The sequence below is a fragment of the Juglans regia genome, chromosome 3, assembly GCF_001411555.2.
Source record: "Juglans regia cultivar Chandler chromosome 3, Walnut 2.0, whole genome shotgun sequence".
In the NCBI taxonomy this organism is placed as follows: Eukaryota; Viridiplantae; Streptophyta; class Magnoliopsida; order Fagales; family Juglandaceae; genus Juglans; species Juglans regia.
In genome coordinates this window covers 20,129,368-20,273,546 of record NC_049903.1, presented here as the reverse complement: position 1 = coordinate 20,273,546, position 144,179 = coordinate 20,129,368, and the positions used below count along the sequence as shown (strand labels likewise).

Sequence of the window (144,179 nt, the reverse complement as noted above, 5' to 3'; positions counted from 1 at the left end):
CATACCGACATTAGTGGACCTTTATCTTCTACCATATGTGGGAATAAGTACTTCATAACTTTCATTGATGATTTCTCACGCTATGGATATGTTTACCTGATTAATGATAAATCTCTAGCTCTTGAGAAATTTAAGATATTCAAAATGGAAGTAGAAAATCAATGTGGGAAAAGTATTAAGGTTGTAAGATCTGACCGAGGCGGCGAGTATTATGGGAAGTATGATGAGTCTGGTCAAAACATGGGCGAGTTTGCAAAATTTTTACAAGGGTGTGGAATAGTGCCTCAATACACCATGCCAGGAACACCCGAGCAGAATGGTGTCTCTGAAAGACGAAACCGGACTCTAAAGGACATGGTTAGGAGTATGATGAGCAGAACAAATTTGCCAGAATATCTATGGGGTGAAGCTTTGAAAACTGCTATGTACATTTTAAACAGGGTTCCCAGTAAAGCTGTTTCAAAAACTCCTTTTGAATTGTGGACAGGCCGTAAGCCAAGTTTGGCTCATTTCAGAGTTTGGGGATGTCCAGCTGAGGTTAGGATTTATAATCCTCTTGAAAAGAAACTAGACCCAAAATCTACTCCTGGTTATTTTATTGGATACCCAGATAGATCAAAAGGATATAAGTTCTATTGTCCTAATCGTGGCACCAGAATTGTTGAGTCCATTACTGCAAAATTTCTGGAAAATGATGTTGGTGTCAGTGGGAGTTCTGTATTGAAGGAGTTATTTGCTGATCCTAATCCAGTTGTTGTTCCAGTTCCTGTTATACAGGAAAGAGCTGTTTCTCCGCCAATTGAGATTGTTAGTGAAGAACCTGAACAACAAGAAGAAATTCCAACAATGGTAGAGTCAGTTTCTGAGCCACAAGTCAGAAGATCTCAAAGAGAAAGAAGGTCAGCATTGCCTAATGATTACATTGTCTATTTGTTAGAAAGTGATTTTAATATTGGGCATGTAGTTGATCCTGTTACTTTTAAGCAAGCCTTGACATGTTCTGAGTCAGATAAGTGGTTAAGTGCTATGGAAGATGAAATGAATTCTATGGAAAAGAATAGAGTCTGGGAACTTGTTGAACTTCCTCCAGATGCTAAAGCTATTGACAACAAATGGATTTTCAAAAGTAAATTAGACTCGAAAGGGAATGTTGAACGAAAGAAGGCAAGATTAGTTGCAAAAGGGTTTACTCAGCGGGAAGGCATTGACTATAATGAAACTTTTTCACCAGTTTCGTCTAAAGATTCTTTTAGAATTATCCTGGCACTCGTGGCGCACTATGATTTGGAGTTTCATCAGATGGATGTAAAGACAGCATTTTTGAATGGAGATCTTTATGAAGAAGTTTATATGAGACAACCTGAAGGTTTTGTTGAGAAGGGAAAAGAAAACTTGGTTTGTAAGTTAAATAAATCCTTATATGGCCTGAAGCAAGCGTCTCGACAGTGGTATTTGAAGTTTGATGAGGTTGTAACTTCGCTTGGTTTTGTTGAAAATGCAGTGGACCAGTGTATATATCGCAAGACCAGTGGGAGAAACTTTATTTTTCTTATTCTGTACGTAGATGACATTTTGCTTGCCAGCAGTGACTTGGGACTACTTCATGAAACAAAGAAAATGTTATCTGCTAATTTTGAGATGAAAGATCTGGGAGAAGCTTCTTTTGTGCTTGGCATTGAAATATGTCGTGATAGAGCTCGTGGTTTGTTGGGGCTTTCTCAGAAAGCTTATATACGACGTGTACTGCAAAGATTTGAAATGCATAACTGTGCACCTGGTGATGTACCAATCATAAAAGGAGATAAGTTCAACAAAACTCAATGTCCCAAGAATGAACTTGAAAGGGAATCTGTAAAGAACATACCATATGCTAGTGCTGTGGGGAGTTTGATGTATGCTCAAGTTTGCACTAGACCAGATATTGCCTATGCAGTTAGTGTTCTTAGCAGGTTTCAGTCGAATCCAGGGCAAGAGCATTGGAAAGCAGCTAAGAAAGTTATGAGATACTTGAAGAAAACTGAAGGTTACATGCTCACATTCCAGCGTTCAAATCACCTTGAGGTGGTAGGCTACTCAGATTCTGATTTTGCTGGATGTCAAGATGATTTGAAATCGACCTCAGGTTATGTTTTTATGCTAGCTGGGGGTGCTATTTCTTGGAAGAGTGTTAAGCAAACTCTAGTGGCATCTTCTACTATGCAAGCTGAATTTGTGACGTGTTATGGAGCTACTATCCAAGCTGTTTGGTTAAGAAACTTTATTTCTGAATTAAAAGTTGTTGATTCCATCTCGAGGCCAATTACTATTTATTGTGATAATAGTGCAGCGGTATTCTTTTCAAAGAATAATAAAAGTTCTAGTGGATCCAAGCACATTGACATCAAGTATTTGGTGGTCAGAGATAGAGTTAAAGAAGGACAGACAAAAATAGAGCATGTTAATACAGAGGCGATGATTGCAGATCCTTTGACTAAGGGACTTGCTCCTAAAGTTTTTAAAACACATGTTACTAATATGGGTATTGTGGAAACTTTTGATGTTTTTGGTTAGTGGGAGTTACTTATGTAAAGAACTACGTTTTGGCTTGATCCCTTTACAGGGTACGTAGGTAACCCATTTGTTTTAGGGTGCAGCCCCTTTCCAATAATAATAAATATTCCCTATTCATACACTAAGTTTTTGAGCATGCATTTGGCTTATGTCTTTTATTATAATATCATTATGATCTCGAGATATATGGGCAAAAGACATAAGATGAGTCTCTTTTAGAGACATGGCTTCATTTTGAAGCATTATGAGGACTGATATGAATTAGCACAGCTTTTGATCACATTGGTGCTAAGTTCATACTACATACTACCACATTGGTCGGAGGATGGGGATCCATGTCGATAAGGATATTAGCATTTGTAACTATGGAGTGGTCTTACATCGTTTAAGTGGTGTAACGATTTCCATGTTCGATGTTGATATTCTTGTTGGACCGGATCGTGTTTTCTAAGGTGCTATCATTTGAGCTATGTATTTGTGTGGCCACCTATGTAGTCTAACCCGAGAGTCATTTTTATTTTTTTATTTTTTTTAAAAGCAAGTTTTATTTTTATAGCAATCAATGTTTGCCCAAGTGGGAGAATGTTAGAATATTTTAAATATGGGCTTCATTTGATTGCACTTTTATAAAACGGGTTAGACATATATATAGCTCACAATGATATTTTGTTTTAACCCACTAAGTTGAGTGATCATTTGGGGTTTGTTGCACCTTAGTAATATAGGATTATATCCTATTTATATTGTGGTATAATTACGTATGTAGGCCTGGAAAACCAAGGGTCTTGATTATGGAATTTGTATAGACCCATATTGATTTGAGTCCTTAATGGGTGGACTCCATTAGTTTTCTTTTATAAGAGGCTAGGTCCCTCCTCCTCTCCATATGTCCATTAGCTTGCCCCATTGATAGATGATATTTTGTGAGGAGCAAGGAGGAGAAGATCTGTCTATATGCATTCTGGAAACATGGCTTCCGCAGGTATATTTTCACCATTTTCGTTTTTAATATTGCTATTTTAGATTCTGATTTCTAGCATGTATTTTCGTGTATTTTTACATTGAGATGATTTTAAATTTTAAACCAAATCTAAAAAGAGTAAGAACAATTAAGAGGGAGATGATGGTAGAGATATTTTTGTTGGGTGTACTAGAATCTTTATATTCTGTTTATTTTGTATCTTTATTAATATTTTTTTAAAAGAGTAACAACTTTAGAAGATAAATCGTTAAGAAATTAGGTACAAATACAATTATTTTGTATATTTATTTTATATTTTTATATTTTATTAACTCTAAGGTGAGTTTGGACCTCACATACTTTTATTTTATATTTTTATTATTATAATTTTTTTAAATTTTTACATAAAATATAATAAATAAGTCAATTTTTTAAATCTCAAAATAATAATATTTTAATAATATTTTATTTAATTTTTAATTCAATTCAGTTTAATATTCAAACACAATAATAATAATTTTATTTTTACTTTATTAATGTAATCCCAAATGCTAATATATTTTTCCTATTCATGCTTTGGTACACGACAAGAATTCATCAATATTTTTGTATGTAGGCCTTGTTTGTTTGATTGGCTTGTAGTTATTAGTAATTAGAGCTATTTAAGTGAGAAAGAGCCAAATCTGATTAATGTGAGGAAACTCTAATCTCCTATTTACTACGCAGTTACAGCCTGTTGTTATCGTCCTTTTAAGTGTCAAATCGCTCTTTAATTTCCATGTGGGCACGTGGCGGCGGATGAAACATAGCTTTGTCGGCCTCAGAATTTCGTATCAAGGACGTTACCGAACATTTAATTTTTTTTTTATTAATTTTACTTTCTCTTTCACCATTTTTTTAAATTATTTAGATATTTAAAATATATATATATATATATAATACTTAATCAAGTAAAACAAAATTAAAATAATTTCGGTAGAAGAGTATGCATAGTGATTTCGTTCGTACCAAACCAAGATGAATTTCGAGGTTGCCAGCTAAATCATGATCTCGTCATTATCAATAAATTGAAAAAAAAAATTTAAACATAAATCTCACACATTCATTTAAAAATATATTATTTTATTTTTTTATTCACATAATAAAAATAATTTCAGATATATTTATAAGTAAAATAAGATAAAAAAGTAAAATTACATGTTTTTAAGTAGATGTACAGGATGTAAGCTTATGAATAGCACTAGACCTGCAACTCGATCCACTGAAGCCAGTTTTGGGACAGACCCGACCCGACCAGCAAATATTTAGAATAGAGACTAAATCGATCCGACCCACATGTTTGCAGGTCGGGTCAAAAAATTCAGAACCGACATTTCACCTCTTTCCTTTTTCCCTTCTCCATTTTCTAACCACCGATACCCCACCACCACTAACTTGTCTGTGATGAAGCGAAGAAAAAGCCAAACCAACAATATCTACAGCGTCAAAAAATGTTGGTCAAAGATGAGGCCAAGAAGAAACAAAATCTACAGCATAAAAAATCGTTTTTCTATGATGAATCGAAGAAGCTAGAGCGAAAACATCTTCAACGTCAAGAAATGCTAGTGAACAGAGTGGGGGATGGAAATCCTGAGTGGAATCACGAGATGCACTTTGATCTTAAAGAAATCTCGGTTCTTGATGATGACTGCAAGCATAATCTTTTTCTGAAGTTCGATCTTTGTTGTGAAGGTATCGTTCTGGGAAAGAAAACCATCGGCGAAGTGCAGGTTCCGATATTCAAAGACTTGATTGACGATGAGCTCAACGGAATTGTGAGGTTTATGAGCTCAACATCACAATCTACATCAGCATAATATTAATTTGATGATCCAAAAAAAAAAAAATCCATAAAAAAAAATACCAAAGGAAAAGTTCAAATATTCAAGCCCATCAAATTATCATTAAAAACTAAAAAGATGACGACTTCAAGGATGTTTGGAACCAAAAAACCCCCATAACCAAAAACATCACTTTATTTTTTCTTAACTTTCTCAGTAGCCAAACAAAAGGGCAATTTTCTTAACTTTTCATAATTCAAACAAATATATGCATGATTACTAAAAAAAAAACTAAATGATCAAATGCGAAACCACATAAAGAGGCATACATACTAAAAACTTCATTTTCATTTCCATTCACTCTACTTTCTCACCAACCAAACAAAACCAAGGTTTCCACTCACCGGAAACAAAGTCTTCCAGAACTCAAAATGGGTCTTGGGTGCCTCGGCTATCCTAGTTGCCCATGAGATAGCATCATGAGAGAACCACAAGCAAGCAAATTCGGTAAAGTCCAAGGAATCAAGGATACCTACAGGTGGCTTAGAGCAAAGACGTGGATCAAGAGCAGCGTTTGTAGCAAAAGCTGGTGGATTTTCGCTTAATTTGGTATTACTCTTTTGATTTGTAGCTCTAGTTTCCGCCCATCGTATGCCTCGCATTTGATTTGTAGCTTTCAAACTCAGATTCCACAGTGGGAGAAGACTTTTCTTTTTCACTGCAATGGATTTCGACTTTCGGGTTCAAATGTGTTGTCCGATATTAGTCGGGTTGGATAGATGATGAAACCGACATTTACTCAACCCGATTTTAACGGGTTCGAACCAATCGGGTTGTGCGGGTTGTGCGGCCCAGCGGGCATTTTGCACAGGCCTAAGTAGCACTGCTCTAAATTGAATAGACCCTTAGGTGATTGGCTTTGACTGGTTTCTACATTTGCAGAAAAATTAAAAGGGGATTTTGATTCCAAATAATGTTTTCAAAGTTGCAATAGTAATTTTTATTTATTTATTTATATTTATTTGATATTTATTTAATATTTTTAAAAGTTAAAAAAAATACACGAATATATTTAAAATTAATTTCTTTATCATTAAGTAAAAAAAAAAACATTTTACCAAGCGGTACATTTGGAGTGGCAGAGTAGTCTTTTTCTTGCAAAAAATATAATAAGTTATTTATTTTTTTAAAATTTAAAAATAAAAATTATATTAAAAAAAATTATATTCTTATAATATTTTATTCAATTTTCAACTTTTATCTCCTATCATCTCATTTATACAATCAAATGAGGAACTCAAAGGGTTAAGAGAATTAGAAATCGTGTAAGTAAAGTAGTAGAATTCAGTTAAAATCATAAGTTTTACTTTTTATTTTTGTCATTTAAGAGAGATGTTTACATTAGATTATATATTTATTAATCAAAATAATAATAAATTTTTTTTAATAAAATTGTTTTGTTAATATTTTACAAATATTGATCATATATTAATTAATAACTTAATTTTTAATTAAATTATTGTTTTGCCAGATAAAGCGAGTGGGAGGAGAGAAAAATAAGTGATAAAATAATCAATAGATGGTGATCAATACCTATCCAAATATGTAGAGATATTGTAGCTTCTAAGCAAAAAATTTCCTTCTGGCTCTTTCAATGTAGTAGATTTATCGAGGTTGTTAGCTAAATATTAGTTTGCATTGGTGGTTGCCTGCTCTAAGGGTTCTTTCATGATCCTTATTCAAGTTGTCTGCTTCACTTATTTTCTTATGTATTTATTTTAAAAACAATTTTTGTTTTTCAAAATGTACATTTTGATGGAGCTCAAGGCAATAAAAGCGGGTAAGCATTCAGTTCATTGCAATCCAAAACGGGCGTGGGGGTCAAAAGACCCCACGACCCTCTCAATAGTTAGCTACCAAAGGTCGAGTTATACATTTGCGGTGCAACCAAAACGGGCATGGAGGTCAGAAGACCCCACGACCCTCCCGACAGTTAGCCACAAAAGGTCGAGTTATACTGATACACTTGTGGTGCACCCGACAGTTAACCACCAAATGTCGAGTTATACACTCGCAGTGCAACCAAGATGGGCGTGGAGGTCAAAAGACCCCACGACCCTTTCAACAGTTAGCCGCCAAAGGTCGAGTTATACATTCACGGTGCACCCAACAATTAGCCACCAAAGGTCAAGTTATACACTCGTGATGCAACCAAAACGGGTGTGAAGGTCATAAGACCCCATGACCCTCTCAAAAGTTAGCCACCAAAGCACGAGTTATACACACTCACGATGCAACCAAAACCGGCGTGGAGGTCATAAGACCCTACGACTATCTCAATAGTTAGCCACCAAAAGTCGATTTATACACTCGTGGTGCAACCAAAACTGGGCGTGGAGGTAAAAAGAACCCACAACCCTCTCAATAATTAACCACCAAAGGACGAGTTACACACTCATGGTGCAACCAACAAGGGCGGGGAGGTCAAAAGACCCTGCGACCCCCCAACAAGTTAACCACCAGGCTTGAATACAACTTACGGCAACGGGTGTGGAGGCTAGAAGACCCACGGCCAACCAGCGGCTAAAAGACCCATGGCCAACCAGCTGCTAGAAGATCCACGGCCAACCAACGGCTAGCCACCGTTATCCTAAACAATTCGTTGAGCGAGTAAAAAGGGTGTGGAGGACTAAGGTTAAAACCAGCATAGGAAACACACAAGAACTAAGTACCCGAGGAGCAAAATTAAAAACTACACGGAACAATAAAGCAGAATAATTGTCTAGAGCCAATATAAAAAGATCAGATACAAAGGTAAAAGGCCAATTCTAGGGCCAACACGAAAAGATCATATACAAAGGTAAAGGCCAATTCAAGGGCCAAAACATTGCCCATAACCAACAAAAAAGCACATAGAAAAGCGAAAAGGCCAATTCGAGGGCCAAACATTGTCCAAAGTGAAAACAGAAATTAAATGCAAATAGGAATCAGAAATCTCAAGAGGAGGAGGAGGCTCCACCAAGGCGGGCTAATGATGTCGGGTTGGGAAAGGCATCGAGCATTTCTTTGCACCCTAAGGTGTCCACGAATTGATAGCATACTTCATTAGGCTGAAATTTCTCCAAGTCTAGCTTCTTTAGGTTGGTGCAAGGGTTAGCCAGCATGTAGGCCCGCAAACGAGCCATACCAGCCCCATAGCCATACCCAAAGGCATGGTCCCTAATAGCCCTAGTGGTGACCGTTGCAAATGGACTAGCTCCCCATTGGCTGAGGCTAATTGAGCCCCCAGCCCCTCCAACTATTGTTTCTGCTCTTTAGTGGTAGTGTTTAGATGCCGCAAACTTTAGGCTATCATACCTTGGGCAGCGTCAATATCCTCCTGAACCTTCTTATAAGTAGCAAACCTGGTTTGCACTTCCTCATAATTACCTTTCGCCTTGGAAAACTGAAGTTGAACTGCCTGTGCTCCTCCACACGCAATGCCTTCTTGTTTGAAAATTCAAGGGCAAGTCATTTACATTCTTCCTCCAAGGTAGTCACCTTGGGAAAGCCGCTTAGAGTCTGCTTGCGAACCCTGGGAGGCGGCCAGGGCCTCACTCAATCTCGACATCTGGGCTTGAGCAGACGCCCTTTCAGACTCCGCCAACCACAAGGCAAAGCTCTCACACACTTGTAGAGATTGAGCTCGAAGCAATTCACCACGGAGCTCACATGCTTCAACACGGAGGAACTCAAGGCCAGCCTCCAAGTTTCGAATGTGCCCATCGACCTGCTCCAGTTAACACTTCATCTCAACCTTCTCAGATACGAGCCTGGTCATTTCCTTTTTGGCATAATATCTGAACTTTAGCCACTCCTTAACCTCTTTCTCGAACTTGGCATGCTCGCCCACAATCCAAGCCGCCAACTTGTCAACACCCTACACAAGCAAATGACTAAAGTTAAAAGGCCCAATACAAAAGAAACCGTACTGAGTAAAAGTAAATGCAGTATTGGAGAGAGCATGTTCCTTAGACATTGTGACATCTCCAAGACCAAATCCAAAGGGGAAGGGGTACAACGGGGACTAACCTCCTAGACCCTGCTTGCCCCCTCAACCGCAGGGAGCCCCTCCGATGTTGGGGGCACGAAGGGAAGTGAAGGGGTGGTCAAATTTGCCAACTCAACCGCGGACATCCCTGGGTGTTCAACCTACCCTCCAAGGTCAGCATCGGCCAAACTTCCATCACCCACGCCTCTTTCTTCAATGCCGACATCTTCTAAGGAAGACCCACCCCCTTTAGGGGAGTGGGAGAATCCTCCTCACCGCCTAATGAGGACGGCGAGGGAGAAGGGATTGAGATCCTTTCATGGTCAGTAGGAGGTGTCTCACCCCAAGATATAGTCGCAGGGAGCAAACTCAGGGTAGATCCTTGCTCTTCGCAGTCATCTTCAGCGTTGGTCTGGGCGCCACCAAGTAAGATAGCTTCAGGCACCCCAGCCAAGCCCATAGAAAAGGCACCGTACATATCTGTAGAAAGGTCGCCAACATTGGGCGTTGAGGTTGGTGAGAGGAGAGAAGGAAATTCAAAGGGCGGGTTCAGCGCCCTTGGCAGGCAAATCAAAATCAAAAGTTGTTGCCAGGTCAGCAAGGGCTTGTTGGCCCATGAACCCAGGGAGGTCGCCAAGACCTGGCGACAAAGGGGAGGAAACCCTTATCGGGGAAGCTCTGGGCGTTTTCTCTCAAGGGAAGCATCAAGAGCCTCCTCACCAGCAACAAGGTTGGGATCACAGCGCACCTCCCGATCCACCTCCACCTTCGCCCTCGTTATGGGTACAGCAGCCCCGCCCACATCAACGCCATCACGGGGGCGTTTAGGCAAAGAACCGTAAGGTTTTGAAGCTTTCCTTTTTCCCCCCGAGCTGGGGAGTGCGTCTCTTCACTAGAGGTTGTGGGGGTGTAACGGCCTTGAGTTTACAACCCCGGACATGGGCCCGGCGGGGTGTCACCAAGAATCTATCAATATTGGCGGTGGAGAGCAAGTTCTCCATCGCCAAACCACTCCTATCATTTTCTTTTGCCCAATTAAGGACAATGTTGACAGGGGAATGCTCCCTATCAGCCAAATCCAACAGCAAGCTCTTGTCGTCCTTCCCCAATTGTCACGCACTGAGTAGTCCCGAATATGCATCTCGTCAGTGGGGTACTCCCAATTGCTACCAGAAATAAAAAGAATTTATTTTGCAACTACTTGGTATTAGAATAGCGTGGCTCAAAGTCCACCAAGCGCTACTACCTAACACGAAAATTGCATACGTTGCCTGGCAACGACTTTACTCCATAGAAAGAAAGAAATTCTTTTGCTGTTAGGTCTGGGTAAGTGTCCCCTAGGGGCTCTAAGACCATGCGAAAGACCACACATGGACACATCAGAACACGCCAAGCATGCGAGTGAAGTTGGGCAGAGGCTAGCCCTAGAAAATCCATAACGTCACGAACGGCCATATGAAAGGGAGTCACAATCTGTGCATCAAGGCACTCACCGTCAGGGCCGCGTCACCAGCGTACCCTTCTTCATCAGTACATCTCGCAACAGGGATGGAAAGCTTCACCGAATTTGGGATTCGGAAGTTGGACCTTAGCTTCACTAAGTCCCTTTCAGACAGGGTAGAACGCCAAGAAAATCCCTCAAATGAGGTAGAGATTCGAGTGAGGGAAGATTCAATAGCAAGAATAGGGGGAGCCCTTCGCCAGAGTTGGGCTAGAAGAACGAATGGGGGTACGGGAAGAACCATGGCTGGCCATTGAAAGAAGAATGGATTCTTGAGGGAGGCGCGAGCAAAGAAAATGCGAGCGAGGCACGGGCGAAGAAAACTTCCCTAATCTCAGTCATCTAAGCCTATCGATCACCTTGGGAACTTTAAACAGATGAGAATAGCATTCACAAAAACTCTCCCTCATATAGCAAAGAAATTAGAGTGGAACATCAAAAAGATTAGTTGAAATGAAGGCAAATAACTCTCGAGTCATTGACAAGTAGGTAGGTACATTCCCATACGATTTCTACTTCTTTTTTATATTCTTTCTTCCAAACTTTTCGCACTTTTGACTTATTCAGAGAAACCACCCGAAAATAGTTCCAAAACGAGTTCGTTCCGTAGATTCCATGTCCAAACACTCAGCTCCGCCGCCGCCCATTACCAGAAAAGAATTCTGGAGAATCTTGGTATCACTTAGCTACAAGGATTGTTCCTTCTCCACAAAAAAATCATCATCTTTTCGTTTCTGTTTGTGGTTGCTTTTGGTTTTTCCTGTTCCACCCTTTATTCTTTTATTTTTTTTTTAAGAGAAAAAAAATCCACCCTTTATTCTTTGTTCCTTTTCTAAAGATTTTGTTCTTCTTTCTTTTCTTTTCTTTTTTTCTTTTTTTTTTTTTTAAAAAAAAGGAGAATACATTCCTTTCTAAAGATTGATTATGCTTTTAAAAGGTAAAGTCAAAGTGCATTCAGAGAGAGCGATATGACGTTCGCCCAATAATCATTTTTTTTAATAACAAGCACTAGAGAACTTTCAATAATGAAAAGGAAAAATTACAGACATAAATCAAACCACAAGATTTGGGATAAAAAGTCTGGATTACAATCTCACCATATGTTGATTCTATCAACATTCCTTGCATATTTAGCAAGATAATGAGCAGCTTCATTAGTATTACGCCCCCAGATTTTGCTTGGGATTGGACGGACATCGAAGCATTGGGACATGCAACACAATGTTACCTAGCCCTGTTCATGACATATAAGATGCAATATTCCTAACATGCATCTAGCATTATGCAATATTCGTAGAGGATAATATTTTTTTTAGCAATACTATGCACCAAACTTATAATATCTCAAATAGTTAAAACATAATTCATGCATGCTTAACAAAATAAACATCCACAATTACAGAATGGGTCTCAGAAGACTGTAATCTCAAAATAATGGAGACCTGGCTCCATAATTAAATTTCCAAAATACACTATTGGGCTAATTCGTTGAGTTATTCGTGTAACTCGACTAACGATGCCGAAATACTATCCAAAGACCTAACTATGGAAGCTGCAAGCTCCGCGTTGCATCTACAGTGTCTAGTCAACCTCCTTTAGTCTATCAGTGTCTGTTCATTGCTTTGATCCTGACACATCACCTACTATTCGGGGGAAATGGTAGTCGGGACTATCACGGTGAGATTTGATTACAAATCTCAGCAAGTTAACAAGAAACTTCCACATGTTAATGATGCATGCATGGCAGTAAAAGTATGAATGTATAATCAAAGTTATAAGTAAGCATAACATAACTTGAACTGAAACTGAAACTTAGCTTGACGTGACATGACATGTACGTGTAAAACATAACTTGGACTAGCAACATAGCATGAACTTGAAACATAACATGTACTTGAAACATAGCATGAACGTGAACATACATAACATGAGCGTGAACTTGAACTTAACATAACGTGAAATATGATTTGAACGTGAAGTAAATGAACTTGAAATCTTATTCAATAAAATTAATTAATAAAAATGATCATACGGGTGCTACACGGGTTCTCTTGAGCTGTGTGTCCTTGCCGATTACAACATCACAACACATGTGTCTAAACCAATTGTGAGTGCATTAATACGTACTCCACAGTTGTTGTGGCCCCACGTATTCTACATGTCACAATCGCTGTGTCTCACGTAGTGTATGCTCTATAGTTGTTGTGACCCCATACTTCATGCTCCACAGTTATTGTGGTCCCATGAATTGTTTGTGTCACAGTTGCTATAGACACACGTAACATAAAGTGTGGCTCAATCGACGTTAGTGTCTGGCGCACTCCGGTGACTAGCTAGTTAGGCCCCATTCGCAACCTGTTGACTGTACTTCGTTAACCCAGGAAATTTTACACCTATTTAGACACTCCAGCGTGAACAAAGGCATTCCACTAGAATATTACCCTATCCTAGTGCTTAGGGTGGTGACTGACATGAATAACTTAACTGACATACATGATATTTTGTAACGTGATATGACATGAACGTGACATAAAAGACAGAAGTCCTGATGTAGTGTAACGTGACATTAGCGTAAGATGACAAATATGACATACTTTGAGACATAAATGTAACAGACAACATTCCATAACATGGCATACATGTAACAGACAATATTTCAAAACATGACATACTATGTAACATATAATATTTCATAACATGTGATATTGAATATTACGTGAAATGACATACATGTAACAAATGACATATGTAATGTGTCATACTTGTAACAAATAGTAACATGAGACAAAATGTATTGTGTAATAGATAAAATTTTCGTGATAGAAAAATTCGTGTAATAGATAAACATGCAATGACATGGCATGACATAGTATATATAACAACATACAAATATAAACTGTAATTCCCTTACCCATCACACATACACAGTAAACTGATAGTAAGTTAAGAGCTAACTTATCTCGATCGTCACGTTCTATGAAAATAAAGCGCGAAACATGAGGAACTAAAAATAGTGATTCTAAAAAAAATTAGAAATTTTATCACTAACAATTAGAAACATGAAAACAAACTAACTTAGAGTAAAATTACCATTTAACCCTCTACATGTAGAAAAATGAACAATTTATCCCGAACTTAAGGATTTCACATCCCAGTTCCAAAAATTACCAAAATTTACAATCCTCATGTAAATTTTGGCCTAGACGCAAATATCAACTCAGAAAATTTTAAAACCATTTACAACTATGAAAAAATCACTATGGTTGAAACATTCAAATGCTTTTTCACTTGATTTTGGTTGCAATTTCTTCCATCTTCAAGACCTATGATTAAGCCAAAATTTTGTAACAAGGATATTCCTATCCTAACTTTTAAAACACATTTAAAATATTCATTAAGAAAAGCTAATCATCAACACCAAAATTTTTGTAAAAAGACCCAAACTTTTTAAGAAAAAAGTAAATCCTTAAATCACAAGTTTTGCCTTAACAAAAATATCTCCAAGAATTTCAAAAAAATCAAATCTTACTATCATATTCATAACATCATCCTAAGATAAACCATGTTTTAAATCATCAAACAAAAGTCACCAAAATCACAAAACAACACTTGGAGTTTTTGGTTTTACATGTAATCTAAAACAGAAACTTTTCTCTCAACTCACTTTCATCAATCTCTTGATCCATGGTTTAAAGACATGTAATCTTCAAACTAAAACATCACATGGTTTAAATATGAGTCCTAAAAAAGATCCAATCATCAAACTTAAAATCACATGGCTAAAACTCAATAAAACATGGATCTAACCCAAAAACATTAAATCTTAAGCCGAACTGAAATCCTCTTGCATAGAAAAATCATATCTTTAAAACTAATATTAAATATTTTCAAAATAATATCTTAACATGTATATAAGAGGCTTAAGATCATCATATAAAAATATCAAAGCCTTTGGAATAAGATTAAACAACGAAATATTCAAACTTTCTCAAAACAAAAACTGTTTTTCCACTTCCAGTTTTCAAGTTTATAGATCTAGGGAAATCTATCATCAAAAGCTTTATTCATGCAACAAAACCTCAATGAACATTCATAAAAATATGATAACAACACTCCATAAAATGTTCAGACCAAGATATGTCTATTAGCTTGGTCAAAAATTCCAAAACATAACATACTCTCTAGTTTCACGCCCAGAATGACTTTACCATGGTTTAAAATACTTTTGACCAATCAAATGACATGGAATGAGACTAATAAGATATCCACAGAAACTAAACTCAAAGAAGAACAACTTTTATGAAGGAGTTATCATGCGAACATACTTACAAAGGGTTGAATATCTCCATGCACAAAGACCTAAAAATCTGTCCAAGAAAGCTCTTTTGAGTTACTCTCTAAGAATGGGGTGAAGAAGTGATGAAAGGGAGTGAAATGTGTCTTGCACAACTTTAAACTTCTGGAGGGGGAAGTTATGAACTTGAATGACCCTTGATTGGAGGTGTCTATATGACAAAAAGTGAAGAATAGAGTGGAGCAAGGACTGCCTGCAGCATCTGTGAGATATAGAGGTTGATGGAGTGGATTTCTTCTTCACATGAATGCACTATTGGGTGCAGCCAATGGAAGTGAATGGTTTGCTATGTGGGGGAGGGGACTTCTTCAAGAAACTTTGCCAAGGTGGCCAAATTCATGGGCCTTGGTGGGGCCTCAACCAAGTGGCTTCAATTTGGGGTTTAAAGGGAGTTTGGTTAGGGTTTGAGATGCTATCAAGTCCAAATTCAATATTTATTGGCCCAAACAAATTTCCAAGAATTAAAAGGTTGGATAATGATGTCATAACAAGGATTTGATTAATTAATAGTACGTGGAAGTGATTTAATCAAGTAATTAAATACAATGCTAGAAATCGGATTAAAAAGGGTTTGGAGGTCAACTTTAGGATTTGGGAAACCGTTTAGGGTTTCGGTTTTAACCAAGCTTTTGGGGTTTCAATTGGATCCCAATCATTTAGGGTTTCCCTAGGATTGAAACACTCTTTGGTCTGGCACAATTTGGTTGATCAGATGAAACAGAACTTTACGTAGGTGGCATGATCTCATACCTTGATTTCCTTCATAGAACTATCTAATGGTTCCTCTTTTTTCTAAGTGTCTAATACTATTTATTATTTATGGCTAAGATCTTTCCAAGTGTCTAAATAAAATTCATCCAATCTAATTTGGATATTCCACACTCTGATTCTGAAAACACTGTACTGTGTGCACTTATCGAGGTTATTATTCACTCCAAAAAAATGCATAATAACTTAGTATTGAAACATCCTAAATATTGTTATTAACCTATAGTGAAAATTGCTTACCAAAATTCAACCCCGAAGTGCCCCTAAAAATAATTTTGCAATTTCGAACAGACGTTTCATCCGAAATTATGAAAATGAGTTATTGCGCCATAAAATCCTAAATAATCAACTGAGTATAATGGTGTAGATCATAGTGCATTCTGACATTTCTAATTATCTCAAATAATTATACTCATATTTATAGCACTATAGTGAGTGATAACACTGACTATGTTGATAAACTAAAACCTGTGTGATCAGTTAATTCGTAAAAACTTATGAGATTTTTACGAGATTCCTAAAGTCAATAGAAATTCTACCAGTGAATTTCTAGCGGGCTGTTACTTCCTCCCCTCTTAAAAAAAATATTTCGTCCTCGAAAGCGAAGCAAGTACAACCATAAAATACTCTCAAAAGAAGAAGTTGCTTATCAATCTACTGTCCATCATTGGTTGCCTCATCACGCCCAAGGGGCAGGTAACGCTCTTCCTGAGGTAACACCTTCCCCTCGTAGTCAACACTATTCTTATCTACAACCATCACTTGGTTACACGAAATAACTACCACTATAGCATAAGGGTATAACACTCCCAAAGGTTACTGCTTAAACTTAATGACTTTTAGACTGACCTTCTAAGATTCTGAATCCTTACTTAAATGAAATCATTATTCCCCTTACTATTCAAAGAATTATCTACAACGTATATATAAATATATATATATATATCTACCATTCTTAACTCTCTCCCTCAAATCCTATCAACTTGGATTAGAAGCCTTCCACAAAGTAGGTCAAGTCATACCAGCATACTCTCTAAATCTAAAATTTTAAGTATTCAAGCAGTTCAATTTGGAAGAATTTAATTCATACACAATTGAATTCATTTTCTCTATTTCCTCAAGGAATTCTATCTGCCTAGGACTAGCTTAGTCCTTTATAATTATAACGAATCGTTCCTCCTCCTAGGTGGTACCTCGATAAACGATTAGCTATTAACTTCAACTCAAGATTTTTTATCTCATATGAATGGCATAGCTATTCTATCCATCATGAGTTGCCTCTTATTCTGACTCTAAACAAAGGATTTGTTCCTACTATTCATGTAAGTCCTCAAAACCAAGATTTATTACCCATATAAAAGTCTCCAATATAAAAAGGCCATCTACGTTTTCCACAAACACAATGCTTTGCCAAAAACACTTAATGGCAGCTGGATAAAACTACCATCATAAGTGAATCTTACTATGGCCAAATCCTCTCCCAAACACTTTACTCTTCCGCCACAAATTCATTTGGATCCTCAAAATAAAAACAACTCCAAATATGTGGAATACTAATTTATCAACCTTTAATATCCTTCCTCCAATTGCTAAAGGGCTATTCTACATCTACACTAATATGAACAATAATTCTCTTCAAGAGAATTGTTACTCTTACCACCTGGTTAACAATTCGGCTTCCGAACTAAACTCTCGGGTAACACCACAATTACTAAAAACAGGGACTCACTTGAATCAATAGCGTACAAGTTACAAACTTCAATGACTTGACATTCCCCAAAATAGCAATAATGCAACAATACAATCAATTGCAATTAAATCAACCTTACATAAGCCTAACAATACCTAGGTCTTAGAAAAAATACCAGTGACGGTGCTAACTTCTTCAGTTCCTGGGGCGTCAGCATCTATGTCTCCTTGAGTGACAGCAATACACTATCATGGGCATGTGTTGCCTCGGCTTTGGTTTGTAGCCGTTGTTGAGAGAAACTCCATTTCTTTCATTTCTCAAAGAAACACTGGCAGTCTTTGATCATATGAACCAGTTGGCCACACTTGAAACAAGTTTCCAACGCGATTGTACTTGCCTCCATGGTGTTTACCGCACTCTCCACAAGGTGGAAATGTGATCGGCATTGAGCTCACAGTCTCAATACCTTTTCCTTTATCTGATGCAGTAAACATCTTCTTCTTTTTCGAACTTTCTTCAGCAGCATATGATGAAGTCATCTTCCTCTCCGAAATGATCAGGGCTGTCGAACCCTTCTACTCTGTCTCTGCTATCGCGGCCACGTTTATCAACTCTTGATAATTCTCTATTCTTAGGTAAGTTACTTGGCTACGGATCATTGGCTGAAGTATAGCTTGAAACTTTCGTGCCTGCATACTTTGAGTAGAAATCAATTGTGGTACAAACCTTCCTAACGCCATAAACATAGCGGCGTATTGCTTTACAGTCAAACTACCTTGAGTTAAAGTCGCGAACTCATGCGCCTTCAACTGTTTGACAAAATCTGGTAAGAATTTGCTGTCGAATCCTTCCTTAAATCTCTCCCAAGAGAGTGCAGCCAAACTTCCTAGTTCCCTAACTAGAAGCTGCCTATGCGTATCCCACCATATTCCAGCTTCTCCTTGGAATAAGTATCCAGCTTATAGAACCTTCTGGTCCTCAGTACATCCACAGATCTCGTATGTCCTTTTGAGATCCATAATCCATTTCTCGATTTTCAGTGGCTCTTCATCACCAGAAACGTTTGGATAACGATGGATTAAGAACTTCTCACACAGACAACCTTTGACTTCGGGTCTGGGCACGTGCCCTTGCTACTGTTGCTGTTGTCTAAACATGTCAGCCAGCAGACGTATAGCTTCAGCTAATCCTCTATCCATTGGGAGATTCTGATTCTCCTGATTTGTGGCTTTCTCAGGGTTCTGAGGTATTCTACCACAAGTCATGTGTCACTTCCCGAAACACACGAGTACACATGTTACAACCACATACTATCTCTTATACTTCAATAAATTCAAGTCTAATGAAGACTAAAATTTCAAGCCTAATATTTGGTGCATTTCCTAAGGACATGTGGATTTAAACCTAGAGACGTATTACTCTGATACCACCCTGTGAGGCCCCTAGATTTCTCTTGGGATCGGACGAACATCCGAAGTGTCGGGACATGCAATACAAGGTTACTTGCCCCTGTTCATGACATATAAGATGCAATGTTCCTAACATGCATTTAACATTATTTAATATTCATAGCGAATAATATTTGTTTTTAGCAATACTATGCACTAAACTTATAATATCCCAAATAGTTAAAACATAATCCATGCATGCTTAACAAAATAAACATCCTTATTTACAGCACGGGTCTCAGAAGACTGTAATCTCAAAATAACGGAGACATAGCTTCATCATTACATTGCCAAAATACACTACCGGGATAGCTCATTAAGTAACTCGTGTAACTTGACTAACGATGCCGGAATACTATCCAATGTGAGATCTCCATTTTTATTAGTTATAGTGTTATTTTATTTGTGTTATTATGTTGTTTATACTCTTGGTATTTTATTATTTGGGTGTGTTATTATTTATTTTGATATGTTGGGTTTTTATTATTATTATTTTTATATGTGTTATTTTTATTATTGAGGTTATTTTTGTAGTGGGTTTTATTTATTTTTGGGCTTATTATTTTATTTATTTGTGTTTTAGTTTACTGGGCCGTGTGTGTGTGTTTTAAGTGGTTCAGCCTGGTTTGTGAGACCCGTAGCCCAGCAGACAGCCCGTGTAGCCGAACCCAGCCTTGTGATTGAAGCCCAACCCGGTTTGAGAGCCCAGCCGAAGACCGGCCCAGCCCGCGAGAACCCAGCCCCCACTAACTCAAACGGCGCCGTTTTAGATGGAGCTAGGGCTCCATCTTATTCTCCTCTACGCCGCTGCTGCTTCTTCTTCCTCCTTCTTCATTTCTTCCTGCGCGCAGCACGCAGCTGCTGCCGAACGGGACCCAGCCGTGAGCCACCTCCACCTTCATCTCCCTCTCTCGTGTCGATCGGCATGCGCCCCGAAGGCTAGCTGTCAACCCGTGGCAGCACACGGTTGTTTCTCCATCCGCAAGCTCCTCGGTGGCGATGGGCATGGCTTCCGTGCGTGCTGCCGTGCCACGCGTCCGCGAGAAGACTCCCATTTCTCCACGGCTTGCTGCCGTTATTTCCTTCCTCCTCCGTGCGACACGGGTGCCATGCGAACCGCCGCACTTGGCCTATAAATAGGCCACGGCTTCTCATGGTTTGGGGATCCCGAATTGAGTATTTTGTTTGTGAAATTTTGGAGTGAAATCGAGTAACCTTGTAAGCTTTCCGAGTGCGAGTTGATGTTAAAAATTGTGAAATTTTTTGTGTAATCCGAAAGCTTGAGGCTGCTTTTGGCCGTGTTTGGTGTTTGTTCTAAGTGAGGAAATTTTGTTGGTTGTTTCCGTGAGTGTGTGGGCTGTCGGGCAGTGTTGCCGTGTACCATTGTTGCGCTGCCGCTTGTACAATTGTCCATTTCATCATGTATGTAATTTTCTCTAGTAATATTATGTGTAATTTCTCAAGTTTATAAATAAACTGTATTTATTGGCTTTATAAATTGTTGTTTAATTGTAAAATTTGTTGGTTTGTTGGAAATATATTGTGTTTGTTGAAATATTGGGCTTTAAACGATGTTATGGAAAAGTGGGCCTTGGGCCATTGGAATTATTGAGAATTTGTAATTTAATTAATTAAATACATATTTCAATGAACTGTTGAAAAGCATATTTATCGTTTTATTAAATTGTGCGGTGATGTCACGAAGTCTGTTGGATATTGATACTGCTGCGTGTGTTTCACGACCCCAAGCCGAGATGGGGCATTATCTCGGTGGAGCTTCTCTGGTCACTCGGGAGCGTAACAGACTGATGTGACGTCCCCTGAGTTGTCGCAGGGCGACAACGGGAACGGACGAGACGGTAACGCTCCCGTACCGATTCCATGACCTTTGGCTGGCGAGGTTAGAGGATGATCAGCTACGTACGCGCTAAGCGCGGAACTGAGCATCACTCGTTACGAAGTCTCATGCACGGACGTTACCCGTGATGTGACGAAGAGAGCCAGGTCGTGCGGATGGTCCCTAGGGGAGACCGTGGCGCATGCTTAATGACTAATAATTTTGATTGGACCAAAATGGGATTTTTGGTGTAAGTGACTAAAAAGTGTATTTTGGGAATAAATATATATATTTGGTATTATTGTGAATTATGTGCGTTTGGGAACGCGTGTTACTTCTTATATCTCCTAAATGTAATTTTCGTTAATTATGTACTGAGATGTCATAATCTCATGGTGGTGTTTTACCCTACGGTTCCGTTTTATGGTTCCGTAGAATCTGACGCAGAGCCTGAGTATGAACCCGAGGAATCAGCTCCGCCAGAGGGTTGACTTGCTGAGTTACTGTTCAGTGTTATGGGATTTGTTTCCCCTATGTTATTTTCTGTATTTACTTTATCTGTCGGATGACTGTTTAATCCTTGTAAAGTTATGTTATATGTTTTAAAAACAAATTCTGGTACTGAATAAAGAAAGACTTTTTATTTCTCCGCTGCGTATATTATTTTGTACACTTATTGCATGTTGTACACACTCTGAGCACTGGTCGATGGGGTGCGTGATCCGTGTGATCATCATCCCGGTGTCACGAACTCCACTAAAATAACACGTGGGGGTTGAGGGCGCCACATCCAAAGACCTAACTATGGAGGCTGCAAGCTCTGCATTGCATCTACGGCGTCTAGTCAACCTCCTTCAGTCTTCCAGTGTCTGTTCTCTACTCTGATCCTGACACATCACCTACCATTCAGGGGGAATGGTAGTTGGGACTACCACGGTGACATTTGATTACAAATCTCTACAAATTAATAGGAAACTTTCACACAGGTTAATGATGCATGCATGGCAGTAAAAGCATGAATGCATAATTAAAGTCATAAGTAAGCATAACATAACTTGACATATAACATGGCATAAATGACATAACTTGAATTGAAACTGAAACTTAGCTTGACGTGACATGACATGTACGTGAACTTAAAACATAACATAGACTAACAGCATATCATGAACGTGAACTTGAAACATAACATGGACTTGAAACATAGCATGAACGTGAACATACATAACATGAGCATGAACTTAAACATAACATAACGTGAAAACTTACTTGAACGTGAAGTACATGAACTTGAAATCTTATTCAATAGACTTAATTAATAAAAGTGACCATATTGGTGCTACACGGGTCCCCTTGAGCCGTGTGTCCCTGCCGATTACCCTATCACAACACAGGTGTATAAACTAGCTGTGAGTGCGTTAATACTTACTCCACAATTGTTATGGCCCAACGTATTCTACGTGTCACAATCGCTGTGTTTCACATAGTGTATGCTTCACAGTTATTGTGGCCCCATACTTCATGCTTCATAGTTGTTGTGGTCGCATGAATTATTTGTGCCACGCTTTCTATGGACACACGTAACATAAAGTGTGGCTCCATCGGCATTAGTGCATAACGCGCTACGACGACCAGCTAGTTAGGCCCCATTTGCAACCTTTTGACTATACTTCGTCAACCTAGTAAATTTTACACCTTTTTACACACTCCAGCATGAGCAAAGGAGTTCTACTAAGATATTACCTTATCCACTTAGGATCGTGATTGACATGAATAAGTTAACTGTCAATAATGACATTTTGTAATGTGACGTGACATGAACATGACATAAAAGACAGAAGTCCTAACTTAGCGTAACGTGACAAGAGCGTAAGACGACAGATATGACATACTTTGAGACATAAATATAACAGACAACATTTTATAACATGGCATACATGTAACAAACAATATTTCATAACATGACATACTATATAACAGACAACATTTCATAACATGACGTAACATGTAATAGTAAATATTACGTGACATAACATACATGTAACAGATGGCATGCGTAATGTGACATACTTGCAACAGAGAGTAACATGAGACAATGTATATTGTGTAACTGATAAAATTTTCGTGACAGAATAATTTGTGTAATAGATAAACATGTAATGACATGACATGTCATGAGATATATAACAACATACAAACATAAACTGTCATTCCCTTACCCATCACATATATACAATAAATTGATAGTAAGTTAAGAGTTAACTTACCTCAATTGTCGCTTTCTACGAGAATAAAGTACGAAACACGAGGAACTGAAAATAGTGATTCTAAAAAAATTAGAAATTTAATCACTAACAATTAGAAGCATGAAAACAAGCTAACTTAGAGTAAAATTACCATTTAACCTTCTATATGTGGGAAAATTACCATTTTACTCCGAACTTAAGGATTTCACACCCCAATTCCAAAAATTACCAAAAGTTACATTTCACATGTGAATTTTGGCCTAAACTCAACTATCAAATCAGAAAAATTTAAAACCATTCACAACTATGGAAAACTCACTATGGCCAAAACATTCATAGGCCATTGCTCTTGATTTTGATTGCAATTTCTTCTATCTTCAAAACCCATTTTGTAATAAGGAACTTTCTATCCTAACTTTAAAAACACACTTAAAATACCCATTAAGAAAAGCTAATCATCAAGCGCCACGCGGCACGGGTAGCAGCCGATGAGGCAAAGGAGTGTGCGACACGCACCAGTAAGATGTCAGAGCGGTCAAAGGAGTAGTCTACACGTCTCATTAACCCTTGAGAAATGAGATGGTCACCAGGAACGAAAATACGCATTTATTGAGACAGCAAGGAACCTCGGGAAGCCAAACCAACAGGCACCGAGTCGGCAGAATTAGAAGTGGTGGGAGAAGGGCTTCAAGAGACCTGAAGCGACGGGAGCCAAAGGAGCAGACTGGAATGAGGAAGAATGGAATTCCCACCCCGTGTCCGTGGTAGGAATTCGAGGGGTACTGTTAGGGGAGGCCCACCCCAGAAGGGCCCGAGCCTAGGAAAGCCCAACCACGAAGCCCGGGCCAGAGTAGGGGAGCTAAAAATCCAAGGCCACAGAATCGAAGACTGAGTGCACAACACCATGCAGGAGGGCTCGAGATACGAAATTGTACCTCGGAGGGAATTGGGAACTCGGGGCAAGAGGATCGGGAAGTGAGCGCAGGCCCAATCAAGATTGGCCTGTCGGCTCAAGGCCCAATCAAGATTGGCTTGTCGGCTCAAGGCCCAAGAGGATCGGGAGGAACGCTTCGGGGGTCGGCGAATTAACAAGTCTAGTCACCAAGCCGGACGAGCACACCATCGGCATGCACCCGGTCCCAAAGTCACGGATTTAAGGCACGAGCCAACCCAGGTCAATGTCAGGGAATCTGGTGCGCGACGGAGCGTCCCACGAGCCAAGGACGGCTCGCCCGCGATCTGACACCTCTTGGCATGATAGAGAAGTGGCGGCCAGACAGACGTAGGAAGACAAGCACGGCGCGATCTCCCGTTAAGCAGCAGACTGACACCCACTAAGGCAACTGAGAATGAGTGGTGGCAGGCCTGGCGTCTGACACGCCACGATCTCCCTCAATGGAAGGGCCCGAATCAGGTATAAATAAGGGATAACCTTCCTACGGGAGACTCTCAATTCAATCTGCATAACTATTCTACTTTGCTCTATATTTCCTTCTCCCTCGCCAAAGAACTATCTACTAACTTAGGCATTGTAGTGACCTCAGAGGCCACGGGAGCCTCTCTTTCTTCTTAGTTGCAGGCACCAAGGAGCTTGGACTTTGTGGAATTGTTCGAGCTGCGAAACACAACATCAACAGAGTTCAAAAACTAGAGACCAATAACATTCTCTATTGGTTTTTTAGAATAACACTGAAATTTGTTATTGGGAGTCCCGTGACCAATGACATATGCCTTGCTTTATAGTTGTGCACGTTCTTAAGCATTGAATGAAGTATTTGCTGGCACAAGATTGTGGATTGTGCCAAACTAACTTCTTAAGCATTGAATGAAGCAAATACTGTACTGATAAGTATACTTCATTTGGCAGTTGGACACTGAGAGATAGAGAGAGATGAAGGTATTGGGAAATATGGATTGTGGTATTGATTTCTGCATAAGACCTTGTCTAATAATTTCCATACTGATAAGTCTACTAAAGATCGGCATTATCCACACAAAAAATATAAGTCAGTTTGTGAGTTTATTTTTATAAAATTATTTTGTAAGTTTAGGCACTTCTCTTATCTGCAAGAAAAACTTAATTCTTACTTTTTGTTACCTGATTAATCAACACACTCTTTGTACAATGTAAATGAATACCCAAATGGTCTTATCATTTACTTCGAGTAAGGCTAGATATAAGCATAGTGTGCAAGCGTGGTGCACTCTATTTGAAAATGAGTGAGATTCACCATTAAAAAAATAATATTTTTTTTTTATGTGGATATCATATTTATCTATTTTGTTTTTCAATGGGAGCACACTCTATAACTGTATCTAATATTTTTATTTAAACTTTCACCCAGTACACTTTACAGGTCTAAGTACTTGCGTAACTAGAAGTATAAAAAATGGATACTTTTTCTCTCAACAAAAAAATGTGCCTCCACAGTTCAAAGAACCTGATGGAATCCATAATCTTGAGCTGGCTGATGTTTGACAATAAAACGTTCTAAAATGTGAAAAGTGTAATCACCATTTCTATTTCTAGGATCCTTGTTGCACAGCCAAAATTTTCAACTATTTTGGATAGAAGTGTACTCATTTATCATATATGCTTTACATATATACATAATCCCTTAGGTTTTAGAGGATCGATATGTCATCGCACATCCCAAAATCGACCATCTCAATGAGGTACCAGCAGTACCTAGTTGGATTCTCTACAGAATACCAAAGTCCTTATTTTCCTATATCTTCAAGCTTCCAGATGACTTGCTTGATATTGGGCCTGACAAAATGAGTAGGAGAACAACAAGTCATAGCAAGCTGAAAGGATTTGAGAATGCGTTCTTCAGTAACCCGGCGCTCATCTTCATTGTTGTTGCTGAGAAGTATGTCTGGACGAAATAAGTCTCCGATCCTATGTCCAAGGACCGCGTTTCTCATGAAGTTAGGCAGAAAGAAATCATCCTCCTCAGAAGTTGGGTTCTCATTGATCGGTTCCTTCCCTGAAAGCAGTTCAAGTAAGATTACCCCAAGGCTATAGATATCAGTCTCTTCGCTTGCATCTCTCATTTTGATTAACTCAGGAGCTTTGTAGCCCTCGGATGCTAAAGTTTCAAGCATTTCTTGGCCAGCATTAGCATTCAGCAGAAGGTGAAGGCCAAAGTCTGAGATGTATGGTTGGTAATTGCAATCCAAAAGTATGTTTTTAGACTTGAGGTTTCCATGGATTATGGGCTTCTGGAATTCTGTATGGAGATATTCCAAACCCTTGGCTATACCAATTGAGATGCTATAAATGATGGCCCATTTGTGAGAGTCACCGTTTCCATCTGCCAACGCATATGAAACAAAGTTGGTCTATTCAAAATGTTTGAAATTCAAATGAAGAAAGACAGTGCAAAGTATGCAGGAAAGCTTCTAAATCTAGTTGTTTGTTAAAATGCCGATAGTTCATGCAGGCCAAATAGATTCCATCTGAATTGGGGCAGGGAGATTTCGTCAACCTGAACACAGACTAAAAATTGTAAATATATGTGAATCTTTTTCCAGGACCCTGATTTGAAACTTGAGTCGGCCATTCGTTTTCAATCTGATAAAAGTGCTCCTATTTCACTTCCCTTTCCTTTGCCTAATCTAAATCAGGGATTGGAGCATTCCAACGGTTTAACAATCCTTTCAAAATTAAGTATTGGTACCAAGATTAGTATTGGTACAAGATAAAATAACCAGTTTTCTGTACTGAGAAACCAAAAAAACTAGGAGAAAAAGGATTATGATGATAAGTTCTGCTGTTCTATACAGCATATGTAAGCGTAATTCAGCTAAGCAAAATTGTTGGATTATGGCTTCTGTTCCCTCATATCCCCTTAAAAGTTGCAGAAAAAGGAAGAACACTGTCATCCAAGTTTAGTTTATTTTTCTTTCCATCATTTTCTCGAAAACCGATCAGAATATGAGATCATCACAAGCCATATAGACAGATTACCTCGAATGAATTCAGCCAGATTGCCGCGCCTGTAAAACGGATGAACAAGAAGCTTCTCTCCCCTCAGCCCTGCATAGAATCCTAGAAGAGGCACCAAGTTGGGATGCCTTATGCATCCCAGAAGCTGAATCACATCAACAAATTCCTCACCTCTGGCACAGCAAACTGGCCTCAGAAACCTCAGCAGCCTCAACGTGGTGCTCTGCTGCATTAAGGCCTTATACAGCGTGCCATAGTTGGACTTTCCTACCACTTCGCCCGGAGCATCCAGAATGTCACTTATTGTCAGGTCCTGCCCACCATGGAAAGTGATCAAGTCCTCTATCCGAGCCTCAACTCCATATTTCTGGTCCATGTTTTCCATATCTTCACGACCATTTTTCACCGTTCTTTTGGGGTAAAACAAGATGACAAGTATGAGAACTACCAACAAAGCTGTTGAAGTTAGTCCAAGAACTAGTATGAGCATGTGGGTGTTCATCATCCTACCAAAATCCTTCTTATTTTGCGTGAGACTAATGCAAAAAAAAAAACCGACGAATTAGTACATTCTTGGATTGTGAGAATGAATAGAGAACAAGGAATTAAGATGTGGGTAAAAGGCGTCAGATCGGAAAATGACAGACAGAATGGAAATTCGATTCATTGTTGCCGGAAAAAGATTTTCATACAGCTGGAAATACAGGACCAGATGAAGATAGAATGGAACTTTGCAGGGGTACTGTGGAACCAAGATTCTTCCAAACTATCCGACGAAAAACATCGTCGTCAATGACTCAATTAGTTAGCTACTTTGAGATCCAAGCTGGATGCGTGGCAATTACTTTTGCAGTTACGAGGTGAAAACAAAGACACAGCAAATATACGGTGGCTCAATGTAGAGAGACAGATCTGGGCATGTGATGTTTCATCCGATTAAACTGTTGTTTTTGTGTTTCTTTTTCTGTCTCAAATTTCTTCATTTTTTTTGGGTTTGTGGTAATTAGATCCATTGATGGATGCGTGTGCCTCTTCTTTATTGGATACACTTAAATGCTTGAATGCTCTTAGAGAGCACGCTCTAACAGAATAATCATAACTACAAGTTAACAACCAACGGTTGTTGGTGGTAGTTGACTATTGTTTTCTCTGATTTTTTAATTGATATATTTATTTTACCATTTATTTAACAACTCATTAATATAATTAGAGAAATAATATTTGCAGTTTGTAATGTACAGTCTCCATGTATTTTATTAAAAAAAAAAAAAGATAAATCTAAGATACACATGAAAAAATTATTTAAAATTATATAAACAAATAAATAATGATTAAAAGGATGATGAATTACATTTCTTTACAAGTCTATATTACTTCATTACAGTGGCATTGGGCCTTTTAATCATGGCACGAATTATAATTTACGTTTTGAATCGAGGATTAACTTGTAATTTTGAACTGATTATAGATATATATATATATTTATATATTAAGAGAAATTCTTTTTACAGACTAACTCATATATTAATATCTCATAGTACGAAATCATGTGATATAATGAGGTAAAAGATCCCTTCAAAATCTTATCCGAAAGAATTTGATAATTTTGTATGTTATATCTCTCATACTTTAAATTCTTAAATTTGAAAAAAAATTAAAAAAAAAATCTCGATGAGATATTGCAACGACTCCAAAATTACCTACTAATTAATAATTGCTGCACATTCTTAAATACATATATTGTCTGCGTATCCTTGAAAGTTGAGATCGTTGGAGAATAGATACAACAACAGTGTACAGATTTCCCATTTTTCGATTAAGTTCCAAACCATTTCCAGCTTTTCTCCACTTTATTTTGAAGGCTTCTTGCAAGCAATCGTCAATCAAGCTAGACTTGATCCCAGATACTATGCGCTCCCTTTTTAACTTCATTAGCTCCAGGTTTTTAGCAAGTTCATGTTGGTACAAAGGGGCTGCAAAACAAAAAAATACTGAGAAAAAAGTTTACTTCGAGGCGTATTACGAATGTCGTTTTCTTTAAGACAATATTCACATCCACCATTAACGGTATGCACACGGGTTACAAGCGAATTTACCTCCAAGATACAATGAAATTCAGAACAAGTCTGTTTGTCTAACTGCATTATGCACACACGAAATTAGACCCTAAATACCCTCATATTTTGATATTCAACCAAGAGTTAGAAATCTGTTCTCTGCAGAATGAACAGATCCTAATAATAAGTTTCAAAGAAATGAAAAAATTTTGGGAGAGAAAGAATTTCGAAATTGCCTACTTTCCTTCTATATTCTGTATTCCATCATTAAAATTCGTAGGCCAATGGGTCTATTTATAGAGGGCCACAGGATGTGAATGAAAAGTTATAACTTTTCATTTTTCTGAAATCTAAACCGAACAAGTATATGTATTGTGCCTGTTACCAAGTGACACAAAGGTTGGACCTAGTCCAACGGTCTCATTGCTTCCCTGGCTATCTATCTCCCACAAGTTTGAGTCCCCAACAGTGCAACTTTTGGCATTTTATTTGCCAAGAGATGAGCCTTATGTGGCACCATGCCTTTTCACGCGGGCTGCAAGCAGGCTCTCCGTAAATCAACAAAAATCTCTCCTTTGAAGGGGGCACGAACCAAGTCCCATGGGTGAACCTTGGAGGCTCAATACCACTAAGCCAGTTATCGTCTAAATGTAATTCTATAGACCCAAAATATTATAAGCCTATTTCATAGCTTATAAACTTTCTACAAATTCTCTATTTCCAAAATTATTCATAACTTCCAAATAAATCTCCAAAATATTATTAATAATAAATATTATATATATTATTTTAAAAATATTTCCAATAGTTTATGGACTTGTTCAGAACTCTCGGTGATATCTCTATTAAGCTGGAAAAGGTTGGTATCTACTCCCTCTCTAAGCCGAAGTCCAAAGTAAGCATGCACAACTCTCTTCAAATGATCAAAAGCAAACTGAATTTTGAACCCTGCAGAGAGCAAGGCCTTCAAGTACTTCCACCAATTTCTTAGTTGATCTTCTGAGATGTCTAAAACCCTGGTGTTGTACATGCTGTCTAAATCACATAATACAATAAAGATAAGAGTGGTATCTGTACTGACATCCCCATATTTGGAGAACAAGCTTTCTAGGATAGGGACCAAGCTCCGAGGCACCAAGTAATCCCTGACATTAACAATCTCCTCCTCTTCGTCCCAAAATTTCATAGATTATTTGGGCCCCAAAGCAATCTTTTGCTCAAAGTCAATGTAGGCCTTGTCCAAAAAGAAGGAAATATTTGGGCTATCCTGCTTATCATCAGAAGAGTTTGGATCTTGATCAACACTAGTACTGCTACTCCCTCTTTCTTCAGTCGCTAAAAGCTTGTTGAATTCCATAGATTCCTCTTCAGTCAAGGAGTTTTTTATATGATGAAAGGTTAAAGCAGGCTTGGGTTCCTATGCTTTTTGTACTCCTACGTTACCATGTATTTCGAATGCTCGTGTCGTTGTCGTTTCGTACATGTCACTGAAAGATGTTAGCAGATCATCCCAAGTTAGCAGTAAATCGTGATTGGAGTTCGAAATTTTGTCTTGGCTCACTACATGTTTTGATCGCCTGAGCATCTTCTGTTTGAAGGAACTCTTTTACCTCCTGGGTTTTCGCAATCACCTTTCCAGCTAGTTTTCCTTGAGGCGTCCTCAGTTCCACATCCCCATATTCTCCCTTCAACCATCGCCCAACCTGATCACAACCATTCGAACGTTGGTCAAGAGCCATGATGCAAGACACTGGTAGTACCCATAATTTTGTGGATACTGCAGTGGCACATAAATGTGGACTAGAAATACAGCAATCTGATCCTCTGCAGGTTAGAATTGCAAATGGTGATATGGTGGCTAGTGATGGGAAGTGTAGTAATGTGGCCCTACATATACAAGGTACAACCTTTGTATCTGATTTACTTACCTTGAATTTAGGTGGTTGTGATATAGTGTTGGGAGTACAATGGTTGCTGTCCTTAGGCCTTATCCTTTGGGATTTTGGCAAGTTGAGTATGCAGTTTACTTACAAAGGAGTTTTGACATGTTTAAAGGCATTAGCTTCCACTTCTAGCAACCTTGTTGATGATGTTGAGGTTGCCAAACTATCTCCAATGGAGAACAAGGGATTATTTTTGCAAATAACTGCAATTCAGTCTCAAGAGGTGTTACATGATGTACTTCAAGATATCTTGAATCTGTTAGACAGATTTCAGACAGTTTTTGATGAACCAAGAGGCTTACCTCCACAGAGGTCTCATGACCATCAAATATTTCTGAAAAAAGATTCTACACCAGTGAGTGTGAGGCCATATAGATATCCATATTACCAAAAGACTGAAATTGAAAAAATAGTTAAAGAATTGCTACAATCTGGTGTCATTAGGCCAAGTCAGTCACCATTTTCTTCACCTGTCCTTTTAGTGAGGAAGGAGGATGGTTCTTGGCGAATGTGCACAGACTATAGGGTACGTAATGAAGCCACAATCAAAGATAAATACCCTATACCAGTAGTGGATGAATTGCTTGATGAACTTTTTGGAGCAGCTATTTTTTCCAAGCTTGATTTAAGGTCAGCTACCATCAGATTCGCATGAAGGAGGATGACATTTCCAAGATAGCATTTCGAACACATTAGGGTCATTATGAGTTTCTTGTAATGTCCTTTGGACTCACTAATGCACCCTCCACATTTCAAGGTCTTATGAATGATGTCTTTAAACCATTTTTAAGAAAGTTTGTCATTGTTTTCTTTGATGATATACTTGTCTATAGTAGAGATTTGCAATCCCATTTGAAGCACTTTGCCACTGTTTTGAACACCTTACAAGATCATCAATTGTATGCAAAGAGATCTAAGTGTCACTTTGCTTGCCTTGAGATTGAGTATTTGGGGCACATTTTTTCTAAGGAAGGGGTCAAGGCAGATCAGAAGAAGATATAGTCAATGATTAAATGGCCAGTGCCTAAATCTGTTAAAGCATTGAGGGGGTTTTTAGGATTGATTGGTTACTACAAATGTTTATTTGAGATTATGACATTATAGCTGCTCCATTAACAGCCTTGTTGAAAAAGGAGGCTTTTAAATGGTCTAAGGAAGCAACTAAAGCATTTGAGGAATTGAAGCAAGTTTTAACTCAACCTCCTGTTTTGTCCTTGCCAGATTTTTCTAAAGTATTTGTAATTGAATGTGATGCTTGTGTGAGTGGTGTAGGGGCTGTATTGATGCAAGAGCAAAAGCCTTTGGCTTTCTCTTAAGCCAAGCTTTAAAAGGAAAAAATCTGCAATTATCAACCTATTAAAAAGAATTTTTGGCTTTAGTCTTGGCAGTCAAAAAGTGGGGGCCTCATTTGTTGGGTGGTTCATTCATTATTAGCTGACCATCATAGTTTGAAGTACTTGTTGGAACAGAAGGTTGGAACTCCTGCTCAACAAAAATGGCTCTCTAAATTGCTTGGTTATGACTTTTCTATGGAATACAAAAAAGGGGTGGAAAACAAAGTGGCAGACGCCTTGTCTAGGAAAGATCAGTGTGAGAATGTGCATTATGTGCTAGCCATATCTGTTCCAAACCCTACTTGGTTGGAAGAGATTAAGAGGGCATATGCTGAAGATCAAGTGGTGCAGCAGCAGTTTGTGATTTTGCAGCAGGATCCTACTTCAAGCTCATCATTTTCTATTAAATGAGGGATTTTGTTCAAGAAAGGAAGGTTGTATATTCCTGACTGTGCTGACTTAAAAGTCAGGATATTGCATTTTATTCATGCAAGTCTTGCTGCAGGTCACTCAGACTTTCATAAGTCACTACAGAGAGCAAGATCTGATTTTTATTGGCCTAGTATGAAAACTGAAATAAAGAATTCATCAAGGAGTGTGAAGTTTGCCAAAGAAATAAAGTTGAAAATGTTCTTCCAGCTGGGTTGCTTCAACCCTTGAAAGTTCCTCAGGCAGTTTGGACTAATATCTCTATGGATTTTGTGGAGGGACTACCTATGTCTAAAGGTTACTCAGTTGTAATGGTGATTGTTGATAGGCTTTCAAAATATGCTCATTTCTTGCCTTTGAAACATCCTTTCACAACAGTTAAAGTGGCCTCAGTTTTCTTGGATCATGTTTTTAAATTACATGGCATGCCAAAATTTGTTGTATCAGATCGTGGCTCTACCTTCCTCAATTCTTTTTGGAAGGAGTTCTTCAAGTTACAAGGTGTGAATATGGCTCGCTCTTCAGCATACCATCCTCAAAGTGATGGTCAAACTGAGGCTGTAAACAAGTGTTTGGAGCAATTTTTAAGGTGCTTTTCAGGTGACAAACCAAGACAGTGGTCTGAGTGGTTAGCTTTGGCTGAGTGGTGGTACAATACCAGTTTCCATACTTCTACTAAACTCACACCATATGAGGCAGTTTATGGTGTCCCACCCACCCCACTTCGAGACTATGTTCCTGGTCTCTCATCTAATCAGGCTGTGGAGGAATTGTTGAAGTCTCGTGAACAGATATTGGACATTTTGAAGACTAATATGCTGTTGGCACAAGAGAGAATGAAATTTCAGTATGATAAACAGCATACTGAGAGGACTTTTGCAGTGGGGGATTGGGTCTATTTAAGGCTTCAGCCTTATAGAAAGAAGTCCTTGGCAGTGAGGAGAAACATGAAGTTGTCACCTAAGTTTTTTGGGCCCTTTCAAATATTGGAGAGGATTGGACAGGTGGCTTATCGCCTTGAGTTACATTCCCAATCACAGCTACATCCTGTTTTCCACATTTCTTGTTCAAAGAAGAAGGTTGGACAACATATTTCTCCTTTGACAACATTGCCTCTAGTAAATGTTCAAGGAGAAGTTGCACCTGAACCTCTGAATATTCTGTAGTGCCGTAGCAAGAAGGTGAATAACAGGGCAGTGGGAGAAGTTTTGGTTCAATGAGAAGGAACTGATGCTGACCAAGCTACATGGGAACCTTATTGGCAACTAAGGCATAGCTTTCCTCACCTTGTGGGCAAGGTGCTTTGAAGGGGAGGGGTATGTAAGGGTCCAGAGATTGAGCAACATCGATGAGATTGTGTGCAGCAGTAGTTAACAGTTGAAGGTTCGTGGGAGAGTCACATGCAGCAATAGAAATAAAGATGAAAAGTTAGTTTTGTTAGTTAAAGGTTGGGAAATACGACAGGTCGTATTGAGTGAGTATTCGTGTTGTCGTTTTGGGATTAATGAAGTGTAATGGAACGATGTCGTTGTGTTAGTGTAGTCTGTTATGGTGTTAGTGTAGAAGGCACGAAACGGTGCCGTTCTATTAATTGTCAGCTATAAAAGCAGAAAATAAAGAAGTAAAAGGCATGAATGAATTCAACAGAATTTCCCTCGTGTTTCTCTCTACTTTCCTCTCTCCATTCCCTTCTATAATTCTCTCTCTAATTCTTGGATCTTCTCTCTCATATTCTTGGTAACTCACACTCAGAAATAGGGCTCATTACAAAATATCTATACAAACATTTTATCAAAATATATATATATATATATACACACTTACACACACACACAAACCTTCATGCTATATAAATGCTAAGAGTATAATCTACTGCACCAACCAGTCCCTAAACAATTGCATCACAAGATTGTTTGCATATAAGGAAAGTGAAGCTAATGTGACGGATGCAAATCTGCTGCATTCATAAAATGCAATCACTTGATTGCTGCTCATAATAGGGGATATTGATTGCCTTGAATGTAATCCCAATAATCATGGGAATGCCTTAATTATTTATTCATTTGTACAACATATATATATATATATGAAAAATTCTATTGCCGGTGTATAGAGGAGCACACCTAGTAAAATACTTACATGACATGATTTGATTTGAAAAATTAATTTTAAAATTAAAATCTTACAAATCAAATCTTACAATTTAAGTGATGTGGATGACAAATTGACTTGAGAATAGAATAACTATATATATATAGTTATATATTTGGAAAGGGCTTTTTATACCCAACTGGGCCAGGCCCAAGCCGCCCCATTAAACCCCTTGATAGATGGCTTTGCAGGCCAGGGAGTGATAAGGAAAAGGGTCCAGATAGGCTCGAGAAATGGGAAACAAACAACCGTTCCTCCCGACTCGGCGCAGTAATGAGGAAAGACTAGTTAGGATCTTGTCCCTCACAGGATTGGCTACATTAAATGCAACGCCATACCATCCAGAACAAGGGTGATAATTAAAGTGATAGAAGGGGAAAAGGTTAGCGACAGATCAAAGGTGACCCATTCGATCACTCTCTCTCTAGCTCTCTACTACTTTCCTTCTTCCTTGGCTTTGCCCGAGAGGTCCTGACTTTGACATCGAAGGTAACACCGTCGCACCCAACCACCACTTCTTCCACTCTTGCAGGTACTGGGAGCGTTGTCGCAATTGGTGTCTACCAAACATGCTTCAACAATTGGCACCTTTTGTGGGATCCAAAATTTTTTTGGTCTAACAGCATCAACGTGCCTTTTGTATGCGAGTCACAACGAGTTCTTGCGTGACCCTTGAGCAGGAGTCTACGTAGGCAAGCATGCGAGGGAGAGTTGCGGAAATGGAGGAACTTGTGAAAAGATTGACTTCGGACGCAGAGGCCCTCCAGCGAGAGAACGAGGCACTAAAGTAGAAGAACGTCGAGCTCAAGGAGGCGTCAAACCAAGTCGAACCGAGTGTATGGAGGGGAAGTCGCAGAACACTAGCGGGGTGCCACCTTTAGATGAGGAACACAAATGGATGGGTGACGAGTGTCGCAGCCTCATGGACAAGTATGAGGAGATGGCAAAAATGATAAGAGGAATGTCCTCAGTGGGCTAGTTGTTCAGCAGCATAGACCTGCCCCATAGCGCCAAGGTGATGGTCGTCTCACTTCCACCCATATTTAAAGCTCCTCAGATAGAGATGTACGACGGGTCGAAGGATCTCGTCGAACACCTGGAGACGTTCAAAACTCACATGACGCTACATGGCTTCTCTGGGATAGCATGCCAGATATTCCCTTTGACATTAAAAGGCTCCGTCTGGGCGTGGTTTGGAGCCCTTCGGTCGGGCACCATCCACAACTTCAAAGAACTAGGCCAGCAATTCTTGACGCAGTTCATGACTAACTAAAATCGAAGATGGCTTGCTTTATACCTTTTCACATTAAAGTAGAGGGAGGAGGAACGCTTAAAGGCATACTTATACTGCTTCAATAAAGAGCGGTTGACCACGGACAACCATAACGAGACGTTCACCCTAGAGGCACTCATGGGCGACCTCTGGCCCTTAAGCCCCCTTCATAGTAGAAATTGCACGGAACACCCCAGCTATCCTCCTGGATTTCATAGATCGGGCTGATGACTTCGTCAATGCCGAAGATACCTTTCGGGCCTTGACCACCCCAAGGCACACAAGCGCGGAGCAGGGAGCGAGCGGATCCAAGTAGAGCACCGGCCCAAAGACCCACAAGAAGGAAACCAAGACAAGGAAGGGACAAAGCGAGAAAAAGGGCGACAATAGAATCTCCTCCAGGAAAGCCCACACTAGCATGTACATACTGATGTGGGGGGAACAACAACCGTGGGAGGGCTTTGACTGCGATTGGAAAGCTCACGCATATTGCACCTACCATGAAGAGGAGGGTCATCGGATAGAAGATTGCCAGTTCTTGAAGAGGAAGATTATGTCGAAGATCAAGGAAGATGTCCGAGAAGAAGTTCGAAGGGAGATGTTTGGGCGACTGAGCACCCATCGCCTGTCGCCTCCTAGGTGGGCGGGCAAAGACAAGAAGGAGCCGAGATAGGAAGGTTGGAAGAGCGAAAGCTCAAGGAGGAGAAATGTGAGGAGAAAGTAAGGGAGTCCACGAAAACAGAACCAAAACAATGTCCTATTGGGTGAAATCCACACCAACGCTGAGGGACTCGCTAGTAGGGAGGCATTCACATCCGGCAAAAGGGTTACGTCCGAAAGGCGAGACACGAGGAGGTCTTTAGTGTCGGGAGACCACCCAAGCAAGCCTGGACACAAAAGACCCCGTTCGTTACCTTTGACGATAGTGACTACAAGGGAGTGATCTATCCACACGACAATGTCATGGTGGTGACGATACTAATGGCCAATTACACAACTAGGAGGATATTAGTAGAAAATGGTAGTTCAGCCAACATCCTCTTCTGGGAGGCGTTCATCAAGATAGGGATCGGCTAGGACAAGCTGCGACCATACCCCACACAACTGAGGGGATTCTCTGGCAAAACTTTACAACCACTAGGGTCTATAACACTGCAAGTCACCGCATGGAAGGGAAGACCAACGAGCTCAAGTCTAAGTAGCGGAGGAAAGGAAAGTCGTCCCCTTATCTACTGAAGCTGACAACGGGACAACCAAGTCAGGGCCCAACGAACCAGCAAGCTGAGAAGCTCTGAAACGGGCGAGAGGCCCCCTTTTTTCTTTTGCATGCAATGACTTCCCATGTAGAAAGCCAAGGATGAGATTAATAAGTGAACTTACGTGTATGTATATGTGTATGTGATTGAGCAACGCAGCAACCCTTCTCGCCACTTAGAGTGGTCGATTTTAGATCCCCCCTGGTTCCTTAGGTTGATGCTCCGTGCTCACACATCGACGACCATTTGCCACCCAGCACGATCGATTTCAGATTCCGCCTAGTTTCTCAGATTGATGCTCCACACTCAAACCTCGATGGTCAAAGGGAGGAACACCTGTCATAAGTGTCCTAGTTCTTCCTCACCACCCAACATGGTCGATTTCAAATCCCGCCTAGTTTCTTAGGCAGATGCTCCGCACTCATGCCTCAGTGACCAATTGCCACCCAACGTAATTGATTTCAAATCTTGCCTAGTTCCTCAGGTCAATGCTCCGCACTTGAATCTTGGTAGTCAAATGGGGGAACACCTCTCCTAAGTGTCACAGTCCCACCTCGCCATCCAGCGCGGTCGATTTCAAATCCTGCTTGATTCCTCAGGTCGATGTTCTGCGCTCAAATCTTGGAGACCAACTGCCACCTAGCACATTCAATTTAAGAGTCTATCTCGTCCCTCAGGTCAATGCTTTGTACTCGAACCTCAATGGTCAAATGGGGAACACCTTTCCTAAGTGTCTCAATCCCTCATCGCCATGCAGTGTGGTCGATTTCAGATCCCGACTGGTTCCTTAGGCCGATGCTTTGCACTCGCGGCTCGGCGACCAATCGCAACCCTACGCGGTTGGTTTCAGATCCCGCCTGGTTCCTCAGGTCAATGCCCCGTGAAGGGGCGAGCAAATGAGCTAAGAATGCCACGTGAAGAAAGCCCGATCGGGCCTTAAACAAGAAAAATAAGAGAAGAGGGAGAGAAGAAGAAAAGAAAGACAATAGGCGAGGGAAACATGGATTTGCGACAAGACAAGGGAAGAACGCCAAAATTTACATCTATTATGTGTTCAAACGTTACAAAGATATAAAGTCCCCCGTTCTCAAGTGGGTGAAAAGTGACAAGTATACAATTAAGGGCGGACAGTCGAGTTGGGGAAGGCGTCAAGTTGGGGTGTTAGCCGGTTGGTCCAGACTGGAGAAACCGATTGGACTGGACCGAAGTTAGTCTGGTCCGGTCCCGGTCCAAGAAATAGAGGACCGAAGTTGGTCCAGTCAGGTCTCGGTTTAGGGGTTTTCCACCCCAGACCGAACTGAATTAAGTATATATTATATATATTATTTATATAATAATTGTATAATTTATTATGTAATTTTCATCTAACCTATCACCATTAAAAATATAAAATTTTAAATATGTTATTAATAAATTAATATTCTATCAATTAACTAATGTATAATATCAATTAACTAATTATATAACAATTACATAAGTTAATAATGTAATTTTCATCTTATTTATTATCATTGACTATATAAAATATTTTTTATTAAGTTATCTACATTAATAATTCACTTAATTTTAATTTAGTATTTCAAATAAATTTTTTTATTATTTTATTTTTAAGTATAAAAGAATAAAAAAATAATTGGGCCGAACCAAACAAATTGACCAGACTGATAGGTACCAGTCCGGTCCCTAGGTATCTTCGGTCTAGGGAAATGATGGACTGAAAATTCTGACCCATCACCCCCCCGGACCGGACCAAACTGAATTGGACTGAATTGCACCCCTAGCATCAAGCATCAAGTCACGCCCCAGAGAGTTAAGGGAGTCACGGTCCTCCACGGTGGGCACAAACCGAGCCAAGTGTAGGGTACCAGGGCTATCACGGGGGTTCGCTGCCAAGTTTCCTCTCACCCTCTCCAGCCCTCGGGAGTACCCGCGACCCTAACCCTGGTTACGGAGTCACTTGGCTGCCACGAGTTGAGGTGTGATTCGGGCTTGTTTTTCATTGGCGGCGGTGAGCTTGGCTTCCAGAGTCTTCACCGTGCCTCGCGAGACCTCATCTCCCTCTTGAGTTGCAAGTGCAGCTCCCCCAACTCTACATACAGGTTATCGGCCTTATCATTGTCTCTCTAAAGCGTCGCATTTTTCGCCACCAATGTGACCTCTCCGGTCTAGAGTTCCTTGATGCATGTGTCTAAGTTGTAGCAAACCCACTCAGCTTCTACTAATGAGGCGACATAGGCCAAGCAGCACTGATGTAACGCCCTGTTCCCGGAGGTCCAGAGAGTTAACTCTTAATACCTAGAATCAACTTAAATAATACAACTATAAAGTCCAGAAAATTCCATAAAACATTAATCCAGTTAACTAAACCAAATATCTAAGTTCCTCCAAGGGGACAATAAAGAAAACCTCAATAACATAAATTAAAAAACTCTCCAAAACTCGAAATTATCCTTAACTCATAAGATAAAAAATAACCGAAAAATAAAATCAGTTTACTAACAACGACTCTCAGATAAGCACTTGTACCCTTAGGTACTTATTCCACTTTGATCATCACACCTTGCTAAAACTTCCTACTCTTGTTCTCCAACTGAACCATCAAAATTATCTGAAAAAATATATGGAGATAAGGGGTGAGTTATCAACAACTCAGTAAGTAGAGAACATATACCAGTGTATAAACATGAACATTTACAAAAATCAGAATGCAGAACAAAATATTTTCATTTTCAGAGTGCGGAAGCAGAACATGTTATCAAAATATCAGAACGAAGATTTAGAAATAATTTCATTCAAAATATTTTTTGGCATAGCATAAAAGATCATCATCATCATCAGAACATCATATCAGAACGGAGGCCATGTATAATCCCCGTGGTAGGGTTGTGCATCTGCGGATAGCCAAGCAGAACATGAAACACTCTGTCACCAAGGTGTGCACTCAAAACAAAGACCACTACTATAACCCGTGGCAGGGCCGTATCCACTATTATTACCCGTGGTTGGGCCGTATCCACTATTATTACCCATGGCCACTATTATTACCCGTGGTTGGGCCATATACACTATTATAACCCGTGGTTAGGCCGTATCCACTATTGTAACTCGTGGTTGGGCCGTATGCCACTATTATCACCCGTGGCAGGGCCGTAACTGAACAGAACGGAAACAAAATCAAATTCAGAATCAGAGAATCATGTCAAAGGTTTTCAGAAATCACGTCTTATCCAAACAGAGTACTGAACAAAAATCTTCGGAACAGAACAAAATCATATCACAACATAATTTATGCACAAATTTCATATTCGCTCTCATTTTCAAAGTTTAGAAACAGAATGTCAAAAATAAGCTTATGTCTACACCAGTCATGACAGAAAATACTTTCTTCTTAAACAGAATCTCATGAGTAATGCAGAACAAATAACTGAGGTAATTCAAATTTCTTTTCATAACAAAACATGCATATTTTCCAAAAAGGACCTCAGTTTATTTTATTTAATGCAAAGTCTAGTATAGGAACCCCGCTTACCTGAACTTCTTAGCTTTTCAGAATTTTCCTCAAAATGCCGAACAAATATTAATCGTCACCTATAAAATAATCACGTAACTTCCATAAATTTCCGATCAAACATGTACCTCAATATTTAAACCTGATATGCTAAAATAACCTATTTTCTTAAACTTCTAAAATTATCCTAACCCTTACAATATATCATCCATTTCTAAAATCGTTGATGTCCATTTGATAACTTCAACTAAAAACATTTAAAAGTCTAACTTATTTATTAATGAAAACAACTTATAAAGTTTAATACTAGATAATATAATTATCCCAAAATATTTGAAAGTAAACCATAACTATTTTTTAAAAAGACTAAATCATATCTAAAGTGTAAAAACAACATTACTCTAATATTATTTACTTTAAAAATAAAACTTTACTTAATAACATGTTAAAATGATTTTCTGTAACCATAATTAAATAACAGCGTACTAAAGCATAATAAAAGTTTAAAAGCCCATTAATAATACATGTAGTAAAGGGTATTACAGTAATTTCATTTAATTCTTTGAAAACTAACAAAAGAAAACTACGTAAATCACATAGCATGCACGGCAAAGCTTACCCACGGAGGAAAATCAAGCGGCGGCGTGCGACGTAAGCGAGGGACTAGGCAGACGGCGGTGATCTCGGCGGAGCATTGGACGAGAGAGAGAGAGAGAGAGAGAGAGAGAGAGAGAGAGAGAGAGAGAGACCAACGAAAAGAGGAGAAAAAAATGAAAGACATAGAGTAAGCCGAGAGAGTGTGACACGGAGGTGCTGTCGGTGGCTTACCGAGCGGGACGCGGCGGACCTGGGTGCACGACCGGCGTGTTTTGGAGGTTCCCACTTGAGGCTGAGCAGTTGGGCGGCGGCGTTGCAGTTCACTATGGAGGGAAGTAGGTGCTCTACTTCCGGTGGTGCAAAACAAAGTCTTACGTGAGGCGTTGCTGCGGTGCACTGCTGCTGCTGGGCATTTCCTGGACGTGGAGGTAGTGGCTGTTCCACGGTGGTCCCGTGGTTGACACAAGGAAAACTGGCTGCTAGGCTTCACGCGGTGGTGAGGACAGCACTGAAGTTGGACAGTGGGAGGGTGAATGAGGATTGCTCTGTTTTTAGTTGTGAAAACAGAGGCTCACCGTGTGACTGCAGGTGACTTGGTGGCTTTCAAACATGGTGGTTACAAGGCTGGTTACGGTTGTGGCGGTCTGGGTAGAAGGTTACGCGCGATGGACGACCCAGGTTGCTTCCACAGATGCCGAGGTCGCACGGGTGTTGATTTTTAAGGAACAAAGCACGGAACAACAACCAAATGCTTCTCGGGTTGGGCTCACTGTGATGCCCAGTGGCTGGCAATGGTTTTGAGGAGGAGTTTGGGTGATGATCGAGGTAAACAAAGGAGGGCAGATGCTGTGGGAAGTTTGGTTGGCCGAGGTCATGAATAGAGGGCGGCGGCAGCTTGGCTTCATCATGCACGAGGGATAAGTGTATCTGTGCGTAAGTATATATGTGATGAGAAAACCCTAGAGGGATGAGGGAGAGACGTGTGGGCGGATGTGTTGTGCGTGTGCATGGAGTGGACGAGAGGAAACTTACGGGAATTAAGAAATAAATACGGAAAGAGAAGAAAACAAAATAAAACATGCGGGAAAAAAAAAAATAAACGTGTGCAGAAAAAAAGAAATAAAATAAAATAAAATGAACTAAAATAAATAAAAAATTTAACTTGATTGGGTCTGGGTGTTACAACTGATCGACCTCCCTCACCTCCTCCTCCTCCTGACAGAGTGCTCACTCTAGGTTCGAATCGCTCTCTTCCGCAGTTGCCCTTACGACAAACTCATGACGAGATACCTTTTGCCTTAGCGCTTCTTGTCTACATGAAGATCAGACTCCTCTTTGCGAAGGTCCTTGATGATTCGCCATAAATGCCCATTTTCATCCTCCATCTCATCGTAAGCATTATTGGCACACTCCAGCGCAACTCTAAGTTGAAACATCTCATTGTACACCCATCCACCCAAACTGCATAAGGCCTCAACTTCGTTCTCCTCCTTGGCCTGACCCATCCACGACCCAGGCCTCTAGGAATTCAAAACCTTGCCAAATGAGAAACTGTTAGAAAGTCAGAGCACAAAGCCTAAACTGCAAACAAGGCGGGAAAGGGAAAGAAACCCTACCGGGTAGAGCTGGTCGACCATCTCCCTTATCGCCTCAGCCCTAGCACCTTTGGCACCAATTCCCAAAGGGGGAGACGATGAAGTGTCATCCTCGCTCCTGGGAGCTGAGCCTCCAGGAGGCCCGAGAGTAAGGGCTCAGGGAGCGTCAAACCCTTGCATCGCATCAGGCTTGCGTCCCAGAGTAGTTGGTTGTCCCCTGTTTCAGCCGTGAAGAAAGGTCACCCCTTCTGCGAAGTTGGCTGGCCGGGAAACTTCATCACAATCAGCAGTTGGGGGGTACCCTGTTTGACTAACGGTCTGGTCAAAGGCGAAGACACTGAGTACCCATCCTCACTCAGCATCATGGGGTTGTCGTACGAAAGGCCCTCGAGAGCAGTGGGCTTGGGAAACGTCACACCCACAGAAGCCGCGATTGAGCCAACGTTAGAGGGACGCAGGTCATCACTATCGCCACCCTGGAAGGTCCCCTTTGGCTGATGGGAAGCGCCACCTAGTATTGACAAGGCCTCCCGATCAACATCTCCCAAGACATGGGTATGCACAGGAGCTTCTAGGCACTCGGCGAGGACGATCTCCCTAGGAGCATCATGATTTGGATGCTATAAGGCCTTAAGGAACGTCGCCTCCAGCTCCTCCTCGTTGAAGTTAGGGCTGACCCCCCCTCCCAAGATCGCAGCGAGGTAGGTGGAACATCTTGGACAGACAGAGATGTGGACGTCGCCTCTGGGGAAGGTGCTCCAGATTGCCTAAATCATTGCCGAGCCCTTCCAAGTCAAGGGACGTCGTTTCGTCCTCCAAACAGAGTCTCTTCATAGCCCCCCTCCAAACTGAGGAAGACGCTCCAGACTGCCCTAAATCATTGCCGCTTCATCCCTTGTGGGTACGCCTTTAGAAAGTCACGGTCCACCGCATGAGATCGGTTAGACGTAATAAGGAACCAAGTGATATTGTCCTCAGTCAAGAGAACGTCAGTCTCAACCTCCTTCAAATGCTCCTAGACCCAGGAGTACACTAGTTGAATGCGAGCCTGCTCGTGCTCGGACAGGTCAATCCTAATCGTCCTATCATCAAGAACAACTCCTCAATTGGATCAAACGAAGAATTCCTCGGCGACAGCTTCTCCAGGCGGGAATTCCCATCTCTCACCCAAGACTCTCACCCAAGATGAAGAAAAATTTGTTTTGCCACGACTTGGCGTTGGAATGGCGTGCCTCAAATCAAGCAAGACGAGAGCAGAAACTACATATGTTTCCCTCCGATGCCGAACCGCGTGGGTGAATAGAAACTCCTGGACAGTCAAGTCTGGATACTCCTCTCTAAAGGACTCTAAGACCATCTGTCACGCCATGCAACAAGATGTTAGGATCCTCCAGGAGTTGGGGTGCATCTGAGCTGGGGCCTGGCCTAGGAAGTCCAAGGCGCCAAGGACCAAATGGCCATAAGGCAGCCTCAGACCATGTGAAAGCATACCAACATACAGGGCCACCTTCTCGGCATTACCCTCAAGATCGATTGCCACCTCACTAGGAGCTGAAACCTCCCAAGGTCATGGAATCTGGGATTCCGTATGAGCTGCATAATGTGTTGAGTGTTGCAAGGTCGACAACCGTGGAGTACCCATGTCCATCATAGGAGGGAGAGTCACGGTGAGAAGTGTGCTTGGAGGCCATCGAAAGCAGATCTAAGAAGCGGCAGCAAAAAATGAGTCGATGGGAAGGACGATGGAAAAAAGGGAAGTAGGAATTGGAAAAGGAATAGAGACAATTCCAAGAGCGAGAGGGGATAATAAATAGGGAGAGGCGATAGTTCAAAAGCCCAATAGGAAGACTGAGGGGACATGAGATCGCGACAGTTAGCGGATGCTCATGATTGAAATGTTCAATTATCTCCATATATCCCCAGCCTCTCTGCTTGTTTGCCTTCTATCTTCAGAAAATATTTCAAATTATCTTATATATGTTCACGGCAAGTTCCTCGTCCAGTTTGTTCTTAGCATATTTATCCGATCAAATAATTATATCAACCAATAGTTAACACGAGAGCGCGAGTCAACACACTTGCTTTCTAGGTCCATGGCCTTTCCACCTTCGAGTCAACATCTTTATGCTCATTTTTCTTTTGTTTTTATGTATCTTCCTAAACTGCAACTACATTCATTTTTGCTTTTATGCTCGAGTCTTTCTTGAAGCGCATATAGAGAAAACAACACCAACATAACTCACTTGAGGTGGCACGTCAGATAAATTTACAAATTGATGTGAATTGATGTGATGCATCAAATTGTAAAATTCTTTATACTAAAAATAGATCTGATGTATCATATCAAATCATATCAGTTTGTGAGATTATTTTATAGATTTAACACTTGGCTTACTTCAAATGCACTTCTCTTACTTCAAATGCTTGGCTGATTTCATTCAGAGTTCCTTGTGATGATTTTTATATGAAAAATGCTATATACTACCTCATTTTATTCCCATCTTATTTTGTTAATGTGGCATTAGTCATCAACCCTTAAATTTGTTACTTTTGATAAGTTAAAAAAGGAAATAGATCTGATGGTTGATGAATTAACATCACACCAGCACAGTGTAATAGGAGTGAAGTATATAGTATAACTATTTTTATTAAGGTCATAAGTATTGCAAGAACATCATTAAGAAATATGAGAATTGGGTGGTAAGAAACTGACAATCTTGCTATAGAATTTTAAAGAAACATTTTGAAATACAGCATATGTAAACCAATTATTACAGCCTTAATAGCCGGCACTGACAACTGGTTCCACCAAAATTCAAGGGCATCCTACTTAATGAAACACTCGGTGAGAAGATTAATGAAATGGCAAAATCAATCACATTCCTTTTTAGAAGGGCTTTACAGCTATTATCAAATGAAGATATATAGGATTTTCAGCAGGAATTACTTGTGAAATTGAAACTTTCAATTTGACCCATGGAGTCTCACCTACACCCCTTCGAATTCAACTTCTGTGTCTCTAACGAGGTAAACATGAAGTTCCCAGAAAGTATAGCTTCTTTGTCTGCACATCCAAATTCCACAACTTTGTCAAGCGAACAAACTAGGAAACGTATTAGTGAAAACATCCAATAGGTAACAAGTTGGTGCAATTTTCAAAGGGCATATACTCAAAAATCAGAAATACCAAGTGCATTGTAGGAAATAGAATATCATATGTTAAGGGGACGTGTGGGGCAGTGGGGACGTGTGGGCAGCCGATGGAGCTCTGGCTATCATCCACCCCACCCCTCTCCCCCATTATCTCTCTATCCTACTCTCTTTTCATCTCCCTTCTCTCCTTTTTTTCCTCCTCTTTTCCCTCTCACGTTTTTGCTGCTAGATCATTTGTCACCCTTCAGCCAAAGTCAGCCACTCATGCGCCTCCTGATGTGTCTCTTTTCCTTAGTAATGAAATTATTTTACTGAGGGAGAAAAAGTGTGCGTGTGTGTGAGTGTGTTGAAGAAAGGGAGTTTTTACAACCCATTACCAGGTCAAGCTGGTTTATTCTTTACTTACCATCCCCCAACAATTTTCATAACCCATAAAAAAAAATAAAAGTGGGTTGTTCAACTAGTTAGCTATCTTATCTGGTATCAAGCCATCTCCCGACAATTTTTTTCTCCCCCCTTCGTAATAAAGGGATTATTAAGAAGGGGGTGGGGTAGGAAGGTTATTCTACCTGTTTGTCTCATGAGTGAAATGTACCAATTGAGCTGACTCAACCATTCGAATATTTCCTGTACTTTAGTTCAATGTATTTTTTTTTTATATAAGATTAGTTCAATGTATTATATTTATCAAAATATAAATTAAAATCAACATATGATCAACAATTAATCCATTAGAGATTGAAAGAATATAAAGACTCAAAGAAGACAAAAGATAGTACCCTACCAGTTAAGGACAGGCAGCCAACTTCCCGGCGAGCATACCTCGCCATAGCCTGCAGATGTATTCAAATATTCAGTGGCTTGATGCCTTCAATAAAAGCATAAATGTTTTTATGCTTGAAACATTACAAAAAAAACAAAATAAAACATAAGCAATATAATAAGCAAAATAAAGATGAAAAGCGGCAAAACTTTATAGATCACATTTGATTGTGACAACTTTCTCAACCATATTATTTTTACACTGAGATTACATCTACAGGCCAAACAGAATATTCAACTGATGTGATAGGCATGACCACTCTATCAATGAGCTATTATTTTTTTTTTTATGCTGAAGAATCCGTTGTGCAAATGTGACATATCTTTTATCCCATTAAACTCCAGACCCGTGTAGCATGCCCCATCACACAGATCAGGTAAATCATCAACTTTTCACCGATGACATGTGACCCCTAGAAATTGTTTGCATCCAAGGATCCTAGGCCCTTACAACTTGAACCAACCCCTAGGTGTTCAAAGAACTAACTCTTCACCAGGATTTTCTCTGTGATCAGCAACCACCACATAACTTTTCACCAGTGTGGCATAGAAATAATACATGGGGTTGAAGCTCCAAAAAAATAGGCATTTTAACCAACTTAAACTTGGAGAATCACACAAGGGAATGGAAGTAAAAATGAGAACATGCCTGAGCTGTTCGAGATGCAGCATCATTTGGCTGTGATGAACCATCATCAGAAAATATATTCCTGCAACACATACAACACTAGTGCAACTGTTAAGGAGGACAAATATAACATTGAACGTCAGAAATGGTGTCCCTTCAACAGCAAATTAGCTTTCAATAGATATTGCACAGCTACTGAGATTGTATATTCTTCCAAGAAGTCTCCAATAACATAGTTTTTATATTCCAATATTGCGCAGCATATCAGTGGAAGCAATTATTAGCTAATACTTGCCAAAACAATTGCTTTTTCATTTTTGGTAAGTAGCAAATAATCCAATGTCATAAAAAGAAAATGCATGCATAGAAGGAGCACATTATACTCACATAGTGATCACTAATGACTTCTCAATTGTCTTCATCAGCTCTTTGAACAAGAAAATTGAACATAAAGCCACAAACCTTACCATACACCAAAGCAATGAAATTGACAAACAGTTTCTGTACCACATAGGGAAATGAGGCTGATATATGTAACTGGCATTAAGTCTCATGAGGGTTCTAAGATCCGTTTCTGGTTTGACAGTTGGTGTGTTGATTGAGCCCTCAATAGCACGTTTCCAATTATCTTTCGATTGGCATCTGATTGGTATGCTGCAGTTTCTGATTTGCTTTGTCGTTCTAATGGCTCAATCCAGCGGGAAATTTGTTTAACTAGAGCTGTACATGATTGGGAGATTGACGAAGTTTCAGCTTTTTACATTCTTTTATACTCTTTGAGGCTTGGTGGTAATGATGAGGACAGGATGTTGTGGAAGTCTAAGGGGGGTAAAAAGTTCTCTGTTCGTTCGTACTAAACTTTTGACTTCTCAGAATAGTCCACCTTTTCCTTGGAAGTGTATTTGGAGGTCTCACGTGCCTTCCAAAGTTGCTTTCTTCATTTGGACTGCCTCCCTTGGGAAAATCTTGACATTGGATAATTTAAGGAAGCGGGGTGTTATTGTTATGGATTAGTGCTACATGTGTAAAAAGAATGGGGAAACCGTGGATCATCTACTCTTGTATTGTGAGGTGGCAAGGGCTTTATGGGAGGGCCTTTTTTGTAGAACCGGCTTGGCTTGGGTGATGTCTTTGAGAGTGGTAGATCTTCTAGCATGCTGGAAAGGGCTTCATGGTTGCACTCAAGTGGATGCGGCTTGGAAGATGGTCCCTTTGTGTCTCATATGGTGCATTTGGATGGAAAGGAATAAGTGGTGTTTTAACAACAAGGAGCATACTTGGAGCAACTTTGGAACTTTTTTGTGCACTCTTTGCTGTTTTGATTTTCTGCTTTAGTGACTAACGAATCTTCCGTTCATGATTTTATGATGTCGCTTTTCGTTTCCTAGAATGTACTTAGGTGTTTTCTTTTGAATACTTCCTATGTACATGGGTTTCGCCTATACATTCGTCTCTAATAAAACTTCTTACGTATATAAAAAAAAAAAAAAGTCCTGTGAGTGAGAATCTTATTCTGACCTCCAAGTCACATATCCAAGATATTCATATAAACTTTTATTCAATAATTTTTTTTTTTTTTTTAATTTTGATGGGTGACTTTTTTCCAATCAATACCATAAACAGTTGACAGTTCACTATAACATCATCTGGCTTTATATATGAACATCAACTGGCTTTATATATATATATATATATGTATATATTTTATAAGAACATCAACTGGCTTTCTAAAAAGAAGCAATGTGGGTTGTAAGAAAGATCATGTTGCACGGTTTAGGGAGGAGGTTTTATGCTTAAGAAAGAGTAGCACCTCCCCCCATGGGTAGAAAGGGCATAAGGAACAAGAACAACAGGAAAGGAATACTAGAAAATCAAATCCATATTCAGCCATGGTAATCTGGATTATCTTTTTCTCCAGTTAAAAATATAAGTGGTAAGAAGACTAAATTGCTCAATAGCAGGAAGGCATAGAAGAACAAAAAATGCACAATATAATTTTTGGACAAAACAAACAGACGACCTTGCCCTAACAGTTGGGAAAGAAGCTAGGATTATTTGAAACTAAGTTAGAACTTATAAAAAAATATAGGTGCAGCAACATAGATTTTCTAAAGCTTTTGGAGAACTGAATATAAATGTTAAAAAAAGAAAAGAAAAAAGCAAGTCTTCAGTCCTTTTACTCCTAAATAGTTGGAGAAAAATCCAATCAACACTGCTAAAATATAAGCAATGGCAGACCAAGCTGGAGATTTAAGTCTAACCTCCAAATTACTTTTGGCAGCTCATCTGATCTAGCCTCTGGAAGGATTGCAGAATCATAGGCAACGATATTTCCATAGAATATTTTCTCCAAATCCTTCATCCATCTAATCAATAGTAAGTTAACCTGCCATTCAAAGGGTAAATAATCAGTAGGCACAAATAAAAAATGTAAAGCCTACTCAATAATTTTAGTACACTTATATTGTTATAGATAACTAAATAATAGTTCAATTATGATCAACCTATATATGCTCCCCTCGCCTCCAATGCCTCAAAAGCTTTCTACCCGTGCAACATCCAAACACAATTAGCCCCAAGAATAATGAATGAACTACAGCAGCACTCTCCCAAAAGAAAATCCATGCTGAATCACTGATATCATACCATGTTTTCATCTGTTAAACCTTAGATGCCAACAACTGTAGAGCATAGAGTTATCACCTAAGGAATGTTTTCATCTGTTAAACCTTAGATGCCAACAACTGTAGAGCATAGAGTTATCACCTAAGGAACAAATTCTTTCTAAACCATTCCTTAGGTTCTTTTTTTGATAGGTAAGAGTAAAATTTTATTAATAGAAAATAATTGGCATAGCCCAAGCACACAGGAAGTATACGCGGAATACACCTAACATACACTGGGCATTGGTAAGAGATACGAGCAAATTATGAAAACCATCCCCATTACAATCAATGACAGAAGCCCAAGTAAATAAAGTCCTGAAAAAAATCTCTTCAACTCGTCCAAAGAGCACTCCTGTTCTTCGAAACACATACCATTTCTCTCCATCCAAATGCATCACATAATACAAAGAGGAATCATTTTCTAAACAACAACAATATGAGCATTACCCCGAAGAACTTTCTAACACTAAAAATATCTACAACCCTTTCAGGCATTGCCCATGTCATGCTGGTCTGGTTGAAGATATCATCCTACAAAGACCTGGCTACCTCGCAATGTAACAAGAGATGATCCAATCCCCCATTTTTCTTATATTTCCTCCCATTTGGAATCCAAATCATCCTATCCTCCTCCCATTCCTTAGGTTCTTTTGAAAGCATACAAAGGTTGAACATGGATATTTATGACAATTTGATTTTTACCATGATCAGTTATCTGCGAAAACACTAAAGTACTTTCCAATTTTCAAAAGGAGATTTCTTATAAAAAAAAGGAGATTAAAACTGAAGATATAAGTATTTACACGTACCCCAGCCTTCGAAACTCTCAGCTCCACATCATGATTGTATATCTCATACAAGTGCTGCCCAAATTCAACACCTTCCTTTCCCTCTTCTTTCAGACGGCGTAAGCAAAGCCACATATGAAGTACAAGTAAAGAGAATGTTGTTTTGAATGTTTTCTCCAAGTTAAATACTGCGTGTTAAAGACAATAGTTAATGACAGAGATGTAATACCTTAGCAGACATTAATATTTGGTCAACATTCATCTAAAGCGTATGTCGAAAATACAAACTTCAACCACCAAACGATTTTGTGGAAGACCTTAAGTTGTCTTAATTTCCTAGATGACCTTATAAATCACTAAGTAGGGGTGTAAACTCAAACCGGAAAATTGGAAAACCGGTCCGGACCGGACCGAACCAGACCGATTTTACCGGTTTTTAAAATATAAAAACCGGCCCGTTCCGGGATTTTTTGGCCCGGACCAAACCAGACCGGACCGGTTGATTAAAAAAAATAAAAAATAATATTTTTATGTATAAGTTTTATACAAAATATTTTATATATATTAAATAGTAATATATATAAGTTTTATATATAATGTATAATTATAAATTTTTATGTGAAATTTTATATATAATATATATATTCATATATGAAATAGTTTCTTATTATAATTTATAAATTATTACATAAAATGTTAATACTAAATCACTAAAAGTTTATAACTAATACTAATATATAACTTATAACTATATCAATAGTCTAATATTAATACTATTATATAGTCTAATATATTAATAAAAGTATAAAACAGTTTTTTTTAAATCAATTTTTTCTTTTTTTATAAACAAATTTTTAATAACAAATTGTAAAATTTACATTTTAAAAAAACCGAAAAATCGGACCGGACCGGACCGGAAACCTGTAAAACCGGAAGTACTGGTTTAAGAGGGTAACCGGTGCGTAATCGGTTTTGAAAAATACAAAACCGGTACATACCGGTTCGGTCATAGATTTTATCCAAAACCGGACCGGACCGGACCGGTTACACCCCTATCACTAAGTTAAAGGTTTTCAAATTTAAGGACTTTGGTGATTCGGCCAAATGCAGTCAATTGTAAGGTACCGGAAAATTGCATTCTTGATAGAGCAAACATTAACATCTAGATAACATTCATCTAAAACGTACTGTAGAAGATACAAAACTCAACCACCAAACCAATTTGTGGCTTAAATTGTTTTAATTTCCTAGATGACCTTATAAACCACTGACTTTAAGGTTTTCTAATTTAATGACTTTGGCGATCTGGCCAAATGCAGTCAATTGTGTAGGCACTAGCAAAGTGCATTCTTGATAGCATCTTGAACAACTTTACCACTAATGAAAAAATTTGATAACACCCCCCCTCCCCCCTCTAAAGGAAAAACTGTTGCGAGGTAACCAGAAAAGCAGAAAAATTATAGGGAATTAGGAAAAACTCTATGATATTCATGAAAATAATGAGGGAATCACCTTCATAAATAAGAGGCTTATCAACTTGTGAAATGATTCGCCGGTATACCACATTTGCACCTCGAATAGACTTGCTTTGTTTACTATAAAACAGCATCAGCTTAAGAATAAAATGTTTAACGCCCTCATACTTTGGTTCTTCAGCTCTTAGGGGAGAGTCCGGGGCCAAAGCCAGTGAACAGGGCTTAGACCAAAACATTCTGTCTAAGTTCATCTGTTGAATAGTTGATGTGGCTTTCAATATCAAGCAAAGTGGGCAGAATGAAATTTATATATATAAAGCACGTGTAGTATTAGCACATGCTATTATATGACACTTGAAATAAAATGGCATTTTATGGAAAGACTTCAGTGCTCAAGAGCAAAGCTCCTGACACAATTACAAGATTATTAAGACACTGAAAGTAGCACACTATAGATTACAAAAGTAGATCTCAAAAATCCACGAGTTCCACAGCCAACATGGGTCGCCTAAAATCCATTATCGGAGCTCATCTTCCAAGACTAGGAAAGTAAAGTAAAACTTAAAAAGAATGACAAATAAAAAGAATGCACATGTAAATGAAGCCAAAACACAATCACAATAGAATAGATTCACTAGTAATGATCCAATTAAGGGATCTGTAAATGATTAAGCTGTATGTTATTAAATCCCTTTTCAAATAAAGTCGCAGGATTATAACTACAAATTAAATTCCAATCCCAGCAATATATTCACAGAACTACAAAATGGGTAGTTCTTATGTCATACCAGCGGTTCACTCGGGAGACTTCTGTCCATGGAATCAGCAGCAACCTTGGCATAGCTACGGCATGAAACAACATTGAAGTCCTTTCCAAATTTCAATTTGTTTTGCAAACCAACTCTCGAGAGATTAGTAATAGTTCTGCCCCATCTTGGCAACATTGTGTGTTTCCTTCAAAGACTCAAACAAGCATTGCTTCAAACACATAGAAATCAAAACTATATACAGAGAATTTGGAAGCACCCTTTAATTCCCGATAAAATGAGAGAAAACAACAGGTAAAATCGTCGTTACTTTTGTCTTCAATTTTCTAAGCAGCAAAATGGAAACTTGATGAAGATTAAGAAAACGAATTTAATGAAATGAACAGAAATACTTACCAGAATCAAAAGTAAGAGCTGACGACCTTCTCTGCTTATGATTGGATCGTTATCACTGATTTTCTGATTTTTTTTTTTTTCCTCTTTTTGTGCTATAGAAAATGGTAACTATCCTTAATAAGTCTTAAACCCTACCAACCCCATTATTGGTGGTAAAGTTGAATGAGATTTAGTCTTAATCATTAGTGAGCCTCTGTAAACTTATTTCGATACCTTATTAGTGGATTTTTTCTTTTGCTCTGTTTTTCACATGGGATTTAGTTTTAATCATTGTTTTAAATCTAGGATGTGAAATTCACATTTCCTTTTGTGGCATTTAACAATATCAATCTCTATTTTTTATGGTGGTATTAAATGGGCAGAGATTGCTTATATCCTAAAATTGATACCACAGACAGAAGAAACTACTCTTCAAATATATATTGTTTAATATTATTCCGTGTTACTGGGTTTGAATCTTTGTCTATGGTACTTTCATACTTTGTATTGTATTGTTCTGCTCTTGTATTCTATGCAGTCTTATCCTCGTTGATCCTTCTTTAGAGTCTAATGGGTATTCATGTCAATGATTTACAGCAACGACTTGAGTGAGAAGGCCATAAGGTATTTGGGAATTGGAAAGACTTGAGAGAGAAGGCCAAAAGGGATTCAGGAAGACGAGAAAGTTGCAAACCCTAAGCGTATGCAAAGGACTTCGAGACAGAGAGAGAAGCCAGATTTGAGAAGACGAGAAAGGGGCGGTTTTTTTCTTTTTAAAGGACCGGTTACGGATAACCGGGTCACATAACTGGATCCGTACCCGGATCCGGAATCTTCTTACCCGCCAGGAGGTTAACCACCTGGATGCATCCAGGTTTTCGGGTTCCGGACCGGACCGGGAAAAAAAGGGGTCCGGTTGCACACCCCTAAAGTACAATGTCACATACAAGAGGAACAGCTAGTTAGAGTTAGCCGAAACACATAGTATACCATGATTACAACACTATCCACGTTATGTTCAACACATAAAATAAAACTTATTATGTTCTAACGGCCATAAAAGAAGCACCTTATTTCACTATTTGGGAAAATGAATCTATACATCTATATTCAATAATAAATTACTTCCCTTCTATTCCCCCCCCCTCCCCGAGCAACCAGACACGGGCTAATCAAAAAATAAGAATCGAGCTTCATCTCGTAAGCACACCTGACGAGGTTCAACGAATTCATAACCAGGACAATGACAGATCTGGAGACATTAGCCCCAGAGATCCAGAAACGGGTCAGAACTCAAGAAACAAAACACAAAAATATATGCGATTATCCCTAGAATATGAAGAAACCAAGTCTTGGGTCCTTAAATTTTCTTAACTACATGCAGTATTCTCAGCAACCAAACAGAGAGGTAGAGAGAGATAGAGAGATAATTGAAACGAAGTGATGAGAAAGGAAATTGAGAGAGAAAGCACCTTGAACTTACAGCGCCGACGACTCTCTCGGGCACAAGCAGCTTTGATAGGGTTTCTTGGGTTTATATGAAAGGTCGGGAATCGGAATACAATTTTAGTGAAAACCCTAGCGCCCTTTTTCGGCTCTTTTTTATCGGTCAAGGCCGAGGAAGTATCGCGTCTGGTCTGAGTCTGAAAGAAAAGCTGCGATTTTGGAAGAAGCTTGTTGTTTACTTTTGATGGATCAGTTGGCAGTGGTAAAGTAATGATTATTCTTGTCAAAATCACGCAGTTCTTTGCGAAAATTTTCAATGATTCTGGGGTTTATCCAAACGGAGAAGTGAGAACTATGAGGTTGGCAGTCGTGATTCTGAAATGAGAAAAAAGGGGAAGAAGGGAAGAAGGGGAAGACGAAGAATAGAAGAAACGTCGTGGTTTCTATTTGGCCACGTGACGCGGTTTCCCGCGGTTCCCGTTACAAATAGACTGAATTTTGCAACACATCGGTGTGTTAATACACTAAAATTTATTATAATTTTAAAAAAAATTAAAATACCAATAATCTTTTAACATAATTAATTAATGTGAAAAGTTTCCACATCTACAGTGTGTCTAAAAGATAAGGCATATATTTAGATTTTCTTGATAAAATTTGTGAAATTTTCTTTTCTTTTCTTCCAATAGAGTAGAATAAATAATTAGATTAAGCAAATTGGTGCATTGACCTTTGTATCCCACTAATTATAAGGGGTTTAAAGAGTTGAATTATTATTTGGAAACATTGTAGGGGCAATAATTAGTGGGGCAGTACAGAGATCGATAGGAGAGCTAAATTATTTTTTGAAAGAATTAAGTGGTTAAAGACCTACAAGATTCGGGATTGACTTTTGCAAGAGAGAATCAAATTTGAAGGCCCGTTTGGATACAGAATTGTCTCATTTCATCTAATGTCAACTAATAATTTTATTACTATTCACAAATTATCTATTTATTCTCATTTCACTATCCAAACCGACCTCATGTAAAGATGAAGAAACAAGATATTTGTAATTCACACTATTGCTGTATAAAGCATCACATACATGTAATTCACGTTGCCTCAAAAAAGACACGTTCTCGTACCCTGAAGAGTAGTTGGGGGCAGTAACAAGAGATAATAGCCTGCTTTGTAGCCTTATAAATAGGATTTAGAGCGACCCAAGAGAGAAGCTAAGCAAGTTGTGCTGCCTCTAATCATAAAATCATGGACTGGACTCCTAGACCCTGTCTTCTTTATCTCCAACATGCTTTCTTATGTGGGTGAGTAGTTTCACACTCTCTTTCAAAAAAACGGAAGCATTTTTACGAACATCTAACAGTAGTCTAACTGGATTGTGATTGATCTGTTGGACTTGGAACCTTTACATCTGGTTATTTTTTGTGCATTTACGAGCCATAAAGATCTCTATATGTTGTTTCCCAGCTATCTTTTTCATATACATGAGGAGAGTGGTGAATAAAAACATGATGAATAAGATCTCCCGTTGTCCGGGAGGATAAGTTCAGTGACACCTATAAAATTCTAAAGCAGCTCTAATTGTAATCTTCGCAAGTTCTTTTTAAATATAAGTCAAGATGCAACTTCAGTTTTTTTTAGACCGTTACATAATTCATTCCATTTATCTGGACCTTGGAACTAGAACAAGAAATCAGGAAGTAGAGCTGGACTCAAAAATGGAACCCACCATGGCTTACCTGTCACCAGCATTGTTGGAGACCATCTTAGCACTGACTTTCTGGGCTGAAGCTCAAAACAAGAAACTGCCATGGCTTAACTGTCATCAGCATTGTCAGCGACATTCTGAAGTGTTGAACTTCAACAAAAATGAAGAAGACGTGAATATCACGAGGGATAGAACAATTTTTATCTTTTTTTATTTCTCCCTAAGGAAGATACAACAGAGAGAGGTCTTCTATTTGGGTTGATAAAAAAATGTATTTTATTCCTATGCACAAAAAGTGATTGTTCCCTTTCTCATGGATAAGGGTCATCAAAAACAGAGGACAACCCACATGAATAGAAAGCATGAAAGGAAAAGTTAACATGTAAAATGTCAAAAACCCAAAGATTCAAAGAATGAACAAAAACTTTTTAAAGAAAAATTTGCAACAATTAATAAAAGGAAACCTTTTTCCCTCAATTTTGCTTGCTTCCCAGGGAGTTCCATTGCATGCTTACTCATCTATCATATGATAGACAAGAAAACACCCACAGCCAGGCTTGCTGGTCCATTCAGAACATAAGTGAAATGGAAGAAGGAATAACTTAGTAAGACTACGAGAGATTCATGCCATCTTTTCATTTAGAAACTCTATTTCCAAGCTTGTTTTTCCAATCAGATCTCTTCAGCAGTTGAAAGCTGGGCTCTCGCAATATATTTCCTATTTCTACGTTTCTTGTTCATTTTCATTCACCCAAACTCAGCCTTTTTCTTCTATGTCAGCTCGAATAACTCTCTCTCTCTTTTCTCATCCGATAGCAGAGCCAATCTGGCGAACTTCTTGGGCCTAAACTAGTCCAAGTCTGTCAGTAATGTCCTTGAATGCAGGAACAAGGCCACGTCTAATGAAGCATCCTTCAACGAGCTTCATCGAGTTTGACTCAGGAAGAGATGTGGCATCTTTCAACTCAAGGTCCAAACAAAATGGTGAGTCCTTTAACCACATCCTAAGAGAGTGTGCCTTAGCTACTAGGAGCCCGCTTCTTGTTCTACAAGGCAGAAAAGGGGAACCCATCTCCCAAAGGCAAGCCTTCAGTGTGCTATTGAGTGAAACCATGTTATATTCTGCCGTCCCTGTTATCAGAACAACCGATTTTTGAGACTCTGGGTAACCCTGCAACGATGCATCCTGTCATAGTATTGAAAATCCTGTATCAGCAATGCTAGTGGTTCATGTAGCAGATCCCAGCAGTTAGGATTAAAGTTCTCCGTCAATTATGCAATATATTTTCGTCCATTGGATATTTTGAATATAATAAATATTACCGTACGTCCTCTGTCAAAAAAGGGGAAAAATCTGATACTTGAAATTCTTTGTAAAACTAGTCTTTGATAACATGAAAAGTAGGGTCTTGAAGCTCAAGATTTGACTTAATGACAGCAGCAGCAACAGCAAAAGCAACAGCAAAACAATGTCGATGCTGCTGGTGATAATACGTTACCCAAAAAAACAAAAAACACCTAGTAGTAATAATGACATTAGTGTAATAGTATCTTTATTAATAGACACAAAAATGGGTGTCTCTAGCTTGAATACTTCCTATGTATACAAGAAGTAATAGCCACAAAAATGTATTCTAAACTTTTGACATGGCAACCCAAAGAGGGTCCTAAATTTAACAGAAATCAAGAGGAGATCTTACCTGCATATGGTCAAGCCATAAAGTAAGACCAACAAGAACCGAACCAGCAGACAACTTTCTAAAATCAGCACCCCAGTCCTTGTCAGCTACTCTGCATTCAATGAACTACAAGATATAAGCAATCCTAATACTTAATAAAAAAAATAAGCAATCCTAATGGAAACAAATATACATGGGCATGCCCATATAAAAGTAACCCAATGTACTTAGCACGAAATAATTTTCACTTCACTACAAAGAGGTATGACTCTTTCAGATAACAAACATTTTAATTCACTTCCACAAATTTTTCTTGGTTACTTCCAAGCCACTCAAGCATTAATTTGCATAAACATTTCTAAACAAGCTAAACAAATTAGATGAATAGATACTAAAGAACCCCATTTGCTAGCGCCCACCTGAATACATTGTGGCAATAAATGTTCCTCTTGATCGCCAGTTGGAAAACCCACGAAGCAGTAGCCCGAAGTTAAAATGCCCACAACAGATCCTCCAAAGCGTTGACAAAATTAAAGGCAGCATTGTCTCCCATGGGTTCTAGTTTCTCAAGACAATTGTCTACCTCTGAAACTAGTGACTCAGATTTTTCTGTCAGAAGCCTACAAAACAATATTCACTTAGATATAGATACGCACAAAATGTATAGAAGAGAACAAAAATTCCGTTGTTGACACCTTGCCTTCATCCAAACATTTGACAAACTAATGATTACCTGATGGGAAGATCAAACCCAGAATCCCGCAGTGCATTTAAGAGGACAAGGACTTCACTTGAGAGCTCACACAAACTTGCAGCCCTAATAAAGCATGTCCATATTCTATGATCTGGCTCCACGCCGGCTTCCTTCATCTCCATGAGCTTTTGGATTCCAGCATTATAATCTCCATTCTTGACATAAGCATCAATAACTGAACTATATGGCAACGTATCAAGACTTAAGCCCGTTGCTTTCAAATTGTCAAGCACTTTTTCAGCTTCATGAGGCTGTCCAGAGCTGCCATAAGAAACCATGAGGAGGTGCATTGTCGCGATGGTGGGTTCTACTCCTGCCTCTTTCATTATGCCCAATAGCTTTTCCGCTTTGGAATGTTTTCCAGAATTTCTATACATTTTCATCATTATATGATAAAATGAGCGGTCCAATTTACATCCATTTGACCTCAGCTCTTCGAAAAGTTCCTCTGCTTGTTCCAGCTGCTGCTACTTGCCAAATGCTGCAATCATGCTTTTGTAGGTGTCAAACTTTGGTTGTTCCAGACCCACCCTTCTCATTTCATGCATCAGTGACAAACCTTCTTCTGGTCTACGATCCCTGCAGTACATTATAATCAAAGTATTGAAAGTATCATCATCTGGACTAATTCCAGCCTCTTTAATTTGCTGGTACACTTGAACTGTCTTCTTGAAATCCTCAATTCCTGCATATAACTTAAGTATAGAATTCCATATTAAAAGATCAGGTTTAAACTGCCTCTTCCATCTCTTCGACCATGGCTTCGACATCCCTTACTCGTTTTCCCTTGCAAAACAACCCAATCATAATCCTATAAAGATGCATGGTTGGAAAATAACCAGTAGCCTTCATTCCATGGTATATTTTCTTCACCTCAAATATGTCTCCAGCTTGAGTGAATGATTCAAGCATCAAAAGAATAGAACTTTTACTTATCTTAAAACCCATATCTTGCAACTCCTCAATTGCCACATAAAGCTCGGTCAATCTCCCATCAACAATTAAAGCTTGCAATAGACCATTTATGGAATCTACAGTTGGGGAAGGGCCATCTCTCATCATTGTATTAAAAATAGCCCTGGCTCGCTAATAGCAACCACTTGCAGCATAAGCTTGTATTAGTAAGTTATTGGAAGATTTTCCTTTAAAAAGATAGTACATTTGAAGTAAATGTTGGTTTATAGCTTTGGGATGCATTATCGAGTTTAGTAATGATAGTTTGAGTTTAATCTTTGTAAGTTAGGTTTTCTAATGGCTTAAATGACGAGTACAAGCTTTTGATGAACTTGAAAATGAAGTAAATTTATTTTCGGGTTAAATGATTACAAGTACGAAACTAGGCTTAAATGCACTTAGTGATATGTTTATGATCAAAAAATCTGGATTTGGTGTTTTCTTGGATTTACAACGTGATGAATCATATTCTAAGGTCAGAAATGGATTTAGAATAGAAAATACACGTAGTTTATGAAGTTTGGTGAATTGTGGGGCCAAAATGCAATTATTGAAAATTTAGTGATGAAAATACAATTTTTGAAAGTTAAAGGACTATTTTGCTGATTTTGGAAGTTCCTAAAGTTATTGATAATATTCTCATGCTTAATTAAGAAGTCACTAATCTGGGTATACACTTATTTTAGCATTTAAAAATTTCAGTGTTTAAGCTAAGGATAGTCTGTAGGTTACTTCTAACTTACTAATGGTTTATGATAGCATGATTGATGATAAAGGTTGGACTATGATTAATGATTATGCTCTAAGTTTCATTGATATCTGATTTTTTTTTAGATGTTGGGGAACCTCTCCAAGGCAGGACCTTTCAGACTCACTCATGCAGAGTAAATCTCAGTCCCATACACCGCACGCTTAGAAGTTACCCTATAAGAAACTGATTAAATCGCTGGCTTTTCACCAGGGGGTATAGCCCCAAATGATTGTTTGCACTCATGAGGTGTTGAACCTTGGATCTTGAAGAGAGTGAGACCCCAAGACCAATGTCTTCACCACTTGAGCCCCAAAGAATATTCATGTCATGATATTCTGTCATCTCTTATGAAGTATATGTACATGTCATAAAGCATGAGTCAAGCATAAAAAATATTTTATCACGAACTCAATGCTAGGATGAGAGATTATTCTAGTGAAACTCCTCTATCCACTATAAAGTAAGTAACAATGGAGTGGAATCTGCTGGGTTGATGAATAACAGTCAACGAGTTTTGACTGAGATCAAAAGATTTTCTGAGCGAAGTCTTGATGAGAGCACCTAATGTTGATGGGTGCGATATGAATAAATACTATTGTAATAGTTAATTCGAACTACCTGAATATCTTTGTATGACATATTCATAGCTAGTCAAATGGTTAATTCGAACTACTTGAATACCTCTATATGATGTATTCAGAACTGGTCAAAGGGCCTGTGATGTGGTGCTGTAACCAGAAGGTGCACATGGTCTATCGGGAATCGTGATGTATTCACCCTCTGTAAAAACAAGAATGAATGAAGATGCTTTATGAAATCAAACATGTCATGCAAGTATAAGATTCTTATGATGAAGATGTTTTATGAAAGCAAGCATAACATGAAAGTATGAAGCTCTGATGATTTTTTTTAATGTCACTTATGGATTCTATAAATATGTAATTATCATTTCTATGATCGGTTTTAAGCAGTGTATTTCACCTCACTTTGTACTTTGACATTTCTTAAGATAATAAAATCCTTTACAACTCCGTGGACATAGGCACATTGCCAAACCACTTACATTTTTGTGTCATGTGATTGATTTCTTATTTTACTTTACTTTTATTGCATCATTGTTACAACACTTTGTGCGCTGCAGAGTCTACAACTGCGGGCTCTATCATGGTTTGCAGTGCTTCGTGCACAACAGAGGGCCGCCCTTCCACATCCAAGGCACTGTCCAATAGTTTCAACCAACAGCATTAGAACATGCCGCTTTGTATGATAGATATTGTGGCTAAGGCTTGGTGCACTGCTTTGCGCGCAACAGAAGTCAACACATCGACCAGCTAAGCACGCCCCACCGACTAAGTGTGCAGCTCTAGCACTCTGCGTGCATGTAATACCCAAACCTTACTACGTAGGTCTTGCGTCATCTATTAAAATATTTTTAAGCTAAATATTTTGAAATAAAGACTTTTATTATTTATTATATTATTTTAAGATGGGTGTGCTTTTATTTTTAAATGGGTCATTAAATAATTCATGAGTATGATTTTTATGATCTTACAATATTTCTTTCAAATCCTTTAATTTTATTTACTCAAGAAATGACCCAAACTCTTTTTGACCTCCAACATTTGATCTCCACCATTCATTCCCTAGCTTATGGGATAAGTTTGATTTTATATTCACTAACTTTTTCTTCTCCCTTACCCGTAGCTTCCCCATAAGCCAAGTGAATCCATTTCCTTCTCCTACACGTTGGCTTCCTCAACAAGCCTTTGGACTTTTCTTCCTTCTCTTACCCACCGGTTCCAAGGGACAAGAAAAACAAATCCTCTTCTTCTCTTACACCCATCGACAGCTTCCAGAGCAAGTGAGTAACCTCCTCTCCTCATTCCCTACATCGTCGGCTTTAAAGCAAACAAAAGAGAAAAGATTTCTCAAGTGTTCACCTCTCGGTTTCCCTCTAGTCCGTGCGTCCTCTCTCATTCCTTCAAGCCAGTCTCTCTCATTTCGTAAACCTGGGATCGCCATCGAAAATCCTCAAGGAAACCAACCCCGTAAGTGAATTCTATGGCTCAAATCTTTGGGTTAGAACCTTAGATTTATGAGTTTAGCCTAGGGTTTGTTTTAAGAAATTTTCTGGTTGTAGTCCAGCTTTGAGATTTCGGATTTTTCTCTTCCTCTTCTGGTTGCTGTGTTTCAGTGGCTTGAAAAATGGATCAAATCAGGTGATGCTCTTTCTCTAAGATTTCTTACGATTGAGATTATTGCTAAGCAAATTTGTGTCCTGTATTTGGAGGTTTTCGGATTTTTGTGTTAGCCGAGTATCATGTGGTAGCCTCTAGACAAATTTCTCATTTTGTTTCTTCTATTAGCTGCTCTAGTGGGTAGTAATCAAGAGCCCTGTTTTCTGGTCAAAACCGAGTGTTTTGAGATGGTTTTGCCGTGCATTCTGCTACCCTTCGAAAATAATATATTTCTTGTTTAACTTGGTTAGCCTCAAGTGTTGATTAATTGGTTTGTTGATATATATATATATATATATATATATATGTATGTATGTGGACCAAGAAGCCGTGTGTTTCTTATCATTGAGATGACATATTTTTTGGTTTAAGCTTGTTAGTAACAAGTGATGATTTTTATCCATTTTGTATATATGTATATGAAGGAGCTGTGGGGCATACTCTGTTTTGGTGTATGTGTTTCAGCCGTATGTGTTTATGTCTTGTGCTGGTGTGTGTTCCAGCCATGTGTTCCAAGGCAGATTTTGTGGTTCCTTCTTGTGTTATCTTGAGTTAAACCATGTTTTTAGCTATGCTTTTACTTGTTAAATTAATGGAGTCACTACAAGAAATCTAGCCTTTTTCAGTGCTCAAAATCGTCTCAAATACCCTTCAGAATCGCTGCATTTGATCATTTCTGGCGATTTAAAATCGCTACAAGTTCGCCGAAATCCTAAAGCCATTTTTGATCAATTTTGGCGATAGGCAAAAATCGACATAAAAAATTACTATTTGCGGCGATTTAAGTCTGCCGGAAATGTTCAAAAAATCGACAGAAATGGCATTCCGATTTACCTTTAAAATCGTTGAGAACTACTATTTCCGGCGATATGTATCGTCACAAAAACCTAATAAATCGCCGAAAATAACTTATTATTTTTCGCAGCGATTTAAAATTATCGCCGTTATGAAGTATTTTCCGGCGGATAAGTTTCGCCGCAAAAAACTATTTGAGGCGATTTCATGTCGCCGTAAATCTATTTCTGCTATGAAATCATTATTTGCGGCGATCAAAACTCGCCGAAAATGATGTTTCAGAAAAAAAAAAAAATGCACAAAACAGTATAGAGAAAATATTATACACAGCCAAGTTTTGCAGGCTTCACAATTTTACCTTACACTATAGATTGCCCTAATATTCTTTTTACATGCTCAAAAAAAATCCATAGTCTATAGTAACTTAAATAAAGAACCCAAGATCTATAGTAACTATACTTGTTGAAAGGGAAAAAATAAAGAAACGGACTCAATATTCCAGACGAATATACGACATTCAAATTGATTATAATGACAAAAACAAAGAAACAGGATAACCCAATTTAGTGCACATTAATTGAAAAAGGAAAAAAAGGACTTATTACCTGGCCTATGTTTCCATTGATGAAGATGTTACTACAATTGAGATCTTTGTGAATAATGCATGGCTCATGGGTATGCAGAAACTCCAATCCCTCAAGCACCTGCTTTGACCACTTCTTCAAGGCCTTAATGGAAACATGGCGATGCTTCTTCCTGTAATCCCTCAAGTTTCTGGATGTGCACACCTCAGTAATTGAGATCTTTTATTCGGCTGATTAAAAGACTATAACAACCATGATATGGCCTTTATCTCATTCGATTAGTAGCAAAACTTACAAAAACAAAAAACTTAAAATGGGCAATGTTCCCTTGGTGTCACTATGAAAAAAACAACACTAACTAATTGTAAGTAGTACATTACTGAATCCTCTTGCATAAACTATAAAGTGAAGGAAAACTTTGACAATCTAACCTTTTCATTAACAGAAGTAGAAGTAGAAGATGCCCATCCATAGTCTGTTGACCAAGCCCATGCTTGTGGATCTCCATGTGCAACTCTGGTGCCTAAGAACAATAAACAATGGAATCAAATTAATAGCATGAAAAATCATGGCAAAAATCAATTGACACTTTGGTTTATGAGTTAAAGACTAGATTATTTGAAGTAGAAAGGATATTAGTAGGAGCAACGCAATCTCACTCTCCACTGCACTTATGCATGGCCCAAAAACTAAAGAAGCACTAAATTCTCTGCTAGATAATTAGTAGTACCGTACAAGCTCACAAAACTATATATAGTCCTTTTAATATTGCGACAATGCAATGTCATCATCTTAAAAAAAATGTGCTTATAGAAAAAAATCATTTAAAAATGCAATGCAAGTCGTTAGATTAAAATCATTTACAAGTAAGATAGCTAATTGATAATCCATTCAATCTTGAAATAGAGCAGGAACCAATATCACCCCCTCCCTTAAAAAAGGGCAACAAATACCTCAAGCTGCGCATTTTGTTTACCAGCAACAGGCCAAGGTAAACTTCTATTCAGCAACAAATACCTCAGAATATTTAAAGTATGTGTTCAATGAAGTGAACCAAGTTGCTAATGAGGCAATATCTGTTCAACACTGAACTTAAAGTGAGTTGCAAAATCCATTCAGTAGCAATATTCAATCAGACAACATTAAAAAATAGACAAACAAGTAGTGCATAATATGTGGTAGTATTAATACTCTGCCAAATCTTAAATTCAAAAGAAAACAAAACTAGAGATCCCTACAGCTATAGCAATGAATCCTAACCCAAAGAGAAGAAAATATTATAATAAGGTTTATCATTATCAAAACTTGGGATATTTCTCAAAAAAAGATATTATTCTTTGAAAAATTTGCATTTTAGAAACTTTATCTAATAAAGATGAAGAAAATAGAGAGAAAGAGGCAGACCCTGGAACAAATCCATAGAACTTCAACAAAAATATCCATGCTAACTATATCCCAACACTTCATGATCAAGAAGCAAGAAAAGTTTCCCAGCTGGTGCAACATCGTTTATAGTATTTTACTTATCAAAAAAAGAAGCAAGAAACAATAACTATTTGGATAGAAATTTAAGAAATCTCTATTTACTAGATGTGAATACTAGTGAGTGAGGCATTATTCTTTAATAGAAGCACTAGGAACCAAGTGAAAAGTCATTTGGTTCTTAGTGACTATATGCAAGAGGCCTTAATCAGTATGGACTATGGAAACAAATGTCATTTTGATAAACTGGAACTTGCATCTTTAAAATCACTGAAAAGGAATTGTGGGTGACACTATGATCATGTAAAATAAATGGGGCTCTTCTAGTAAACAAAAGATGCTGGACAGGAAATCTTTAGAAAAGTTCTTAATTTTATAAACTAAACTTTCCACATCCAGATATCTTGTAAATAAACATCATTAAACTATTTGCATCCACCCACTGCAGAAAATTTTCCTGTCTGCCCAGTCAAAATATAAAGGACCACAAAATGGATGAAAAACTTTAGCCTGTACATAATATTGCTAGATCGACAAGAAAATATCCATCAAAGGACGACATAAAACATTCATTTCAAAGAAACGCATACGCATTGGCACCAAATGAAGATAATGAAAACTCTATTTTCCTAAAGAAAGGAAAGGAAAAGGAATGAAAGCATGAATGTATGAATGTACATAACGGCCACATGTATGAGAAGGGTACCAAAGGAATGGGCAAATTGCAATGCCGGGTAAGTAGTATTGGAAGTGCAACCAGTGCTGCCCCTCATGAAAGGGGTTCCCAACCTGCGGCCGCGGGTGGAATCCAAGTCCAAAAGACCGCTAACCCCAATACACGAGGCGTAATAGTGTGTACTGGCCAAAGAAAGTGAAACGTAAAGCAAAGTCATTTCTAAGTAATATTATGCATGAAAGCAAGTAATGTTTATGCATGAAAAGTACAGTTATGCATGAAAGTACAATTATGCATGAAAAGTACAGTTGTGCATGAAAAGTACAGTTGTGCATGAAAGTACATTATGCATGAAAAATACAGTTAAGCATGAAAAGTACAATTATGCATGGAAAGTACAGTTATTCTTAAATTGTTACGCATGAAAGCATTGTCAAGAATTAGTAAATGTTTATGTATGCATGTTTTCAAAAGAAAAGATTATGTGATTAATAAGTTAACGGCATGGTGTAATGCTTACTGAGTATTAGACTTACTTTGTGTTTATGTTTTAAACGTCCAGGTATGAATGATGAGGCTGTGGAGCTAGGCACTGCTGAGGAGGGAAGGGCTGATGCTTAGAATTCCCCATCGGTTCGGTTTGATGATAATGGTTATGTTTTATGTTTTATGATGGGTCCCATGTTGGGACGTTTTGTTGGTTTGACTTTAACACAATATGTCCTTGGGCATGACGTAGGTATTGTAGTGAGATGATGGTAATAGTGTAACTTCTATAGTGGGGTGATGGTAAACCCACATAAGAAGGTTAAAATGTCTTTTGGGTGTGTTGTAGGGACGAAGTCCCCTTTTTATTAGAACTAGCAATGTTTTAAATGAATGAATGGTGGATTCTGAGAGTCCTTTGGGTAATATGTTGAACAGATTGTCTATTAGGTGCTAACTTTTAAACTAGAAACGCAGTGTACATGCATGACATGTTTACGCATATCCCTTTTACCCTCGTAGAAAAAAAAATACATACTAATATTAATAAGGAAAGAACAGGTCACGCGTTGCAATCTCGTCCTAGAATTGGGACGGGGTTGTGACAGCGCAGTAGAGGTAGCCACACCACACCTAAGTGCCTCTCGCATCTCTAGGTGTGTCGCGTAACGTGGCAGTGATGCACACACTTACTAGTTTTGGGTCACCTATGATACTGCTTGATGCCCTGTGCAACATCATGGTGTGGAAGACATGACTAATTCTAGCTGCAATACCGGTTGCTGCAGCACCACAGGTGCAGCACCAACGTGAGGGCAACGCGGTCCACTTGTGTACACTGTGTACTACTGGTTGGCACTACGTCATGGCAGCTGAGCACCCAACGGTTGTGTGTAATGCTTTTGTCAGCTCTACACCAATGTGCATAGCGCCATGGGCGGCACAACATCGATAGCATCAAACCATGACGCATCAACGATGCACCTAGATGGTGCTCACTGTTCCACCTAGATCATTTGGCACTTTAGGTGTGGTCAACATCCTCTAGCACTAGCAACATTGTGGTGCTCGATTGCGTTGCCCCTGGCGTGATGGTCCACTCTGCTGTCTCGTGTGGCCCAACATCGATATGCATAATCACCTCTTGCTTCTCAAGTAGCCTTGGTTACCAAAAAAATGACATTCAAAAAAGAAAAAAAAAGGGGTAATAAACCGTAAATCATGCCAAATTAAATCAAGAACAATCGACTGAAGCTCTGGTAACAATATTAGAAATACTAGATCAAAGTATAATGAAAGCGTTTACCTCGAGCGATAAATCATAGATATGATGCGGTTGTTCCATGGACTTGTACGGTCGATGGTAAGTGTGTTACGTGGTAATACTAGAGCAAAACTCACAAATCCTATAGCCTAAATGCTGGGACTAGATAGACACATTCTGAGAGAGATTTTTGTTCTTGTAGGAGTGAGTACCCACTTAAAAGTTAAAGTTACAAATGTGCATAGCCCCTCCATTTGTAACCTCCGGCTGGCCTTTAAGACCAGTCATCAAGGCCCTATGGGAATTTCAATTAGGTATCGTTTGCATTCAGAAAGTGTCTCATCTCATCTCATCTTATCATTATAACTTTTTCAAACTTTCACACAAAATATAATAAATAATTCAGCTTTTTCAAATCTCAAAATAATAATAATATTAAAAAATAATATTTAAACAATATTTTTTAAACTTTTATATTTAATCTAAAACCATCTTATTTCATCTCTGAATCCAAACCAACCCTTACTAGGCATAACGTCTAGCTTTTAAGTCAGGTGTTGCTTGCCTTGCAACAAAGGGGGCGTGCCGTATGGACGCCCCCACTTTATTACACCCTCAAAAGATAAGATTAAATAAAATCACAAACTTGAATTGAGATGCAAAAAGAAAAGAGCTGAGAAAATAATAAAAATAATGAGATTAAAAGAAGAGAGAATGCTGGAACATATTTAAAGTGAAAAAAAAATTTTAATTATATAAATTACTTTTAGATTTTAAAATTACATGAATGCCATTTAGATTTAAATTTAACAAAAATATCATCCAAGCAAAGAAAATCATAAAACTGCCATTAAAATAATTCAAAATGGACCAATTGTGCTAGCCAACTAGGCGATATGTACACCTTTAAGTGATTTTGATACCCATGGTGCGACCAAAAGTGCTAGCCAACAAGGTGAGCGAAGGGTGACTGAACCCAAGAAACAAGTGAAGAGTTTTCGCACCCGTGGCAATCAAAGCGTGCTCGTATCTAATGCTCACATCGGGGCGAGCAACAATAGCTCATACTAGGTAAGCAAATAGTACTCACCCGATGGGCAACGACGATGTTAATCAAAATTGCCCGTCACACTTATGAGTGAGCAATATGTTAATCAACAAGACGACACCTCAAAAGGCAAAGCTCTCATTCCAAAAGATGAGTGAAGTGCTCGAACCTCGGGAGAGAGATAATACTAAAGAATTGCTTGTCCCCAGGGGCGAGTAAGGCACTTCTGCTCATGACCCAACAAGGCAAGTGCTCGCACCCTGGGGCGAGCAAAATTACCTGATCCTGTGGGAGCTTGGCAAATAGTACCAGCTCCACAATATGTGCTCCTTTAATGGCGAGCGCATTTAGAAAAGATAAATGAAGTGATACTTGTAAAAGTGCTTGCCGCCCCGAGAGAGGAACAACATCCCACTCCTCGGGGCAAGTACTTTACTAGCATAACATGCTCGAGAATTGTGCTCGATGGTTGTGGGAGCTCAAGTAAATCATACTAATTCCATTGGATCTAATGCGTATGTGAGAGCTTGGCTCTTGAGCATATAAAGCGTACCCGATCTCCATAAGTATAAACAATGACGTGATCACGGGTCGTGTTGTGGTTAGAAATAGTCACATCGATGCAATTGTCCATCTCTATTGTGGGTAGCATCATTGTCAACTTACAAACATTGTTCTACTATTTTTTCTAGAGAATAAGAAGTGTGAAGCAAAAGAAGAGAAAAAACATAAGAATGAATAACAAGAAGATGATAAATGGAGAGTGGAGAGTGCGAGAGAAGATGAATTTGAAGTTGGTTTTGGAGATGGATTCTCATGCCTATTGTTCAGCTTCAAGAGATTGGTTTAATTTGGATAAAGGTTGTTTTTGTCTAATTTGATTTGTTGTAAAGATGTAGATTAGTTAATTCGAATATGTGACAAGGACATTTGGGCGTAAACTGGGTCTCTTTTAGGATCATTTGGGTCTGATTACTATATGAAATAAGGCATTTATTCTAATATGGAATCTATAGAGGGATATTTTGGCCCAACTCATCGTATTCCTACTGTTGTAGACTCTAAACTCTCTATTTTGTAGTAGGAGTCTGGCTACTGATACCGATAAAAAGGTATCGATAGTTTGGACTTTATTTATTTATTTACATATTTTTTAAATATTTATAAATATTTTTTAAAAATAAAAAACATACAAAAACTTATTAATAATTATTTTTTTAACCATTAAAAGAAATTAAAACAAAAAAATAATCAGTTCAACTTATCGACAGAACCATCCGTTAATTTAGCATTTCTCTTTGTAGTAGATAGATCTTATCTCTTCTTTATTTATAATTCTCACACATTATCTATTATATTTATTTTATTATTATTTTTTTAATTTTGTTTAATTTTATTTTTTTAAATTAATTAATTAATTTTATTAATTATCTATATATTATATATTTGATAAGAGAAAATAAAATAAAAAGATTATATATGTTATATGACGTGAGAATCATGATGGCGGTTAACCAAAGCGGCTTTCCATTAGACCCGCATGGACCGTAAGTATTGCTGATGATGCTATCCATGAAACGAGACCCTCGCTCCAGAAGAAAGCAAGAAAATGTTGAAGCACGCGCTTGAGCGCCTTCTGAGAAACTCGGAGAGAAATTTACGATCTTCGTTCTCGCTATCATCATCAAGAATTATGAGACGGAGGAGTTTGTGCACGAAATCTGCCCGAGCAGAGAGTGGAAGGGAGAGAGCGGAGTGCGTGGTGATTGGGGCCGGTGTGGTGGGACTAGCAGTGGCCAGAGAGCTCGCTCTCAGAGGCAAGGAAGTACTGGTTCTCGATTCCGCCCCCACTTTCGGCACCGGCACCAGCTCTCGCAACAGCGAAGTCATCCACGCCGGCATTTACTACCCTCCCCATTCTCTCAAGGTCTTTCTTCTTCTATCTTTTTCTTTACTTGCGAATACAATCCAAGTTCGAAGTTTAACGCTTGGAATTGCACTTTCGCCTTGCTTCTATAAAATCCGGCCACGCTATGATTCAAAACCGATTTGTTTCCATCATATAATGATAATTACCTTCTGGGTCAAGACGAACCGGTTGCACACCTTAGCCATTGGAAAGGAAAGGCGGCAAGTCGGAGATATGGTAAATATTGAAGGAAAATATTCCTGTGGTGCTTCCCAATAAAGCCTGATGCTGTCTAATGTATTATCGTGGACTTGTTGCTTAGCTAGTACGTACAAGCTAGATAAAGGGTTGATTTAGATGATCTCAATTTGAGAAAGCTCGATAATGGTTTGCCTCCAGATCACTCAATGAATAACCGAAATAAGCTTCAGAAGCCTGATACTTGGATCATTTACAGTTCATTTTTTTTTTTTTTGAAAACTTCTAAAGCATAAAACCTTCATGTGCCAAACAGTCAATGGTGCTACATGGGTGTTACACTAGTGGCATTACGAGTAGCAGGACTCTTTTCGATGACTGAGCTACTGAAAGACAATAGTCAAATGCTAAATCAACCAATCAGACAGTATTCCGTTCATTCACAGTAGCAAAAACTGTGAAGGACTGTTATTCAACTACTTATCATGTTGTAACTAGATACGAAGGTTGACTGAAGGATTGCCTAGCTTTCACACAGCACCATGTCGGCAATGTCATCATCTGTATTGACATAGGAATATAACATATGTGCGGAGCTGAATCCTTATTCAGTAGATATGAAAAACTGGTAGTTGTAGAAGTATAATCATATCATGTGGTAGTTATAGAATGTATAATCATATCATATGATTCACTGGCCATTTCTTCGACTAACTATTCCTCAGGTGGATAAATTCAGACTAATCATAATTGTTCCTTTCAGAATCCAATTTGCTTTTTGATCTTCAAAGGTCCAACCTTCTAAGTTGACATAATTTATTACTTTTTTTTTTTGATAAGTACATAATTTATTACTTTCAACTTACAATAAGGAAAACGGCTTCATGTAACCATGTAATTGATTTCACCAATCTGTTGTCATGGCTTCTTGGATGCCATTTAGTCATTTTTGACGTTCTCCACTGAATGAAAGGGAGAAAAGAAGGGACTTTGTGGATCAGTAGTATGGTCACTCTGTCTCTCACTTGTAAGATTTGAGGCTTTCGATTTTACGACGTTCATTCCTAGTATTTAAACTGAACATGATATAAACATTTTGTATTTAGTCTAGAATGTAACTTCGACCATTTTCTCAGGCAATTCTCTGTGTAAGAGGAAGAGAAATGCTGTACAAGCTCTGCTCTGAGCATGACATTCCTCATAAGCAAATTGGTAAGCTCATAGTTGCCACTGGAGCCTCAGAGATTCCAAAGTTGAATAATTTAATGAATCTTGGAATTCAGAATGGGGTTAATGGCTTGAGGATGATAGAGAGTTCTGAAGCCAAGAGAATGGAACCTGAACTGCAATGTGTCAAAGCCTTACTATCACCTGTTTCTGGGATTGTTGATACTCATTCCCTAATGCTATCTCTAGTGGTATGAACTCCTATTTTTATTGTTTCTTAGATTGAATATATATGAACTAATTACATGCTTTTATATATTTCCAATACATCTCTGTTGGAGATCTGTTCTTCATTCTATGAAAAAATTATCTATATTTAGAATTATCTCTATATTGACAGGGATATTACCTACATGTGGGTCCAGGGGGAAGCTGAAAGTCATGGAACAACCTTCTCCTTTAATACTACTGTCATTGGTGCCCATCTCGAAAGAAACAACTTGTGCCTCCATGTTTCTGATACAAAACGCCTTGAGAACTGGAATGGAAGATTTCTACTGCACCCGGACCTAGTAGTCATTCCAGAGTTTGTAGTGAACTGCACAGGCTTGAGTGCACCTGCCCTTGCAAAGAGATTTGATGGCCTGCATAGTGGAGTTATTCCCCTTGCATATTATGCCCGGGGCTGCTATTTCACACTCTCTAGTACCAGGAATCCTCCTTTCAGTCATTTGATATACCCAATACCTGAAGATGGTGGCCTTGGAGTGCATGTTACTGTGGATCTGGATGGGCAAGTCAAGTTTGGTCCAGATGTTGAATGGATCAAAGGTATAGATGATATTTCAAGCTTCCTGAACAGGTATCTTTCCTTTTTGTTCTGTGCCTATTTTATTTGATACTTCCTTTACTTATCCAAAAAAAAAAAAAAATTGATACTTCACCATGTATTTTTTCAATTGAGTGCTAAGTTCTATCTAGAAAAAGGAAAACACAGGAGTGCTTCAGTTATACATTTAACTTGATCAGTCACTACCCTGATTGAAGTTTTGAACAAAATGCTTTACAAAGTGTACTGGAGGAGAAACTCCTTTCACTAATTTAATATTTTATGCATTAATGACTGAAACGAGTTTCTTGGGTCTGGGATTTTACTGGGTAAAAGACATGTTACGTTTGCAGGGTATATGGGATTCCTCTTTAAAAAAAATGTATATTTATATGCTTTGATTTTTCATATATGAAGGTAATGTCTGAGGTAGAAGTACCTTAATTTGTTCTGCACCTTCAAAAGTTTTATTATCTGCATGTAATCACCTAAGCAGATTAGGGATGACATGAAGTTTATTTAAATTGTGTGTTGAAGAGGCCAAATATTGAGTGTTCTGTATAGAAATGTGGTGGCACTCTTAGGATAATTCGGGTGGAGTTTTAAATGTGTGGGAGACAAAGGGTTGGGGTAGTTACAGTGACTTGCTTTGCTTTGGGAAGGCGTGTTTTGTCCCAATATGGCTTGGTGTACATTGGATAGGTTTCTAATTTCTCCCTCTTTGGGCGATGTTCATTTAGGGGCTCTCTATTATGGGCTAGGTGTTCTCTCTTATATACACTCAGTGTACTTGGTTATGCCTATTGATATTATATATTTTTATTTATAAAAAAAAAAGAAAAAGAAAAAAGAAATGTGGTGGCAAATGTAGTCAGGGTCACATACAGTGAAAATATTTTATTGGTTTGCGGAATGAAATGGTCATTTTGTGCATTTGAATGTGCATGCTTGCAAAATCATTTGGGATAAATGCTTTTTTAGGTTGTGATGATGTTGATCAATTGAAATCGAATTAGCTGACATGTGTTCGTTTATGCTTTATTCTGTTGGTTTGTCTCTTTGTTTCTTAGTTTCATAATGATCGCATCTATGTTGCCAATGCACGGGGTTGACTTCTAGACTGTGCTTTGTGGTCTATATCATTTTCATTATTTAGGTCTGATTTACTTCATTCACCTTGTGATTAGACATCTATGTGCTTTTATGGGATTTCTGGGAATAATAGAGCCTTTGCCTGTGGAGCTTTAAGCTGTAGAGTTTTGCCCAAAAGCTCTACTTTTATAAATTTGTATTTGTTGGTAACCACGTCTAAAGAGCTTTAAAACTATTATGCTTATTTGGTATCCCAAAAAAATGCTTTTACACGTAGGAAAGGACAAAAAAGGACACTTAAAGTTTCTCATTATCTATAAAGAAATGGAATTATAATAGTTAATATGTGCTTTAATGAAATAATACTTATATAGTATAGTTTTTATATCTGTAACACCCCGTTCACGGAGGTTCGGAGAGTTAGCTCCTGTAGCCTAAATCATCTTCCATAACGTATTTAAATACTCCAATATTCCCAAAAAGTGCAAATCCATTTATTCAAAATCGGAAAATCGTAAACCTACTAAATAAGACTCTCCAATAAACTTGTACTCTCAGGCCCTTATTCCATTACGATCATCACACATTGCTAAAACTTCATATTCTTGTTCTCCAGCTGAACCATCAAAATTATTTGAAAAATATTTGGAGATAGGGTGAGTTTTTTTTTTTTTGATAAGTATTTGGAGATAGGGTGAGTTATCAACAACTCAGTAAGCAGAGAACATATATTAGTGTGTAAACATGATCATTTACAGAGATCAGAGTGCAGAACAAACCATTTTCATTTTCAGAGTGCGGAAGCAGAACATGTTATCAAAATATCAGAGCGAAGGTTCAGAAATAATTTTATTCAAAAACATCATTTGGCATAGCATAAATGATCATCATCATGATCAGAACATCATATTAGAATAGAGGCCATGTATAACCCCCGTGGTAGGGTTGTGCATCTGTGGATAGCCAAGCAGAACGTAAATTACTCTGTCACCAAGGTGTGCACTCAAAACAGAGACCACTACTATAACCCGTGGTAGGGCCGTATCCACTATTATAACCTGTGGCTGGGCCGTATCCACTATTATTACCCATGGTTGGACCGTATCTACTATTACAACCCGTGGTTGGGCCGTATCCACTATTGTAACCCGTGGTTGGGCTGTATGCCACTATTATCACCCGTGGCAGGGCCGTAACTGAATAGAGCAGAAACAGAATCAAATTCAGAATCAGAGAGTCAGGCTAAAAGTTTTCAGAAATCACATCTTATCCAAATAGAGTACTGAATAAAATCATATCATCTTCGTAATCAAAGTAGATTCAAAGCATATTTATATAATTATTCACAAATTTTCATATTCGCTCTTTTTGCATAGGTCAGAAATAAAATTTCAAAAATAAGCTCATGTCTACACCAGTCATGACAAAAATGCTTTCTCTTTCATCAGAGTTCAATGAGTAATGAAGAATAAATAACTAAGGTTATTTTCACATTTCTTTTCAAAACATATGATGCACATTTTCGTAAATCAATTTCAGTTCATTTTTATTTTATGCAAAGTCTAGCATAGGAATCCCGTTTACCTGTGCTTCGTAGCTTTTCGAAAATTTCCTAAAAAATGCCGAATAAAAATTAATCGTCATCTATAAAATAATCACGTAATTTTCGTAAATTTTCAGACAATCACGTACTTCAATATTTAAGCCTAAAATGCTAGAATAATTTATTTTAATCCCTCAAAAACCTAAATTTTCAATCCCTAAAATATCATCACTTCCCAAATTCTTCAAATTCCAACTTGACCTTTGACTAAAATATTAAATTCTAACTTATTTACTATTGAAGAATCAAACTATCAAATTTAATACTAAATAGAATAATTATACCAAAATATTTTAAATTATATAACAACAATTATTTAATAAACTAGAACATAATAAAATTACAACATTATCGTTTACTTTTGAAAGAAAAACCTTAATACCAATTTAAATTACTTAAAATATCTCTGTAAACATAAATATATTACAGATTACTAACTCATATTAAAAGTTTAAAACACCTTAATGCAACTTGTAGCTCAAGGGGTAATAATGTAATTTTATTTAATTAAACAATACATTATCCAAGCTTCAATAGAAGCTTTGTTAGTTAAAGACAAAAACTCATGTTACGTAAAAGCAAAACAACAGTTTGTGAGCCAGAGGCTCACTGAGAGATTGAAAGCTCGACGGGTGGCGAGTTGGGCGGTTGTCTACGGTGGTGAGGGCTGTGGTTACGACAGAAAAAGGGGCGGCTGAGCACTAGTAAGAGAGATAGAGAGATGAGCGAGAGACCTCACATAGAAAGAGAGAGCTCGGTGTGAGAGACAACGGAAACTCACCGTGGGGCAGCGAGGCTTGCGATGGTCTGGGGGCTGGGCGTCGACCAGGGCAATGTCCGAAGGTGGAGGCTTGTCCTCTGTCGTCTTTTGATAGTAGTGGCGTCGGAATGGAGGGGGCTGACGACGTGGCTCAACGTGGGGATGCTTCTCCTGTTTCGGCGTGTAAAAACAGAGTCCTTCAAATCAAAAGCGTATTAGCGGCTGGGTATGGAGGTGCAGGGCAGAGCAGCGACTATCACGGTGGTTTTCATGTTTGCCGTGGCTGTGGGCGGTTCCTACTGCAGCGTTGCTTCCGGTGGAGATTTACAGTGGCGTGGGTCATGCACGATGGTTTAAGGAGCTGCGCAGTAGCTGAGCAAGGGGAAGCTACGGTTTCACGTGGGTGGTGCACTGGCAGTGGCGTACGGAGGAGCAAGGTCTGCTCACGGTGGGACTACTCCAATGATAATGATGCTGCCGTGAAAGGGGCTTCCCGTGAGGTTGGAGTGGTGTTTTCCTAGTGGGTGAGGACTGGGCTGTTTGCAAAGAGGAGTTGCTGCGTGTGGAGTGACTGTTGGGGCTCTGAAAATTCCAGGGTGATAATGGCAGTAACGTGCCTGAGGAGCTATGCATGAAGTGTATAAATCACTTTTAAATTTCGTACCGTGCCGGCCGGTACGGCCGAAATTTTTCGTACACAGGTACACCATACGTTTCGTACCGGCCAGTACCGGTCGTACCGTCCACAATTTCAACTTGTACCGGCCTATATTTCGACCAATACCGGCCGGTACCGGCCGATATTTCGGCCTTCTAATTATTATTATTATTATTATTTTTTATTTTTTCAAAGTACAAGCTTATTTTTTGACTCCCAATTCAGACTAGGCTATTTATAATTTATATATATATGTATTTATATATAATTTATTCATATATAGATTATTATTTTGGAATATAATTTATATATATATTTATATATATAATTTATTCATATATCGACTATCCCGAAACGGTACACGAAATGGTACCGGTATTGAAATATTTCGTTCCAGTGCCTTGATCGGTACGGCTTTCGGTACGGTATTCAAAACATGGTATAAATAGGTGATTGATATAAAAACCCTAGAGCAGGGAAGTAGAAATCTGCCTTGAGGGAGTGGGATACGGATTGATAAGCAGGGAGGGTTTGAGTATCTAAGGCTTCGTTTGGATCCCAAACTCATCTCAACTCATCATTACAACTTTTTCAAATCCCAATATAAAATATAATAAATAATTCAACTTTTTCAAATTTCAAAATAATAATAATATTAAAAAATAATATTTTATCATCTCAACTCAACTCAACTCAACTTACTTCAACATCCAAACATAACCTAAATCTATTGATTGGCAGATTTTATGTGAGTAACAGAAAGGGTAAACCGCAGAATCGTGGGGAGTTAAAAATCAAATGGAGAGAAAATCGGGAGAAATATATATGGTTGTTTGATCAAAGTAGTGGTATATCTAGCTGCTGCTGAAAACCCTAGTGGGAAGATCATGTACGTGCATGGGATGTGGGGTTAGAGAAAATCTCATGGAGTTGGGCTTTGTGGTCCATAAAAAAAAATGTAGTGAATAAAAAAAATAAATGGGCTCATCCTTAAATTTTCTCGGCCCATAAAATAGTATTTGAAAAATTTTAACTGGATTTTTCACATCCTTAACCCAAAATATGTAAAAAAAAATAGGTTTGGCACTAGGCCCGGGTGTTACAATATCAAAATGGTTAAAATGAGTTTATTAAAGTTCTTAATGGTTTGATTTCATACTACTAACTTTTTAAAACTATTAATTGGGTAAAAGACATGTTGTGTTTGCACAATCTCTAGGGTTCCTCGCCATAAAACGTTTTTGAAAACTGACTAATTTTTTTGGAACTTCATATAAAATAGTTTTTATTCCTAATACGATAGAAAAATTAGTAAATTGATCTAATATTTTTTTAGTTTAATTTCACATTGCAATAAAATAATATAAATAAATACTAATTATTTATAAAAACTTCTCATTTATAACATAGTAACTCCAGAGGAATTATTACTGCAGGGCAGGCACAAGTAATAGATTTAACTTTTTATGGCATCCTTCTTTCATCTATTTTTGTAGTTTGATTAGGCCCAAGTCATAAGCTGGGCCGGTTATATATACTATATTGAAAATATGTTTACGGTATTATGAACCATATGGTTAGAATATATTGGGGAGTATGCAAACTACCAAAATGAGAAATTACAGAGCATTTTGTTTTGAAGAACAAAGAATATATCATCAAATAGGAGTATACATGTTTACAATTTAAATATTGAAACAAAAGTGTTGATAAAAATATTCTTTAATATAACTTATTTATTATATAAACTAATAATAAGACAAATACTCTTTTTTTTTTTTTTCATTCCAATCTTCCAATAGTTTAGATATATATATATATATATATATATATTAGCATATGAATAATAGAATAAGTCATAAGTTCTAGTTGCATGATATATTGTTATGAAAAATTAATTGTGAATATACTATACACATTACTAGTTATTATATTTATAAGTGTATTATAGGCATAGGACAAAAATATCTAGTTATAGCATAGAAGCTATTGGGTATACATGCGCACACATAGACAGACGTAGACACATAAATTGTAGTATAAGTATATAAAAATATTGAACTACAAGTTGTAAGTGATATTTATAAATCACAATATGTGTTATCATTTACATAGAAGAATAAAAACCATATTATATATAAAGTCAATTATATGATTACCTTGATTATAGGGAAATAGTATCATCACCTTAGGTCATTATGCATATTATAATTAGTTGATTACAACCAATCAATTATAGTTCTATTAATAAGCCATAGTGATTGCGCTATTTGACCTTTAGTGATGATAAAGTCAATTGCAATAAATACGTACTATATATACAAGTTATAATGTTAATTAGTATATTGTAAAAATACTGGCAAGACTTAACTCCTTTTTCTCTCTTTCAAGCAGATTGATAAAAGCCCCTCCCCCTGTCCGGCAAATGCCGGACCTATCCATCGGTTGTTTTCCCGGTTTTTCTTTTATTTTTCGTCCATAGCATCGAGATGTGTCGATCTGCTGCCTACCGGCCTCCTACGACTACCACGTGCCCCACCACCAGATTCTCCAGCTGTTGATCTATCGGACTGCAGAAGAAAACCGACCAAAAGAGCGGCACGTACGTCTCACTTGTGGCTCACACTGCGCTTGGGTCTCACGCGCCACCGCACCATGGGGAGTTTGCCGCCACCATGTGCGGTACCATCGGGGTTAGCGGCTTTTGGATCTCTTAGATCCGACTTTCACTTTCTTTCCAAAAGTGGCGCGTGACCTACACACGCCTCCACGGCCAGTGTCGGTCATTTGCCGGTGAATTGACCCATCTTCCAGTTGTTACTTCCCTATGTTTCTGCTTTCCTTAACCAAATATCAAGATAAAGTGGTCGTGAAAGTCTCATTCAGCCAGTCCAGACTAGCAAAATGTAGCACACAACAATCTATTGCGACTTCTAGTTGTAGTTTTATAGTCTGTTTATCAGACTATATAAAAACCGCTTCAAGCGGCTTCCCCTCTGTTTTATTTCTCGTGTTGTATTTGTTGGTTTTGGATGATTGTTGGGGGCTCCCGCCCCATTGAATCTTGTATTTTGTAACTGCTTAGTTTATATATGAAATACTTGCTTTCTTGAAAAATAGTTGATAGAAGTATAATAAGATCATCACTTTTAAGTCATGGTATGTACTATATACAACTTATAGTTAATTAATTAAAGTAATTTAATTATAATTCTATTATCAAACAAATGTTAGTTATATTATTTAACTTTAGGTCACAATAAAGCCAGAATCAGTAAATATTTACCCTACATATAAGTTATACATATGTAACATGTAAACATATATCCACATGACAGTTGACAAGTATAACATATAATACATACATAAAATAACTAGATGAGTTATATAACTTGCAATAAATTGAAGCTAATGGTACAAAACTATATATACATATACCTAGTTATACGAAATATCCTATACATGCCTTGATAACCTAACAAAATATATTATGCTAGGCAAACTATTACTAACCGCATTATACATAATTAAATACATAAAATACAGCTAACATGCAATATATATATATTACGATCTCGAAAATGAGCTGGAATGAGCCATGTCAAGCCTATATGAATTTCGTTCATGAGCCTAGATTAAGTTGAGCAGCTCATTTAATATTCAAGCCATTATTACTGTTAACAAACGATTAATTTATTAAATAAGCTGAGCTCAAACCAAGTATATATGAATGGGGCTCGAGCTGTTCATTAACAACTTTGTTCATTTATAGCTCTACCTTCAAGTTTCTCCATGTCAAATGACCTGTCGCTTTTGTCATGCTTCACAACATGTTTTCACCCTGAAATACAACTATCATTTTTCCAATTGTGAGTACAGCGAATCTATGATTGATCTCTTCAAACTGTTCACAATGCTCAACGATACGAATGCTGCAAAAAAGCCCTTGGGGGTATGTTTGGATAATTAATATTTTGAGATATTTTTGAGAATTCTTGAAAAAAATAATTTGAAATGTGTTTTGTATTGGGTTTTATGAAAGTAGGTAAACAAGTTTTTTGGATAAAAATGTTTTTAGATGTGATTTAAATAGGGGATTGTAAAAGTGGGTGGGTAGATTTGAAAAGATGTTGGATAAAATTTGTGAGAGGCATTTTTTTGAGTTTTTGTTAAAGTTTATGTGTCTTTTTTACAGAAACTGACGCAATGAGTAGATGAAAAGTTTATTTTTTGAGAAATAGAGAACCTTTTTTGTGTTTAAAAGATGTTTGGGTTGAAGTTCAAAATTTGTTTGAAAAATGCTGAAAACAAAAGGCAAATCAGAAACCTAATATAGCACTACATTTGCTTGAAAAGTTTTTCCAGTACAATACCAAAGTGATATCATCATTCTAAACAAGATCTGTGTAAAAAAAAACAAGCAAAACCAAAAAAATAAGATCAGCTCTTGTCCAGATTTTGATGATTATCTGGAACATTTTTAGCAAATGACCTTAATGAAGTATGAAAAGGCCCATTGGATTCTAAACTTAACCATGGATTTGACTTCTCAGATTGACTTCATCATTTGTATGGTCCAAAGTTTTTCTGATGATATTCGGTGGCCTTTTAATTTGATGATATTTTGGCCATAGTGTAGTTGAATATTAAAGAGAAAAAGAAAAGACGGAAAAGACCGAAGAGAGAGAGAGAGAGAGAGAGGGAGAGGGAACCCAGAATTAGGGTTCTTACAGTTAAGAGAAAACAGAGAAATTAGTGAGTGGAGCTTCAAGATTGGTGAGAGAGAAAACAAAGAGAGAGACATCGCGATTGCACGTGTAGGCATGTCTCGAAAGCCTTTGAGTAGCTGTGGCGTGTGAGAGAGTATCCATTGGACCCAGTTATGGGTGCATTTTTCTTTGTATATGTAGATATGGTGACTCCAAAGATGTGTTGTTTAGATGGAGGGCCTCCATTTGAGGATCAATTTGTTGAAGGGACACATTAATTTGTTGAGCCCTTACAACATAATGCTTTGTTATGGCATGTAAGATCTTTTTGTTGGATCTGTGAATTATTCTCTTTTGGTTTTTCTTTTCTTTTCCTTTTCATGTCAATTAGTCTCTTTTGTTTGATCTGTGAAGCTTTCTCCTAGTAGACTGTTGTGTTTAAAATGTGTGTTTTGTGGCATGTGATGTTCTGCTCTTGCTCGGCTCTTTTGCGTTGCATGCCACCTGGTTAAATGTTTGAAAAGAGTTTTGCATGCTTGTAGCTTCTGCAATGACGTCTCTTCTTTAGGAGATAGTTTGTTCCACTCTTTTTGCATTCCAATTAGTGCTGTTGTTGGCGGTTTCGGGCCTCTTGGTTGCTGTGTGGTTAATGGCCTCTTGTTTCCGTTTGGCAACTCAGATTTCGTGGCCTTTGTGTTGTTAATTCAGCTTTGTTAAGGCCAGACAGCTATTAGTGTGTTGATCAATTTTATTGATCTTTAAATGTCGGTTGATGCATCTCCTGTGCATCTTGGTTATGTTGTTTGAATGACCAAGATATTTAATCCTTCAAATTGGATTGCATCATAGTTATGCCTTTTGATGATGTTTTATTGCTGTGCTTTGCTACTATTTCCCATTGTAGGTGGCTGGACAACATCTTTTAATTTATGAATGAAGCTTGTTAAAACCAGTTTAGGTCTTAATTTTTTTGGTTTATAGAAGATTGGTTTAAGTAGACAGGCTCTCATTTTGGGTTGCATCATGGTTATGTATTTTAAAGGTGCTTGAGTGAGAATCATGGAAGTTGGGTGTTTATGTTTATGCCGATTTCCCAATAACTTATTTAATTTGTCTCTATACCTATCCCCCTCGGGACGAGGGATTTGTTAGAACTTGCTATTCTAAAGGGGAGCAGATTATTTGTCTCATCTAATGGATGAGATACTTTTTCCCCAAGCCCCCCTTTTTGTCTTAGGGTTTCTAGTCCCTAAGGCATGCTTTTTTAGGTTCTAAGGTATTTAGAGCTACTTGTGTCTTCTTTTAAGGGGATTAGCTACCCGTATCTCCCATTTAAAGGGAGTTAACTTGTAGTGTTGCATTAGGACCTAGGGTCCTGAATGCAAGTATTAATACACACTTACTTTATCCTAAAAAAAACATATAATTTATCTCAGCGACAGAATATAAAGTGCATTATTTTATTATTTTTTTTATAAGTAAAACTATATTGATAGAAATAGGCATGGCCCAAGTACACAGAAAGTATACACAGAAAATGCCAAAGTTCCACTAAGCACTAGTGAGGGATATGAACAAATCTTGAAAACTGTCCTCATTACAACTAAGACCGAAGGCCAAGAAAATAAGGTATTATAAAAGAATCTCTTTAGCTCATCCAAGGAATGCTCCCGGTTTCCAAAACACCTCTTATTTCTCTCCATCAACAACCACCACATAATGCAAAGGGGAATCATTTTCCACATAGTGACAACGGAGCATTTCCCCTAATACCTTTCCAGCACCTAAGAATATCCCTAACTCTTTTAGGCATAACCCATGCCACACCAGTTCGGTTAAAGATCTCATTCCACAAGGACCGAGCCACCTCACAATGTAACAAAAGATAATACATTGATTCTCCGTTTTTCTTACACAAGAAAAACCAATCTATAATGATGAGACCACGTTTCCTCAAGTTATCAGTGGCGAGCAATCTCCCAAGAGCAGTCCATACAAAGAAAGCAATCTTTGGAGGGACCTTACACTTCCAAATAACCTTCCAAGGAAAAGAATGATCATTAGAGAATCCCGAGAGTGCCTTGTACTAGGAACGCCCGAGAACCTATTACTCCCAACAGGAATCCAAATCGTCTTATCCTCCGTCACATTGCTGAATGACATTAGCATACAAGGAATTGAAAAAGTCAGCAAACATTCCAAGTTCTAATTCACGAGCTGCTCTAAAAAAACTAACATTCCAATGGAAAGAACCATTAGAACACACCAACAAATCAGCCACAACAACCTCTTTATTACTAGAAATATGGTAAAAAGAGACGGAAAAACACACCAACAAATCAGCCACATCAAATGTCGTGCCAAAAGTAAACACCATGCCCATTTCCAACTGCCAACCTGCAAAGGTTGAGAACCCCTCCCATCCGGAACAAATATATTTCCACGAACCCACACCATATGCCCCCTAACTTCATTAGAACACAAGCCCCCCTCAAGCTCCCATATTTTGAATCCATAACAACTCTCCACAAGCATTTCCTTTCCCGATGATATCTCTACAACCATTTCCCCAAAAGTGTTTTATTGAAGGTCCTCAAGTTACGCACCCCCAAACCACCACAAGTTGCTGCAGAACATAGTTTATCTTAACCAACAAGATGAAACTTGGCTACCTCCCCAAAGGAAACTACATAAAGTTTTCTCAATATGAGATGCCACACCTGCAGGTAGTGTAAATAAAGACAAAATATTTAGGGCGGTTAGATAAAGTGCTTTTGATAAGAGTTAGGGGAGGTTTGGATAGTGAGTTGAGATAAAAGTTGAAAGTCGAATAAAATATTGTTAGAATATTATTTTTATTTTGGGATTTGAAAAAGTTGAATTTTTTGTTATATTTTTTTTGAGAATTTGGAAAAGTTGTAATGATTAGATTAGATGAGATGAGATGAGTTGAGATGTTTTTGGCATCCAAACACTACTTTAATCTACCGCCCTTTGATAAATAAATTCTTTTCCATCTTGACAACCTTCTATCAATCTTTTCTAACACACCATCCTAGATAGAGTTCCTCTTTATAGCAGCCCCCAATGGAAGACCAAAATATTTCATGGGTAGCGATGATACCTTACAGCCCAAGATGTTTGCCAATCCCTAAACATTAATGTAACGCTTCAATGGAAGGCCCAAACCATATGACCTATACTCCAAAAGAACTAGTCAATGATACAATTGGAGTCCCATTGAAACCTTATAAAGAACAAGAACTTCTTATTCCTAAGCCATGTAGGATCCCATACACCACCTACTCTTATCTATCATATATGGTATCACAATTAAACATTGTACCCATAGGAACCATTTCAGACTTCGAAAGATTCACCTTCAAACCCGAAACAGCTTCAAAACAAAGCAAAAGAGCCCTCAAATATTGAATATGACCACGGTCCGGCTCACCAAAAAGTGAAGTATCATCAGCAAAGAGAAGATGAGAAATATTAACACCTCCCACGGAATAACTGGCAAGAAGACTTCCATCAACAGCAGCACCAATATGCGACTAAGTGCATCCATCACAATGAGAAACAGAAAAGGGGAAAGAGGATCCTCTTGTCTTAATCCCTTAGAGCTGTGAAAAAACCCCTCTGATTCACCAAAACGAAAAAACAAATAGTGGAGATACAATGCCTAATCCATGAAATTTATCTTTCTCCAAAACCACACCTCCCAAGTAAGTAACACACAAAGTCCCAGCTGACATGATCATATGTCTTCTCCATGTCTAATTTGCAAAGGATCCCAGGTGTAACCGCCTTGATTCTACTATCCAAACATTCATTGGCAATTAAAATTGAATCCAAGATTTTTCTTCCCTTCACGAAAGCATTATGAGGTTTTGATATAATGCTACTCATAATGGTAACCATTCTAAAGTGCATTATTTCCCTTTAAATTTTAAAATATTGCAACACTGACACTTTAGTTACATCCAACAATTACAGACATTGTTGGAATATGATTCGCATAATGAACTTCAATAAAAAGCTAATTATAAACTAAATTAACATACTATAGAATCACCAATTGTCCTGAAAATTTAAGATGGTGAGAAATTATGAGTTTAATCATTCATTTAATACTTCAATAATCCCTCTTCCTTGTGGACCCAAAAATGTGAGGCCAAACTCATGACATACTTAAGTACATGTGGGGAGAGTAAAGAGTGGGTTCCAACACAAATCCACTTGTCTATTATCATTTGTCCTTAAAACTTTAGCTGGTGGATCAGGATGAATTTAGTCATTTAATGATACTAGTGAAGAAAATATCACGGACAGTTATTACAAACCCAAAAAAACTCTATATGTGCTAGGATGCCGATAATTTTAGCCCTTGGCTTCTTGAGGAATTTTTTTTATTATTCCTCCATTCTATTATGTGGTGCACCATCATATGGTAATATGTGCTTCAAGTGCTGTTTTTAACAGATGTAAAAATAAAATGATTTACTTAGAAGTGCTATGTAAGAGGCAAGGGATTCATTCGTATATGCTTTTCAATGAGTGGTTCCAGTTGCTTTCTGACATGTTGGATTCTTTTGGCATTGCTTTCACTTCATTGTGGTATCTGTGCATAAATAAATGGTATTTGATACCAAGGAAACCTTGATCCCAGGTTTGAGTATTCTGTATGCCCTGATCGTGCCAAGCAATTTTACCCAGAGATAAGAAAGTACTACCCGAATCTGACAGATGGATCTCTAGAACCGGGATATGCTGGGATTCGACCTAAACTGTCAGGACCTCAGCAGTCTCCTGTTGATTTTGTAATACAGGTTGTTTCTTTCACCCTCATTTTTTATGTGAACTTATACTGTTGATAAACAACCAAGTATTCCTGAGCCTTATTATTGGCTAGAAAATGCATGCATGTCAAAGTAGCTTAGATAATAACTCCCACTCTTTTAATGATACCCCTTTTGTCGAGTAATTAATTTTGGAAAAGCTTAGATGGCTTTGATTGGCATCTTAAAAAGTTAAAATTGATAGTTGTGAGTCAGGAGCTATTGGATATCATGCACACTGAAGCCAGAGACAGATGCATTTACATATTTATTAAATTTCATTGTTTTTTTTCATGCGTACGAATGTTTGCAATGTTTATGGCTTAGGTTTTTTAATTTTCCATACTCTTTTATCCCATCATGGTTTTCCCTAAATTAAAATGCAAACAATGAGGCCAAAGGCTTCTGCTGAGGCTAATAATTCCTGCAATTAGCGATGTTAAATCAGTCCCAGCCTGCTCTGATATAGGGTATCAAAATAATAACATGAAAAAATGGTTGCCGATGTTGGTACTTTTAGGTTGGTGTCAACATCGAGATGTGGTACTGGCACCTTCCCATGTCTTCGTTGCAGGCCTCCTTTGGTTTCTTCCGTCATGGTTACAGCTGTGTGGGTTATTATTTTCAAGAGATGTGGAATGACACTAGTGTAGGACGTTATGACGAAGAGATGTGAGATGAGATTATCTTTTTAAATCCAGGCAATTTACTCTTAAAATTGCTATATGGTTAGCATACTTATATTATGCCCTCTTACCTATCCGTGCTTCTCAACAGTTGACAGGTTAGAGGAACTTCAGTGAGAATCTTTTTGAAGCTGGTATTAGAGAAGGGTTCAAGTATCATCTTTTTGAATCAGGGGAGTTTGGAATTATGAGCTAATAATGTTCCCATGGAAATGGCTGAGGAGATATGCAGTGAAGAATTATTCTTCTTGAAGGTAGGTGATGGGTTTAGAAGATGGGAAAGGGAGGGGTGATTCGGCTAATTTGGCAAGGGAGGGAAAATATTATCAAATTACCACTTGTCCTAAAGTTTAAACTCATAGAAAATGATAAATTTATCACTGAAACGGATAAACTTTCTTCAAATGTAGAGCTTTAATGGGACTACTACTATTGTAAAGAAAACCCATAGTTGATGGGCTGTTTTTGGGCTCTTCCTTGAGGAAGGACGAGGGAAAATATAAAACATTAATTTAAATAAGCAGGAATTAAAGGTGCAAGGAAAATAAATGACATTAATTTAAATAAGCAGGAATTAAAGGTGTAAGGAAAATAAATGACATTAATTTAAATAGGCAGGAATTAAAGGTGTAAGGAAAATAATGGCTCACACGAGCAATCTGAGACTCTTGTTGAGACAATTCCTTCGTCATTAGAGTTGAGGAATTCAGAAGGGCAGTTGACAGAAACAAATAGGTCTCCACAGTTATCATATATGAGTTACATGAACCGTTGGCTTAGGCCAGTCTTTGAAGCTCTTGATTTACCGGAAGTCCTGAAGACATCAGAAGAAATCCCCACACTGGAGTTGAAACCACTACCCAAGGACTTGAACTATATTTTTCTGGGCCCAGTTGAGGGCACGTTTCCGGTAGTCATTTCTTCTCAGCTCACTTCAAAGCAGGAAGCCGAATTATTGGCAGTGATGAGACAACATCGAGGTGGACTATCACAGACAACAAGGGTATTGATCCTTCAATATGTACCCACAACATTTTTCTGGAAGAAGATGCGAGACCAACTCGTGATGCATAGCAGAGGTTGAATCCCACCATGAAGGAGGTGGTAAAGCAAGAGGTGCTGAAATTGTTAGTTGTGGGCATCATCTATCCTATCTTCGACAGCAAGTGGGTAAGTCCGACACAGGTAGTCCAAAAAAATCTGGTTTAATTGTTATTGAAAATGCTAATGGTGAATTAATTCCGACTAGGAAGGTAACGGGCTGGAGAATGTATATCAACGAAAATTGAATTCGGTTAGTCGAAAAGATCATTTCCCATTACCCTTCTTAGATCAGATTTTAGAGAAAGTAGCTGGTAATTCTTTTTACTGTTTTCTGGATGGTTTTTCTGGTTATTATCAAATTGTCATAGCACCAAAGGATCAAGAGAAGACAAACTTCACTTGCCCCTTTGGTACTTTTGCATTTAGAAGAATGTCATTTGGTTTATGCAATGCACCTGCTACTTTTCAACACTATATGATAAGCATTTTTTCTGACATGCTTGATGACGTGTGAAGTTTTTATTGATGATTTTTCTGTGTTTGGCAAATCTTTTGATGTCTGCTTGAAAAATCTTACTACTATTTTAAAAAGATGTGAGGAGAAAACCTATTGTTGAATTGGGAGAAATGTCAGTTTATGGTCACTAGTGGTTTGGTACTCGGACATTTGGTTTCTGAACGTGGCATAGAAGTTGACAAGGCTAAGATAGAATTGATATCTCAACTGCCTATTCCTAAGACAGTGAAGGATATTTGATCTTTTCATAGTCACGTTGGCTTCTATCAACGTTTTATTTAAGGCTTTAGTACTATTGCAAAACCACTATGTACCTTATTGCAAAATTATACTGCTTTTGTTTGGACTTAATGAGTGCCAACAAGCTTTTGAGACCTTGAAGGAACACTTAACAGTTACTCCAATTATGCATTCTCTTTGGTATTTGCCATTTGAGATTATGACCGATGCTAGTGACTTCACTCTTGGTGTTGTTCTTGGCCAACGAGTAGACAACAAGCCTTTGAGTCGAACTTTAAATGATGCACAAAAAAATTATACCACCATCGAGAAGGAGTTGTTGGTTGTTGTGTTTGCCTTAGATAAATTTCATTCTTACATTTTTAGGTCTCCTGTTATCATTTTTACTGACTATTCTACTCTTAAGTATTTGTTGGCAAAGAAGGATGCCAAGCCCATGTTAATTCTTTAGATTCTTTTTCTCCAAGAGTTCAACAACATCACCATAAAGGACAAGAAAGGGGTCAAAAATGTAGTGGCTGACCATCTCTCCAGATTACCACCATCCTCCACTTCAAAAGTCATCCTTCATCTTGATAATAGTTTCCCGGATGAGCAGTTATTTGCAATTCAAAAAGCTCTCTGGTTTGCTGACATAGTCAACTATTTGGTGACTGAACAAATGCCCTCTGAATGATCCATCCAAGATAAGCGCCGATTCCTCTATGAGGTACGACACTTTTACTTTGATGATTCATACATTTTCAAATATTGTTTAGACCAATTGATTCGAAAATGCATTCCTGATGATGAGTTTTCTTTTGTGTTTAAATTTTTTCATGAGTGCATGTGGTGGTCATTTTTCAACAAAAAAAATAGTTGCTAAAATTTTGCAAAGTGGTTTTTACTAGCCTTCCATATTTAAAAATGCTTACAATTTTTGCAAGACTTGTGAGTCTTGTAAAAAATTGGAATCCATTAGTAAAAGAAACATGATGCCTCTTTTTCCTATTCTTATTTTAGAAATCTTGGACTGTTGGGGAATAGACTTCATGAGACATTTTCCAGTTTCCTTTGGAAACACATATTTTATTGCCTGTTGACTATGTTTCAAAATGGGTTGAGGTTGTCGCTTGCAAAACAAATGACCATTGTGTTGTTCTAAAATTTTTACAATCTCTGTTTGCTCATTTTGGCATGCCCAAAGTCATCATTAGTGATGTGAGTTGTCACTTTTGCAACAAACCATTTTCTGCACTTATGAAGAAATATGGTATCACTCATCGGGTTTCTACCCCAAATTATCCCCAAACAAATGGGCAAACTAAATTGGCAAAGAGAGAAATCAAAATCATTTTGGAGAAAACTGTCAATCCTAATAGGAAAGACTAGTCAGTTAAACTTATTGATGTTTTGTGAGCTTATAGGACAACTTTTAAAACTAATCTAGGGATGTTCCATTATCGATTAGTTTATGGTAAAACTTGTCATTTACCTGTTGATATTCAACCTTGAGCTCTTTGGGCTATAAAACATGTTAACATGTCACTTGATAAAACTTCACGGTTGAGAAAATTACAGATCAAGAATTGGATGAAGCTCGTCGACATGCCTATGAAAACACTCAATTGGCAACTGAATGCATGGAAATTTTGCATGATAAAAAAATTCATCCCAAACATTTCACACTTGGCCAGGAAGTTGTTCTTTACAACTCTCGCTTATATATTTTTCCTGGTAAATTGAAATCTCATTGGAATGGTCCCTATATCATAACTAAAATTCATTCTCATGGGGCGGTAGAAATTCAGAATCGTAATAGTGGTACCCCTTTCACTGTGAATGGTCAGTGCCTTAAACCTTTTATTCCAATGTATGATCCAAGTGATGAAACTGTATTTGTCCAGAAACCTTGTGATTTTTGAGTGCTTTTCTTTGTTTATTTATTTATTTATTTTTATTTCTTGTGTTGTTTGGTTGTTTATTTATTTATTTTTTCTTTTGCGTTGTTTGATTCTCTTTACAAAACATGTTATAAAACATGTTAACATGTCACTTGATAAAACATGTTGTTTGGCTCTTTAGGCTATAAAACATGTTAACATGTCACTTGATAAAACTTCACGGTTGAGAAAATTGCAGATCAATGAATTGGATGAAGCTCGTCGACATGCCTATGAAAACACTCAGTTGGCAAATGAACGCATGCAAATTTTGCATGATAAAAAAATTCATCCCAAGCATTTCACACTTGGTCAGGAAGTTCTTCTTTACAACTCTCGCTTATATATTTTTCCTGGTAAATTGAAATCTCATTGGAATGGTCCCTATATCATAACTAAAATTCATTCTCATGGGGCGGTGGAAATTCAGAATCGTAATAGTGGTACCCCTTTCACTGTGAATGGTCAGTGCCTTAAACCTTTTATTCCAATGTATGATCCAGGTGATGAAACTGTTTTTGCCCAGACACCTTGTGATTTTTGAGTGCTTTTCTTTGTTTATTTATTTATTTATTTTTATTTCTTCTGTTGTTTGGTTGTTTATTTATTTATTTTTTCTTTTTCGTTGTTTGCTTCTCTTCACATTGCTTTTATTCTCTGTTAGCATTGAGAACACTGCATTGTTCAGTTGGGGGGAGGGAATAATTGCATTTTGCAATCAGGAAAAACATGTAAGCGAGAGTTGTAAAGAAGAATTTACTGGCCAAGTGTGAAATGCTTGGGATGAATTTTTTTATTATGCAAAATTTTCATGCGTTCCTTTGTCAGTTGAGCATTGTCACAGGCATCTCGACGAGTTTCATCCAATTCATTGACTGCAATTTTCTCAACCCTGAAGTTTCATCAAGTGACATGTTAACATGTTTTATAACCCAAATAGCTCGATGTTGAATATCAATAGATAAATGACAAACTTTACCATAAACTAATTGATAATGGGACATTCCTAGATTAGTTTTACAAGTTGTCCTATAATCCCATAAAGCATCAAGAAGCTTAACTGACCAGTCTTTCTTAGTGGGATTGAAAGTTTTCTCCAAAATAATTTTGATTTCTCTGTTTGCCAATTTAGCTTTGCCCATTTGTTTGGGGATGATAAGGGGTGGAAACCCGATGAGTGATACCATATTTCTTTATGAGTGTAGAAAATAGTTTGTTGCAAAAGTGAGAAGCCCCATCATTAATGATGACTTTGGGCATGCCAAAACGAGCAAACAAAGATTGTAAAAATTTTAGAACAACATGATGATCATTTGTTTTGCAAGCGACGGCCTCAACCCATTTTGAAACATGGTCCACAACCAATAAAATATGTGTTTCTAAAGGAAACTGGAAAAGGTCCCATGAAATCTATTCCCTAACAGTTAAAGATTTCTAAAGTAAGAATAAGGGAAAGAAGCATCATGTTTCTTTTGCTAATGGATCCCAATCTAAATTTTTACAAGACTCATAAGTCTTGCAAAAATTGTAAGCATCTTTAAATATGGAAGACCAGTAAAAACCGCTTTGCAAAATTTTAGCAATTGTTTTCTTTGCTGAAAAATGACCACCAAATGCACCCATATGACAATCTAAACACAGAAGAAAACTCATCATCAGGAATGCATCTTCGAATCAAATGGTCTGAATAATATTTGAAAAGGTATGAATCATCAAAGTAAAAATGTCGTACCTCAGAGAGGAATCAACACTTATCTTAGATGTACCATTCAAAGTGACTATGTTAGCAAACCAGGAAGCTTTTTGAATTTCAAATAACTGCTCATCCGGGAAATTATCATCAAGAGGAAGGATGACGTTAGAAGTGGAGGATGGTGGTAATCTGGAGAGATGGTTAGCCACCATATTTTCGACTCATTTTTTGTCCTTCATGGTAATGTTGAACTCTTGGAGCAAAATAATCCAACGAATTAACCTAGGCTTGGCATCCTTCTTTGCCAACAAATACTTGAGAGCATAATGGTCAGTAAAAATGATAACAAGAGACCCAATAATGTAAGAACGAAATTTATCTAAGGCAAACACAACAACTAACAACTCCTTCTCGGTAGTGGTATAATTTTTTTGTGCATCATTTAAAGTTCGACTTGCATAATATATGACTGAAGGCTTGTGTCTACTATTTGGCCAAGAACGGCACCAAGAGCAAAGTCACTAGCGTCGGTTATAATCTCAAATGGCAAGTCCTACCGAGGAGATTGCATAATTCGAGCAACTGTTAAGTGTTCCTTCAAGGTCTTAAAAGCTTGTTGGTATTGATTAGTCCGAACAAAAGCAGTATCATTTTGTATTAAGGTACATAGTGATTTTGCAATAGTAGTAAACCCTTGAATGAAACGCTGATAGAAGCCAGTGTGGTCAAAAAAAGAACGAATATCCTTCACTGTCTTAAGAATAGGCAGTTGAGATATCAATTCTATCTTGGCCTTGTCAACTTCTATGCTGCGTTCAGAAATCAAATGTCTGAGTACCAAACCACTAGTGACCATAAACTGATGTTTCTCCCAATTCAACAACAGGTTTTTCTCCTCACATCTTTTTAAAACAATAGCATGATTTTTCAAGAAGACATCAAAAGATTTGTCAAATATAGAAAAATCATCCATAAAAACTTCACACATCATCAAGCATGTCAGAAAAAATGCTCATCATACAACGTTGAAAAGTAGCAGGTGCATTGTATAAACTAAATGACATTCTTCTAAAGGCAAAAGTACCATAGGGGCAAGTGAAGGTTGTCTTCTTTTAATCCTCTGATGCTATGTCAATTTGATAATAACCAAAAAAACCATCCATAAAGCAATAAAAAAAATTACCAGCTACTTTCTCTAAAATCTTATCGACTAATCAAATTCAATTTTCGGTAGTCGATACACATTCTCCAGCCCATTACCTTCATAGCCGGAATTAATCCACGATTAGCATTTTCAATAACAATTAAACCAAATTTTTTTGTACCTGTGTTAGACTTACTCACTTACTATCGGAGATAGGATAGATGATGCCCACAACTAACAATTTCAGCACCTCTTGCTTCACCACCTCCTTCATAGTGGGATTCAACCTCCGCTGTGCATCACGAGTTGGCCTTGCATCTTCTTCCAAAAAAATGGTGGGTACATATTGAAGGATCAATGCCATTGATGTCTGCGATAGTCCAGCCTATCACTCCTCAATATGCTACATATCAAGTACTACAAAATCTATTGGGTAGTAAAATTTGTCTACCTGGATCAGTACATCTTCAACAATACCCCTTGGCACCTTGACGAAGGTCTTTTTGAGCTCCCCCAGTCCTAGTTGCTCATATACCGAGAATGGTAGCAAGTTCACACTACTCGAAATGTTGGGAGAGTCGGGATCTTCAAGCTTCTGAGGAGTCTCGTTCATTATCAATGCATTGACTTGCTCTGTTAGGAAAGTTTTCTTTTTAACATTCAGCTTCCTCTTCACCGTGCACAAGTCCTTAAGAAATTTTGCATATGAAGAAACTTGTTGTATGGCTTCCAATAGTGGAATGTTAATCTTCACTTGCTTGAAGATTTCATGGATCTCATTGTGGTATTTAATTTTTTGGCCAGCTGCCAATCTCTGAGAATTGGGAACCCCAGGTCGGTACCCCCAACTTGTTTCAACCTCTGCAATTATAGGCTTCTTTGACTTCGGTCTCACCACCTTTGGTTCTTTTTCAACTTTATCAGGCTCCGTTACATTTTCAAGTGTAGGAGCAGCTTCCTGTCTATCCATGATCATCTCCAGTTGGGGACTTCCTTTCACTTCTCAAAGTAAGAATGACAATGACCTTTGTTGTCTCAATAACTTTTTCTGAGACATTATGTACCTATTGTGGTTGTTGCCGGTATATTTGAGGATTAGGTTGAGGCTGTGCTGGAAACTTCCATTTCTCCAAAGTGCTCAATGTTGTGTTCATCTTATTTATGGTGCCTTGCAATTCATTTATGGCTTGAGTGGTTTGATTGTTTGTGATGGCCTGGATCTGCATGAATTGCTGAAGTGTATTGGCCATCTGTGTCATATTGTCTTCTAGAGACTTCTTTACAGATGATTGAGGCTGAGAACTTTGTGCAGCTACATGGGGCTGAAATCCTGGAGGTGCTACAAAAGGATAGCTCTGAGAAGTCTGATATGGTTGTTGCTGGTGCTGAGGAACAGCCTGATGAAATGACTGCTGAGAAGATGGTAGAGACCGGCAAGGCTGATCATTCTTCCATGAGAAATTTGGGTGATTCCTCCACCTAGGATTATATGTATTGGAGAAAAGTTGATTTTGTGCTCTGTTAATACAATTGGCTGATTGTATTTGTTCAAATTCATTCTCTTGAAATACTGGCATAATTGGACAATCTTGGATCTTGTGGTTCAGATCAGCACATAAAGAGCATGCCTCTACTGCTTTCACAGCCTTCACTTTCTCCATTTCCATAACCTCCAATCTTCTAGTTAATGCAACTATTCAGCTTTGAACATCAGTGTCTTCCTTTAGCTCATATCTGCCTCCACCAACAATAGCCCTCAGTGGTTGTGCAGTTGGTGAAACTCGATCAGTCTGAGTGTTCCATTGTTGGGCACTCTCGGCAAGATAATTGAAAAATGATAGTGTTTCATTAGGTTTGTTGCTAAAGAATTCCCAGTTGCACATGGTTTGGACAAATTGCTTGCATTCTAGAGTGAGACCGGTGTATAAATAATTCACCAGCCTCTAAGATTCAAAACCATGATGTGAGCATCTTTCATCAAATCCTTAAACCTTTCCCAGTTGATCTGGAAAGTTTTGTCAGGTCTTTAATTGAACTGACTGATTTTCTCTTGAATCAATTGAGTTCTCTGAAAAGGAAAGAATTTCTATAAAAATTTACGCTACATATCAGGCCAGCTAGAAATAGAATTAGGCCTCAAATAATTAAACCAAATTTTTGCTTTGTCCTTTAGAGAGAGAGGAAATAAATGAAGTTTAATGAATTCATCAGTATTGGTCCTATCGATGAAAGTAGTGCAAGCCAACTCAAAATCCGTCAGATGTTGGTAAGGACTCTCAGAATCCATCCCGTGGAACTGAGGTATTACTGACATCATGCCATGCTTTATAGAAAGATTAGGTGTATCATTTGGTAACACAATGCATGAAGGTGTGGTGGTGCGAGTGGGCTACAAATATTCTCTAAGAGCGAGTGGTGCAGGTGCAGCCATGGCTTGTTCAGTTTCAGTGTTGTTGCTTGTGGAAGAGACAGAAGAGGTATTTATCTCTAAGCTGTGTATGCTCCTCTCAGTGCTCGATGCAACTCTACACAATCTATTTGAACTGTCTCTCACCCAAGACATGAAACATCAGTCCAAATAGCATAAATAAGATTCAAGCGACTGAGCAGTAGGTGAATTCTTGTTGTTGTTGTTATTGTTATTGAAGATATGCAGGGAAGAATTATTCTTCTTGAAGGTAGGTGATGGGTTTAGAAGATTGGAAAGGGAGGGGTGATTCGGCTAATTTGGCAAGGGAGGGAAAATATTATCAAATTACTTCTTGTCCTAAAAGTTTAAACTCATAGAAAATGATAAATTTATCACTTAACCTTTATTTTAACAGATAAAACTTTTTTCAAATGTAGAGTTCTAAAGGGACTACTACTATTGTAACGAAAACTCATAGTTGATGGGCTGTTTTTGGGCTCTTCCTTGAGGAGGGATGAGAGGAGTTTGATTTCCTGTTGGCATGATGGTCCTCAAGATGAGAGGAGTGTGGTTTCCTGTTGGCATGATGGTATTTGGAGACGTTTTGCTGAAGTTTGTTACCCCAGATGTATCAACCAAGTTGGAAATGTTTGTTATTTAGTTTTCAGGGGATTGGGAAGTGAATCAATGGAAGCTCCTTTTTCGCATCTTTTTCACTGGGAAAAGACTTTGGCATCAACTAATTACAAAAATCTTGAAGGAAATCCCTATTTTAAGGTGACTAGGAATGAATTGTGATGCTTTGTATGGCTATGCTTTATGTGGATTTTGGAGCATCTGGAATGAGCCTAATAATACAGCATTCTCACTTCGTTATTTTTTATAAATTTTCTTGACCACTATCTTTTCTTGAAATTGACTATTATCTTTTCTTGAAGTTTATATGTTTAAGCATGCTTTTTTATCATACATTTGTGTGCTGAGTCTTTTGATCCTTCTCTTTGGTGTACTAAGGCTGCTATGTCTTTTCAAAAAAACATTACTTGTCAGAAAATTCCGCCCCAATTTGTCCATCCCCAAATGATATTGGGTTGTCTTTCCATGAGATTTGACTTTAAAACGCAGTGAAGTGGCTCCCTCAATTGAGATGGAACTCTAATTTAAATACATGTGTATTAATAATATGTACAGTCTAGTTTTGTTCTGTTCTTTTTATGGGGTGCTGCAGAGGTAGTTGAGGATGGTATAGCACTGGGTTAAGTGGCTAATTGTAATTTCATTGATGCAGGGTGAAGACGCTCATGGGATACCTGGTCTTATTAACCTTTTTGGGATTGAGTCACCTGGTTTGACTTCATGCTTGGCAATTGCAGAACATATTGCTGCTAGACTCTCGAGATAAATTACTTTGATAAGATGGAAGTCCATTCTGTAATTTATATATATTTGAACGAAAAGATCTGTTGATCATGATTCTATATGTCGTATGCTGATCGAGGTGATCGTAAGTTTTTTTTTTTTTTTTTATCGTTTCAGTAAGCCATTCCGATTTAAGCATCGGAACAAAATATATCGATTCAGAGTTCCCATTATAGCAAGTGTAAAAAATTCGTGTTTCAACAATTGTCAAACTTCACCCCCGCCCCCGCCCCCCCCAAATTGACATATATCATAAAATTAAACAAAGATTGTTGTTGTTGAAAGCATAAAACATAAAAATCTAAGTATTCTAAGCTATTACAACAATACAAGTAAATCTAAAATTATTACAAATTAATCTAAAACTACTATAAATTGTCAAATAATTGAAATGAATAATATTACAATATTAGAAATTGTACATGGTAGACTAGCAACTTAGCAAGTTGACTTGAGTCTTGAGATAGAAATTTGGGGGTGGTGGGCCAGTGAGAATATAAAACCTGAAATATTAAAAGAAAAATAAATTAAAACTACAAATAATATAATGATTATATATATATATATGTAAAAAAGTTAAAAACATAAAACTACAAGTACAAATCAAGCGAGACTCAAGGATTGAAGATTAGATTATTGAGAATTTGGGATTAGGGATGAAACTTGGGCAAATGAGGGTGTGAGACAATAAAACCTGAAAAACAAAATAAGAAAAAAAATCATATATATAAACATTATATAGATATGCGATAACGTTACAAAATTAAAGTTATAAACCAAGACGAGATTGAGATTGAAGATGAGATCATTGGGATTGGGAATGTGAAAATGAGACTATAAAAGCTGAACAAAACCAGATGACAACCAATTAGAATTACAACCAATAAATATTATATATATACTATGAAAAAAATAAGTGAATCATTATACAAACCAATAGTAATGGTGGATAGAACGGAGAAGTCATATTGTGGTTGATGTAGACATAGGGGCATTTGTCAAAGTTGTCATTACAACAATTAAATTTGAATACAAAAAATAACACAATATATTATTAGTAAAAGCAATATTATAGCAATATCAAGGTAAGAGCGATTACTGGATGCAGGTTGTGAACCATCGGTCTCCACAAAGTCTACCACATCTGGAATATGAATTGGCTTCCCCTTGATCCAATTTTAAGTGCAGATCAATGCCTCCACAGTGGTAGGAGACAGTGAGCTCTAGAACAGATCCAATATGTGTCCCCCGGTGCTAAAGACAGACTTTAAGGCTACTATAGTAATAGAGATGACCAAAATACTGTAGGCTATGTCTCTAAGGATTGGATACTTGATGATATTGACCTTCCACCAAGACAATATATCAAAACCCTACGTGAATAGGTGCATCTCTGCTGCCAACTATCTATCTAACTCCAATTGTGTGTCTGAAGGCCGAAGCTCCGCAACTTTATCCAATCTCTCACCCCACCCTAACCTACGCTTTTTCCCCATCCCGACTTCGGGAGGAGGTGATGCGGTAGGTGTAAGTGCATGAATATTACCACCCCTAAGTGCGGCAAACATAATGAAGCAATATTTTAAGGGTTTCCCTAACCCTTACCGCAATATGATCTGCCCATGCCTTCCTATTCACCAATGTCAATCCATACACCATGTTATCAATTTTGTACACAAGAATAATAGCCATATATAGGAAGATATTTAACTTACTTAAATCCCCCCAATACTTGTCATACTTAACCTGCATACTCATTGTCATTTCCCACAGTCGTGTTTGGTCAATTCTGCACATTTCATCCAATTGTATTTTCACCTGACATACTTGCTAACAAAACTCATTGGATGTAACGTACGAAGAATCGAAAATAGTGGTTGTAACCTCGTAGAAAAGTCTAAAAACTTCTACAAAAATCCCAACAACCACATAATCATCATCATTAGACTTGCTCAATCCTCCCTCATCACTAAAATGGTTGACATGTTGTATGTCCTCCTCACCCAATAATTTAAAGGTCTTCTTAAACTCTTGGGTTGTCTCCAACATCAGAAGGTTAAGTTCCATCTTGTAAGAACATCAATTTACAACCCCTTCTTGTATTCAATATTCGCAATCCTTACAACCTTGAATTTATCAAGCTGTGTCAGTGAGGATCTCACAAATCTCAGCGCAGTTCTAACTCTTGCAACCGAATTATACACATCTTTCAAACCGTCGGTCACAACAAGATTTAGAATATGTGCATCACATCTCACATGTAGACAATCACTACCCATGATTGTATTATTGTCCTTTCTAAACTTTTTCTTAAGATACCCCAAAGCATATCGTTAGAAGAGACATTGTCTTACCAGCCCCCACTCATCTATCGTGACCTCCAAAGCCTTCCCAATGGTCTTACATTTGTGATTGACAATTTGACAAAACTTGAGAATTGTTTTTGTTTAATTGCCAATCATAATCTAAAAATGTGCCGTAAAAAACATATAATTAGAATTTTGGACCGATGTCCATGTATCGGTCACGAGGCAAACTCTTTGACCCTTCAATTGGTTTCTCAACTGTTTTCTATGTATACTATATAGTTTCATAATATCCTTCGCCACCGTGTGGTGAGAAAGAATGTCAAACCTAGGTTCCAAGTACTAGAGTATGCTTGGAGCCCTTCATTCTCTACAAACCGAAAGGGTAACTCTTCTACTACCACCATATGAGCTAGGTATCTCCTACACTCATATAGATTATACTTAGTATACCCCTTCAATGTTGCCCTCCCCATTACTCCCATCTGCCATTTTTTAAGTCCAATCTCAAACCTTGATTTGCTTGTAAAGAATGTCTAATTGGACTCTTTTTGCATTATTCTTCTAAGTACACATTCAATTGGGATGTACCAGGTCTCCTATAGTGACATCCATACACTTTATCACAATGGTTACACTTAACTTGGAGATTATTGGGATCACCATCTTATATTTTGGTAAAGTTAGACCACATAATGGAAACTAGTTTCTTAGTTGGTGGGCCCATGGGTGTAGGATTAGATGTAGGGTCAAGGTTAGGGTCGTGGTAGGGGGTCGGTAGGGTCAGGGGAGCTAGCACTAAGACTAGTGGTTGGATTTGCCTTACTATCCATTCTTGTTGATTAATAAAACCCTAACATACATGATTGCATGATTCAAAAATCAGAACAAAATTTCATAAACTCATACAATCATGAACATTAAGGGGTTTCAATATTGAAAATTTGAAACCCCAATCTGTTTTGGGGTTTCAATATTGAAACCCCCAAAATAGATTGCTAAATTAAATCAGGGGTTTATTTTGAAACCCCTAACAGCTTAGGGTTTCAATTTTGAAGTCCCTAATTTAATTTAGGGTTTCAATTTGAAACTAATTCGACACCCTAAAATCATCTAGGGGTTCAATTCGAACCCTTAAACTAATTTAGGGTTTTGGATTGAAACTCTAGATTTACAATTTTACATCACAAATTCCACCAAACATTAAAAAAAATTCACACAAATATCTCCACAGCAGACAAATCACAACCCCATCTTCCAAATCCATTCATAAATCCCATTCTTCATAGTCCAATGACACCAATCTGAAAACTAAAAATTAATTTAGGATCCTTAGGATACTTACAAGATGAAGATGTAGGAGACGTAGGAGAGAGACACACGAACTCAGTGAGGTTGAGGGCAATAACTTGAGGCGACGACAGCGAGTGAGAGAGAGAGAAGTCAAGAATTTATACATTAAACAAAATGACGCCATTTTGGGAATACTTAAAATGGAGTCGTTTTGTTTGATGTATAAGTTATATATGTGTGTGTGTGTGGTGCAGGGTAGCGTAAATGTAGACGTGGCCAAGCCTGGTTGTCCTTTGCACCCATAGGGGTGCTTGAATGCGGGAGAATTACCCCGCCACCTGCATCCGACGAATGGGGCACCATGAATGCAATACATGTGAAGGAAACAAATGACCAGGAGTTAGAGCAGCATATGAGGTAGAAGGTTATTGATAACATTCTTGAGATGAAAGCCTCTTTAAGAAACATGATGAAATTTGGAATGGGGGGCTTTGGTCAGGTGGTTCAAGAGAGAAAGGAAGAGGGTGGATTCCACACTCTTGGAGAGGAGAGTGGGTTAACAATGCCTACTGGAAAGCTTGGCCTTCATGTTGTTAAGCCTACAGCCACTAAAAAGTAGATTGCAAAGTTGCATGACAATAGTGCTGGTAGTGGATAGAAGAAGGGAAAAGAAGGGTTTTCAAATTCAAGAAGTAGGGATAAGTGATCTAACGGGCTTGTGGAAATCAATCAATTAGGGTAGGCCATTATAAGGGCCCAATGAAACCTATAACCTAACTAAATGAAACATTAAGGCTAGGTAAGATGCATCATGAGGTAGCTTTGGCCCCAAGGGCCCAACTAGTGGATTTCAATTGGACACAAATGGAGGGAGCTCCAGCCAGGAGGGAGATGCTACCACTGCTTTGAAAGCCAGAGTACAAGGTGTGTCCGGCCATGCAAAGGAGAATGCAGGCTTTATAGAAGGGTCTCCCATCATAGAGGAAACTGCTAGTACTAAGGTAACTAGCTTTGCTACAGCCGTTAAGGGGACATCCTTAGCTGCAGTTAGAGGATCTAATTCTCTAGATGGTGCTACCAGCTATGCAAATGCTGTTAAAGGACTAGTCTCAGCAGAGAATGGAGAGAAGGGCTTAACAGGTAAGACTTTGACTCCTATGGACTTAAGTTACATTAAGTTGGTTATAGAGAATTGTAGGGTTAAGGTGATGCCCCATTGAAGGTGGCTGCAATAGGTTGTGAGGAATGACAAAACACCCTGATTGGGTACATTATTGGCCAAAAATTGCATTTTTTGGTGGTGAACCCGATTGTTCATAGAATTTGGGGCAAGCCAAGTGCTGGTGAAGTCCTTTCCTCTTAAAATGGCTTTATTTTCTTCAAATTGAATTGCTATGACAATTTGAATTCAGTTTCAGAGAGAACTCTGTGGCATATGGCCAATAGGCCATTGGTCCTCAAACAATGGCGTCCAAATTTGTCTCTTCTCAAGGAGGATTTAAGGCCCATCCCTATTTGGGTTAAGCTTCACGGAGTGTCTTTTGAATGTTGGATTCCAGTAGGCTTAAGTCACATAGCCAGCACGGTGGGAAAATTGCTTCACATAGACAAGTTGACAGCTTCAAATAAAGAATTAGCTTTGCTCGTATTTGTGTAGAAGTTGAGGCTTCCAAGGAATTGCCTAAGGACTTTTATATTCAGTGAGAAAATGGTGACTAGATCAATATTCTTGTGGAGTATGACTAGAAGCCTCAAGTATGTACTCATCGCAAAGTCTTTGGACACATCAATGCCCAATGTCCTCTGCTTAAATCAAGCTCAAAATCAGCTTACAAGGATTCTAAAGGGGATGACTCGAATGAATGGGTGGAGGTTAGACCCAAGAAAAAAGGGAAAGTAGGAGAGGGGACTAGCAACCTTCAGTATTAAGGAAGGTAGTGAGAGTAGGCCGTCCAACAAGGAATCTACTTGCCCTACCCAGAAAATTACATTTAAAATCTTACTCCTTAAACTACTAAGGGACAATTCAATTGTTCCTTTACACTTGAAGGGTCCCAATACATGGGTAGAAAGGGAGCCATTTTCTGGATCCGAAAGAGAGTACTTGGCCTCTCACCATAACTAAAAGATGAATCATGCCCGAATCTAAATGAGGTTTGTAGTGGTGGAGGAACTAGATCGAAAAAAAGAGGGATTCTAGTTATAAGATATCTAATGAAATCGTTGCTGAAATTGATATCTCATTCCAAGAGAAAGATATCAAATATCTAAAATTTCTTTTTGTACATTATATTTGTGATCCGATCCTCAAGGACCATGATTGGAAATTGTTTGATTGTCTTTCTTTGAGGAAGAGGTGAAACATTTTCCATTATTATGTTTACGATTATTTTTACATGAAGATTTTGAGATCTTGATGTTTGGATGGTTCAGATTGGTGATGTGGTGATTTCAGGGGGGTTTGTGTGTGTGTCTTACCATGTGTGTGGTGATTCCCTAGACCGATTCTACGACATTTTGCCATGAGTTTCATAGGGAAGGAGAATGCCTCGTGATGATTGGGGTGGAACATTTTTGTATTGGCTTCACCTGATAGATGGGAAGGAGAAAACCTCAGCGTATCACGTGTGGTGTCTTAGAGTTGGTTGGTCTAGTAGAATGTGACCCTGGTGTAACATGTATTTCATTGTGCATAATTGGATAATTTGAAACAGGCAAATCAACTTGCACGTTGGTCGGGTGGGAGTGATTTCCTGAGTCGAATGGTGAAGTGATTTCTCCTACTTGGAATTTATGTGATGAGATTTTATGTGATGTGATACGATGAGTTTTACACGCCTAAGAAGAAGGTGATTCCTCGGCTTGTTGATACATACATATATATTTATATATATAAATTCTTATACTTGAGTTTTGTACAAAGGTAATTCTTCAGAGGGTGATTCATTGCCAAAACTGTGAATGATGCATGTTTTGCTTAGAAGGTGATTCCTTTCCAAGCATAATACACCTGTTCACAGTATATTTTACATGAAACTATGCATTACACCATCATGTACATTGTCTCTTATTAGCAATATTATCATAGTTGTTTAATCTACTTATGGTTTCGTTTGTTGGAACCGTAGGTTCTGATGTATAGTTGCTCCAGGAAAGGTACCCGAGAAAGGAGGACTAACCCTACCCGAACAATAGATACGGAGGTCTATCCTTGCCATTAAGTAACTGCATTGTTTATTTGGAGTTGTGTTATTTAGTCCAAAAACCAATTATGTTTGGTTCACCGTATTTGGATATAGGGAACAAATACATGGTTCTGTATATTATTGGAGAAATGAAGTGATATATGGATATTTGGGTGATTAATGAATGAACCCTATTTATGGTTTAAAACTTTGGTGCAAATAGTACTTAACCTTTACTTATTTCGTTGCAGTTTAAGCGTCCAATAACTTACATGTACATTTCTTTGTGAACACTACACACCTAGTCTTGATTTAAATCTTGGATGTTGTCGATCGACTGACACCTTTGGTACCATGGATCCTCGTCAGGTCCTTTACCGAGGAACGGGACGCCACAACCGTCAACCATTTCACTTCCAAGTTCTAAAATATTTCATTTCCACAACATCATTTTCTCATGTAGGAATGTCACTTTCTTTTCAACAACCCAGTTCTCTCCAGTTTGCAAGATATAAAATTTATTATTTATTTCTCAATTTTCCAAGTTATAATTTTTTTTCTCATTACAAACTGGATGTGAAAAATCGAAGATTTTGACAACACAATTTTCTTATGTAGGAGCGCCATTTTCTTTTCAACAACCCAATTCTCTTCGACTTGCAAGGTATAGAATTTATTATTTATTTTTTAATTTTTCAGTTTATACAAATTGGATGTGAGAAACCCTAAAATTTATAGTGTTTGAGAAACCCCATAACTCATTGATTTTGTTAGAAACCAAAAATTATGTTAGATGTGTTGTTTTAGATTGTATTGGATAGTTGATTCATGACTTATTGTGTATTGTGGTTTGCTGAATTTGCCAAGACTTCACAAAGTTGCAACTTGCTTATGTAGTGTTTTGACTTGTTACTTCCAAATGTACTGTGGTTCTAACTTTTTTCTTTGTTTATACATTTTCGGTAGTGTAGTATCTCTGATATTTTTTTCGTTTATACGATAGTGTCTCTGATATTTTCTTAGCTATGATTGGTTGAGTTTGTGCATCCGCGAAGCAATTCTGTCATACTTGTGTCTAGATTGTAGCATATTATTTGGAATTTGTGGTATCTCACAAACACCATCAAATACAACATCAATCGAGGAACCACATTGTTATTCTGGTGATAAAATATCTATGAAGACTTCTGGTAAGGATGAAAGTTACGAACAACGATTTTTTTCATATAGAAATTGGAAAGTAAATATTTTTTCTACTACTATTTGTTTTTCATTAGAGCTTACTAAAAAAAATCTATTGTGGGTTGCAGTTTGGATGATCATGTAAATATTTTTGTTTGATTGACCCTAAGAGTCCTGATTATGAAAAATGTTAATTAAACAACAACATCGTATAAATGAATGCTTGATGACCTTTCAATTAGTCTTGGCCTAGGAATGGTATCAATGAATTAGTGGCCAATCCAATGAATTAGTGCATTCATTTATCAAAGTAGATGTTTGATGACCTTGATTTTGATGTGCCTTGGCGAACACATGCGCCATCGTCGACAAGACAAAGTGATATATATTGTTTATTTGATAAAAATCTAGATTCTAACTACAATATTAAGAATTGTCTCCCTGAAAGCTGCTAAATTATAGGATATAAATGAACAAAAGATGTTAATAAGGTTTGTGGCTAAACCTCACAAGCACAAACCCAGATAAAAAAAATTAATGTAGAAAGAAGGAAGAAGATATCATGCCAGAAGTCATGAAGATAAATAAGGAAGCAATGCCCTATGAAAAAAAACTAGATCTCGAATACCACACACCACTAGGAGAAATCAACACTATAAGTGGAGGGTTGAGACAAGGGTCTTGACCTTATCTGCAAGGAAAGCATACGAGTTTTGGTCATCACAAAAATAAGGATTTACTTGATGAGTGAATCACAGAAAGCAAACGGCCTATAGAAAGCCTTGCAATAACTTTAATTGATGAAGACTGCAAATGGGAAAATTATCCATAAAACAACACACTAGGTCTCAACAATACTTGCATATGATGCATATGATGCTAGTACTTCCCAAAGATCTCAAGGTCAGACTAATTGATGACCTCAACAAACATAAAGTAATGTCACATGGAATCATGAAGATGTGCCCAAAAGTAACCTTAAAAAAACCATAGGCTGGGCTTGGACCCCAAGTAGAGGGAGTAGCATATAATATAAGAAAATGTTTCAAATTGGAGGAAATGGAGAAATTGTTAGAAGCTAAAAGAAGTGTACTATCCGACTAGCTGTCAAATATGGTCATAGTTAAGAAGGCCAATATCGAATGGAGAATGTGTGTGCACTATACATATTTGAACAAGGACTACTCAAGGATATCATTCCATTACTACGTATGGATTGACCTAATTGTATATTCCATCAAATATCACAAATTTATCAACTTCGCAGATACTTTCTATGAAAAAGGACGTGTAAATGAGTCGAGCCAGAGCTTTTTATCAAGCTATATTTTATGTTTACGAGCAGTCTATTTAATATTCGAGCGATCGAGCTCGAGCTTGTTTGCAAGTTGTTTCATTTAAATAAAATAGACTATTTATATTATCTCTCTCTAACTTTATTTACAAATCTTGAGAAACAAACATTGATAATATCTTTATAAAGTTTATACATATATATGTCAATGATAATGTTTATAATGATTCAAGTAACATGTTTAGTATTAGGAACATGATTTCCTCTAACCTCTATAAATACTTAAAATATTTTCTTTGTAAATATAGAGATAATACTATAAAGATTAATAAATATGAAGTTATTCAAGGTTATTGTGAGCTTATATGAGTCAAGTTAAATTTTATACGAGTTGCATCATTTAATAATCAATCATAATTTCTTGTTCATGAACGTCTCCTTAGTAAATTAAGTCAATCTCGAGGGGCTTGTCAAGTAGTCTTGTTTATTTACAACTATATCTACGAATGCAACTTAATAAAGATTAATATTCTTGCTAACCAAGGAAAAGCTTCCTTCAATACCGACCGAAGGCTATAATGCTTCAAAGTGATGCCTTCGAACTAACTTAATAAAGTTAGGGCAACCTCTAAGTGGTTGTGGAACAAAGTATTGCACACGGTGGAAGGAATGTAAAAGTCCACATTAATGATTTGCTAGTGAAAAGGAAAGAAAGTACACATTACATAGCAAACGACCTTGAGGAAGCATTAACATTGCGAAATTATCAAATGAAGTTGAATTCCATAAACTGCACCTTTGGTATATCGTTGGACAAGTTCCTTGGACTGACCTGGTTTGGCTAATGAGAGTACCTCAAGTATTCTCAGAAGAAAAATTGAAAAACAAAGAAGGAAGAAATTGTTTTTTGTTACATGAACATAAGGGAACTTATTGTAAAGCCTTACAAATGCAGAGGAGTATAGGATCTATTTAAACATAAAACTGAAATGATCAAATTACATAAAAGAATCACACGACAGCTGGTAAACAATCCTGAGAGATTTAACAAAATCTGAAAGATGCGGTTGCAAAAAATCTGTCGCATGAAATCCGAGTATTCCAAGATATATCCGTTGCTCTTTGTCAGTACTGATTTTTTTGGTTGAATTCGAGATATGCGCATCCTCCTTTGTTGGAGTTTCCTTATCTTGTTGAACTATCATTTTGGGTTGAGTTTGTTGCCATTGAGACTCCTTCACCCTTCAACGTCTCTCCATCAATATAGCATGATTTGTGGGATTTATCATCCTTATCTCTTCGGTAGTTTTGGGACTCCTTATCACTCCATTGAACCCCACAAATCATGCCGAGCTACTGGGTTGTGCTAATACCCTCCTGCAAACTGTGCCAGGGTTGGAGGTAGAGTTTGGTTTGAAAGTTACTGAGTGCAGCCTTGGACATCGGTTTGGTGAAGAGGTCTGCTACTTGTTCTGTTGTGGAGATGTGTTTAGTGATGAGAAGTCCAAGTGCAACTTGTTCGCGCACAAAATGGTAATCCAACTCGATGTGTTTACTACGAGCATGAAACACCGGATTTATTGTCATATGTAGAGCACTTATGTTGTCGCAATAGAGTGTCGGAGTAGAGGCTAATGGAATGTGAAGGTCTTTGAGGATAAATGTCATCCATGTGAGTTCAACTGTTGTGTTTGCCATGGCTCGATACTTCGCTTCGATGCTAGATCTAGAGATGGTGTGCTGTTTTTTTGCACACCAGGAGATGAGATTTTTGCCAAGAAATGTGTAGTATCCATTGGTAGATCGCTTTGTGGTAGGACACCCTGCCCAATTTGCATCTGAGAAAGCACAAAGATCAAGTGTTGTGTTGGAAGTAAAATGTAAACCTATATCAATTGTGCCTTTGACATATCTTAAGATATGGCGAACCATTTTTAAATGCACTTCAGTGGGACCATGCATGAATTGTGATACATAATTAACACTATATGAAAGGTCTGGTCGTGTGAGAGTTAGGTACTATAAAGCATCAAAAAGTCCTCTAAAATGACTTGGGTCTTCTAACAAATTATTTTTTGATGAAGTCTTTGTTTTTGCTTTAAGAGGTGTACTCATCGGTTTGTAATCAACCATGTTGGCTCGTTCAAGGATGGTAAGTGCATAGTGTGTCTAAGACAAGTGAAGACCATCAGAATTATGAGAGATCTCGATCTCGAGGAAATGATGGACTGATCCCAAATCTTTCATTGCAAATTTTGAGCTTTTGTGTTTATTTTTTTTTTTAAAGAGTCGAAGTCACATGTCCAAGAGTGACCCCTATCCACTTTTATTAAAAAACTTCACTTATGGTGGAGGAATATCGTGAAAATAGAAAAACAACCCAAAAGGACTTACAAAAAGTTCCCCAAACATAACACTACACAAGAACCCCAAACATCCACCAAAAATAATATCCCACCCAAACCAGAAATCTTTTAGTGTCTAAGATAAGGGATACTTAGTTTATCCATTCGAATCAAATCCCGAATCATTCCTGGGAAGAGATCAACGTCACAAAAATCAGAATTTATACCTCGAGTTCCTTGCTTTGCCAAACAGTCAGCCACCATATTTGCTTCTCTAAAAATGTGCCTGAAGCGTACATTTAATTCACAAGCAATAGCCTTAATTTCCTCCCAAAAATCTCAAAGAAACCAATATTTGCACACACTCGAAGCTAACCAACCTACTAAAATCAATGAATTCGTTTCTACTAATACATCCCACAATCCCAAATCTCTACACAATCTAAGCCCATCAAGAAGAGCTCTACATTTAGCAATGTTGTTTGTAGCCTGACCATAAAAATGCATGAACCCCGCCACTACTCCCCCTTGATAATTCATAATAATGCCTCCCCCCACCACCATCTCCTGGATTCCCGCAAGAACCCCCATCTACATGTAATTTTACTCGCCCTCTCTTTGGAGGTTGCCATGCAAATAATCTCACTCACCTTTCCTCAAGAGGAGCAACCCTACAAGCTAAAACTTCTAAAATGGCACGGTCATTAACCCCCATTTTACGAAAAATTTTAATCTTATTAGAGAGATCTCTAATTAAACTTTTAACAATACCAATAATATTAACCGGATTAAAAATAATACCTTCCATTCTTGCCGCGCACCGAGCTCGCCAAATCACCCAAGAATTCACAATAGGGAGAACCCCCCGAAGCCACCCCACCTGCATTTACAAGGATGCTCTTGGCCACCAATAACTCATCATTCCCTCCCAATTTCAGATCTGAGGCATTCTCATACAACATGCCTCTGGAAAATATTGCCACACTTTCTTAGCACCTTCGCCCCCACATAATAAATGCTGAAGAGATTCCTGTTTCGATTGAACACGATACTCACACTTCGAAACAAGTGGAATGCCTAAACGCTGGATAATATCATCAACCGAGATTGCCCTCTTCATAGCACGCCAAATAGAGAAAGGTAATTTTTTTGGTATCCAATTCTTCCGAAGCCATTTCTTCCAAGGACATATTTCCCCATGCCTTCGAATTAACTCCCAAGCTGATTTTGTACTAAACTCACCATTAATTGCTGGCTCCCAAATACATATATCCTTTCCCTGACATAACCGCACGCCAGACTCCCGAATTTTGCTACATATCTCTTCTGGGACTAAATCCCGCAGTCTATGCAAATTCAGTCCAGCTTCCGTAAGCACATCCGAAACCTGTAGATCACAATTACCCACCAACGGAACTGATGCAATCAACGAACCCTCCCCTAGCCAATTATCCAGCCAAAACTTAGCATGCCAATCTCGAATAATCCATCTTGAATGCTCTATAACTTTCGGCATTCTCTCCACGATACCCTTCCAGAATCTCGACCCTTTTCAAAGCTGCATAATAGAAGAAATATGAGAATTTTCCACATATTTGGTAGAAAAGAAATTCGAGCACATTGACTTTTCCTTAATTAATTTCCACGCAAATTTCATAAGCAAGGAATCTTGGACTTCATGAAGGTCCCGAATACCCAACCCACCCTCTTCAACCAGCAAACAAATCTTCCACCAAGATACCCACTTCCTTTTTTTAATCTCCATCGAAGATCCTCAAAGAAAATCTGAAGATATTTTCTTAATTGTCGATAACACTTCTTTTGGCAAATTCAGTACTGAAAGCACATGAATATGCATACTATTCAAAACATGCTTGATAAGCACAATTTTACCACCAAAAGAAAGAAGCTTACTCTTCCACCCAGTTAGCTTTTTCTGATTTTTGTCAATAATGAATCAAACATGCGAATTTTCATTCGGCCTACAAAAAGAGGAACACCCAAATACGTATAAGGCCAACTACCTTTCGCAAAACCCGACATTAACTTCAACCCTCTTTTACGATCATTCGATATAGATGAAGACAAGAGCATCGAAGACTTACTTGGATTCATCAATTGCCCGGACATCATTTCATACCGATGCAAGACTCCCATAAGATTCTGAATAGATGCTTTTTCTCCATTCGCAAAAATCAATATATCATCCACATAAAATAAGTGGGAGATCAAGGTTCCTCATCCCGAATGAAAAGGCTTAATACGACCCATATGGTATTCTTAGTGAAGCATACAAGAGAGGATCCCCTCAGATAAAATAAATAAATAAGGAGAAAGTGGGTCACCTTGACAAAGTCTACGTGACGCCTTCAAAAATCCTTTAGCACATCCATTAAGCATTACTGAATAAAAAGGAGAGGAAATATCATTAAACACAACACTTCTCCACTTTTCTGAAAACCCAACTGGTGCAGAATTTCTAAGAGAAAGTTCCAGTTAACACGGTCATAAGCTTTGGCCATATCAATCTTTAACATAACATTTTCCCCTCTCACTTTCCTATTTATGCCTTGAACCAATTCCTGAGCCAAAGAAATATTCTCAAAAATACTTCTACGTGGAATAAATGCTACCTGTTCCGGAGATATAATCTTATTCAGGATCGGCACCAAACGACAAACCATAATCTTCGACATTATTTTATAAACAACTGAACAAAGACTGATTGGGCGAAACTGACCAAATCCCACAGGTTCCTCCACCTTTGGAATTAAAACCAAATTGGTCGCCCCAAAAAAAAGTAGAAAGAGATTTCCCTTCAAAAAAATCCTTAGCCATCTCCAAAAGATCACCTTTAATAATATCCCAAGCTAGCATAAAAAAACTAGCTGAGAATCCATCCGGACCTGGACTACTATCTGCAGGAATAGACCATAAAGGCTACTTAACCTCCTCAATAAAAGGGGCAGCACATAAAGTATCATTCTCCTCCATAGAAACCACCGAATGTATCAACTCCAACTCACCCAGATTGCTATCAATCGGCGTCATCGCAAGAAGCTGTTGAAAAAATAAAATTGCTCCCTCATGCACCGCATCTCGTGAATCCAACAATCCACCATTTTCAAGCAGCATCCTCTGAATTATTTTACTCTTTCTCTTAACCCATAGTGAAGAATGAAAGAAACTTGTATTGGAATCTCCTTCAGCAATCCATTTCACTCTTGATTTTTGACAGGCTAATACTTCCTCTCGGTGCAACCATTTAATATGATCCTGCTTATACTTCAATAGCTCAAACTTTGTCTGGGATGTAAAATTCCGAGAGAGATCAACCTCCAACTCAACAATGTGCTCCTACAATATTTGTAATTCCACATCAACGCGACCAAACACCTCCATGTTCCATGATCTCAATGCCCCTTTGAGTGCCTTTAATTTCCTACTAATACGGAACATATCACACCCTTCAATATTAGAGTTCCAAACTGACTGCACTAGAGGAATAAACTCCTCATGGGTGCCCCACATACGGAGAAACAAAAAAGGATGAGCAACCGATAACTCCTCTCTACCCAGCCTTACCAACATCGGAGCATGATCCGAGGATGTTCTCGGCAAATAAGAGACCGAAACACTCTCAAAACAACTCAAAAAATGCAGATTCACTAGTACTCTATCCAACTGAGCCAAATGCTTCTACCACCTAGCCTCCCATTACACCATGACAACCGGTTACCTTTACAAGGCAGATCCACTAGAGCACACTCATGAATATAGTCATTGAATTCTCTCTTCACATGAGAGGCCTGCAACATCTCACCCATATTTTCACTATCATTTCTAATTATATTAAACCCCCCCCCCCCCCCCCCAATGAACCAAGGAAGTCCACCAGAGTCTTGTCCCTTCAAAAAATCCAAAAGCTCCAATCTCTTGACTCGAAAACAACTGGCATAAAGAAAAGTCGCAAGCACCCGACAATTCCCATGAACAAACCATCCACTCAAAGCTTGATCCGACATTGAAAGCAATTCAAACTCTAATTCCTCCACCCAAAAAAGCCAAATTTTTCCACCCACCTTTGCTTTATTTAAATAACATGGCAACTTCATCTATCGTGCCCATTTGCTACATTTATTAGAATTCAAAAACGGTTCTAGAATGGCCACCACCCAAGGATGACTTTTATTCAAAATACGCTAAAATCTACTCCTCGACGAAAGAATGCCCCTAATATTCCAGGTAAGGATATACATAAAAAAAATTAAAGGAATTTTTTGGAGCAAGTACGATGCTCCAACATAACTATAGATTTTTCTTTTCTCACCCCTTTCACTTTTCTCAGAGGAACATGCATATCAGGATCAAATTCAAAGGACTTTGCTGCTAACTCATTCACGTCCTCCTCAAACTCACCCTCTCACCCAGTCTTGCACCCCACGCCCACATTTCTTTATCTCCCCCCCCCCATCAAAAAAATCCCTATCACCCAGCCCACCTAACTCAAACTCCAACGCTTCATCCACTAAATGCAACGTACTCCATGGTTCAGAATTTCCAATCAATTCCAGGCCATCCTCATCCGAATCCGTTTCTGTGATCTCAAACCAATTTTCTTTATTTTGCAAAGGCGTTACCTTTACCTGAGCATTCACTCCCGCAGATAATACATCCGAAGGCCCTACACCCTCCTGGATCACGTCCACCCACACACTCCATGTGATACTTCTCTTCTGCCTTCGTCCATACACTTCTCAAAAACCATCCCATCTTGCAAGACAAACTAGATACCATGAGAGACCCCATTAGATTCAGCCCGTCGCTCCCGAATTGCCTCCAAAATAATATCCCTGCAAGACCTCGAAGCCTCCCCCACCTCCTTTGACGTAACAATAATTTCATTCTCACGCTCCCGATGCCCCACCTTCTTCCACGTGCTTTTCACATTATTAATCTTCTGCCTTTCACCATGATCCAACCCTGATTGTTCTTTCATCCTTGGCTCGGTACGCTCACGTCTAGAACATCTTGCCTCCAAATGACCTTGCTTCCTACAACAAACACAGAAGGTTGGTAAAAAATCAAATACGACCTTTTGAAAATGACTTTTCACGATCCTTGGTGGACCCAACCAAAAAGAATGCTGCACAGTTTGAGAAACATCAATTTCCACACATATGCGTACAGCCTCAGGGCGAGTCACACATGTTGTAGCATTATCTCGCTTCAAGAAACACCCAAATCCATTCCCAATACTACGTAACATTGATTCTTGGAAATAGTTGAGAGGTAAACCCGGCAAAGTCAACCGTATAGGAACCCATGGAGAATCTTCATCTTCCACATAATCTGGAGTCCAATGAGCAACTCGAAAAGGACTTCCATGAATCTCAAAATTTCCTCGAGCCATCACACTGATAAAATCCTCCTCCTTTGCCATCCGAACCAGCACATTACGTGGGTTACGTAATTGTCCAATAACCGGCATCGCCTGAAGTCCCCATCGATTTTTTATAAAAGCACGAATATGATCTAGCGAAGGCCAATGATGAAGAAATTTCAGAACCACCGAGAACCAAAACGGCTTAGTAGATTGTTGGATCTCGGCCTTTGAAAATAGAAAAAACATCTCACCATCCTGAAACCGAGGTTCATGCAGAGGGAGAACCACCTATGGCAAAATTTGTGGCTTCACAGTAACTAAATCCACAAAACCACGCACCCCTTGTCCCACCGAAGTAAACCGTGAGTCCCTTCCAGCCATTCCTATCCCCCTCCTCTCATCTGTGACCCCTCCAGTGCCCTGCCCTGCCATATGAGGCAGTAGGCCAGTGGCTATCACCATGCAAAAACCCTACGCACCCCTCAAAAGTTGAGAGAAAAATATCCCCTTGCCACGTCACAACACTCTAGGTTTGTCCATAAATACAAATTTTGAGCTTAAGAGTTGAATAAATGTTGAAACTAGAGCTGTTAAGGACTCGGTTAGGAGCATGTCATCTACATAAAGAAGGATAATTAGTGTGCCAAAGTTAGAATGATAAATGAATAAAGATGGGTCTGCTAAGCTACAAAAAAATCCATAATTTTAAAGAAAAGAACTAAACTGATCAAACCAAGCATGATGTGCTTGTTTGAGACCATAAAGAGCCTTTTGAAGCTTGCAAATATGTTTTGGATATCGAGAGTCAACCATTCCTGGAGGGTGTTCCATATATATGTCTTCTGAAATTAAACCATGAAGGAAAGTATTTTTTACGTCGAGTTGACGTATGGGCCATTGCTGAACAAGTGCTATAGTGAGTACCATTCGGATGGTTCCAGGTTTGATGACTGGAGAGAAGGTCTCGGTGTAGTCCAAGTGTCAACTTGGTGATACCCCTTTGCCACAACTCGAGCTTTGAGTCTATCTAATGAACCATCAGGTTTAAGTTTTGGTTTGAGCACCCATTTAGATCCAATAACATGCATATCCGAGGTGCATGGAACAAGTTTCCAAGTGTGATTTTTATGTAAGGCTTCAAGTTCTTCATCCATTGATTCTTTCCACCCAGGATGAGCTAGAGCAGATCGTATGTTGTGAGGTTCACGAGGGATATTTGCTGAAAATATGGAAGAAGTCAAGGCATATTTTGAATTGGGTTTTTTTATTCCTTTTTGTGATTTGTTGCATGAAATCCGAGTATTCCATGATATATCCGTTGCTCTTTGTCAGTATTGATTTTTTTTGTTGAATCTGAGATATGCGCATCCTCCTTTGTTGGAGTTTCCTTATCTTGTTGAACTACCATTTTGGGTTGAGTTTGTTGCCATTGGGACTCCTTCACCCTTCAACGTCTCTCCATCAATATAGCATGATTAAGCATGGAATGTGAGGGTTGTGTTTGAATTTGGGATTGTAGGTTGGTTTGATTGGGTTCGGTTTCAGGCTGGAACTGGAGTAAGTTTTGAACATATTGGTGCGGTAGCGGTATATCAAGTTCAGGCTGAGATGTTTCAAGTGTGGAGGTTGGCAGTTGCTCGTCTTGCTTAGGAGCATTGGGCTCAGAAGCATTTTCGAGCTGCTGGTTTCTCTATATGTCTGAGGAGGAACCTGTGGAAATTCTAGGAATTGTAGGCAATATTGGGATAGCAGTTAGTGGACTCAAAACATGGTGGTGTTAAAGGGTGTGACTCGGTTTCGATAGTATGGGAGGAGTTAGTATGAGGCAGCCATGAGTCAAATATGCTTTGGTTCCGAGTGTTTTTATAGGGAAAAAATAATTCATCAAAGACCACATGGCGGGATATTAAAAATTTTATGCTTGAGGGATGAAAGCATTTGTATCCTTTGTGTTTATCACTAAATCCCACAAAGATGCAAAGAACAGTTTTTGGATCAAACTTGTGTTGTCATGAATCTCATGTGTAAAGAAAACATTTGGAACCAAAGACACGAAGTGAAGAGTAATTGTAATGAGTGCCATACAATGTAAAGTAAGGAGTTTCAGAGTTAAGGGGAGTTGAGGGCAAGCGATTTATTAGGTAGACAGCCGTGGTAAAGGCTTCTACCCATAAAAATAAAGGTGCACCACTATGAAATAACATGGTCATTCCGAGTTCACGTATTATCCTATGTCGTCTTTCAACCATACCTGTTTGCTCTGGAGTGTAAGGGCATGATACCTGATGTAAGATTCCAGTGGAGAGAAAATGGGATGATAGCTTGGAGTTTATGAATTCTCCACCCCCATCCGAGTGAAAAACTTTGATTTGTTTGTTGAATTGTCTGTTAACATATTGTTCAAAGGCGAGATAAGCATTTGTAAAATCAGATTTATGTTGCAAGGGAATGATCCAAGTATACTTAGAAAAATCATTGATTAAATATGCATAATATCTGAATTTTCCAATTGATAAAATAGGAGCAAGTCCCCATAAGTCACAATAAATTTTTAAAAAAATACTAGAACTGGAATGTTTAGAAGAAGAAAATGGTAATCTACTAAGCTTCTCTAATTGGCAACTATCACAAGTGTTCGGGTTTTATTTTGCCGACAACATCAATTAATCTTAGGACAATTGGGGATGTCCTAAGCGTTGATGCCAAATATCCGTGGAACCGGATTTGAAACGATGAGAAAAGTAGAGCTTCGGCGAATTTGAAAGAACATAGAGATCACCCTTGCGCCTCCCTGTGATCACTGGTTGTCTTGTTCGCCGTTCCTTAACACAAAAATCAACATTAGTGAATTCACAATTAACAGGAAACTGAGTTGTTAGTTGGCTTACAGAGAGCAAATTTTTTTTTCAAGTCAGGGATGAGCAAGACATCATGAACAGGTAAAATTTTATTTTTTTGCTTAATGCTAGAATCTCCAATACCAAGAATTGGTAGATAAGATCCATCACCAATAAGCACTGAATCTACTCCAAAATAATTTCGAATATCAGTTAACATACCTGGCTTACCTGTCATGTGGTTTGAAGCTCCTGTGTCTGAGGTCCATTCCGTTTCAGCGATGGTGTTATCCAAGGTGAGTGCTGCCAGGGCTTGTGGTATGTCATCTTGTTGCGTTGGCTTTTTGGGCACCCACCAACATATTTTCGTAATATGTCCCACCGAAACACAATATTGGCATTTTTCTTCACGATAGCAGACTCTTTTAACAGGCATCATACGTCGCTCTCTAGGTGGTGGAGGTCGTCTTAGTTGAGTGCTCGACATGCGGCTAGGAGAATAGCCACGGTTTTGATCCTTAGGTGGTATGTCAAATAAATTTTTGTTTGTTGCCTTGATATCCTATGAAGGATTGCTGATACCTTTGTTGTTGTTGTCCGTAAAAGGCCATTTGAGGAGTGAGTGAGTTGGTGGCATTAGCATGGTTTGAGAACCAATTGCATCTTTGATCAAGGCTTTGAAGTTGTGAGACAAGCTCAGAGTATGATGGTCTTGGTGGTTTGACTTTTGAGCATGGTAGTGGTAAAAGTTTCATATTGAGGACCAAGACTAGTGAGAAGAGAAAATACATTTTCTTTGTCTGGGACTGGTTTCCCAATTGCTGCAAGGCAATCGCATAGTCCTTTGAAAGTTCGGATATGTTCTTCGATTGTTTTGTCATCTTCTTTTCGAAGATATGTGACCTGTTGTTAGAGTGTGAATTCACGTTCTTGCGAATCTTTTGCATAGACATTCTTCAGTGCTTCCCAGACTGCATTTGCTGTGTCTAAGCCCACAACGAGACCAAGTGTTTTCTCAGAGAGTGTTGCAATTATCCACCCTCGAAGAAGACGATCCACCTTACGCCATGCAATGTACGCTTCGGTCATTCTTGGTGCAGCTGTTTCTACATTTGTGGTGTTATTGGAATCTGATATGGTGTATTTAGGTGGGGCTGGGTCTTCATTGGTAAGGTGGCCTAGGAATTCTTGGCTTTCTACAAGGGCCAAGGCTTGTTCACGCCACAATGGATAATTTGTGGGGCTGAATTTGAGAGTAATAAAATTTCCAACGTTAAGTGAGAGTGAAGTCATGGTTATTGGAGGCTGTCGAGCTGCTAGGTTGTGCCCGTGGGTTCATAGTGGCTCTGATACTAAGAAGAAAAATTGAAAAATTAGAGAAAAAACAGAGAAGGAAGAAATTGTTTTTTGTTACATGAACATACGGGAACTTATTGTAAAGCCTTACAAATACAGAGGAGTATAGGATCTATTTAAACATAAAACTAAAATGATCAAATTACATAAAAGAATCACACGACAGCTGGTAAACAATCCTAAGAGATTTAATAAAATTTGAAAGATGCGGTTACACAAAATCTGTTGCATGAAATCCGAGTATTCCAAGATATATCCGTTGCTCTTTGTCAGTACTGATTTTTTTGGTTGAATATGAGATATGCGCATCCTCCTTTGTTGGAGTTTCCTTATCTTGTTGAACTACCATTTTGGGTTGAGTTTGTTGCCATTGAGACTCCTTCACCCTTCAATGTCTCTCCATCAATATAACATGATTTGTGGGATTTATCATCCTTATCTCTTCGGCAGTTTTGTGACTCCTTATCACTCCATTGAACCCCACAAATCATGCCGAGCTGTTGGGTTGTGCTAATACTCTCAAACACTCTCACTATTATTCTTTACTTTATTATTACTTTTCACTTACTTTTTATACTATTCATTACCACCAACTTTTTACTACTATTCAATATTCTATTATTATTTTTTCATTACTTTTTCACTACAAACCTAGCCTATTGGGGCAAAGTTGGAGAAGATCGGTGCTACCTTGAACACGAGCACTCTTTGGATTGTCTACGAAGTCCAAAAATTGATCAGGCACGTATTCGAGCTAGACCTCGGATAATTGATAAGTGCCTCTTGTTCTTTAGGATATAGTGGAAGAAAAATAATAAATATACATCACTTTCCACAACACATTATACAACTATATTTTAGAATGAATGGTATTTTTATAAAATAATTTATAAAAGTAAATCAGTTTAGAAAAATATCCTCGTTTTGAAATATATATTGTGAAATGTATTATATAGATATCATTACTCATCAAGGAATACCCATGAATGTAACAAAGTTTGTTGGGTTGCTTTCGGCTAATTGAAAGATAATTAACCTAAGTTGCCCACCACTACTAAGCCAACTAGGATAAGTTCTTGTGTAGTTAGTCCGATGTTGATGAGAAAAGACAAAATGGTTGAAAAATTAGCATACTATTGCAATATGAATGTAGGAGCATAGGATTGATCGAATCATCTCTCTCCATATAAAAAAAAATGTTTAAATATACAATAAAATATAAAAATAACGTTAATTATACTAATTAAACTTGACGTCTTTTCAGTGAATAAAAGTCATTACTAATTATCACCCCATACTAGATTTTCTTGCAATTTCAATCTCGTTGTAAATAACAAGAAAATTTGCAAGAAAGTCAACCTCCATTTCTTGAATTCTTCTTATTGAACAATGATTATAATTGAAAAAACTCACTAACTAATTAATTATCAATAAAAATGGAAGAGTTCAGAATAATTTAGATTGATTCAAATGCAAGCCATCAAATATTTTTGAACTGGCCGGATGATAAACTTTTTGACTTACTAATTGTCGCCAATACTCGACATAAGTTAGAAATTGTGAAAGAATATTATAGATCTAAAGAACTAAAGGTTTAATCGAATTTTAATGTAATTTTATATTTAAAGAATCTTAAAAATCCTTTTTAAAAAACATCTTTACGATGAAGTACATGAATTGGAATCTCTATTAGTGTTTTGAACACTTTTATAATAAATACAAAATTTAGGTTGTGCTTTTATCAGTGCCTAATGAAGAAAGAATTTGAGCAATCTAAGATTAATTAGGTTTGGACAGTGAGTTGAGATGAGATAAAAGTTAAAAACTGAATATTATTATTGTTTTAAGATTTGAAAATGTTAAATTATTTATTATATTTTGTGTAAAAATTTATAAAAATTATAATGATAAGATGAATTGGAAGCGCACATTATCAATCCAAACCGAGTCTAAGGTTCATGCCTGACTTATTCAAAAATTTTCAAGAGTTTTTGGAAAACAATTTCAACTTCAACTCAAATATTTTTCAACATTCTTAGCAACTTTTTCCCAACTTTTCAACTTTTTCCCAATAATTTTCCTGCATTTCTATGATTAGTAAAAAAAAATACAATAACCACCACATCAACATTTTCTAAAAACAAAAGTATCTTAAAAAATTATATTTAAACATTTTCAATTCTACCCATATAATTTTACAAATAACGATACAAAACATCTATTTTTTTTTCTAAATTTTATTCAGATCTTCTAATCTATTTTCACAAAATCTAAAAAATCATCTCAAAATTAAAAAAAAAAAATTAAATTTTTTTAATCAAATGCACCTTTTAAGTTTCTGCCACAACCCAACATTATTCACATTTATTTTGGAAATCTATTCAATCAAATATTAAATATGGTATAAACGTCTTTTTTTTTTTTTTTTTTTTATAATAAACCTGATCGATCTCATGAATCAACATCAAACACTTACAAGCAACACGAGAATACAAATGAAAAGAATCAGATCAACACATCTCCTTAGTAACCACAGGAAGAATGCAGGTTGGACATATTTCAATATCATAAACATCTTCAATGCAATCAAGTGCAGCCTTTGATAACTTGTGAGCTGCCATATTAGCCTCACAGTATACATGTGAAACTGACTAAGCAGCAGCTAATTTAGAATAGTTTTGGCATCTGTTATGAGACATCCACCCATGCTCCAATTGGAATTATCTTGGTTCATTAAGTCCACTACCTATTTTGAGTCCCCCTCGAGACATAACAGCCTTAATCCAAGATCTTTGCAAAAAACAGTTGCCATAAGGAGCCCATAGGCTTCCGCATAAAAAACATTGCCTCTTAAGATTCTGTTAGCACGAAGGGCGCCTATCACAAGGCCTTGATGATCTCTAATGAGTACACCTATGCCAATTCTCCCTTCCCTCGATTGCACAGCTACATCCTAATTGACTTTTAGAATCCCTACTTCAGGTTTTGTCCATCTATGAGCCATTGCCAGTTGCTTTGAAATAATACCAGTTTCCTATTTGAGGGCCTCCTTATGAGAGAAGAGTTCTGTCCTGACCTGGTCTGAGATTCCCTGTGGGTGTTTAAAAGCTTTCCCATGCAAACAATCATTTCTTCTAGACCATATCACCCTTATTGTGATTGCAACCTCATCTAGCTCCACTAGATCAAGAGTGCCAACAGGCCTACCCAAACATTGAAGATTAAGTCACTTTGGAGAGATAGTTTCTGCACTTTCTTTGGACCTTGACACCACACGTCTTTAGCACCAATACATCCCTATAATGCATGGTCAGAAGTCTCAGGTTCTTGTTTGCATATCAGACAGAGGTTGTCCTTTACTACTTTTCTCCTTTTCAGATTAGCCAGAGTGGGGAGAGCCTCATTGCATGCTCTCCATAGAAACACCTTGGTGGCAAGAGGTACTTTTAGTTTCCAAATTGTCCTCCACACTTGGCAATCCCTTTTTCTGCCTGATGATTCCCCTTCTTGTTCTCTATCCATTTCTTTGCTGAGATGGTATCCACTTTTGACTGTGTATATGTTGTTAAGAGTAAACTGCCATATTAATTTGTCTTCTCTCCCCCCTAGGCTGATGGGAATGGCTTTGATACCCTCTATTTCTTGATGAGTAAAAAGTTCTGAAAGGAGAGGTTCCTACCATTGCTTCAGTTGAGGATCAATGATATCACTAACTTTGTCACACCAGCAATCTGCTTCTCGAGGAGTCAAGATCTTTTGGGCAGGTAATGAAGGGATCCATATGTCTTGCCAAATGTTTATCTTATGGCCATTGCCAACCCTCCATATAAGACCTTTCTTTAACAGTGTTAAGCCAGCACGAATGCCTCTCCATACAAAAGAAGGTCTTGTCCCCAACTTTGCTCCCAAGAAATCACCTTTGTTAAAATACTTTTGCTTTAAGATTTGTGCCACTAGGGATGCTGGATTTTGAAGGATCCTCCATCCCTACTTTGAGAGTAAAGCGAAATTAAAGCATCTTAGATCTCTAAACCCAAGACTTCCTACTTCCTTGCTGCCACTTAATTGCTTCCAATTGACCCACTGGATTTTTGAGGAGTCTTCATTGAAACCCCACCAAAACTTCTTAAGATTCTGATTCAACTTCCTGGTAATAGACACTGGTGGTAGAAACATTCCCATTGCATAGGTGGGGATGGCTTGTAGGACTGTCTTGAGCAAAATTTCCTTTCCTGCTGCAGATAGAAACTTAGTCTTCCAATTAGCAACTCGAGTCCAGGTTCTGTCAATTAGGGAATGAAATGAGGCAATCTTTTTTCTACCCACCAAAGCAGGTAATCCCAGGTATCTCTCAAAACTAGAAGTGGATTGGACACCTGTTAATTGCAGAATCTGTTGTTGAGTTACTTGGGCAGTATTCTTACTAAAGAAAATGGAAAATTTTTCCTTGTTAAGTACCTGTCCCGATCCTTTCTCGTATAGTTCAAGGATATTAAGCACACATTTCATTTCCTCATGCTTTGCTTGACAGAATAAGAAGTTGTCATCAGCAAAGAAAAGATGATTCACAGTGATTGGGCCTCTACCAATTGGAATAGGAGTTAAGTTGACACATGCCTCAGCTTGATTTAGAAGGGAAGTGAGGGCTTCTGCACATAAGATAAATAAATAAGGGGACAAGGGGTCCCCTTGTCTTAGGCCCCTTGAAGGCACAAAACGCTGTTGAGGTTCTCCATTTACAAGAATAGAGTAAGATACAGAATTGAGGCAAGCTTGGATGATATGAATCCAGTGTGTAGGAAAGTCCATCTTGATCATGATGGCTTCAATGAGCTTCCACTCTACCCTATAGTAGGCCTTGCTCATATCCAATTTAAGAGCCATGAAGCCTTTTTTGCCTTTCATTCTAGAGTTCATAGAGTGTAGAACCTTATAAGCTACCCTGGTGTTGTCAGATATGAGTCTTCCAGGTACAAATGCACTCTGGCTATGGGTAATGATCTAGGGCAGTATATTTTTTAGCCTATTTGCAATGGTTTTAGACACTATCTTGTATAATACATTACAGAGACTAATAGGCCTATAAGCAACTACTTTTTTGGGGTTTTGAACTTTGGGGATAAGTGAAATATAAGTATCATTAACATCATTGAGTGAGCCACCATGATTGAGAAAATTAAGAGCATAACTGCACACTTGTTCACCAACTACCTCCCAGTGTTTTTAATAGAATTGAGTAGGGAACCCATCAGGACCTGGCGACCCTAAAGGGTTCATATGAAAAACTCTTGCATTGATGTCTTCCCTAGTGAAAGGATTTAAAATCCAAGCCTTCATGTCCATATCTAATTTAGTATCCATTGCATGCAAACAGTGCTCAACAGAAAAAGGGTGGGAAGTGGTAACTAAAGAGGAGAAAAAACCTATGAAGACCTCTCCAATTTCTGATTGTTTAATAACACATCTTCCCTGAGAATCTTCTATGTTTTTGATTGCATTGATCTTCCTTCTCTGGCTCGCCTGCAAGTGAAAGTATTGAGTGTTCCTGTCCCCATGCTTGAGCCAGTGTTGCTTCACTCTTTGCTTCATTTGATATCATTTGCTGTTATGGAGGATACCACCTCATCTTGAATATGTTTCAGAGTTGCTAAATGCTCACTTGTACCAGTATTCTGAAGGTGCCTAATACTTTGTTTCCCTTTTGTGATAACTGTGTCTTCTTTTTGCTTGAGTGTCTGCCTCCAAATCAAAAGATCCTTTTGGCATAACTCAAGCTTGGTCCTTAGTAGTTTGGCCTTACAATTTGTTGTACAAGTTTTCTACCATGCCTTACTCACCACCTGCTTGCATTCTTCCTTCAATTCCCAAGCCATTTCATATCTAAAGCACCATCTTCGTACCTTCCTCCCATGATTAGTGTTATATAAACTAATTGACAAGGGAGAATGATCAGACTTGATGGCAGGGAGAACATTGCATACACCATGGATATAGAGATCACTCAATTCCTTGTTTCCAAAAGCTCTATCAATTTTTTCTTTTGTAAAGTCCTTATCATTTCTATTATTCAACCATGTAAAATCCTGCCCATGTGCTTGTATGTCATTGAGACCACAATATTCCACACCTTGTCTAAAATTCTCAATCTATTTGTATGGTCTATTGGCTCTACCTATCTTGTCACTTTGATGGAGAATCTCATTAAAATCTCCAACACATAACCAAGCAACAGAACTAGTTGGTTTGAGCATCTTTAACAATTGCCAACTACTGTTTCTCTTCCTTATATCAGGATGCCTATAGAAACCTGTGAATTACCATGTTGGTCCACTTCCTTCCTCCTGGATCAAAGCACTAATATGCCATCTTGTATAATTGATGACTTTAACACTCCAATCCTCTTTCCAAATGAGAGCAATACCCCCACTAAACCCCACACAATCCTCTGAAAAACACCCATCCATCTACAAACATCTCCTTACTATCTCCATTCTATTCCTTCTGCATTTAGTTTCCACTAGAAAAATTAAGTTGGGGTACTTTTCCTTAGCTAGGTTCTTAAGGACATTAACTATCTAAGAGTTTCTAAACCCTCGGTAATTCCATACCAAGATGCTCATCAATGATGACAGGACTAGAAACCAGCCTCTGCCTTAGCTATAGTAATTCCTTTGGTGTCACAGCATCTCTTTTTCTTTTTTGCAATAATTTCCTGCCCAGATAAACTCCTTTTACAACCCCTGGCATATTTGTTCCTTACAGTACAAATTGAACTATCAACCAAGTTCGAGTTACCCGTGCCTTCTGTGTTAGTTACACACTTACGGGCTTGCCTTCTGTATAAACGTCTATAAATTATGTTTTAAGTCAGCCTCAAATGGTAAAATGATTAATGTGTTTTCTTTTTTTAAAATATGGCAATTTCGAAAAAACATAAAACGTGATATTTGTTTACATCGATCATATCTTTTCTAACATTAACAACAAATAAATAAGGAGCCCAGGAAAAATTGACAAAAAAATAAAGACAAAAAATGGAGACAAAAAATCTGACACGTGGCAGAATGAAAGTGGGGAAGGGGTTCATAGGAACAGAACCTAAACCAAGTAAATGTCATTGATAAAAGCTAACGTCACTTTAAACGCCGCCGTCCTTTCCACGCTATCTGTCTGTCACACCCAGCAGCGCAGCTGCCTCTCCCTCTCTCAGAGTCATGTTTCTCTCCTGAAAAGGGATACTGAAATCTGATTAGTTGCAGGGACGACGATACGAATCCCACGTCGATTCCTGAAGCAAAAATTTCCCAGTTTGAATTTTCTCTGTTTGTTCTGCTCTCTTTACTGCTTTGCTTTTCATCATAGACAGTCTTCTTTTTCTCTCTCGCAGCAGCAGCTCTGCTGCTTTCCGTTTTCGTACAAATCCCAACTATAGCTTCCATTTGTTTGACCCAACATTTTCAACGGTCAAAACGGCACGCTTTTCCATTTTGGAGCACCTCTGCTGCTGCATACCGATTCACCCCATTTGCTTTTATGGACAATCAAAGTAAGATTGGCTTTCGCTAAAGTCAGCCTCAAACACTACAACTGGACTTCTCTCATATGGTTCTACACTTTTAGCCTTCGGTCAGGTAAAACAAACAATTATACCGTTTGTCTTATCACAAAGTTCATTTCCTATGTCTAAATTATTTGGTTTATTCGATGTTTAAGTTTTCTATTTGATCTGATGGCTGTTTTTTTTTTTTTCCTTTCGGGAATAACTGTATGGAAAGTGTAGTTAAGTTTGTTATTCGGAGCATGTATCACGCAAAGAAATTCTCGATGACGAGTTTAGTGCCTCACAAAGGTCAAGGTGGAGGTGGTGAGCCGGTTTCAACGGGTGCTGGAGTCTCGGGGGGATGTGCTACTGTCGTGATAAAAAACTCAACGCCTGCTGCTTCTGCTGGGGGAACTGGGAAGCAACGTTTGCGCTGGACTTCCGACCTTCACGACCGTTTTGTCGACGCCATCAGTCAACTTGGCGGACCAGATAGTGGGTATTTTGTTTTTTTTTTTTTTTGAAGTATTTTTCTCCTGCTGCTTACTTTTCATGTGAGTAGTTCTCTTAAATAATTTAAAAAAGAAGAAAAAGAAAAAGAGTCGACTTTTTTATTAAGGTAAGTGCTGCTACTTTTCCTTTCTTGCTTTCATTTTTCATTGGGAACTGGGAAGCTATGTGGTATTTCATTGTTTTCATTTGGATCAGGTAGATTATTGGTGTCTTGAGTCTTGACTCTTATGTTGTTTTCATCTTTTTAATTTACGTGGGCAGAATCCTTCTGTCTTGAATATCGGTTTGCGCTTTTCAAGGAACACTAATTAACTATTGCCTCATCTTGTTCACAGTGTCACTTCGTTTGGTTTGTTGGACTCAAAATGTAACAAAGTTTCTATGTGGCCAATTACAAATTAATCTAATACAATCAAGTTGATTTGAACCACCCGGGCCAGTGTGTGCTCAAATAGATATCTATATTTCTATTCAGGTGATTTTGATGCTTTGAAGTTGCGTACTTCATGGAATTTTGTGCTGTTTACTTTATTGGTTGTTGATTTACTTGATCTCCCTTTTATAAGAGAGCAGAAACATCATCTGTGGAATTTCACTGTGCTTAACGAATCAGTGGGCTACCTAGAAAAGTAACGTTGACGTATTATAATTGCAGTTTCTGATGTACTGTGTCCGTCGACCCGAATCACTTGTGCATCCTTGCATGAGGTTCAAAATGCATAACAATGATGCCCTTGATCAGCTAACACCGTGCTTATATAGATGCATCATCTGAAGTACTAGATGGGTTGGTTTTACTTAAGACCAATATCCGATTATGGTTGTGGATTTGATATAGCTGGTCATCTGTCGTGACTGATTGATAGTTATAAATTGTGGCTGCAGCTGAGGTTGTGCCACTTGAGGACTGCAGATTTCCATGCTATTTGATTGTAGGATTTGGTTGCTCAGGGGGCATTGAAAGCTTGTGATGCCGTCAAGTGTAATGTGTAGATTGAGTTCCAATAAAAAGCAGGGTTTTAGTGTTCTTTTTGCTTGTTGCTTATCACAAACCTCTTTTCTAAATGTTGGAGGACAGCTTATGCCCTCCAATATTCAGTTTCTTCTTAGTTCTACATGATTAAGATGCTTCTCTGGTTCAACCGATGACTTTGTGGATAATATTGATGTGTTGAACATATATGAATCTATTGGATTGTTTTTAGTTTACCTTATAGGCTAGCCATTATTAACACGAAATGCATGGTTCAGTTCTGTTTCCATCGTGGATCCTAGGCAGGCCAGTGCGTAGTGATTTTGGTCATGATAGATCACTCCTTTCTCTGACCTCTTGAAAATGATAGCAAATAAAAGATTTCCTTGGTTTGAATGCTAAGCATTAGCATTGTGAAGTATTTTGGAGAAATTGTGACGTGTTTTGAAGCAGAGTGTACAACAAAATGCTGTCCAGCCTCTTTCAATGGCCTGATGAAAAGGGAAAAGTAAGAGTTGGAAAGGACTAGAATTAAAGAAAAGGTGAAATAAAATAATTGGCATGGTTATTCCAAGGGTTCACCGATTCATAAAGAGAAAAGACTAAAAAATGTTGTTTCCTGTAAAATATAATAAATTTGTAGGCAATTTTTTTCTCTTGGAAGGTAGAAGTTCTTGCTCTTTATAATGAATCAAATGGGGCTCCAATTGTACCATTGACCTAGTTCTTTTACACTATGGCCCATATGTGGCTCGGGTCTTCTTTTGGGACATTACATTTAGAAAGACAATTTGAGCTAAATTCTTAGCTAACATCATGAGACTGGGATGGAGAGCAGTTTTGGTAATCAAGTACTTGATAAGTGTCATCAAATGCTTGATAATAATAATACCAATACCAAATCATTGGAAACCTCGTCACACGATTTGCTGGTTTGTGTGGTTGGAGGAGTAAAGCTTCCTTCAAAACGATATTCTTTGTTTGGGTGGTACTGCTAGGAAAATCTTTATGTTGGAAAATTTCAAGAGTTAACGGGTGATAGACTGATAATTATACATTGGTGTTGTATATGTAGGAGGAATGGGAAAACCTTGGGATCGTTTGTTTTACATTGCGACGTTTATAGTGATTTAAGCAAAGCTTTCTTTAGCATTTTTAGATTGGAATGGGTCATTCCACAACATGTGATGGACTTTTCTTGTGTTGGAACGGTTGATTTGAAAGTCAAAAGAGTGGAGTTTTGTGGAAGATGATCCCGATCTTCTTAATGTAGTGCATATGGTGGGAGATACATGACCGAAGCTGCAAGGATTGTGAGAAGACTGCGAGGAGATTAAAAATTTCCTTTTAGAATTCTTTATCATTGGATATCAGCTTATAAATGTTGTTCCAGATTTTTTGATAAAAAAAGAAATGTTGTTCCAGATTTAGCTTTCAGGACTTTGTTTATGCTTTTCTATCTCTAACAAGGTGTGTACTTAGATAGTTCCTTTTAGCTCATTAATAAATTTATCGTACTTTTGCATTCTCTTGTATAGTTCCTTCTAGTTCGTTTTATTTGTATTAATAAAATTTCTTATACTTTTGAAAAAAGTATAATTATCCTACTTTTAAAAAATGGATCCAAATCCAATCAACTACTTGCATTTTGAAATTTTGCACTTGTAAAAAAATTTTGAGATCTAGGAGATACTGATATTTCTTCTTTATTTTCACAGAAGCGTAAAGTTTTTGCTTGAAAGATATAAGAAACTATATTTGCAAACTCTAGTTTAACCTGGCAAAAGACATTTTGCGTTTGCAGGGTCTCCTGGTTTCCTCATTATATTAAAACAATTGTATTATCAATGAATGGTTATGGTTTTAATGTATCACTTGTCAAAAAAAAGAAAAAAAGACTGTCTTATTTATCATGCAAACACCTAGGCAATTTCTTCACTGGAAATTGGAGTTGCTCACGAAGAGACTCTAATATATTGGAAGCAAATGCTGTACATATATGTAACAAGTCGGCTGGAAGTGGTGAAATGAGGTGGGGTTGTGAAGAAGAAGAGAAATCTTTCGTGAGAAGAAAATGAAAGCCATTTGTTGGGGGTGGAAGACTCGAGATGATAAGTGTTCAGCATATGGTTAAACATGGCTGCTGAGAAATGTAGAAGTGATGTCTTTTTGCACATAAGAAGAGTTGAGGAGCTGTGTTGTTTGGAGAAGCTGAAGTTTCATCGAAGAGTTAAAGAATACGGCATTGTATAGTATGTGATACCCCATACTAACTGATAAGTGATAAGGGTAGGTGGTGTGTGAGATTCCACATTGCATGGGAATAAGAAATTCTTACTCTTTATAGTGGTTCCAATAGAGCTCCAATTGTATCACTGACTAGTCCTTTTGGAGTATAGTCCTAGATGTGGCTTGGCCTCCCTTGGGGCGCTACAAATGGTATCAGAAACCTAACCCAACCAGAAATGTGGGATTTGAGCCATGCCACCTATGATGGCTGGCCCGACTAGGATGTCGGAATTTTTTTTTTGGGGTTTGGGGGAGATTCTCCTCACATATTGACTGATAAGTGATAAGGGTAGGTGGTGTATAGGATCCCCCACATTGCTTGGGAATGAGAAGTTCGTGCTCTTTATAATAGTTCCAATGGAGTTCCAATTGTATTATTGACTAGTCATTTTGGAGTATAGGCCTAAATGTGGCTTGAGCCTCTCTTGGGGCATTACATAGCTATACTTAAGCAGATTCTGTAGAACCGTTTTCTGTTGTACCTCTTTTAGATTCTGTTAATTGTAATGAGATGGAGATTGTATAAAAGGAGTTGAAGGGGAGAACAGAAGGTTCATTGAAGAAGATTTCTTGAACTTTACTTTTTCTTGTAAGGAGACTTGTTTCATCATTCAATGCAATTTTTCCAAGTTCTCATTGTCATCATTTCATTCTTAGTTTTTATTATATATTTGTAAGGCTCTGCGTGTAACAATGTAAGAGAACTGTTTACGATGTATCAAATATGTAGAAGTAATATGTCCTCACTAGTTGTAGGAATTCCTTATCGCCTATTAGATATCTGTTTTAACCAAGGAGAAGTTTGAAATTCTCATTTTGCTTTGATAAATTCTGTACTTCAATTAGATTTCTGTTTTAATTCTCACTGAAATTGCTTGAAGGTTGTTGGATTTTGTAAACTGCTTACTGTGAATGAGATAGATTTGTGGATGGAAATCACTGCCCTTAATGGCCAATCTATAGTCTTTGTAAATGTTGATGGCTTAATTAAAAGCTTTCACTTGTGTTTTTCTTTCTATTTGTTGCTTTCAGGGGCTACACCGAAAGGTGTTCTGAGAGTGATGGGTGTACCTGGACTTACCATCTATCATGTGAAAAGTCATTTACAGGTGCAGAAATCTCACTAGTCATTTTTTTTTCATATATTTGAATACCTGAAATAAGTGGAAAATGTCTTTGTGTTTCTACTCATAGAAGTATCGCCTTGCAAAGTATCTTCCGGAATCTCCTGGTGATGGTAAAGGTGCTCCTTTTTCCTTTTTCTTCCTGTTTCAGCAAATTGGGCTATGAATCTTAATTTTGAGGATTCTGATGTTAAGCTTCAGGTTTTAATGATGAGAAGAAAAGTTCTGGAGACAGCCTTTCTGCCACAGATTCTTCACCGTGGGTATCTTTGTTCTCCTCCAAAAACTGTACACTTTACATGCACAGTTTTTTGCCTCTCATTTTTCTTTTAACTTGACTTCTACCAATCTACAAATTCTTCCTGTCCTTTAGGGGAATGCAAATTAATGAGGCACTGAGGATGCAAATGGAGGTTCAGAAGCGTCTTCATGAACAGCTTGAGGTCTGGTCCCATGCTTTCATTTCACTTTTATAATTGCTTCTAGTCAGCAGCTTTTCAAATTCCATTTTTAATCTGCAACATTTAGTTTTTTCTTCAAGGAAAAAGGAGATTTTTAGGAAATACAAATGAACTGAAGAGGAAAGAAAAAACATAAGAAAATGAAATCCTTCTAACAAACAAGTAGCAATAACATTACATTGTAAAGAGTGTACATTCAAACCCCAAGGGGTTGGCCCAATTGGTAAAAGGCCTTAGTCTTGGGATATCACTCCCTTCAAGGTCCAAGGTTCAACACCTCATAGGTGCAAACAATTATTTTAGGGTCACACCCCCTGGTGAAAAGCCAGCGATTTAACTAGTTTCATGTAGAGAAACTTCCGAAGGTGTGGTGCACGGGACCGGGGTTTATTCTACAGGGGTGGGTCTGAAGGACTCTGCCCTGGAGAGGTTGTGTACATTCAATGGAAAGCAAATCTTGAATTGATGATCTCATTCTATGAGGAGAATGCATCAATTTATGTGCCCCTTTATGGGAAGAAGTTTGGTGCTTGCGACATTTGCATAGAGGGTGTTTTGGGTAGAGTATTAGTCTACAGTATGGGTGTAACCGGTCCGGTTTGGTCCTGTTTTGGATAAAATGTAGGAACGAACCGGTATGTACCGGTTTTGTATTTTTCAAAACCGATTACGCACCGGTTACCCTCCTAAACCGGTACTTCTGGTTTTACCGGTTTCCGGTCCGGTCCGGTCTGGTTTTCCGGTTTTTTTAAAATGTAAGTTTCACAATTTGTCATTAAAAATTTATTTATAAAAAAAAATTGATTTAAAAAAACTATTTTATGCTTTTATTAATATATTAGACTATATAATAGTATTAATATTAAACTATTGGTTTAGTTATAAATTATATATTAGTATTAGTTATAAACTTTTAGTGATTTAGTATTAACATTTTATGTAATAATTTATAAATTATAATAAGAAATTATTTCATATATGAATATATATATTATATATAAAATTTTACATAAAAATTTATAATTATACATTATATATAAAACTTATATATATTAATATTTAATATATATAAAATATTTTGTATAAAACAAATATATAAAAATATTTTTTTTTTTATTTTTTTTAATCAACTGGTCCAGTTCGGTCCGGTCTAGTCCAAAAAATTCCGGAACCGGAACCGGCCGGTTCTTACATTTTAAAAACCGGTTCCGGACCGGATCGGTTCAAAACCGGTAAAACCGGTCCGGACCGATTTTTCGGATTGAGTTTACACCCCTAGTCTACAGGAATCAATGGGTTGGGGTTGGGGTTGGGGAGGTGTGTTTTATTCCAACTCGGGCTTGATGTATTTTGGGTAGTTTTTCACGAGTTTTTTGGGTCATTAGGAGCTCTCTAGTATGAGCTAAGTGTTTTCTTATATACATCCAGTATACTTGGCTACTCCTATTGATATATATATTATTTTTACTTATAAAAAAAAAAGTCTGGTGCTTGTGTTCCGTATAGGTATGTGTAAATTATAAGAAAGTCACTGTCCATGCAACCTTTAAACTAACTGAAAAGTTTTAGGACTTTCTTTCTTTCACAACTTGTACCAAGTCTTGTTTTTATTAGCCAGAAATGGAAAACAAACTTATGTAGTTAGAAATGGCAGCATGCATTATGTAATCTTAGGGGTCATACTTGCAGTGTTCCATCCCATCTAATTTTCTGCATGCCGTGCTTGTTATCTTCTGTATGAGATTTCATTAGCAAATGGATAAAAAGGTAGCTAATGGGTTCAAATGTTGCTTTCAATGGTTTTGCTTGGCATGATATCAATATTTACTTGCGCTGGAACTTTTTCATGATTACCAAATGCAGCCTTATCACGAATGATGAGTGCATTCTGGGGGCAGTTTTTGTGTTGATTAATTGTATGTCTATAGATTTATTTGAATGCATGCATTTCAGGTACAAAGACAGTTGCAAATGAGAATAGAAGCTCAGGGAAAATACTTGCAGAAGATCATTGAGGAGCAGCAGAAAATAGGTGGTGCACCGGAAGCTTCTGAGACTTCCGCATTGGATGATGACAAACAAAAGACATCTCATTCAGAATCACCCGGTGATGATTCTGCAGGGCCCTCTTCTCCCCAGAAGAAACAAATGGTGGATGATGGACTTACAGTTGGCCTTGCCTCCTCAGCAACACCAAAACGTGATCAAAACAAAGAGTTTGTTAATCATTGGGATCAGGAACTTTTATGGAAGTGATGATGGGTTTGGATCAGTCTTGGGGACTGAGTTCAAGGAGGGAGAAGCTGGCGTAGCGCAGAGAGCACCCCATGAACTGGTTTGTGTGAGGTTCAAAAATATAGTGTACTCCCCATTGTTAATGTTTATGATGTTTGTGGCAGAAATTATATACCATGATTTGTGTAAATCTATACGTGCACTCCCTTTGTAGATAATGATCAAATACAGAATTCCTAGTTAATCTCTCGTTGGTTTAAGTGGCTTATATATATTCATCCTCGAAGCCCAGCACATAGACTAGATGTTCCTACCATCTCCATTGTTGAGTCCAAACCCCGTACCCCACGGTGACTGTCTAACTTCCCCTCATCTAGCCAATTCCCCTCAATATTCTCCATTCCCAACCATTCGACCATCATTATTGTTAGGCCCAATCTCTGCCTATGAAAATGGGCCTAGTCCTATCGGGCCAATTGATCCCTACAAACTCCGATCAAGTTAGATGACAAGTCGACAAGGTCATATTCTCATGTCCAACCAGAGTACAGCCCGTGGGAACTCGCACCGTCGAAGTAGGCCCACACATACTTACTAACTTGGTCTCTTTTTAAGTCAATGCAAAGCGGTTCTCTAATACCCCGTGCCCAGGAGGGGTTACTTTATTAATACATCAAAGTGCCCTCTCAAGGGACATGCTCAGGTCAGGTCATGCAGGTCCGGTCGGGGGTCCGGGCAGGGTTACCACCTTCAATGCTACAGTTATCTCCTTAAAAGTAGGAGTATCAAATCGTGTTAACGGGTTGTGTTCGTGTCGTGTCAAGATATATATATTATACTTTATAAGTCAACCCTAACCCAACCCGTTAAACTTATCGTGTCAAAATCTCAAATCCTAACACGACCCAATAACATAACGGGTCGTGTCGTGTCAACCCGTTTTGACCTATTTATGTAAATAGATTGAAACAAACTCAAAATTAACCTCTTTAATCTAGTTAAGTTTAGTATAATTTTATATAAAAGTTTAAATCACAATATCTATAAAAAAATATAAAACTAACTACAAGTCCAAAATTACAATCTAAACAAGAAAAATATCGAAATTAAAATCTGAACAATTTTATTTTTTAAGTATAAGGGTATAATTGTAATTTTAACTTTCTTAACGGGTCATAACGGGTTATAATGGGTTGACCCGTTATCAATCCGTTAAGCTATCGTGTCTTAACGGGTCAACCCGTTTTGACTCAAACCCGTTAAAGGTAAACCCTAACCCGCTTTTATCGTGTCGTGTTCGTATTGGGTTAATGAGTCGTGTCACATATTGACACTCCTACTTAAAATGGGTGCTACTATTAGGCTACAAGGAGAAGGAGAGGCTACGTGCACCTCCAAACGATATATAGAAAGGGAAAAAAGCCCAAAACAAAGTAATATCCCTCCAAACGATATATAGAAAGGGAAAAAAGCCCAAAACAAAGTAATATCCCTCTTCCCTCTAAAGACAAATCAACTTTATTTAGAAAGTAGTTGAACCACAGTGACTTAGGCATAGAAGGCGTCATCCGCTTGAACCTCAGTCATTCTTTCCCCTTTCTGGTCGCAGGTACCTTCAGGCTGATTGAAGGTGTGCGGGGCTGGTGCACTGAAGAGATATCTGGGGTCAGCGGTGTGGCAGTTTGGAAACACATTAGGAAGGGGTGGGGGATTTTAGTAGACATTCTAAATAGGTGTTAGGGAGGGGTTCTCGCATTAAGTTTTGGAGAGACATATGGTGTGGGAATTAGGCTCTAAAGGATGCATTTCCAGCTATTTTCTGAGTGGCACGTAACCATGATACTTCAATAGAGGACCTTATGACTCTATCAGGAGACCAAGTGCATGTCACATCTAGTAGAGCAGCACAAGATTGGGAAGTGGATACCTTTGAGGCTTTTTTCAACCTTCTATATTCTGTGAAACCCAGTAGACAGCGAGGTGATAGGATGTGGTGGACTCCAGCGGCTAAGGGCATTTTTTTGGATAGTTATTCTTTTATAAGTCTCTTTCCCAAGCCACAAACATTCCATTCCCATGGAGGAGAATTTGGAGAAATAAGGCGCTGCCTAAATCGGTCTTCTTTACTTGGATAGCAACGTTGGGGAGGATTCTGACTACCGACAATTTGAGGAAGCGCCCGATAGTTATTCTTGACCTGTGTGGTATGTGTAAGAGATCTGGCGAGACAGTGAAACACCCATTGCTACCTTGCGAGACATCTAGAGCCTTGTGGGTTCAAGTCTTTAGCCGGATTAAGCTATCATTTGTTATGCTTGCTTTAGTGGTAGATCTTTTGGCCAGCTGGACACTTCCAAGTGGAGTTCAACAAATCAAGGCGGTGTGAAAAATGATCCCGATCTGTATTATGTGGTGTATATGGCAGGAGCACAATGATCGGACTTTCGAAAACAAGGAGCGGTCTTCAGAGAAACTTCGAACCCTATTTTTCAGAACTTTATTTCTATGGGCCATTGTTTTAGATTTTAATGACCTAAATTTTCATGACTTTTTAGTTTCCCTTACTTCGACCTAGATGAATCTTATCTCTTATATACCATCTTGTGTACTTGGGCTTTGCCAATCTTTATTAATATATTCTTGATTACTTATTAAAAAAACAAAACAAAATTAGTGGCATGTGACAGAATAACATGTAACAGTAAAGGATGACATGGCATAGCATATTATAAATAATTAAAATAGGCATAAATGAACATGAATATGAAAAATGCAATTTTACCACCATACATACATAAAAATACTGAGAGTAAGTTAGAAGCTAACTTACAAAATGTAGCATAATACTTAATCCTAGCGTAAAAAGAGTGTAAGCTGAAATGAGATACATTCTAGGGTTAGAATATCTCACTTAATCCTCATAATAATAAAATTCACTAACTTAGGACTAAATTTTCAAAGTTACCTCTCAACTTATGGGAAACTATAAATTTACCCCTAAAAATAAGGAATTTGCAAACGGACTACAAAACTTACCAAAATTTACATTTCTCATGTACATTTTATCTTAAATCCAAATATAAACTCAAGATGTTTTAAAACTAAACCCACCTATGACATCTCTCTCTTGGCCGATTCACTCTGAGGCAAAAAAGTCATGTTTTTGTTGCTACTTGAACATTTAACATACTAATATGTTTAATCCGAATTTAGCACTCTAAAAAATTCACATCCTTAGTTATAAAATCATGTTAAAACACTAAAGCATACATTTCATAAAAACTTGGAGTCACTACATCAAAGAAAATGCGAAAGCATCAAGATTAGCTCAAATAAAACCAACTCTTGATTGTCTTGGTCTAACACTTTCATATCAACTTCAATGACTCCAAAAGTCCATAAATAATACTTCTAACATGTTTATTATTCAAAACTAAGTGATAGCATGCTTGACTAATTAACCAAAAATCACAAAACACAACATAGAATAATTCATGTGCATAAAAGCTTTGAAACCGACATGCATGCTTTTGAGCTATGGTAGCGTGTAGAAATCCCTTACTTTGTGCAACAACTTCAGAAATTCATATACTATAGGAATAATGGCAGCACTTTCTTCAAGCATTATAAGAAATCACTTACTTACAGTAAATACGGTAACAAAAATCAGGCCATAAATTCTAGCAGAAAAATCTTTTGATAAGCCAAAAACTGAGCCATAAATTCTACAAGAAAAAGCTTCTAATAAGCCAAAAAAAAAAAAATTTTGGTGAATTAAAATTATCTAATGCCCACAATTGATTAAACAGCTCAAACACAAGAGGCAGATCATACACAACATTAAACCGTAAAAAAATAGAGGAACGTGCACATCAGTTTCACAGAAGGAAAAAATTATTGTAGATCTAAAGACAACAACAAATTTGTAATGCAACCTACTTGTGGAGAGGGGAAGATAAATGCAATGGCAGTAAGAGATACCTGAAGCCCCGATCGATTATTCTTGAAAACCCCCAAATATTAACTTCTATGTCGAAATGGAGGCACGTAATTGAAATTTGTAAGGAGAGCCGCAAACGTAGGACCTAGCTTCCCAAAGAGAGAGAATAGGAGCAGTGGAGAACACTAGGGTAGCCAATTGTGGGATTTGAAGTTTTGTGAAATTGGTGAACCTAGAACAGAAGGGAGAAGGCCAGTGTGGGGAAATGGGACTCGAAAAATGGGCCAAAAGCTCACGATGGGGGAGTTGATACCATGAGAAAACACTAGAGAGGTGGGAGCTTACTAAATAGGAAATGGAGTTTTTTGGTGCAATGGGTCTTACTGCAGAAGAGTTCTCGCGCGTTGAAGTGGGCAGACATGGGGAGGAATAAAGTTGGGGGAAAAATAAAAGGCACTTCGTGCGTTTGGCGCCCATGCGCTTCAATTGCGGCGAAAATCACAGCGATGAAAGGAATTTTTCATCTTGCGACGCACAAAGTCGTCGCAAGTAACCAATTAATTGGCCGCAAAAACTCTTATTAATGAAAACACAGCGTTTAAGGGTAGACACGAGTTTACACCGTCGCAACGAGTTTGTATTCGACGAGATTGATATTATTTGTGTCACTTTTTTTTTCGACAATTTTATAATCGTTGGAAAAGTCTAGTTTTCTTGTAGTGTTAAAGTGACTAGATCTTTGCTTTTCATGCAATAACTCTTGAAAGAATACAACCATATACCTAGAATTCAAGTTCTAACTAGATCTAAGCATCAAATCCAGCATGTCATAGCAAATATTTCATTGAAATCAACATTGAACCCGAGAGCTTCTAGTTTATGCTTAAACTCAAACTCTTCATGTTCTTCAAAAATCCAACACAAACCTAAGTTCTAAAATTCCAAAAACTCATTCTTTATCCATAGATATAAGCTTTAAAAATAAGATTCATAAAAATCATGGCCATAGAATCAAAATCCAAAAGCTAAAATCATAATCTAAACCAAACATAACTCGATTTGCACCAATTGGTTTCTACCACTTTAAAGATCATGCAAAAACTATTTTATAAAATCCTAACATTCTTTGAATCATGCCATAAACTTTCATATAATCATGTATACACTTCATCAAACCAAGATCTTCCTAACATTTCATCAAGATTTCACAAAACTTCCAAAGTTCATTACAAACATAAAAAACCATCAACACTGAACATTTCCACCATCAATACAAACTTTCATCCAACAAAACTCCAAGAAGAATTTACCAACACAGACCCAAGTAAATTAGACTCATTAATAAAAATAAATGAAAGAGGTTTGAGTCCAAGAAAATACATACAAAGGCTGGAAACTCAAGAGGCAAGAACTGCCAGAAGTTCTCCTCTGTAGCTCTCTTAGTTTGCTCTTGAAAAAATGGATGAAAAGTGCAAGTGTGGGGAAGAAAGTTGATGAGTGGGGTACAAGTGAAGGGGATAACTTGGTGGTTGAGAGAGTGACATTTGAGGTGAACTTGACTTGTGAAAAGAGGGAGAAAAGCTTAAGGGAGTAGATTGTCCTATTGCTATTGAGTGGGTGAGAATTGATTGTTGCTTGTTTGAGTGGCCAAAATGACACTATTTGGGGGTAGTACATGATTGACATGACAGCCTTGGTATGGTCTTGTAAGGAGGACAAAACTTGTTGAAGAAGCTTGAGGCAAATGGTGGTTTCGACTAGACCAAAAAGAGGCTAACCAAATGGGGTTAGTTTTGGGGTATAGTTAGGGTTTCAGTTAGGGTTTAGTTCAAATGCAACTTTTCTTTGTTAAATGCAATTACCAAGATGTAAGAGAGTGGATGAGTTTGTACGAGTGTCTACTTGAGTGGTTGGCTGCTTGTGGAAGTGACTAAACCAAGTGAGTAAACACTTAGTTACAAACCAAGTATGTTTAGGGTTTGGAAACCATTTACGGTTCGGGTTACCCTAAAGTGTTTTAGGGTTTTGGTTTGCCTCAAACTTTTTGGGGTTTTCTTAGAGTTGAAACCCTCTTTTGGTTGGTCAAATAGTATTTGGTTGGATGGAACCATATGTAAGAGAGCATGTTGACAAGCTTGATTCACACTCCATCCTAGTATTTCTAAGTGGATGGCTAGGATTGTGCCATGTGTTCAAATAAAAAGTTTTCTAGTGATCCTAAATATATTTGGACATCCTACATGATGCTTTGGCAGCTGTTTGAAATAGATGCCACGTGGTGCCCTCCCACAAGGTTACTATTCACTCAAAAAACTCGAAACTTTTTATTACACCATAAAATCCTAAATATTCATTCGAGTTTAATGTTGCAATTTGTTTCGTAAAATTATACTCCTAAGTGCCTTAATTAGATAGAAAGCAATTTCATCACCATAGTGGATCGGGATCTGAGTATGTTAACGGAGTAAAACCTAATCAATCACTCAATTCGTGAAATATTTTCGAAATTTCACAATATTTTTAAGGCCTATTGAATTTCTTTTAGGACATAACAAATAGTTTCCAATGATTCAATATTAAAAGTCTCTTATCTGAGCTTTTGAGATGAAATATTTTGGATTTAGGTTCCCCCACACTCCAACAAGTCACATTCCTGTGACTACTTTTCGCGCAAAAGTCCTCCGGCCATTTTTTTTATTACAATGATATAGGAGCTCAGTCCAAACATTGCAATTTGCAACTTTATGAATTCGTGATGCTAATTGCACATGTGGGGGTAACCAAAGAAAATGGGTATGGGCCATGTATAGGGTATGCATATCATGTGGGCAACCAAACAGAATTAATGATTGTCTCCGCCAATCATGTCTTAGTTTAAGTAACCTACCCTTGCAAAGCTAAATCAAGTATATACCAATAAATATTTTTTTTCATTTTATTTTTATTAAAAATATGAAAAAATATATATATATATATACAAAATGCCTGGGATGTGCACGAATTTAGACCATGAGACAATGGAGGACTGGAAATCTAGGTTTTAAAAAATAACCGAAGGTAATATACATGAACCTATGTTTATTTGTGGAAGCTGGTGCAAATCCATTTATTTCGGGTCTTCTTGAGAATATTTTTCACTATTAATAAAAGAGTACTAATGTTAGATACATTCATAGAGTACTATACAAGTCTCACATATTCTTGTAGAAAAAAAAATGAGTCCATTATAAAAAAAAATTGATTTTTTATATATAAGTTTTAGATTTATTGACTATTTTCAAAATAAATGGACGAAACTTGCATCATGATGTTAATGTAAAAAATCATTTACTTCTAAGAAACTTACAGTCACTCCTTCAAGGTATTCAAAGCTCGCATTGTTAAAAGAGTAATATTAGATACAAATTTCAAATAAACAAGCTTTATACCGCTCTTTTGTAAAAAAGTGAGTCTCATTAATAAAATATAGTTTTTTTATAATTTTTTAACGTAGGGTCTACGTTTTTACGATGACTTGTAGGAACTTTGTACTTATAAGAAACTTATCTATTTGAAATTTGTATAAATCATTTCTCGTAACAAAAAGACCTTTCAATATAAAATTTTCAACTATTCATGTCTCCACACCACTCAATTAATTGCAAATCATTATCAATTATTTGGTTTTTTGGATAAGGAATCATCTCAATTATCAAAACATCAAAAAGCAAAAAAAAAAAAAAAGGAAATAAATAAAGTAACAACTTATTTAAAAAAGTATTTTATATTTATCAAAAATATGATCAAAATAGCTGTATACATTTACATTATTTGTTCATACAATGCCACATCTAGTCTACTACTCGGATTTGCTTACCTGTAATGTCTAAGAAGACAACAGATTGTGAATCATGATTAATTATAAACAATCCCCTTATTTTTTAATTCTTTTTTTTTTTCAAAAAAAAAAAAAAAAAAGTAGTACGAATCCAACCCATGATATTAATACCATATATGGTCATATGGAATGTTGGAGGCAATTCAGATCCTTGACCCAAATCTCATTCTCTGCAGCCAAGAATATAGTGTGTTATATCGCAGTCCTTCTCTTTTCCTAATAATTTTCAGAAAACAAGGAAGATGGAAGGAGCAACAGCTGCCAAAACCTTTAATGACAGTTTACCTCAGAAAACATCCGACCGAGGAAACAAGGATGCCTCTTTCTCGTCCTCTTATCTCAAACCAGATGAGCCCATTAATGGCAAACAAGATCAGCGTGCTGTCGATGGATGTAGTAGTACTATAGTCGATGAGATTAGCATTTTTGACGCTCACAAGTATTTCAACGATTCGAGTAATATTAGCGCTCAGAAAGTTAGCTGCAATAGTAGAGTACTTTCCCGTGTGTTTAATGTCAATGTTGAGAATTTGGAACGTGGTTCGGAGCGATTAGATCTCTCAGCAGCTCTTCCTGGCAGATTCTCTTCTGCTTCGTCCTCCGTGGATGGCTATACTAATGGTAGAAACTACGGAGCTCGTTCTTTCCATGCCACAACTCCGACAACTTCATCGGAGGCCAGTTGGAACAGCCAAACTGGTCTCTTATCCAAGCCTCCTGGCGCAATTTCAGTTTCCATGCAGAATGTTCGTCATCTTGATGAGAAGAAAGTTCAAGGTTGTGGTAGAACTACTGCCAGATGGTTTTTAGGAAGAAAATGCCCCTGCTCAGGCAAGAAATCCGTTCAAGTACGCGAAGAAAAAGCACCAGAACCCAAAACCACCCCACCACCACCACCATTACTGCACCACCATGATCACCCCAGCACAGGTCCAATCATGAATCTCAAAAGGCAGAGCTCCAAGTTAGAAAACACTTTGGTCGCACCCAACAAATGGAGCCAAAATAGTCTTTTTCCTTCAAATCTGCAGGTGGAGCGTGCTGTTGTGGTGGCCTCCGGGAGGCCCTTTAGTAGTACAAATCATGGTGCTGGCTTCACCTTTCCCATACTAAATCCGTCGTCATTGTCATCGACGGCGAAATCCCCACTAAAACTGCCAGTTGATATCAAAGCTGGAGGCATTAGTATTATTGAAGATCCACCTCGTCATTCCTTGGAAGTGTTCCGTCCCTCGCATGAAACTATCTCCGTTAATACTAATAATTCATGCAAGGCTAGCCAGAGTTTTACATTCCCAGCAAGTCCCAAGTCAAGAATGAATATTGATGATGAAGTGGCAAGCGACGCCAGCTCCGACCTGTTT

At 37.9% G+C, this 144,179-nt stretch overlaps 6 protein-coding genes, 1 long non-coding RNA gene and 1 pseudogene across 18 annotated transcripts in view; 3 read left to right on the top strand and 5 right to left on the bottom strand.

Moving 5' to 3' along the window:
* Positions 1-8,119: 8,119 nt before the first annotated feature.
* Positions 8,120-11,241, bottom strand: LOC109007950. Of its 2 annotated transcripts, none has more exons than XR_004801108.1 (2): positions 9,403-11,241; positions 8,120-9,250 (listed from the first exon to the last, which is right to left on the bottom strand). XR_004801108.1 is itself a non-coding variant. In XM_018987868.2 (2 exons), exons 1-2 carry the CDS (start codon positions 11,104-11,106, stop codon positions 9,110-9,112), a joined length of 393 nt encoding a protein of 130 aa, XP_018843413.2. In that variant the 5' UTR covers positions 11,107-11,241; the 3' UTR covers positions 8,120-9,109. The 2 variants fall into 2 exon arrangements, 1 of the variants encoding a protein (XP_018843413.2); XM_018987868.2 differs by having other exon boundaries at positions 10,855-11,241.
* Positions 11,242-25,711: 14,470 nt separating this feature from the next.
* LOC109007948 (putative kinase-like protein TMKL1) lies at positions 25,712-27,868 on the bottom strand. Its single transcript, XM_018987861.2, has 3 exons — positions 27,850-27,868; positions 27,179-27,693; positions 25,712-26,522 (listed from the first exon to the last, which is right to left on the bottom strand). The coding sequence occupies exons 2-3, from the start codon at positions 27,660-27,662 to the stop codon at positions 25,927-25,929; spliced, it is 1,080 nt and encodes a 359-aa protein (XP_018843406.2). The 5' UTR covers positions 27,663-27,693; positions 27,850-27,868; the 3' UTR covers positions 25,712-25,926.
* Positions 27,869-28,829: 961 nt separating this feature from the next.
* LOC118347940 lies at positions 28,830-41,169 on the bottom strand. The gene is made up of 2 exons (XR_004801132.1): positions 41,130-41,169; positions 28,830-29,130 (listed from the first exon to the last, which is right to left on the bottom strand). It is a non-coding gene; the product is annotated as an uncharacterized LOC118347940 (long non-coding RNA).
* A 4,829-nt stretch (positions 41,170-45,998) lies between these two features.
* On the bottom strand, positions 45,999-55,883 carry LOC109007946 (ubiquinol-cytochrome-c reductase complex assembly factor 1). The gene is made up of 8 exons (XM_018987857.2): positions 55,447-55,883; positions 53,621-53,786; positions 52,870-53,083; positions 51,379-51,545; positions 50,165-50,289; positions 47,925-47,985; positions 47,238-47,286; positions 45,999-46,364 (listed from the first exon to the last, which is right to left on the bottom strand). Exons 2-8 carry the CDS (start codon positions 53,774-53,776, stop codon positions 46,285-46,287), a joined length of 852 nt encoding a protein of 283 aa, XP_018843402.1. The 5' UTR covers positions 53,777-53,786; positions 55,447-55,883; the 3' UTR covers positions 45,999-46,284.
* Positions 55,884-57,899: 2,016 nt separating this feature from the next.
* Positions 57,900-60,758, bottom strand: LOC109007944 (annotated as a pseudogene).
* A 10,605-nt stretch (positions 60,759-71,363) lies between these two features.
* On the top strand, positions 71,364-98,877 carry LOC109007945 (L-2-hydroxyglutarate dehydrogenase, mitochondrial). 6 transcript variants are annotated; one of them, XR_004801144.1, is made up of 9 exons: positions 71,364-71,765; positions 73,082-73,363; positions 73,538-73,974; positions 87,436-87,595; positions 88,382-88,544; positions 88,905-89,460; positions 90,559-90,800; positions 96,163-96,316; positions 98,549-98,638. XR_004801144.1 is itself a non-coding variant. In XM_035688467.1 (5 exons), the coding sequence occupies exons 1-5, from the start codon at positions 71,448-71,450 to the stop codon at positions 98,660-98,662; spliced, it is 1,311 nt and encodes a 436-aa protein (XP_035544360.1). In that variant the 5' UTR covers positions 71,364-71,447; the 3' UTR covers positions 98,663-98,877. The 6 variants fall into 6 exon arrangements, 1 of the variants encoding a protein (XP_035544360.1); XR_004801147.1 differs by lacking the exon at positions 96,163-96,316 and adding an exon at positions 92,213-92,324 and having other exon boundaries at positions 98,549-98,619; XR_004801143.1 differs by lacking the exon at positions 96,163-96,316 and having other exon boundaries at positions 98,549-98,658.
* Positions 98,878-127,001: 28,124 nt separating this feature from the next.
* Positions 127,002-135,247, top strand: LOC108986496 (myb family transcription factor PHL7-like). Of its 6 annotated transcripts, none has more exons than XM_018959128.2 (7): positions 127,003-127,494; positions 127,644-127,898; positions 132,211-132,287; positions 132,373-132,415; positions 132,504-132,561; positions 132,676-132,745; positions 134,717-135,247. In XM_018959128.2, the coding sequence occupies exons 2-7, from the start codon at positions 127,664-127,666 to the stop codon at positions 135,017-135,019; spliced, it is 786 nt and encodes a 261-aa protein (XP_018814673.1). In that variant the 5' UTR covers positions 127,003-127,494; positions 127,644-127,663; the 3' UTR covers positions 135,020-135,247. The 6 variants fall into 6 exon arrangements, with proteins under 6 accessions (XP_018814676.1, XP_018814674.1, XP_018814673.1 ...); XM_018959127.2 differs by having other exon boundaries at positions 132,498-132,561; XM_018959126.2 differs by having other exon boundaries at positions 132,373-132,421.
* A 7,690-nt stretch (positions 135,248-142,937) lies between these two features.
* Positions 142,938-144,179, top strand: part of LOC108986491 (protein PHYTOCHROME KINASE SUBSTRATE 4) — a 2,099-nt gene continuing 857 nt past the window's right edge. The window contains exon 1 of the mRNA XM_018959119.2: positions 142,938-144,179. This exon is cut by the window's right edge and continues 857 nt beyond it. Within this exon, the coding sequence (XP_018814664.1) occupies positions 143,058-144,179 (1,122 nt within the window). The 5' untranslated portion in view covers positions 142,938-143,057.

Bases quoted from the DNA above. Each gene is read 5' to 3' on its own strand.
- LOC109007948 (XM_018987861.2), bottom strand. From the start codon at position 27,662: ATGATGAACACCCACATGCTCATACTAGTTCTTGGACTAACTTCAACA. The intron at 26,523-27,178 runs GTAATCTGTCTA...ATGCGTTGGCAG, and splicing joins TCTGGCTGAATTCATTCGAG to ATGGAAACGGTGACTCTCAC.
- LOC109007946 (XM_018987857.2), bottom strand. From the start codon at position 53,776: ATGTTGCCAAGATGGGGCAGAACTATTACTAATCTCTCGAGAGTTGGT. The intron at 53,084-53,620 runs GTATGACATAAG...ACTATTCAACAG, and splicing joins GTCTCCCGAGTGAACCGCTG to ATGAACTTAGACAGAATGTT. The intron at 50,290-51,378 runs GTACGTGTAAAT...TTTGAATGGCAG, and splicing joins TGAGAGTTTCGAAGGCTGGG to GTTAACTTACTATTGATTAG.
- LOC109007950 (XM_018987868.2), bottom strand. From the start codon at position 11,106: ATGGTTCTTCCCGTACCCCCATTCGTTCTTCTAGCCCAACTCTGGCGA. The intron at 9,251-10,854 runs GTGAGTGCCTTG...TTGCTTGTGTAG, and splicing joins CTGGTGACGCGGCCCTGACG to GGTGTTGACAAGTTGGCGGC.
- LOC109007945 (XM_035688467.1), top strand. From the start codon at position 71,448: ATGTTGAAGCACGCGCTTGAGCGCCTTCTGAGAAACTCGGAGAGAAAT. The intron at 71,766-73,081 runs GTCTTTCTTCTT...CCATTTTCTCAG, and splicing joins ACCCTCCCCATTCTCTCAAG to GCAATTCTCTGTGTAAGAGG. The intron at 73,364-73,537 runs GTATGAACTCCT...ATGTGGGTCCAG, and splicing joins CCCTAATGCTATCTCTAGTG to GGGGAAGCTGAAAGTCATGG.
- LOC108986496 (XM_018959125.2), top strand. From the start codon at position 127,664: ATGTATCACGCAAAGAAATTCTCGATGACGAGTTTAGTGCCTCACAAA. The intron at 127,899-132,210 runs GTGGGTATTTTG...TGTTGCTTTCAG, and splicing joins TCAACTTGGCGGACCAGATA to GGGCTACACCGAAAGGTGTT. The intron at 132,422-132,497 runs GTGCTCCTTTTT...TCTGATGTTAAG, and splicing joins ATCTCCTGGTGATGGTAAAG to CTTCAGGTTTTAATGATGAG.